Raw genomic sequence first — 144,179 nt, forward strand, 5'->3', positions numbered from 1 at the left:
GGGCAAATCACGTATGAGAAGGTAGTGATAGCCCCAATACATCCACATGATACCGTAGATAGTAGCCGCCCTCAGCGTCAGCATCTCACGTCATCACAACCGCCTCAGATACATAGCGGGTGGATAGAGCCCCGACGTGCGCTCCACAATGGAGCACATCCAAGATGGCGCCAGCGTCCCACGTCATCAAAACCGCCTCAGATACATAGCGGGTGGATAGAGCCCCGGCGTGCGCTCCACAATGGAGCGCATCCAAGATGGCGCCGGGACTTCCGGTTTGGGCGCATCCAAAATGGTGCCGGGACTTTCGGTTTCAGCAGACTTAGTTAGGCTCCAATACCAGCATTCATTTTGCCCTCAACCAAAGGGAGGAGCAAAGGGTATATGTATCAAATGGCGGGACACACCAAAAATGGCGTCGGGTCTTCCGGCCCCAGTCCCAATGATCCTGCCTCCATGGCTACCATGGGGAAATAAGACGCTGAACAGAGCAAATGGTACAAGATATTCAAAAGTATAAAGTTTATGATTATATCGCTCATTTATACTAGTATACCACCAGCTAACTATTATTAGGAAGACAATATTGGGGACAAAAGATTCTACATAAAGATGGAAATCAGAAACCAATTTAATAAATACATGCCGCTTTTCAATGCAGTGTATGCCTAAAAGGCATCCTCAGATATGCCCTTCAGATAAAAAACCCCCATTAATCCAGAACATATATATATATATATATATTAGGGAACAGTCGCCATATCAGGCATACTCTTATTCCATTATATGAAGCAGGTATATGACATGCACTCATTCATCCCGTCTGGGAAGAGGGACTGTAAGGCTTCTTTCACACATCAGGTTTTCGGCGTCAGGCGCGATCCGGCGTCGTGCCGGAATGCCGGATCCGGCAAATGTTTTGTAAAACCTGAAGTGCCGGATCCGGTTTTCTGCCGGATCCGTCTTGTTCTTGACAGACAAAACCGGATCCGTCTCATCCGGTTCATCCGTTTTTCTATCCGTTTTTCTATCCGTTTTTCGACGGATTACGCCGGATCCGGTTTTTAAAATTGACCCTTGTGGCCTTCCGAACGGGATTGGCTACTGGAAAACTAGATATAGCATGTTCCTACAGCCCTTCTTTGACAGGTTGTAGAGAAGAAAGTGCAGGTTGGAGAGAAGAGCAAGTTACTGGCGAAGATGGATGTTGTCATTGGAAATATTACCACTAGAAGTTCTGTGACGGTTTCAGGGACAATTTTCCACTATACTTTATGTCACCTCAAGGCAGAGTACACTGGGATGACAGAGTGTGAAAGATTTGTGCCCTAACCAAACTTGTGTACCTTCTGGACCAACAGTATATACCTTTGCCAACCAAAGTTGGCTATCTTGTCATGGTCTTACTATTTTTACCTTTAGGCCACAGGTGTGTACCTGGTTGTGTTTTATGCAAAGTATTTCACCTTTTAACAAAAGTTGTGTACATTGGTAGGAAATCACCAACAATAAACACAACTTTTTCGGTGAAATACTTTGCTTCAAACACAACCAGGAACACAACTGTGGCAAAAAGCTAAAATTTACCCACAGTTATACCTGGTTTTGAATACCTTTTTACCTTTGAAATACCCTGTATTTAACCTTTTTTTAAAACATAGTTCGCCGCAGAAAGAAATGACAGACAACCATTGTGAAACGATAATTTAACTTTTATTTAAATTTTTTTTTTTTTGTAAAATGTTTTTAAAGTGCAAAACACTTTTTTAATAAAGGTTTTAAACCCAATGGGCATTTTTATTACAAAAAACACACATTACAATTCTGTGTACTGTGGGGTGGAAATACTGCTGGAGGGGCTGCGGGACACTTCGACACTGGGTGTGTGGAGAGAGGACTGGGATCGTGGTGGGGAAGGAACAGTTAGAGGTGAAGGTGTGGAAAAAACTACAGAATGGGTGGACATGTGGGAAGCAGAAGAGGTGGTGGGTGGTGGAGTGGAGGGTTGGGCAGGGACTGTAGGAGCAGATGATGTTGATGGAAAGTTGTATGGGGAAGGAGTTTGGTACGGGGAAGGAGTTTGGTACGGGGAAGGAGTTTGGTACGGGGAAGGTTGCTGGAAGTGGGGAGATGACTGGTACTGGGGAGGTTGCTGGTACTGGGCAGGTTGCTGGTATGTAGTAGGAGGGGGAGGATGGAAAGTGGCTGGAGGGGGTGCAGATTTAATAGGAGGGGGAGGATGGAAAGTGGCTGGAGGGGGTGCAGGTGGAGGAACTACAGTGGTGGGAGGTGGAGGTTGGGAGGTAACCTGCTGTAGAGCACCGTGGCACGAATGCATTACATGCATCTGCTGGGTAGGAGATAGTGTTGCCATGCGCTCCACAACAGACCTGAAAAAGGTGTGGTTTGGCGAAGATCTTGCTTCTGAATGCATGGTTTGCAGAAGTGTCTTCACCTCCAGAATGCTGGAGTTGATCTGCTGAAAGCCTGCGGAGATTTGCTCTGACAAGACTTTGAGACAGTTCTGGAAAGATGCATTCAGATGCAATAACTCTTGCGCATAACTCTTTTCCTGACCCCTCTGCCGCTGCCACCCAGTACCCGCAGGTGTACTAGAGGCGGCAGGGGCAGAAGGGTGGGGTAAAGGGAAAGCGATCTCCTCACCAGCAGCTTCATGTAATGTAGGCGGCCACGATGCTCCTGTGCTGGTGGATGGGACAGATGGGTCGAATGTGTGGGAAGGCTGGGAAGGTGCAGATGTACCGGGGCGGTCGAAGTGTCCCTCGGTGCCGGTCTCCTCAGGGATCGCCTCAGAAGGGTCCAATCGTGCAGGCTCCCGAGTGCTGCTCACCGTGCTGTGGAATAAAGAGAAAAAAAAACAATTAAAATACTGACATGGTATGGCCCTGGCTGAAAAAAAAAAGTTACATCTAACATTTTTTTTCACATGTGGTGTGTAATATTTACCTTCTGGTGAGCATTGTTTCCCGGAGGAACGACAGGGCTTGTGCGTACTTGTACTTGCTCCTGCGTCCTCCAGATCCACTCGGGGCCCGCATCTCTTTATTGAACTCCTTCTTGAAACGATCCCTCACAGACCGCCACCGATTCACAATTCTGTTCCCTGAAACGAGAAAGGAGTGGTTAGTATACAACATCAGTGTTTCACAAACTCCAGTCCTCATGGTCCCCAGGGGTCATGTTTTCAGGATTTCCATAGTAAATAGAAATCCTGAACACATGATCCGTGGGGACCACGAGGACTGGAGTTCGGGAAACACTGGTTTACATCAAGCAACCGGTACTGTATATACTTACGCTCTTTAATCTGGGCCCGAGCTTCGAGGTCCTCCCAGCGGCCCACTAGGAGAGAACAGATTTCCTCCCAGAGTCGTCGGGTAATGATCAGGTCAGCGTGGCGGCGGTCAGCCATATTCCAGAGCGGCTCCCTTTCTCTGACGAGATCGATGAGGCGGTCCACATCAATCCCTCCATCCTCACCGTCAGAGTCGGGAGCACGCTGTGAAGGCTGTTAAAGAAAAAGACAAAAATAACATAATTAGCCTCCACAAAAGAAATGAAATAAAAAGTGCAAAAAAACAAAGCAAAAATATTTATACTTACACGCTGGTGACCGCCGCGTTGCTGTCGCCAACGACCCTGGGAGGCACTGCGAGGACCTCTTGGCCGAGCACCAGATTGGGAAGACTAGAGAAGAAAACAAAAAATGTTAGGTCTTTGGATGTAGGCATTTGTTTGCTGTGTGTGGTCTGCAGAACATTGTTTTCTATGTGTTGTGTGTAGTGTGATGTTGTGTTTCTGCGTTTGATGCAAAAAACTTACGAATTGTGAGCCCACTCCAGGTGTCTGTCCACTCCTTCCTTCTTCTTCTGGGAGCTCCTCTTCATCTTGTGATTCCTGTTTTGAAATAAAAGGCAATGAATAGACATATATTACAGAGATGATGGATTTTGGAAATAAAAACTTACCGTCAAACGCTGACGATGCGAGGGAGGGCTCCCAGAAGAAGATGTGCTGTCCTGTTGATGGCCAGACTCCATGGCTGTGGGTATTGCTGCTGCCAGTGATGCCATTTCTGCTGCTGCTGCTGCTGCTGCTGCATCTCTTTGGCGGCTGTTGAATAAAGAGAAACAAAGGGCCAATGAATATCTTGATATTCCATGGCCCTAGTTTGGAGGAATGGGGGATTTGATAATTACCGTCTCTCATCTGCTTCTGGACTCCCCTCCCGTTCAGCATGCTGCTCCATTTGGGGTGGTGCTGATGGTGCTGCTGCTGCAGATGTCTGCTGCCTTCTCCTGCTCCTGGTTCTTGGCTTGGGTGGCATGTTGGGTGTGGCTGAGGGTCCCATTGTCTTGCTTTTATATATCTCCTGTGGGCAGAGCTACTGAGCATGCTCAGACCAAAAAAACCGGATCCGGCCACCGGATCCGGCTTTCGCCGGATCCGGCGCATTGCGGCGCTCATAGGCTTTCATTGTGTGAAAAAGCCGGACGCGCCGGATCCGGCGGGTACGGCTTTTTCGCCGGAGACAAAAAACGTTACAGTAGACGTTTTTTCCAGACGCCGGATCGCGACACATTGCGACACATTGCCGGATCCGGCGAAAACCGGATGAAATGCATGGCCATCCGGCGCGATCCGGCGCAAATGTAAGTCAATGGGGGGGAAACCGGATCCGGCATTGCATTTCGCCGGATCCGGTTTCTGTCAAAAGCGCCGGATCGCGCCTGACGGCGAAAACCTGATGTGTGAAAGAGGCCTAACCTGAAAATCCACTCACATTCCCTTCTCAGGATTATGTTATCCAGGTTACCTCCCCTCACTTTCGGCTTTATTAGTTCAATCATAGTGAAGGAGATGTCGCTCGCACAGCCTTGGTGTACTGCATTCATGTGTCTTGCGACCGGGGTATCTCTCTTATTTTTGATATTCCCCAAATGCTCCCCCACCCTAACCCTGAGTTCCCTAGTGGTCTTACCCACATAGTCCTTGGGACACGTGCATGTGGCTTTATAAACCAGACCTGTACATCTACAATTACCAAAATCTCTAATGCAGAATGTTCTCCCATTATGTGAGCTCGTAAAGGTTTTACATTGCAACATATATTTACACCTGGAGCAATTACCGCATTTGAAAAAACCAAGGGGTCTCCTATCCAGCCATGTAACCGCCCCCCTTGGCCTTTGATAGAAACTATGGACAAGCCTATCTCCAACAGACCTCCCCTTCCTATATGTAACACTTGGTTTCTGTGTTACAAGACCTCTCAAATTGGGGTCAGCTAGCAAGATACCCCAGTGTTTTTTGAGGACATGATATACTTTATCCGCCTGAGCACCATAAGTTCCAATAAGCCTTACAATATTTTCATTTATATCATTCCTGGGTCATTTTTTCTGAAGCAAAGAATGTCTGTCACTTACTAACGTCTCACGTTGCGGTCTATCCAAAACCTGTGGGGGGTACCCTCTCATCTTAAACCTATTATATAGGTCCTTAGATTGTCTTCTATAAGAATTTAAATCAGAGCAGTTCCTTCGGATCCTCAGGAACTGCCCCTTAGGGATCCCCTTCTTCAATGGCTCAGGGTGATGGCTTGTCCATCTCAAAAGATTATTAGTGGCGGTTGGCTTCCTATATGTGCAAGTGCTGATACCTCCATCAGCCATTTTAGTAATCGTCAAGTCAAGGAAATTAATGCTGTGCATATGACATTCATATGTAAATTTAAGTCCCACTGAGTTAACGTTAATAAGCTCGATAAAGCGGTTAAATTCAGCCACTGGGCCAGACCAAAATATCAATATATCATCAATATATCTGGCCCAGAGGCTGAGGAATGGAACCCACCACTTATCCTCATCTCCAAATATGACAGTCTCCTCCCACCAGCCCAGGAAGATATTTGCATAACTGGGGGCACAGGGGCTCCCCATTGCAGTCCCCCTGAGCTGGTGGAAGTACCTGGAGTGAAAAAGAAAATAATTCATAGTAAGGACAAATTTCAGCAAATCCTTAACAAATAGGTTGTGTGCCCGACATCCTACTGCTCTGGTTCGCAGAAAATGAGTAACTGCTTCAAGTCCCCATCTATGTGGAATACAACTGTATAGTGCCTCCACATCAATGAATGCTAACATAATTTTTTCTTCAAGCGTAACCCCTTCAAGTAAATTTAGTAAGTGCGATGTGTCACGTACATATGAGGGAAGTGCTGCCACAAACGGCCTTAAAATCCTATCCAAATAGACACCACTGTTCTGGGTCAAAGAGTCTATGCCTGAGACAATAGGCCGACCCTTTAGTGGATCCAGCCCTTTGTGCACTTTTGGTAATGCATAAAACGTTGCAATCACAGGCGCCTTAGGTAACAAAAACTGAAACTCATTATCCGATATTAACTTATTAAGCCTTGCCTCATCTAAGATTATCAATAGTTCTTTCTTATATTTCTCAGTCGGGTCGCCATGCAACACCTCATATGTATCCTCATGATTTAACAAAAAGAAGTATTGATAATCTTAGATGAGGCAAGGCTTAATAAGTTAATATCGGATAATGAGTTTCAGTTTTTGTTACCTAAGGCGCCTCTGATTGCAACGTTTTATGCATTACCAAAAGTGCACAAAGGGCTGGATCCACTAAAGGGTCGGCCTATTGTCTCAGGCATAGACTCGTTGACCCAGAACAGTGGTGTCTATTTGGATAGGATTCTAAGGCCGTTTGTGGCAGCACTTCCCTCATATGTACGTGACACATCGCACTTACTAAATTTACTTGAAGGGGTTACGCTTGAAGAAAATATTATGTTAGCATCCATTGATGTGGAGGCACTATACAGTTGTATTACACATAGATGGGGACTTGAAGCAGTTACTCATTTTCTGCGAACCAGAGCAGTAGAATGTCGGGCACACAACCTATTTGTTAAGGATTTGCTGAAATTTTTCCTTACTAGGAATTATTTTCTTTTTGACTCCAGGTACTTCCACCAGCTCAGGGGGACTGCAATGGGGAGCCCCTGTGCCCCCAGTTATGCAAATATCTTCCTGGGCTGGTGGGAGGAGACTATCATATTTGGAGATGAGGATAAGTGGTGGATTCCATTCCTCAGCCTCTGGGACAGATATATTGATGATATATTGATATTTTGGTCTGGCCCAGAGGCTGAATTTAACCGCTTTATCGAGCTTATTAACGTTAACTCAGTGGGACTTAAATTTACATATGAATGTCATATGCACAGCATTAATTTCCTTGACTTGACGATTACTAAAATGGCTGATGGAGGTATCAGCACTTGCACATATAGGAAGCCAACCGCCACTAATAATCTTTTGAGATGGACAAGCCATCACCCTGAGCCATTGAAGAAGGGGATCCCTAAGGGGCAGTTCCTGAGGATCCGAAGGAACTGCTCTGATTTAAATTCTTATAGAAGACAATCTAAGGACCTATATAATAGGTTTAAGATGAGAGGGTACCCCCCACAGGTTTTGGATAGACCGCAACGTGAGACGTTAGTAAGTGACAGACATTCTTTGCTTCAGAAAAAATGACCCAGGAATGATATAAATGAAAATATTGTAAGGCTTATTGGAACTTATGATGCTCAGGCGGATAAAGTATATCATGTCCTCAAAAAACACTGGGGTATCTTGCTAGCTGACCCCAATTTGAGAGGTCTTGTAACACAGAAACCAAGTGTTACATATAGGAAGGGGAGGTCTGTTGGAGATAGGCTTGTCCATAGTTTCTATCAAAGGCCAAGGGGGGCGGTTACATGGCTGGATAGGAGACCCCTTGGTTTTTTCAAATGCGGTAATTGCTCCAGGTGTAAATATATGTTGCAGTGTAAAATCTTTACTAGCTCACATAATGGGAGAACTTTCTACATTAGAGATTTTGGTAATTGTAGATCTACAGGTCTGGTTTATAAAGCCACATGCACGTGTCCCAGGGACTATGTGGGTAAGACCACTAGGGAACTCAGGGTTAGGGTGGGGGAGCATTTGGGGGATATCAAAAATAAGAGAGATACCCCAGTCGCAAGACACATGAATGCAGTACACCAAGGCTGTGCGAGCGACATCTCCTTCACTATGATTGAACTAATAAAGCCGAAAGTGAGGGGAGGTAACCTGGATAACATAATCCTGAGAAGGGAATGTGAGTGGATTTTCAGGTTACAGTCCCTCTTCCCAGACAGGATGAATGAGTGCATGTCATATACCTGCTTCATATAATGGAATAAGAGTATGCCTGATATGGCGACTGTTCCCTAATATATATATATATATATATATATATATATATGTTCTGGATTAATGGGGGTTTTTTATCTGAAGGGCATATCTGAGGATGCCTTTTAGGCATACACTGCATTGAAAAGCGGCATGTATTTATTATATTGGTTTCTGATTTCCATCTTTATATAGAATCTTTTGTCCACAATATTGTCTTCCTAATAATAGTTAGCTGGTGGTATACCAGTATAAATGAGCGATATAATCATAAACTTTATACTTTTGAATATCTTGTACATTTGCTCTGTTCAGCGTCTTATTTCCCCATGGTAGCCATGGAGGCGGGATCATTGGGACTGGGGCCAGAAGGCCCGACGCCATTTTTGGTGTGTCCCGCCATTTGATACATATACCCTTTGCTCCTCCCTTTGGTTGAGGGCAAAATGAATGCTGGTATTGGAGCCTAACTAAGTCTGCTGAAACCGGAAGTCCCGGCGCCATTTTGGATGCGCCCAAACCGGAAGTCCCGGCGCTATCTTGGATGCGCTCCATTGTGGAGCGCACGCTGGGGCTCTATCCACCCGCTATGTATCTGAGGCGGTTTTGATGACGTGGGACGCTGGCGCCATCTTGGATGCGCTCCATTGTGGAGCGCACGTCGGGGCTCTATCCACCCGCTATGTATCTGAGGCGGTTGTGATGACGTGAGATGCTGACGCTGAGGGCAGCTACTATCTACGGTATCATGTGGATGAATTGGGGTTATCACTACCTTCTCATAGGTGATTTGCCCACCTGATAATGGGTGGGGCTGACTTGTGGCTTTGCATCATGGGGGTTATTTAAATCCACCCATTCCTGACCACCGGTGCCATCATGCATCATCTGGGTATCATACATGGATATGACGTTTATTGATTGATCCTCCTGTTGAACCGCTACAGGCGGGGAAATGCGTCGGGGTTGACCTGCACATGATAAGTGACTTTGTTTATTATACTATGATTCATAATATACCCTTGAGAGGGGTTAGTTTGTATTATCTGTCTGTCGGACATATTAGTCTGTCACATATGATCATGATGTGGAGGTATTAGATTTTTTTATCTTTAATAGTATCCTGGGGTCCTATTGTAGCCTAAGGCAACTTTAATGTTCATTGCTATGATATCAGAAGGGCATACCTACATATGACAAGCAATTTATTGATTAATATACCCCTGTGTGGAGGTTTTATCAGGACAACATCAATTGTTTGAGGTTTTGCTCGAGCTTAGGGCATTCTGAAGTTTCATTTCTGCACTATCGGATTATTGTTTTCCCTCCTGTCTGAATAGGGACTGGTGAGGGAGTGAGGGACAGTCCACGTTGAGTGGGGGCGCCAATTCTCGTTTTTAGGGTGCCAACCTCCACGGCTAGGAAGGTATCAGTGAGCCTTAAAGTAGGGCTATGTAGCATCCCAGTGTAGGTCTGGTTATTTTTGGCATTGGCCATTTTTCACTGGGATAGGTGTTTTTTTAATGTATAAAATAAATAATTTGTTTTAAGGGATTTATATGTTCGCACTCTGAATACCTCAGAATTCATTCGGCTGCTTCTGTCCTGTGTCACACCATCAGTAAACGCTAGTGACCCAGTGCCACTAGCAGCCATGCATGCCCAAGCCATCAAATGGCGTGGGGTCCCCCTATAATTTATAGCTAGCAATAGCTATGCAGACAGCTGAGAGCTGATATTTATAGCCTAGGAAGGGACCATGGATAGTGGCCCCCTGGCTACAAACACCAGTTCTCAGCCGCCCCAGAAAAGGCGCATCTGTAAGATGCGCCAATTCAGGCACATAGCCTTGCTCATCTCACTGCCCTGTAATGGTGGCACATGGGGTAATAGTTGGGGTGTCGATGTAACCTTTGTGACATCAAGCCCCGAGGTTAGTAATGAAGATGTGTCAATTAGACGCCCCATTACAAACCCCATATAGTCAAATATTAAAAAAAACACAGACACCCATTTAAAAATCCTTTATTTGAAATTAACACACTGACTCCTTTATTGTTCTTAATTAAACCATACTTACAACCTCTGCTAATTCCCCGAAGCCCTCGTTCTCCTGTAAAAAGCATAAAATAATAAACCAACAATATACCATACCTGTCTGTCGTTCTGTCCCACACCGTAATCCATATCTGAGGTTATACAGTTTGCAACCAGGACGGTGCTAAGATGCGGCCATCCTGGCTGCAAACTAGTGGTGAATGAATGAAATGCTGCCAGCGCAGACTCAGTGACTAGCGGTGACATCACTGAGTCTGTGCTCCCTCACTGGCTGAACTGAGATGAACTCTTGAGCGTGGGAAAATGCCAGTTGGGGTCAGGCTGTGAGGAAGCCAGCATCAGTGACGTCACCGCTATTCACTGAAGGTGTTCTTGCAGCCGGGCTGAACTGCTGTGACCTCAGGACCGTGGGAAAATGCTGGTCTTGGGGTCACAGCAGTTCAGGTAGCTAATTGGCGGCTTTTCAAAAGACACCAGTGCTTAAAAATTGGACGGCATTCGCATGGTGCGAGTGCTGTGCGATTTTTTTTTTCTTGCACCCATAGACTTTCATTGGCGAGTCTCGGCCGATATACGCAGCAAATTACAGCAAGCTGCGATTTCACTCGCACGTATCATACGGCCGAGAAAATAAACGGTGATGCAAGCTGCCCCACAGATTAACAGTGGTCGAGTGCTATGCGATTTTTTTCTCACATAGCACTCGTCCGTATTCCTCTCTAGTGTGACTCCAGCCTAAGAGAAATACAAGGAACCAAGAAATTGCACAAAAGTATCAGAAATAACAAGTGTAACACCTCAGTGTTACCAAACCTGAACATTTCTTGGATTTGCTGCTGTTGAGACACCATATTTTAGTTCTTGACATGAGCAATTCTGATAACTAAGGTTATGTTCCAACTGTGAGTATTTTCTGCATTTTTGATGTTGCAGATTCTCTGTAATATTTCTGCACTAATTAGCAAAATTAGGTTACTTACAATTTTTCATTGAGTTTTTGAGATCATTTTTTAATGTAAAACCTATTCAAGCTGCCTCCGTGGGCAGGGTGTTCAAAACTTCTTATCTCAGTTTGACCCTGTGCCTCCACCCGAATCATGCTGGGAACTCTGGAGGAGAGCAGGAGGGTCTTCATGTTTTCCCAGGGGTCGACTAAGAAAATGCTCTGTTCACACTCATAAGAAATTAGATTAAAACTTCCTAACAGGTTTCTTACAAATGGTGTAAAAGGCCAGGGCATAAAAAGTAACAAGAACAGATATGTGACAGGATGTGCTTTACAACAGGTCTGGATGCTGTGATAGCACATGACAATCTGTAGGGGTAAAGCAGTACAGCTATTACATCATATATTCCCCAATTCTGCATATGCTGCTGGCCCACAATTAAGGATGACACTTTTTCTTCAAGTGACAGAAAATACACTCCTAACTAATAACAAATGGCTGCATAAGTGCAAGTAATAGTATAATGTTGGGGTTCAGTTGCGCAAGTGTTGTCGTGCTTTCAGAAACCGTTGGTTCACTTAGTAACTCATTAAGAGCATGATGTCCATGGATAGTTCTCTAATAAACTCCTTGCTATTTGGAACCACAAATGCTAACAATACTTCCTTAGCAAGTAATTCTGCTATAAACTCCTCAACAGTGGAACCATACATCCCAGCAGTAGCTAATGACTTTTTGATGTAGAATTTCTGGAGGAAACACAGGGATTTAGCCTGGGGCTGCCGGGTTAGGCTACTTTCACACTTCAGGTTTTCGGCGTCAGGCGCGTTCCGGCGTCGTGCCGGAGCGCCGGATCCGGCAAATGTTTAGTAAAACCGGATGTGACGGATCCGGTTTTCTGCCGGATCCGTCTTCCGCTTGACAGCCAAAACCGGATCCGTCTCATCCGGTTCATCCGGTTTTCGATCCGTTTTTCGACGGATTACGCCGGATCCGGTTTTTAAAATCGCCCCTTGTGGCCTTCCGAAAGGGTTTGGCTACTGAAAAACTATATATAGCGTGTTCCTACAGCCCTTCTTTGACAGGTTGTAGAGGAGAAAGTGCAGGTTGGAAAGAAGAGCAAGTTACTGGCGAAGATGGATGTTGTGATTGGAAATATTTTGAAGAATTTGGCGGATTTTACAGCGGAGGCGAATCGTTTGAGTGTGATTGTTCTGGAGAAGGAGAGAGCGAGACAGCAGCGCATCAGGCATCGTAGACGACGTTTGTGGATCCACCCCATCACAGCCAAGAGAATGATGCGTGGGGTCTATTCTACACTCTGCATGGACCTTCGACGAAACCCGGATACATTTTTTGGATATGTTCGGATGAAAATGGAGAATTTTGATTACTTGGTGGAGCGCATTGCACACCTCATAAGAAAATCGGACACCTATTGCCGCTTCTCTGTTTCACCCGCAGAGCGTCTGATGGTGACTTTAAGGTAAGCCACATTTATAGAAATGGCCGGAGTGAGCCTCCCAACCCCCTAGAGGAGGCGTGGGCGGAGGCCAACATGACGGGGGGTTGGAAGATAATGAGGGAAGGGGAAGGGTTAAAGGGGAGGGGGAGCTAGGGGGTATTTAATGCAGGGTCTGGGGGTGCCCGCCCTCTGTTCCTGTTGTCCCAGCTCCTGAGCAGTCCCACAACACTTACCAGGATGTCGGGAGTGGACCAGGCCCTGGACAGTCTGCGGGCGGCAGCGGCAGGGCAGCCTCCTGGCTGGCTGGAGGCGCAGGTGGCCGGCCTGCTTCATCAGATGCCGGGGCAGGCCGCGGTGAGAGATTGCAGGCCCCGGCGGGCGCGGCCTCCAGAGCGGCTGTCCCCCGACACCGCTCCCCGGGCCTCGCGTCGCCGCCGGAGCCCCTCCCGGGACCCTCCGGGCTGCGCGACGCAGCCTTCCCCGTCCGGGGGTGCGCAGCCTGGGAGGAATCCTTCCGGGCGGCGAGGCCCTGCGGCAGCGTCCGGACCTTCGCCCCGCGGCCGGAAGGGGGCGGGGCAGGCGCGCGCCCGACTTCCGGTTGCTCCTGGATCTACGGGGGGCCGCGGCGGCGGTGCACGAGCCGTGCGGCCTGCCTTGGTGGGCGCTTCGGCCGCGGGAGGAGGAGCGGCCTGCCAGGAGGCAGGGCCGAGCCGCGTCGCGTCCCCCGGCCGTGGGGGGGAACAGTCTGGAACAGGGGGGCGCTGCTGCGGTGCCCCTGCAGCGGTGCTCACCGCGGACCCCCCGATATGGTGCCACAGCCCCATGGCTGCAGCAGGACCGGAGGGCAGCCCGGCGGAGTCTGTGCCAGCTGTCAGAAGACGGGAGCGGAAGACACTGTCGGGCTCCCAGTTGCCGTGGGGGGCCCTAAGCGACCGGGTGCCTCGCGACGGCGTGGCCGAAGTGACTCTCGGCGGGGGGAGGCAGGAGCCTTCCTTTTTGGGGGTGTCGCTGCCCAGTTCCGCCGGGGGGTTCAGGCCTCTCACCCCGGCTCAGTCTGCAGGGGTGGTCGGGCCACACCAACGAGGCGGTGAGTTAGCCGCCGGGAGGTGCGAAGTCCACGAGGCGTCATCATCTGGGGATCCAGGATTTCCGGCTGGAGGGCACACAGCCCCCTCGCAGCCCGGTGAGTATGCGTCTATGTCCCCTGTTTGTCACCCGCTTTTGTCTTCGTCTGTGGTGGTTGGGGGCCCCTTAGCTGAGTCCGGGGTTGGCAGGGTTGAGACTGGTTTTAGCAGTTCAGGGTCGGCTGGGGGAGTATGTGATGTGTTGGCGGATGTGCGTAGCTTGCTTTTGCGTTTGGAGCAGGGTTTTGTGGGGTCGTCGCCGGTTGCAGCGTGGGTTGGGCCACATGGTGGCGGGTTGGCGGGTCAGGGCGCGGGTGCAAAGTGTCGGTGCAAACCGAGAAGGAAAAGGAGTGTCGTGTGCATCTGGATGATCGGGCGGATGGCGAGGTGTATGTGTGTTTTGAGGGTTCGTTGGGGGCCCATTTGAAAAAGGAGGTGAAAGAGCGGATTTGGAAGGATGAATATGTTGAAATATTTTCGCTATTGCCTCTTGAGAAGTTTAATTTGGACAAAAGTAAGAAAGAGGATAGCAAAAAGGAAGAGGAGGAAAAGCGGAGGTGGCGCTTGATTCCTCAGACATTTGTAAATTGGCAGCAGGCGTTTGCTATTTTGGCGAGTGTTATCGGGGAACAGGCCCCTGATAATTGCTCCGCGTTATTTTGTTATTTGGATGCTGTTGGGGAGGCTTATAGAGTGTATGGCGGGCAGGCGTGGCTGCGGTATGACGAGCAGTTTCGTCAGAGGAAAGCTGTGAGTCCGGCTATCCGCTGGGACCAAAAAAGATATTGGCTTGTGGATGCGGGTGATAGCGCAAAATAAGTCTGGGAGTTCCTTTCTTGGGGGGGCTGGAAGCACCAGCCAGAATAGCGGCACTGCCGGCTCTGCGGATGGTGGGGGTCAAGGGCAGTCCGGAACGCACAAGGCGGGGGTGTGCTGGCAGTTTAATGACGGCCAGTGTAAGTTTGGGGCCAACTGTAAATTTAAACACCTGTGCTCAAACTGCAATGGTTCCTCACATGGGGCATCCAAGTGTTTTAAAAAAGGGAAGTCCAAATCCAGTGGGGGTAATTTGCAAGGGGGAGACTCCAGTGAATCTGGAAAGGATGGTCCCTTATCTAAATAGATACCCTGATAGGGTAGGAGCGGGGCTGTTGTATTCTGGTTTTGAGGAGGGTTTTCGGATTCCGGATCCTCCGTTTGAAATCCCGTTTGTTTTGAAAAATTTGCGCTCTGCTTTGGAGCATCCGTCAGTTGTTTCGGAGAAGATCCAAAAAGAAGTGTCATTGGGGCGCATGGCGGGCCCTTTCGTGTCTCCTCCTTTTTCGAATTTGGTTGTTTCCCCGTTGGGGGTGGTTCCGAAGAAGGAGCCCAATAAGTTTCGGCTTATTCAGCATTTGTCTCACCCGCGGGGGAGGTCGGTTAACGACGGTATCGATCCGGAGATTTGTTCAGTGGTATACTCTTCATTTGATGAAGCGCCAGGTTGGGTCCGGAAATGTGGTCGTGGGGCCCTTATGGCTAAGACCGATGTTGAGTCCGCTTTTCGTTTGCTTCCGGTTCACCCAGACAGCGTGAGGTTGTTGGGCTGTTTCTGGGAAGACAGGTTTTTTGTAGATAGGTGTTTACCTATGGGTTGTTCCTTGTCTTGTGCGTATTTTGAGGCTTTTAGCTCTTTTCTGGAATGGGTCGTGTGCGATGTCTCTGGTTGTGACTCGATAGTTCATTATTTGGACGATTTCCTGTGCATTGGCCCGGCTGACTCTTCGCGTTGTCTCAGGATTTTGAAGGCGATTGAGTGGGTGGCGGATCGGTTCGGGGTTCCGTTGGCACCCGGAAAAACTGAGGGTCCCGGTACGTGTTTGCGTTTTCTGGGGATAGTCATTGATACGGTCAAATGGGAATTCCGGTTGCCGGAAGACAAGCTTGATGATTTGAGGGCTGAGGTTGTTTGCGCACGTCGTTTGCGTAAAATATCGTTGAGGGACCTCCAGTCGCTGTTGGGTAAGCTTAACTTCGCCTGTCGGGTAATGCCGATGGGTCGAGTTTTTTCACGTAGGCTGGCTGGCGCTACTTCGGGGGTCCGGGCTCCCCATCATTTTGTGAGATTGTCGGCGGAGCTCAGGGCCGATTTGGAGGTTTGGGAGTCCTTTTTGGAGACGTACAACGGTCGTTCGTTAGTGATGGCTGATGTGGTCTGCAACGATGCTTTGGATTTGTTCACGGATGCGGCAGGCGGATTCGGTTTTGGTGCTTATTTTGGAGGGCAGTGGTGCGCCGCTCAGTGGCCCGTCGCTTGGGTTTCGGCTGGGTTGGTGCGCAATATCACGTTGTTGGAGATCTTTCCGATTCTGGTGGCAGTTCATTTGTGGGGTCAGGAGTTTCGGAATTGGCGCGTTCGTTTCAATTGTGACAACATGGGGGTGGTGAGCGCGATTAATGGTCTTACTGCATTGTCCCCTCCAGTGGTCAGGGTTTTGCAGAAGTTGGTGCTAGCATGTTTGTCTTTGAATGCGCACGTGACTGCGACACATGTGCCTGGAGTGAAGAATGAGATAGCTGATTCCCTCTCTCGCTTGCAGTGGGATCGTTTTCATTCCTTGGTTCCGGAGGCAGAGTTCGAGGGTCTGATTTGTCCGGAGGAATTGTGGAGGGTGGCTTACGAGCCGCGGAGTCACTGATCGCATCGTCTTTGGCACCAAAAACCTGGGAGGCCTAACGGAATGTGTGGTGTGCGTGGGAAGAGGTCATTACGGCTGGCTCCGCCAGTGGGGCCAGGCTTGAGCAAGAGGGTCTGTTGTTGTCGTGGTTGGGGCAGGGCGCAAACGAAGGTTGGTCTCGGGCGAAGGTGACACGTTTGTTGGCCGGATTGTCTTTCGGTTTTCGGTTGCGCGGGCACAGGGATTTGACAAAAACGTTTTTGGTTAGGCAGGAGGCGAAAGGTTTTGGCCGCTTTCGGGGGGGGGTGATTTGAGGCGGCCAGTGTCATTTAATATGCTGGAGCAATTGGGTTTGGTTCTGGGATCGGTATGCGCGGATGGTTATGAGGTTGCGCTGTTTCGGCTGGCTTTTTCCTTTGCATTCTTTGGGGCACTGCGGATCGGGGAACTTGTGTCTCACAATAAAGAGTCTGTGGGCGGGTTGTTAGCCAGGGATGTGACGTTGACCGCTCAGGGCGTCGAATTTTGGCTAAGGAGGTCGAAAACGGACCAGGCTGGGAAAGGCCGTCGAGTGGTGTTGGGGGTTGTCTCTGGTTCCGGAATGTGCCCGGCTCAGTGTTTACGTAGATTTTGGGATCTTCGTCCTAGTTTGGGCGGATCTTTGTTGTGTCACGCAGACGGGGGAAGTCTGTCTCGATATCAGTTTGGTGCGGTGTTTAAGAAGTCAATTCGATGTTTGGGTTTGGATGATTCTAGGTTTGCTTCGCATTCTTTTCGGATTGGTGCGGCGACCGAGGCAGCTGAGCGTGGTTTGGGTCCCTCTTGCATACAGCGTATAGGAGGGTGGAGGTCTAATCGGTATCAGAGTTATGTTCGGCCTTCCGGCGTGCAGGAGCTGTGTCCGGTTGGCGTGGTCCATGGGGTTGATTAAATATTGCAAGTATTGGTGCGTTTTCTTGCGATATGTTTCTGTGAGTGTCGTTTTGTGTTTCAGGTACTGAACCGCTGCTGGTTTGGATATTTGGTCACTCCTTTGTTTACTGGGGAGCGGTGAGAGCTGATGTCAGGACCGACGGCAGACAGTTGGGAATTTCCAGATCGGCGGCGGTGGTGCGGTGGATCGGTTTTCGGGGCCTGGTGTGGCGTCGGGTGTTGCCGGAAATTCATGAGTGTGTTCGTTTGGACCGGGCACCGGATGTTCTCGTTATTCATGCTGGGGGTAATGATCTGGCTGTTCGTCCCTTCCGGGAGTTGATTAAGGACATTAAGCAAGATTGCTTGCGGTTGTGGGTGACTTATCGGGAAGTCACGATTGTGTGGTCGGAGATCGTGCCACGCAGGCGTTGGCGGTCCATGAGATCGTTGGAGAAGGTCAATCGGGCCAGGATCAAGGTTAACAGAGCGGTGTCCGCTTTTATAGTTAAAAACGGGGGAGTTGCCGTGCGACATTTTGATTTGGAGAAGGGTGAGGGCGATTACTGGTTGGCGGACGGGATTCACTTGAATGCAGTGGGTTCCGATATTTGGGCCCTCGCCCTTCAGGAGGGTATAGAGAAGGCTGTCGCTTGGCGGGTTGTGGGGGTCTCGGGTCATTGAGGTGTTCAAAGGCCCCTCGTTGTGGCGGTTTTGGGGGAGGGGGAGTCCTTGAAGTCGGTGGAAATTGGTTTGGGAGACTCTCTGGGTAGGGTCTCCTTCGTTTAAAGGTATGCTGGTCGTGATCTGGTGAAAGGTGGATGGGGAGTTTTCCGTCGGAAGAGGGCGGATCCCCAAGGAGTTTGTGGACAACATCTATTGGTGTGCTGGTGCTCCCGAGCCTGTGGGGTAACGGCTGGGAGCAAATGGTCGGGGGTTGTCCACGATATTTGTACTATTTCACCACGATCTTGTGGCTTCAAGGACTTCTCCTTCCAGGGTTAAATTCATTGTATTGTTTATGATACAGTGTTTATTGTTTGTTTATTGTTATAATGAAAGGCTGCTGTGGCCATAAAATTCCAAAAGAAATACCGGTGTCTGTGTATTAGTTGGCGCCGAGTTGGGGTGGTCATTTTATGGTCACGGTGGGGGGGTTTTGGGGTAAGTGAAGATGCTTGATATCCCCTTACGAGGTAAATACTTGACAATACCAACGTCAAGAAATGGCCGCAGTGAGCCTCCCAACCCCCTAGAGGAGGCGTGGGCGGAGGCCAACATGACGGGGGGTTGGAAGATAATGAGGGAAGGGTTAAAGGGGAGGGGGAGCTAGGGGGTATTTAATGCAGGGTCTGGGGGCGCCCGCCCTCTGTTCCTGTTGTCCCAGCTCCTGAGCAGTCCCACCCTCCCTCCCTTTTTTCTCTTGGGTTGGTAGTTCGTGATTCTATTTTGGGTCATGGTGGTTTTGGGGGAGGGGGAGTCCTTGAAGTCGGTGGAAATTGGTTTGGGAGACTCTCTGGGTAGGGTCTCCTTCGTTTAAAGGTATGCTGGTCGTGATCTGGTGAAAGGTGGATGGGGAGTTTTCCGTCGGAAGAGGGCGGATCCCCAAGGAGTTTGTGGACAACATCTATTGGTGTGCTGGTGCTCCCGAGCCTGTGGGGTAACGACTGTGAGCAAATGGTCGGGGGTTGTCCACGATATTTGTACTATTTCACCACGATCTTGTGGCTTCAAGGACTTCTCCTTCCAGGGTTAAATTCATTGTATTGTTTATGATACAGTGTTTATTGTTTGTTTACTGTTATAATAAAAGGCTGCTGTGGCCATAAAATTCCAAAAGAAATACCGGTGTCTGTGTATTAGTTGGCGCCGAGTTGGGGGTGGTCATTTTATGGTCACGGTGGGGGGGTTTTGGGGTAAGTGAAGATGCTTGATATCCCCTGACGAGGTAAATACTTGACAATACCAACGTCATGGATATGCTCGCATCAGAGCACACTTTCACTGCAATCTTGTTGGTGGTAGTTTGCATCTCCAAGTGTTAGAGCTGACTTTTGGTATGTAATGCTGTGATTTTAAACTAATTGATTGTTTTTTAATTCCCCACAGATTTCTTGCAACTGGAGAATCCCTTTCGTCACTGCATTTCCAGTACAGACTAGGGATTTCCACCATATCTGGAATAGTGAAGTACACATGCCGTGCACTGTGGGACTCCTTAGCTGAAGAGTTTTTACCAGAGCCCACAACAGAGAGGTGGATTGAAATTTCAGAAAAGTTTCTACAGATATGTCAGTTTCCCAACTGCTTGGGCGCTGTGGACGGGAAACATATCTGCATTGTAAAGCCAGCCGGATCGGGATCGGAATATTTCAATTACAAGAAATATTTTTCAATTGTCCTCATGGCCATCGTTGATGCGGAATACAAATTTATTGCTGTTGATATTGGGGCCTATGGCCGCTCTAATGACTCTCAAGTTTTCAAACACCTTCCAGTTCCCACCCCCTAGACCGCTGCCGCAAACATCTGGCCCACCTATGCCAGTTGTCTGTGTAGGGGATGAAGCCTTCCAGCTGTCAGAACACCTTTTGAAACCGTACGGTAGCAGAGGATTGTCAAGAACAAAACGCATTTTTAATTACCGCCTCACAAGAGCAAAAAGAATGGTTGAATGTACCTTTGGTATTCTGACAGCCAAATGGCGGGTCCTATTGACTGCGATCAACCTCAAGACAGAAACTGTGGACGAGGTGATCAAAGCTTGTGTGGTACTCCACAATTTTGTTTTCTGCAAGGAACCCATTTCCATTGAGGACACCTCTGAAGAAACCACCTTGCAAGATTACCATGACATTACCACTAGAAGCTCTGTGACGGTTTCAGTAATGAGGGACAATTTTGCACTATACTTTATGTCACCTCAAGGCAGAGTACACTGGCAGGATGACAGAGTGTGAAAGATTTGTGCCCTTAACCAAACTTGTGTACCTTCTGTACCAACAGTATATACCTTTGCCAACCAAAGTTGGCTATCTTGTCATGGTCTTACTATTTTTACCTTTAGGCCACAGGTGTGTACCTGGTTGTGTTTTATGCAAAGTATTTCACCTTTTAACAATCCCTCACAGACCGCCACCGCTTCACAATTCTGTCCCCTGAAACGAGAAAGGACAAAGTGGTTAGTATACAACATCAGTGTTTCCCAAACTCCAGTCCTCATGGTCCCCAGGGGTTATGTTTTCAGGATTTCCATAGTAAATAGAAATCCTGAACACATGATCCGTGGGGACCACGAGAACTGGAGTTCGGGAAACACTGGTTTACATCAAGCAACCGGTACTGTATATACTTACGCTCTTTAATCTGGGCCCGAGCATCGAGGTCCTCCCAGCGGGCCACAAGGAGCGAACAGATTTCCTCCCAGAGTCGTCGGGTAACGATCAGGTCAGCATGGCCGTGGTCAGCCATATTCCATAGCGGCTCCCTTTCTCTGACGAGATCGATGAGGTGGTCCACATCTATTCCTCCATCCTCACCGTCTGAGTCGGGAGCACGCTGTGAAGGCTGTTAAAGTAAAAGAGAAAAATAGCAAAATTAGTCACCACACTTAAGACATGAAATAACAAGTGTACCAAAATTTCACTTAAATATTATACTTACACGCTGGTGACCGCCGCGTTGCTGTCGCCGACGACCCTGGGAGGCACTGCGAGGACCTCTTGGCCGAGCACCAGATTGGGAAGACTAGAGAAGAAAAGAAAAAATTTATGTGTTTGGATGTAGGCATTTGTTTGCTGTGTGTGGTCTGCAGAACATTGTTTTCTATGTGTTGTGTAGTGTGATGTTGTGTTTCTGCGTTTGATGCAAAAAACTTACCAATTGTGAGCCCACTACAGGTGTCTGTCCACCCCTTCCTTCTTCTTCTGGGAGCTCCTCTTCAGCTTGTGAATCCTGTTTTGAAATAAAAGGCAATGAATATACATATATTCCAGAGATGATGGATTTTGGAAATAAAAACTTACCGTCAAATGCTGACGATGCGAGGGAGGGCTCCCAGAAGAAGATGTGCTGTCCTCTTGCTGGCCAGACTCCATGGCTGTGGGTGGTGCTGTTGCTGCTGCCAGTGCTGCCAGTGCTGCCACTGCTGCTGCTGCTGAATCTCTTGGGCGGCTGTTGAATAAAGAGAAACAAAGGGCCAATGAATATCTTGATATTCCATGGCCCTAGTTTTGAGGATTTGATAATTACCTTCTCTCATCTGCTGCTGGGCTCCCCTCCCGTTGTTCAGCATGCTGCTCCATTTGGGGTGGTGGTGGTGGTGCTGATGGTGCTGCAGTGGTCTCCTGCCTTCTCCTGCGCCTGGTTGCTGTCTTCGGTGGCATGTTGGGTGTGGCTGAGGGTCCCACTGTCATGCTTTTATATATGTGGCTTGTGGGCAGAGCTACTGAGCATGCTCAGACCCAAAAAAACGGATCCGGCGCATTGCGGCGCTCATAGGCTTTCATTGTGTGAAAAAGCCGGATACGCCGGATCCGGCGTGTCCGGCTTTTTCGCCGGAGACAAAAAACGTTACAGTAGCCGTTTTTTCCAGACGCCGGATTTCGACACATTGCCGGATCCGGCGAAAACCGGATGAAACGCATGGCCATCTGGCCCGATCCGGCGCTAATGCAATTCAATGGGTGGGAAACCGGATCCGGCATTGCATTTTGCCGGATCCGGTTTTTGTCAAAAGTGCCGGATCGCGCCTGACGGCGAAAACCTGATGTGTGAAAGAGGCCTTAGGCTACTTTCACACATCCGTTTTTTTAAATCCGGCATGATGCGGCGAAATTTGTGAAAACCGGATCCGGAATTGGATCCGGTTTTTTCACATAGAATGTAATGATCGCCGCATCATGCCGGATGGACATGCGGCGCCTCCGGGTTTTGCCGGATACGGCAAACATGCGCCGTCCGGCATCTGCAAAAAACGTTGGCTGCAAAGTTTTTTTGCAGCGCCGGACCGGCTTTTTCAACTGCGCATGCCTGGGCACTATGAGTTTTAACCTCACAAGTGCCCAGCGCGCATCTCTCTCTCTCTCCCCCTCCCCTTCTCTCTCTCCCTCTCTCTCTCTCTCCATACGCTCCATACCTTTCTTTGGCTGGCTCTGTAGTCCCCCTCTGTCTCTCTGGCTGCTCTCTCGTCCCCCGCTGTCTCTCTGGCTGCTCTCTCGTCCCCCGCTCTCTCTTCGGCTGCTCCCTCGTCCCCCGCTGTCTCTCTGGCTGCTCTCTCGTCCCCCGCTGTCTCTCTGGCTGCTCTCTCGTCCCCCGCTGTCTCTTTGGCTGCTCTCTCGTCCCCCGCTGACTCTCTGGCTGTTCTCTCATCCCCCGCTGTCTCTCTGGCTGCTCTCTCATCCCCCGCTGTCTCTTTTGCTGCTCTCTCGTCCCCCGCTGTCTCTCTGGCTGCTCTCTCGCCTCCCGATCTCTCTCCGGCTGGCTCTCTAGACCCCCGGTGCTGCGGCTCCTTTATATGTCCTCCAAGCCTCTTCAGTGGCCGCATGTACATCAGGTGTCATCGCTGCAGGCCGGATCCGGCGGCCCGGCTATTCGCCGCAGGCCGCCAGACCCCTGACACCGGATGTGTGAAAGAGGCCTTAGGGTGCTTTGGACAGAGGGAATGGATGGCAGGATCTTCTCCTGAGGTAAAACAGGTAGCATTGGACAACTCTTGTTGATTTGGCTGGTCTGCAGGCACGATACAATTTAAGGGCTCACTATTCTCGTCTCAGATTGGGTTGCAGAGCTCCTTAGAAACCCAGTGTCACGTGCTCCATCCTGTGTGACATGGCCAGCGGGCCGGTAACATGCAACAGGACACGGCACGTGTAATTGTCCAGTGTGTCGCGGCCCGCAGGCTGGTAACTAATACAACAAGACACTGGGGATAGGGAAACATTTACAACGGTGGGCCCTGCGATATGGAACGGGGGACGTGGAGACCTCCTGCACTCCCCTGAGTCAGTGTCCCTAACGTTCCCTATGCCGGTTCCGCACCGGGCACCGATCACGAACCTGTCGCCCTAGCACACCCTACACCTATCCCTTACTAGGGAGCTGGGTGGTGCAGGCACTGGCCCCACCGCTGTACTAACACCAACATGAGGAAAAGTGACAAACAGGGAAACACTTAGCTTTGCTCTGATGCACTTGCTCCAGGCAACAGAGTCCAACACCTGAGTGCATCTTCCTCCCACCGTGTCCAACACATGGGTGCACTGCCAGGATCGGAGTCCAGCACCTGAGTGCAGCTGTCCAGCAACGGAGTCCAGCACCTGACTGCAGCTTCCAGCAAAAGAGTCCAGCAACTGAGTGCAGCTCTACACCAAAGCTGCCACTCCACCAAGCTTTGCAAGAATTCTTCACGGACCATTTCAGCCACTCCAGGACTCTGACTGAGCTGTCCTGGACTCTCCTCAGCTCCTTCCTTCACCCAGCATGGTTGGAAAAGACTAACAATATCACCAACGTGAGTCAGCACAAAGCTTAGAGAGAGAAAAAAAAAGGTTACCAGTGCTCTTATCTGACATGATCCAGCATGGATCATGAAAGTACCCTCCCCTTAATGAGGGGCCTCTGGACCCTCAAAACCGCTCCTCATCAGGAGCCACCCACAGAGGGGTCGCCTAGATCCAGAGTTCCCTCCAGCAACCACCTGCACTTCAGGTTTATGACAAACACACCGCTGGTATTGGCAATAAGTTCTGGAGGCACCACACATCTCCAAAGCGCCGCCCTGGGGAACGAGTTATATATGAGTATGTTTGATATGAGCTGGTAAGACTCCACAACACAGTCCCACTAGATGTTTTTTTGGTGGGACCCATACACACTCGTTCACACACAGGTCCGGACCTGAACGTTTATTGCCACACATTCGTTTGTCAATAATCGGGGAACTGTCTCTGGGATTGACAACAGAGGCGTCCCCCTGTGTCACCACACTCACACCCACGCACTCCACCAAGGGGTACACCACCCCCCAAACCCTTTCCACCACGAGGTCTGCGCCTCCAGGGTTGGCTAATGGCGAGGCTAGAGACTTGCCCCTACTCCCCTGCAGCACCCCTGCTTCTCACACCGGTGAGGGAGGGGCCTGGGATATGGAGGAAAAATACACTCCCTGGTCGCCTTCCTCCACACGACCAGCAGGGGGCGGCTTCTTCGGTGGTATGGAAGATTTGGCGTGAGCCCCACGAACTATAACACCAGTCTGCTCACTACCGGGATGTACCCCTTCATCTTGCAGAACCCCAGACAGCACCATGGGGACACCAACTCCACCCACCTGTCTGGGTGCGTCCACCTGTATGAGCAAGTCCCACTCCCCAGCAGCGACTCTAGGGGGCTTCATTGCCAGCCGCTATTTGATTTTCCGGTTGAGTGAGAGGGAAGGCCCTAGACCCTGATTACTGCTGCTGGAACTGCTTACACACCATGCAGCTCCTCACTCACCTCAGTGAGGCCCAGCAGCAAATGCTCATAGGTCTGAACATGGCCCGAGGCTCACCAGAAAAAAAAATGTATGGGTTGGTGATAATGTCACGTGCCCTGTCCTGTGTGACACGGCCAGCAGGCCAGTAACTAATACAACAGGACACGGCACGTGTAATTGTCCAGTGTGACGCGGCCCGCAGGCTGGTAACTAATACAACAAGACACAGGGGATAGGGAAACAATATCATCAATGTGAGTCAGAACAACTGACACACCTTTATTGAGTGAACACACCTGTTAGTGATTCCCGTGCAATTACACTAACCACCACCGGAGGGCAATACTATCTCTAAGCACAAAGCTTAGAGAGAGAAAAAAAAAGGTTACCAGCATGGATCATGACACCCAGCCTGTGAAACCCAAAGCTCATTAGCAACACTTCTGCAGTTATCCCTTCAAAGTGCAGTACAGTAGACTTGAACTTTGTCTCACTACAAACACATTTGCAGCTGCATCTCTGCTCCCCTGCCTTCAACTCTACTTTACTGCCCTTCCCCACACTGGCAGCCTCTGAGATGGAAGCTTATGCACTTTGAAAGGATAACTGCATATGCAAATGTGTTTGTAATGAGACAAAAAACAGTTCTGTTGCATGGTGTTATAACTGTCAGTCATTACATGTCACATACTGGTAACACCAACTTTCATTTAAAATAGCCTATGGTGGAAGATTGTTACAATTCTGCCACTCACTGTGTCGTAGGGATGCGGTGAATGACAGCTCAGCCACCATATGGATATCAGGGGCATGCTAGGCTGTCAGTTTTGTGAATGGGATTGCCAAGGGCTATGGTGTGCCAGGCTGTCCAGACCAAAATTAAGGAATGTCCAGCAGCCCAATCAATCTGGTCTGGTGAATTTCCTCCAAGTGTTTCTCTTTCTGAGTAATTACCTGGGTATTTATATTGCTGACAATGGTCAGACCATTGCCATTTGTAGCTTTGCTCGGTGGTGTGTGTTTTCCTAGTGCTCTGTGTTCTGCTGTTCTGATCTTTGTTGCCTCAGACTTTGCCTTTTGACTATTTGTTTGTCTGTGCCTTATGACTATTTTTTACATTGCACCTTTTCCACTGACGTACTGTGATCTTTGTTGCCTGACCTCGGACTTTGCCATTAGACTGTTCGTTTGTCTAGTCCCTTTGCCTTTGACATATTCTTCTGGTTTTTGGCCCAAGACGCCTTTACTCCCCTGTCTCACATCTTGTTCCTGAGAAGTGACTAGCCAGCATCACATTGATCTGTGTTCAGCCCATAGACCTAAAAAGCTCAATTAAATGTTAAGAAAAAAACATAGATTTCTCTAGAATAAGATATCAGATCGCAGATATTAAGGTATCATGTTCTTCGGCTTCCTGTGACCTGCTTTTCCATATAGACAGTTGATCTGACAGATTCCTTTTCATAAATTGACATCTGGATGTTGTCAATGTCTTTCCCTCTTCAGACACTAGCTAATCAGTGGTGACAGCACTAGACTTGGCAAATAGCAGTTGTAAATGTATACATTTACATTTATGTTTACATGGAGATCATATATCAACATTTGGATGGCTATAAAATTAATTTCAGTTCTATATACGTATTGCAAATTTAGGACCGTGACATCATTTCTTTTGCTCTAGTCTTTGCGTGGTGTCCTAAGTAAAATGACAATTTCAGTTCAACTCATCGCTGAATATAATCAATCATTTAATTGTGATTAATTGTCGAATTAACTCTTTCTTAAAATGATCACAAGGAAGATCCATAAAGCTTTGCCAGCAGTGACAGGACAATGATAACTGGTTTTGCTTGTTATATACAATAACTAAGCCAATGTTTTGCCCTGTGGAAAAAGATGTGGATTCACTTATCAAGGGGAAGTGACATTAATTAGGGAGACTATGATTAATTGGGTTGTCGCTTGTATTTGCAAAAGACTTTACTTCTAATTTACGTTAATGTTTTATTAGAGGCAGATAATGACTCATATGGAAGAGATGAACTTCAGCATAATTCACACACATCTGTGTAAAATTTACCATTTTCTTCTGTTTTGAAAAAAAATTAACTGAGAGAACTTTATTAGTCATTGATAGTGATGAGCGAACGTGTTCGCCACTACTCGGTACTCGCCCGAGTATCACTGTACTCGGTGTACTCTGCGAACACTGAGCATTTCCGGGATTACTCAGCTGGAACTTGGGTCTCCAACCAGCTTTTTTGGCAGGCTTTACAGAACCAATCACGATGCAGGGACTGTCTGCCAGGCAATGAAACGCTGCAGCCATCTTTGTTGTGGTCATTCAATGATTGGCTGGCCACACAGCATCATCAGGGTTATAAGAGACCGGACGCCACCCTGCTCACCACATTCAGCTCCGGATTGAGATAGTGTCGGGAGACCTGCTGCCGAGATGGGGTCAGAATTGGCGATTTATTAGAGAGTGTTGTGTCTACCATCCTAAGCAACTCAAATCCAGCTAAACCAACAGTCCTTCTAAGGACTAATTCCAGAGTATATAGGTTGCAGTGTTAGGTAGGCAGGGGAGTGTACATTGCTCTATACATATCAGTGCAAGGCCTGCAGGCACTGTATGTGTGTATATACATACCACTGCATATATTAAGAGGGTCCTGTGTTTTGGTGCTGCTGCTGCTACCTGTAGGATATATTGACCGTATATACCTAGCCCCAGGTGTAATTAGCTTTGAAATTTTTTTTGGCCAGTGCTAATAGAGCTTTTTTTATTGCAAAGCAATCTAGAGCCCTTTTTTTTTCCTCCATTTGCTTTTTGACAGTGCACAATACAACCAGATCCTTTTCGTAGCACAGCGTGAAAATCCAGGAATTTTAAAGGGGTCCCAAACATCCCTTTTGAGTGTGCAGAGAAATATTTCTTTTTTATGTGGTACAGTTGAGTAGTTTTTTTTTGAGTGTCTTACACAATTTCTTGACACTATTTTGCTGAACCCCCTAAAAAAATACAGACAGGCCATATATTTTACTGTGTGGTATATCTGTAACACGCCTCATCCATCCGTCTGCTTAAAATTTTGGTCTTTTTACCCCTAAATTCATTTTTTTTGCTGTATAGCACTGTACTTATGTACAGCACTATTTAGCCAAAAAATTAAAAAAAAAAAGCAAGCCACACATTTTTCAGTGTGGTATCTGCATGCCAGCTCATATCTGTGTATGCTGAAATTTTGGCCAGTTTAGGCCGGTTTTCTTTTTTGGCCCTTGGTGTCACTTGACTTATATACAGCATTATTTAGCAAACTATTAAAAAAAATACAGGCCACATATTTTTCGGTGTGTTATCTGCGTGTCAGCTCATATTTGTGTGTGCTAAAAGTTTGACCAGTTTACGGCTGTTTTCTTTTTTGTCCTGGGTGTCAGGGGACTTTTATACAGCATTATTTAGCAAAAAAAAGTTCATTAAAGAAAAAAAACATTTGTCATAGTGGTATCTCCGTGCCACCTCATATCCGTGTGTGCTCAAAGTCTGGCCAGTTTAGGTCGGTTTTCTTTTTTACTCCTGGGTGTCACTGTTGCTATATACAGCAGTATTTAGCACAAAAATAAAATAAAAAAAGGCCACACATTTTTTGATGTGGTATTTCCGTGTCAGCTCATATCTGTTTGTGCGCAAAGTTTGGCCAGTTTAGGCCGGTTTACTTTTTTGGTCCTGGGTGTCACTGGACTTATATACAGCATTATTTAGCAAATTAGTTTAAAAAATATAGGCCACTAATTTTTCATTGTGGTATCTGCACGCAGCTCATATCTGTGTGTGCTCAAAGTTTGGCCAGTTTACGTTTGTTTTCTTTTTCAGTCCTGGGTGTCACTGGACTTATATACAGCAGCATTTAGCACAAAAAAATTTATAAAAAATACAGACCAGAAATTTTTGGTTGTGGTATCTCCCTAACATGCCTCCTTTATCCTTGCCAAAAATGTGGCCATTTTAGGTCTACACATTGTATCACATACAAGTTGCCTCCCAAATCACCCTTTTGTAATGAACGTGTCTAATACTGTATTCTAGTCCATTTACAATGGGCAAGGCACGTGGCAAGGGATGGAGAAGTGGACATGATAGTGCAGGCCGAGGCCAAGGACGTGGGCAAGCTGAAATTGGGCCACCAAAAACACCCACATCTTCTCGCGGGACCTTAGTGTCCGAAGTCCTAGGGGACCGCGGCAAGACAGCACTATTGAAGCCCGAGCAGTGTGAAAAGGTTGTTAGTTCGATATCGGATAATACTTCCAGTTACTTATCCACCACCACCTATCTTCAACACAGTCAAGTCACAGTTGCCGTGAATCGGGACCGCATATTCCTTACCCTGATCCTCCTTCCTCCTGTGACACCCCAGAGTCCGGTTGTCACAGTGACATTGCCTCCCTCTAAGAGGTGAAGTCATGCTTGGAGGCAGAAAGGGACCCCCATGCCAGGTAACACAGATTAAATCACAATTCCTGCTGTAGGTCAGAAAAGGGAGCTGCCTTATAAATTCTGGCCAGCAGAGGGGGTTGGTGAGTCAGCTAGAAGTGAGCTGAGGGGGTTGTCATGGAAACAAAGGCAGCTGTGAGGAAAATGACAAACAGTTAAAGGTGAGGTAAAAAGATCTTTTTGGAAGATCCAGTCAGTTCAAGAGAGCGAAGCGCTAATAGAGAGAAAAAGGATGTCAGAGTCCTTGGTGGTCAGGAGCTGTATGTCCTGATCGCCGAATCTGAAAGTACAGGGGATTGTAAATTCCTGCGCGACATTGCACACCTGAGGGCACGGCAGCAGATAAGGAGCCCGGGGCTGACGGTGAAAAGGACGGTACCCGTGGAATAGGCTCATGCTGACAGCCGTACAAGTTAGTGAAATCATCACGCAATTGAGGGTCGCAGCTTACTTATAAACACTGGAGACCCACACACAAAGCGCAGAAAGGAAGGTCCTAAACCCCCACCTGGCAAGGTGGATCCCCTGAATGCCTCCAGGCGAGTTGGACTCATTCCATCACCTGTATGTGGTACTCCGGATTGCAACCAATTACCAGTAAAAGGTAAATAAACTGCACCTCTATGTGTCCTCCTCTCATTTCTCTGCACCCCAACGTTCACAGCCATCTTAATTATTAATCAAACATCTTTGCCCTAGGACTATTGCTCTAGCTGTGGAGAGCCATTTTCACCTCAGCTGTGCCACATCAAGAGTCTCAGGGGAACAACACCGCAGCGCTAGTCACCTCTGACCAGAATACCACAGGTGGCGTCACGTATTTAATCATCTACAAACTTTATCTTCATTTTTACCACATCTAACAACATCACAAACAACTTTTCCTCATCTCCTTTCATCATTTTATTTAATGGACGCCCCAGGGCCACGGACCAGGCCGCCGCCGCCGTGACACCGTCCCCCGTTAAAGTCGATGGGCCCGGTACCAAGTACCCCACGGCCCTGCGCACTGCGCGCGCGCTCTGACACACGCCACCGCATTCGCCCTGGTCGCTCCACTCCCACCATGCTGAGTGCCCAGAGAAAACTGATCCCACACTCGGACACTCCGAAGAACTGTTGAGTTTTCCATTTGGAGATTCGTGCCTCTCGCCTGGTCCACGTGAAGCGGGGCAAGATGATATTGCATGTAGCGATGCAAAAATCTTTGAGCAGCCATGATCACAAAAGGTGGACGATGATGAGACACAAATTTCCAGAAAGTCAGGAGGAGGCCCAGGGTAGGGAAGTGGAAGATGAAGTGGTGGATGATGTAGTAACAGACCCAACCTGGAAGGAGTACATGCACAGTGAGGACAGCAGCACACAATGGGAGGTAGGCGTCGCACCACTTCAGGCAGGAAGGAGCAGTGTGGTGGCTGCAGACAGAAGGCGTGCAACCGTTCCCCGTAACACCAACCTAATGGAAGTTGCCAGTCCAATTGTTAGGTCTTCCAGAGTTATTTTTTAAAGACTCTGCCGATAACCCCTAACAGGCCATTTGCAACACCTGTCATGCCAGCATCAGCAGCGGTAGCAAAACTACCAGCCTTACCACCACCAGCATGATCAGGCACAAGGCAGCAAAGCACCCGACTTTGTGGGCCCTACTCCAGGCTCCAGGAACAGTGTCTGCGGGTGACAACACTGCTTCTTCCACTATTGTGCGTACAAGACAATTCCTTGTCCACGGTGCATGCGAAGATGCCTCCTGCCCTGCACCTGCCATTGCCCACAGTCAAATAGCACCATCATCAAGCACGTCCACGTCCTTGTCCCAGCGCAGCCTTCAGTTGTCCATACCTCAGTCATTGGAATGTAAGTGTAAATACACAGCCAACGCCCCACAGGCCACAATACTCAATTCCCATATTTCTCGTCTGCGTGCGGTTGAAATGTTGCCTTTTAGACTGATGGCGGCGGCCGTCCCAAGGTACTCGGTCCCCAGCTGCCACTATTTTTCCCGGTGTGCCGTCCCGGCATTACACAAGCACGTGTCCCACAACATTACCCATGCCCTCAGCAATGCAGTTACTGTGAATTTTCACCTAACCACAGACACGTGGACAAGTTCTTGTGGCCAGGGATGTAACATCTCACTGACGGCTCACTGGGTTAACATAGTGGAAGCAGGGACCCAGTCAGACCTTGGGATGGAACATGTCCTCCTGACTCCAAGGATGGTGGGCCCTACATCAATCAGGGTTGCCCCCACTTTGTACAGCTTCTGCACCTCCTCCTCCTCTTCAGCCTCCATGTCCGAAATGAGCACATCAGTCACAAGCTGGAAGCACTGCAGCACTTCCAAAGCAAAGTGGCAACAGGCTGTGCTGAAGCTAATTTGCTTAGGTGACAAACCGCACAATGCTGAAGAGTTGTTGACAGCTCTGAAAGAGCAGGCAGATGTGTGGCTGACACTGCTGAATCTCCAGCCAGGCACGGTTGTGTGTGACAGTGGCAGGAACCTGGTGGCCGACGAAGCCATAGGCAAAACACGCGTCGAGGCTCCCGGTGTCCCACACGTGCCTGCTGCACCCACTCTCTGCTACATCATGACTGAAGGTATTTAATATATGAGTATACCTACTCATCCGCTCCTACCTATGCTATACTACTTATGACATAGCCATCACTTTATTTACCCATGGGTTTTTTACAATGGCTATGTCAGACATGTTAAAAGGGAGTACTTTACCCCATTGAGAGTGGCTTTAGTGATTATGCTAGGCAGTGTGAGACAGTTTCCCTTCCTTTTCCATATACCTTGCATAGGGAGACATATGTCCTTTTCACATGTTGCTGACTTCTATATGTACAATTAGCTACTTGAGCCTGTACTTTTCTGTGAACATTTTGTGCATTTATTTGCTGTGCGTCAGCACACGACTGTATATATAGGACATATATTTCCTTCTTGTCTTGGTTATTTATGATAACTCAATTCATATTTTCACTGTCCTGTGTCTTGTTTGCTTCCATGTTGTCACTATTTATGCATAATGTTTAAATAAAAATCAATTTTTTTATGCTAATTACTTATTGTGTATGGAGCCTCTATTGTATCAAGGAGTAATGTTATTATACATCTATACTTATGGTCATGAAATTGGTGAAGGATATTTATTTTTGAGATTTTATTGATAATTTCTGATAGACACGCATGTCCTTCTCCCTTATCATAATCACGTCCACCCTTGATTCTCTTTTTGACCTCTATGGTCTTCTTTTTTGGTCTTCATGTTTGTGGTCTAGAGGTTTCCTTCCACTTGACCATGTGGAATTTTGTTTTGGTTTTATGACACACGTACCATGCCTGGCCCATGTGCTGAACCTCGTTGTTTAACATTTTCTAAAAACCTATCCGGAGCTGCCGGATCTACTGGTTAAAGTACGCCGCCTGTGTGCACATATTAGAAAGTAAGCTACAGCTTCAGCCGCCCTTACCGTGCTTCAGCAGCGATTGCAGATTCCGGCTTACCGACTGGTGTGTGATGTCCCCAAGCATTGGAACTTTACACTCCATATGTTGGAAAGGATTTGTGAGCAGAAGCGGGCAGTTGTTGAATACCAGCATCATCAAGGCCGTCGTGTTTAAGGTTTGACACCACACATAAGACCTCAGGAGTGGACATGGATGTCAGAGATATGTAGCCCTGCTCCTACAAATTGGGCCTATTAGTGAATCAGGTCTTCATCCAAGTCTCATCATCCACCGCCACTAGATCAAAAGGGTTTACATTTTCCGTGCAGCTACAGCCAGTGTTGAATTTGTAACAAGGGTGGGTGGTTAGGCTGTGCGTCCAATACTTGTTCCACCAAAGGTTGAGTTTTACCCCACAGGGGAAATGTTTGCCAGCCCATACACTAAGTGAATGGGCATTCCAAATCTAGGAGACCATCTCCGAGAAATTGGGCCTATTAGTGAATCAGGCCTTCCTCCAAGTCTCATCATCCACCGCCACTAGATCAAAAAGGGTTGACATTTACCGTGCAGCTACAGCCCGTGTCAAATTTGTAACAAGGGTGAGTGGTTAGGCTGTGAGTCAAATACTTGTTCTGCCAAAGATTGAGGTGTACCCCAGAGGGGAAAATATTTGACAGCCAACACACTTAGTGTATGGGCATTCCCAGTCTAGGAGACCCACTCCTTTAAATTGGGTGCAGTTTTTAATCAAGCTTTCCTCCACATCTCATCATCCGCTGCCACTAGATCACCAGTGTTAACGTGTTCCGTGCTGCTACAGCCAGGGTCAACTTCAGAACAAGGGTGGATGTTTTTCCTGGACGCAAACTACTTGTTGTGAAAACGGTTGAGGTGTACCCCACAGGCGAAAGTGTTTGACAGCCGACACTCTTAGTGTATGGGCATTCCAAGTTTAAGGGACCAGCTCCTTTTTAAATGGGACATTTCTTGTTAAGAGGCCCTCCTACATGTTTCTTTCAAGGGGGTATTGGGGTTATTGGGGTGCATATGACTTGGTAGCAGGGCAGGCCTTGCAGTCTATGCATAAGAAAACAGAATGGGAGTACAAAATGAATAATGTGAAGTGGATTTTCCTGTGCCCATCCAGTATGTGGTTTCAAAGGCATATTGGGGTGCAGATAACTTGGCAGCAGGGCAGGCCTTGCAGACAAAACATAAGAAAATAGTTTTAGTTTGGGATTATGAAATGAATAATGTGAAATGAATATTCCGGTGGATATCCAGTACGTGGATTGAAAAGCTTATTGGGGTGCATGTAACTTTGGGGCAGGCCTGGCCTTGCATTCGGTGCACCATTTTTTCAGGAAGCAAAAAGGAGATGAATCCACGGCCGTGCGTTTTACAGCAGTAATTTTTCCCATCTCTGCCTATATTTATAATATGCTGCTATGGATAAATATTTTTAATCTACGTTTGAAATAAAGAAAAAGATTTTTTACGTATTTCAAACTTGGCTCGCTGGATTCATCTCCTTTTTGCATCTATTGTTGGCAAGAGCTCCTGTCTTTTATCCGCTGCTGAGAGCCTATATAGTATAGCAGCTTATGGTTTGAACCAACTGGGTAAGCTGGCATTTTTTCTTTTTTATTTTTTCAGGAAGCCCTCCTGTACCTCTCGTGAAAGGGGTACTGTGGTGCGTCATAATTCTTGGCAGCTCAACCTCTCACTGCATAGGCAATAACAGTTTAGGAGACCCTCTGATTAATAATGGCACTTTAAGAAGATTAATACCGCCTGCTGATGTCTCTGTAAAAGTAGGCTCTGTGACTTTAAGAGTCCCTTCTTCATAAATGAAACAAGATGTGTCTGCTTATGTGTCACAAACCACATGGCCAGCTGGGGTTGGTAAATGTTACAATGACATTTCCCAGTGAATGCATTTGTATTGGTTCGAAGCAATGTTGAAGTTGAAAAACGCTTCAAAAACGCTGCGTCTGAACATAGCCCAAGTGGGGGAGGAACATTTTGGTCTGGGGTTAATTATTTTGCCTTATATACAAGTCATTAACCTGGAGAGGATGTACCTTAACAAATTTCCCAGCAAAACCTGTTTTGGTTTCATTTTGGTATGTTTTTTGATGCACCTGTAAAAATGGCATGAAACTCTGAAAAAATTGTTTAAAGCTGTGAACTAGGAGTCAGGAATGCTTCCAGGGGTGATCCCCATGATGTCCCTGTGTCATTTGAGCAGTGTTTCCATCATTTTCATGCATTTTTAGACCTTTAAAGGACCCCCGGGGGGGAATGCGGTAAAAATGCTCGGGTTTCCCATAGACTTACATTGGGCTCATTGTTCGGTCCGAGTACCCGAGTATTCCAATTTGTTCGACCCGACCAACAAGCACCTGAGCATTTTAATGCTCGCCCATCACTAGTCATTGACACTTAACGGGAACCTGTCACGTGAAAAAACGCTATAAATCTGCAGATATGGGGTTAATCTGCAGGTTAACAGCATTTGCAGCCATCTGGTGCCAGTGCTTAAAGGGAATCTGTCACCCCATTTTAGCGCTATAAGTTGCGGACACCGCCATCATGGGTTTATCTACAGCATTCTGTAATGCTGTAGATAAGCCCCCAATGAAACCTGAAAGATAAGAAAAACACGTCAGATTAGACTCACCGGGGGGCGAGGGCGGGTGCGGTGGGTGTCGCGGTCTGGTCCGGCACCTCCCATCTTCATTCAATGATGTCCTCCTCTTTGCTTCTCCCTTGGCTCCTGCACAGACGTACTTCCTCTGCTCTATTGAGGGCAGAGTAAAGTACTGCAGTGCGCAGGCTTCGGGAAAGGTCAGAGAGGTCCGGCGCCTGCGCATTGCAGTACTCTGCTCTGCCTTCAACAGGGCAGATAACGTACACGTGTGCAGGAGCAGAGGGAGAAGTAAGGAGGAGGACATCACCGTATGAAGATGGGAGGCGCCGGACTGGATGGTGACACCCATTGGTCCGGACCGAATGCCGGGGTGAGTATAATCTAACTCTTTTTTCTTATCTTTCAGGTTACATCGGGGACTTATCTACAGCATTACAGAATGCCATAGATAAGCCCCTGATGGTGGTGCCTGCAGATGATAGGGCTAAAATGGGGTGACAGACTCCCTTTAAAGCCTTGCTGCTGGAAGAGAATGAACTTTATTCCTCCTGGCAGCATTCAGCGTTTACTCACGGGGGCTGCGCATAGAGAATGGTAACTGTAACTGCATCCCCAGCACTGACTGACAGCTCACTCAGCATTAAGACCAGCTGTCAATCAAGGCCAGGGAGGTTACAGACACAGTTTGAATTTTTGCACTAGTCAGATATCACTCATTTGTTGAGCACCAAAAATACTTTTTTTTGTGTTAAATATTAATATATCTCCCCAGGATAAATACAAATTGTGACTAATTTTAACTCCACATTTTATAATCTAAATCGTTTGTGCCAATATTGTGGTACAGGCAGGAGGACACATTTCTTAAATGAAATACAGGGTGGACCATTTATATGGATACACCTAAATAAAATGGGAATGGTTGGTGATATCAACTTCCTGTTTGTGGCACAGTAGTATATGGGAGGGGGAAACTTTTCAAGATGGGTGGTGACCATGGCGGCCATTTTGATGTTGGCCATTTTGGATCCAACTTTATTTTTTCCAATGGGAAGAAGGTCTTGTTGTTATGAAAATTTGGTTAGGATAAATCTATCCCTGTGTGTGCTGTGGCCTGTCCTAATTAAACTGAGTCTTTGAGCACTCAAGAAAGAAAGAAACTGTACACACGTAATAGAAGTCAATTCTCTCAAAATCTCTCTGAAGCTTTATTGTACATACATATATTTATAGATGCATATAGAAAGGGGTGGTTAGTCGGTTAACATAAGGCTGAACTTCTTATCTTATTGGCTGGTTTGAGTATATGAACATATATGGAAGTGTTTAACAAAAGGCTGATTTAGCAATACATAATTTACTGTAGCCATTTTCCTGACATTCAGCAAAAATTAGACATCGACTGGTACATCTGTTCCTACTTCCTCTTTTCTCATGTCTAGCAAATATATCACAAGACAATGCTGGCTCTCCTGCCTGGCTCACGGGGTCAGTAAGTTATTTTCAGCAATTGATTATAAAGTTCATGCTAGCTGTGATTATATATATCAGTATATAGGAATATGCATGCAAGTGAGATCTACATGGAATACATATGGAATACATATATATTTCCATCACAATCCCCCCTTAGATATCATTTGCCCTAATCCTGCTCCTGTCCTAAAGCTCTGCAACTCATTTATGCTGCCAGTGGGCTGACTCATGCCTAACGCATACACCCTCCTCTGTACAGAATTTTCGCAAATGGGCGATCAGGAGATCTGTCCCTAACGGGGGTTTGGTGCAATCATAGTCTCATATTCAACGGCATTCTCGGTCAGGGGTGTGTACTCTTCATGAGGCATTTCTGCGAGGTTGTCAGGCAGAGGAGGCAGGATGTCGATCCTGACTAGAGTTGAGCGACTTTTGGTTTTTTAGGGTCGAGTTTCGTTTCGTGAAACCCGACTTTTCCAAAAGTCGGGTCGAGCAAGATCGGCTGATTATAGGGAAAAGTCGGGGTCGTCCCGAAACACGAAACCCAATGTAAGTCAATGGGGAATAAAAGTCGGCAGTGAGAGGAGGACAGGAAACACACCTACAGTGCCCATTTGAATGCCAAAAGCATCAATTCTTCTTACTTAAGCTTGTCAACCTTAATTAACTTCATAATACAAGTTACGCACTGAAAAATGGGGGTTATGTGGCTAAAGTTGTGGGGGGGTAGGGCTGGCTCCAGGTTTTCATGTGCCCTGGGCGAAAGAGCGCCCCTTTAACACATACCACAACTCATCATGCTCCGATATGGCAGAGAAATAGCGGTATAGTACAATGAAAAATACCTCACTTTTTACATCTCATGACGAGGCCCATCTATTTCTCCATACAGAATCATTGGTCCCATATAATGTTTGAAACAGTATATGATGAGCTCCACATAATGCTACAGTATATGTTGGTCCCCATGGATGAAGCTCCACTGTCTTATGGGCCCAAATAATGCTCCAAACATAATGGGCCCCATTTCTAATGCTCTAGTGTATAATGGGCCCTGTAAATGCTGCTCCAGTGTCTGATGTCCACCTTTGGAATGTTCCAGTCTATATTGGGCCCCATCTATCATTCTCCAGAGTATAGTGCTCCCCAAAAATTGCTGTCCCAACATTGAAAACAATCAAATAAGTCTCCTCGCTAGGGAATCCCTGTACTAGTCTGGACTCCTCGTCGTCCCCATCTTCCATCTCACTGCACAGTATTTCAACCTTGCAAGTGCTGTGATGTGCTGAGCAAGCAGGGGGGGCCCACTCGTTGGCGACGGCACTGGCACAGGGCCCCTGATAGTACGGTGGTGTGTCTGATGGCGGGTGGGCCGAACCTGCACTTTCATCTGCAGCTTCCTCTTTGTCACCGTGTAAGATGGAACTGTATATGGGAAGGGTAACCTGAGTTTCATCAGGGTCAGATTCAGGCCGTGTAGCGTGCCAGGGGAATGTAGTGGTCTGGGTCAATGTACCAGCAGATTCATCGAGCAGTGGCTGGGCATCAGTGCACTTGTGTCGCCCCCAGGAGTACGGTCGCCACAGTGGCATTACCTTCCTCCTAGGGAGTGTGATGTCATGCTTGGGAGCAACGAAGGATCTCTCTAGCAGGTTAACTGATTGGGCGGCGTTATTCCCACGAGTCATGACCCTCCAAACAGCGTTCATGAAGGCAAAGTGTTTGTTTTACGTGGGCAGTATGGTTGCAAAGCTGAACCTTAAAGGAATGTCCAGAAGGGCACCAACAGGAGTGGAGCCTACGGATAATTCGACTCCACCTGGGAAACCTCAACCATGCCAGCTACAGAACAGATGCACACATTGCAAGCTTAATTCCGTTAAAGAACGAGACTCCGTCATGCCCCGCGGTCCGAGTCCGGCTTACTAGAGGGACACGTGAGGCTCTGGCACATGAGATTGGCCAATAACTGGTGTGTCATGCCCTTACATGTCCGTGGCTGCATGTGCGCTACACTGAAAAGGCCAGCGTTTGTCGCTTACAGGTGCAGATAACCCGCTGGACAACGTTAGTGATGGGGATCACTGATTACAATTATTACCCACGAACGATGATTTCCCAGTAAGTGCAGGTCAACCGCAGTTCCGGAATTAGGCCTAACCGTCATTCCTGAAAAATGAAAAACTTACGTGTGCAAACCACAGGTGCTGTAGCTTGCTTAACAGCTCGCCAGCCTTTCTCACGCCCAGTATGGATTACACGTGATTGCACAAAGGTGAGAAAGGGTACCGTATCCCCGGATAACATGTATGGATAGCGTACACATTCAAAATATATGTCTATACATCAGGAGGCAGGCTCAGACGTTGTTAGGCCCAGTATGGCTTGCATATGATTGCACAAAGGTGAGAAAGGGTACCGTATCCCCGAATAACATGTATGGATAGCGTACACATTCAAAATATATGTCTATACATCAGGAGGCAGGCTCAGACGGTGTTAGGCCCAGTATGGCTTGCACGTGATTGCACAAAGGTGAGAAAGGGTACCGTATCCCTGGATAACATGTATGGATAGCGTACACATTCAAAATATATGTCTATACATCAGGAGGCAGGCTCAGACGGTGTTAGGCCCAGTATGGCTTGCACGTGATTGCACAAAGGTGAGAAAGGGTACCGTATCCCCGGATAACATGTATGGATTGTCATGATCACGTGTGTCAGGACGCAGATGATGTCGCAAGGCGAACCCATGTGACACACGTGACCCTGGATACACCGCCTCCAGTGGGGTGAATTTAAATAATAAAACCGTGCAGGTGGATACGCCGCCTCCACCTGGCGAATTTGGGAATTACACGTTATACATAAAATATCTGGAAACACCGCCTCCAGTATGGCGAATTTAAATAATAAGGGGGACCTGGGAAACATTAACAATGGTGGGCCCTGCAATAGGGAAAAGGGAATTGGAGACCTCCTGAGCTCCCCTGAGCCAGTGTTCCTGCACTCCTAACGTTCCCTATGCCGGTTTCGCACCGGGCGCCGCACGCGTACCTCAACGCCCTTGCTCACCCTGAACCTAAACCCTCACTAGGGAATAGGTCGGTGCAGAAACTAATCCCACCACTGCACTAATAACACACATGAGGAAAGAGACAATACAGGGGAAACACCACTTAGCTTTGCTCTGTTGCGTGCGCTCCTAGCAACAGAGCCCACCACCTGCGTGCGTCTTCTCCTCCACCCGGATCCATCACCATAACAGGATCCTTCACCTTAGTGCAACCTTGGAGCAGAATCCAACACCAGTTGCAGCTGCTTAGAACCAGAGTCCCAAGGATGAGTTCAGCTGCTGACACGAAGTCGAGCATGCTTGAGTCCAGCTCAGCGGCCAAGTCCCACATGGTGAGTGCCACTCTCCATAGTCGCCACTCCACCAGCCCATGCAGACACTTCCCGCTGACACCATCACTGTGACTCCACCACGCCATGCCAGCCCTTCGTCCAGACACCATAGCTGAAACACATCCCCCCTGGCTAAGCTGCGCAGGACTCCTCACCAGCTCCATGCTTCATCCACGCTCTCCAAAAACAGAGTGAACACAAACTCACAATATCACAGGCAGTGAGTGAACCCCCTAAGCACACCTTTATAGGGAGTCACACCTGATCCCTAATTAAGTGAACATTAACCTAAACCTATGGTGCGATACCGCTAACCACCACCGGGGACAGTCAAAACACCTTTGAACTCAACCAAAGTAAAAAAAGTTCACTTTGTGCTTTTAATACCGCCAGATCCAACACTGGATCATGACATGGATAGCGTACACATTCAAAATATATTTCTATACATCAGGAGGCAGGCTCAGACGGTGTTAGGCCCAGTATGGATTGCACGTGATTGCACAAAGGTTAGAAAGGGTACCGTATCCCCGGATAACATGTATGGATAGCGTACACATTCAAAATATATGTCTATACATCAGGAGGCAGGCTCAGACGGTGTCAGGCACAGTACGGATTTGACGGCCCAGACTACACAGCGGAGCAGCAGGGAGAGGTAAAGATTGCAAATGCTGGGGCCCTGCCCAAGCAAGGGGGGCCCACTCGTGGGCGTCGGTACTGGCACTGGGCCCCTCATAGTACGGCGGTGTGTCTGACGGCGGGTGTGCACCACCACCGTCAGAGACACTTGATTGCACTATGAAGGACCCTGTGCCAGTGCCCGCGCCCAAGAGTCGGCCTACCCACCTGTCCAGGGCAACGGCACTCGCACGGTGTCGTGCGCTAGGTGGTGACCCCGGCCATGGGGGGGGAGGCAGCACAGTTAGGGAGTTTTAGAAAGTGGCATATGTTGATGTTGGACATTCAGCTGATCTAAAAGGTGAAATAGGTCAAGTCCCAGGAAGAGGTGGACCAAAGCAAGCCATTTTTCTGTCACCCTATGTGTCATCAGGGGAAGGTGGGACAAAATCCTTGGAAACCCATGCGTGGTTCATTTTAATGAAGGTTAGATCATCCACATTTTGGGTTGACAGACGGGTCCTTTTTTCTGTCAGGATTGATCCAGCTGCACTGAAGACTCTTTCTGATAGCACACTTGCAGCTGGGCAAGCGAGCTCCTGTAAGGCATATTGTGCCAATTCAGGCCAGGTGTCCAGTTTAGCGGCCCAATAGTCAAAGGGGAATGACCTGTGTGGGAGAACATCGATATGGGAGGAAAAGTAGTTTGTAACCATAGTTGACAACTGCTGTCTCCTGTCACTTTCCATCGATGCAGTATTACCAGTTGTGTGAGCGGTACTTGAAAAATCAGTCCACAACATTGTCATGAAACCCCTGTCTCCAACGCCACTTCTGCTGTGTGCACCACGAACACCTCTGCCAAGCTGCCCCCGGCCCGTACGGCTCGTGTGAGAACCATCACCGCTGCTGTGTGCTGGGAATGCCTCAAGCAACCGATTTACCAGAGTTGCTTGTTTATTAGCCAATATTAGGTCAAGGTTCTCCTGTGGCATGATGTTTTGTAATTTGCCTTTATAGCGTGGATCCAGGATGCTGGCCAACCAGTAGTCGTCATCGTTCATCATTTTGGCAATGCGGGGGTCCCTTTTTAGGATCTGCAAGGCATAATCTGACATGTGGGCCAATGTTCCCGGTGTCAATGATGCACTGCGAGTGCTAGTTGGAGGAGCACTTTCTGGCAAATCCACATCCCTCCAGTCACGCACAAACCCTGTACCAGACCATTCCACGCCAACATTTTCACTTGCCCCACGAGATGCATCCTCCTCCCCTAAGTAATCATCCCCATCATCCTCCTCCTCCTCCTCTTCTTCCTCCACCTCGTCCAGGAGAGGTCCCTGAGCAGACAATGGCTGAAAGACATCAAGGATTCCCTCCTCCTCTTCCTCCTCATCAACATTGGCTGCAGAAGCCTGCTCCTTAAGGTGCGTCAAAGTTTGCATGAGCAGACGCATAAGTGGGATGATCATGCTTAGGATGGCGTCATCTGCACTTACCAGCCGTGTGCATTCCTCAAAACACTGAAGGACTTTACAGAGGTCTTTCAGCTTCGACCACTGCACACCGGTCAACTCCATGTCTGCTCTCAAAGTGCCTGGCCGTGTATCCTCCCACAAATGCATTATGGCCTGCCTCTGCTCGCACAGCCGCTCCACCATGTGCAGGGTGGAGTTCCACCTTGTTGCAATGTCGATAATGAGGCGGTGGTTGGGAAGGTGGAGCAATCGCTGCAGCTTCTGCATACGAACGGAGTGTACAGGCGACCGGCGGATGTGCGCGCACAGTCTTCGCACCTTCTGGAGCAGGGCTGTTAACTCCGGATAATTTTTGAGGAAGCACTGCACCACCAGGTTCAAGGTGTGAGCCAAGCAAGGTATGTGGCTGAGTTTTGAAAGGGCTATGGCTGCCACAAAATTACGCCCGTTATCACTAACTACCTTGCCTGCCTCAAGATGTACACTGCCCAGCCATGACTCAGTTTGTCGCTGAAAGTACTCGGCCAGCACCTCGGCGGTGTGTCTGTCGCCCAAACACATCATCTGTAACACTGCCTGCTGACGCTTTCCACTAGCTGCTCGATAGGGGGACACCTCGTGTGCAACAGTGGCAGCTGCAGATGGAGTGCTCGTACGACTGCGCTCTGTGGACGAGCATTCGCTTCTGGAGGAGGAGGAGGGTCGTACGCCTACAGCCAACTGTTTCCTATACCGTGGGCTAGGCAGCACTGTCCAACCACCGCTGTCCCCTGTGGACCCTGCATCCAGCACATTAACCCAGTGCGCAGTGATGGACACGTAACGGCCCTGGCCATGCCGACTGGACCATGCATCAGTTGTGAGGTGCACCTTTCCGCTCACTGACTGCTTGAGTGCATGGACAATGCGGTCTTTTACATGATGGTGGAGGGCTGGGATGGCTTTGCAAGAGAAGAAGTGGCGACTGGGTAGGTCATAGCGTGGTACTGCATAGGCCATGAGTTCGCGGAAAGCTGCGCTTTCCACCAACCGAAAGGGCATCATCTCAAACGAGATTAGTTTGGCAATGTGGGCATTCAAACCCAGTGTACGCGGATGAGAGACTGAGTACTTTCTTGACCTACTCATAGTGTCTGGGAGGGTGAGCTGGACTTGAGAGCTGCATATGGTGGAAGTAGCGGTGGACAGGGCGGACTGAGAGAGGGTTGATGATGGTGATAGAGTTGGTGTTCTTTCTGATGGCCTAGAATCAATCTTTCGTTGATATAACAGTGGGATTCCCTGACTGCTGTGGCCTTGCAACGACACCTCAACATTTGCTGCTGTGCTAACCGGTGGGCTTACAGTGGGGGAAACAATGTAGCGTTGCTGACTACCTTCGTTGTGATCAGTTGCACATGTGGCACTTGAGGTTTGGTGTTGTGTCCACGCTTGCAAGTGCATGCTGGTTAAATGCCTAAGCATGCAACTGGTATTCAAATTTTTCAGATTTTTCCCTCGGCTAAAGGTCTTTGCGCACTTCTTACAGATAACCTTGGCCTGATCATGAGGATTTTGGTCAAAAAAGTGCCACACTGCACTCTTCCTACTTTGGCAGACATTTTGCGGCCTAGCACACTGTGATCTTTTGACCCTCTGCACAAGCTGTCCAGCAACTCTTTTGATGTTTGGAACCTGTCTTTGGAGTGCTCCGGGCCTGCCAGATAACAGCTGTTGCGATGTCGATGTCTGCTGTGGATGCTCCTCATCTGAGCTATTGGAAGCAGCACCCTCTTCCCCCAATGGATGCCAATCTGGGTCAAAAAATGGGTCATCCATCACCTCCTCTTCTATGTCATGTGCACCTTCCTCTGTGTCACCGTCTATGGTGGTATAGTGTGCGGGAAGGGGCACCTGAGTCTCATCAGGGTCAGAATCTGGCTCTGTACACTGCGAGGACAATGTAGTGCTCTGAGTGAATGTACCAGCAGAATCATCCATCAGCGGCTGTGCATCAGTGCACTCCATGTCAGATTCATCTTGGCCTGGGTAATTCACCATTTCACTTGATAATCCAGGCATGGTATGTGAAAACAGCTCCATGGAGTAATCAGTAGTATGGCCTGCGTCATCCTTCAATCTTGGTTGGGGTGAAGGACACAAGGAAAGGTGTGGTTCATGAACATGAGCCTCCAATGATGACTCAGTGCTTTTACTTTTTACAACTGAAGAAGAGGAGGCGATAGAGCTGGAGGCTGAGTCAGCAATGTAAGACAAAACTTTTTCCTGATGCTCTGGCTTTAAAAGCAGTTTGCCAACTCCTAGAAAACTAAGCGTTCAAGGCCTTATGTAGCCAGACGATGACGCAGGCTCAACACCTCCTGCATTCGGTCCTATTTTGCTCTTGCCACTACCATCAGATCCACCACCAACACCATCATTACCAGCTGCCAACCCCCGCCCAATTCCACGGCCTCTTCCACCAGCCTTCCTCATTTTTGGTAGAAATGTAGACAAAATCCAACAAACTATATAGTAATGTAAAACAAGGTACAAGGTGTCTATAGGACAGGGGAGATTTTGAATTTCTGCAGACACTTGTGGACACTGGACACTTTTGGATTGTGTGAGGCCCAATGAATATCTGAGCGCTATGTGACAGGCTCGATGGCACAGCTGTGACCAAAGTGACTAGAGGATAAGGGAGATTTTGAATTTCTGCAGACACTTGTGGACACTGGACACTTTTGGATTGTGTGAGGCCCAATGAATATCTGAGCACTATGTGACAGGCTCGATGGCACAGCTTTGACCAAAGTGACTAGAGGATAAGTGAGATTTTGAATTTCAGCAGACACTTGTGGACACTGGACACTTTTGGATTGTGTGAGGCCCAATGAATATCTGAGCGCTATGTGACAGGCTCGATGGCACAGCTGTGACCAAAGTGACTAGAGGATAAGGGAGATTTTGAATTTCTGCAGACACTTGTGGACACTGGACACTTTTGGATTGTGTGAGGCCCACTGATATCTGAGCGCTATGTGACAGGCTCGATGGCACAGCTGTGCCTGTGACCAAAGTGACTAGAGGATAAGTGAGATTTTGAATTTCAGCAGACACTTGTGGACACTGGACACTTTTGGATTGTGTGAGGCCCAATGAATATCTGAGCGCTATGTGACAGGCTCGATGGCACAGCTGTGACAAAAGTGACGAGAGGATAAGGGAGATTTTGAATTTCTGCAGACACTTGTGGACACTGGACACTTTTGGATTGTGTGAGGCCCAATGAATATCTGAGCGCTATGTGACAGGCTCGATGGCACAGCTGTGACCAAAGTGACTAGAGGATAAGGGAGATTTTGAATTACTGCACACACTTGTGGACACTGGACACTTTTGGATTGTGTGAGGCCCAATGAATATCTGAGCGCTATGTGACAGGCTCGATGGCACAGCTGTGACCAAAGTGACTAGAGGATAAGTGAGATTTTGAATTTCAGCAGACACTTGTGGACACTGGACACTTTTGGATTGTGTGAGGCCCAATGAATATCTGAGCGCTATGTGACAGGCTCGATGGCACAGCTGTGACCAAAGTGACTAGAGGATAAGGGAGATTTTGAATTACTGCACACACTTGTGGACACTGGACACTTTTGGATTGTGTGAGGCCCAATGAATATCTGAGCGCTATGTGACAGTCTCAATGGCACAGCTGTGACCAAAGTGACTAGAGGATAAGGGAGATTTTGAATTACTGCACACACTTGTGGACACTGGACACTTTTGGATTGTGTGAGGCCCAATGAATATCTGAGCGCTATGTGACAGGCTCGATGGCACAGCTGTGACCAAAGTGACTAGAGGATAAGTGAGATTTTGAATTTCAGCAGACACTTGTGGACACTGGACACTTTTGGATTGTGTGAGGCCCAATGAATATCTGAGCGCTATGTGACAGGCTCGATGGCACAGCTGTGACCAAATTGACTAGAGGATAAGGGAGATTTTGAATTTCTGCACACACTTGAGGACACTGGACACTTTTGGATTGTGTGAGGCCCAATGAATATCTGAGCGCTATGTGACAGGCTCGATGGCACAGCTGTGACCAAAGTGACTAGAGGATAAGGGAGATTTTGAATTTCTGCACACACTTGTGGACACTGGACACTTTTGGATTGTGTGAGGCCCAATGAATATATGAGCGCTATGTGACAGGCTTGATGGCACAGCTGTGCCTGTGACCAAAGTGACTAGAGGATAAGTGAGATTTTGAATTTCAGCAGACACTTGTGGACACTGGACACTTTTGGATTGTGTGAGGCCCAATGAATATCTGAGCGCTATGTGACAGGCTCGATGGCACAGCTGTGACAAAATTGACGAGAGGATAAGGGAGATTTTGAATTTCTGCAGACACTTGTGGACACTGGACACTTTTGGATTGTGTGAGGCCCACTGATATCTGAGCGCTATGTGACAGGCTCGATGGCACAGCTGTGACCAAAGTGACTAGAGGATAAGGGAGATTTTGAATTTCTGCACACACTTGTGGACACTGGACACTTATGGATTGTGTGAGGCCCACTGAATATCACAGCGCTATGTCACAGGCAGAAATTGGCTAGTGTATCACAAACTACAAGGTGTATGTAGAATTGGGCAGAATAGGAATCTCCCTAGAGTGCAGGTCTGTAAGAACGGAACATGTCCTCGTTTTATTCTCACAGAGTGACACACTGATAGCTTCACTGTGGCTGTGATAACAGCCGTTACACGGTACTGTGTGAGGATCGTACACCGCTGTATGGTGTGAAAAAATTCACGCTCAGTACCTCAGCAGGACAAAAAAAAAAAATTGGGATTGCTTTTAAAAAAGCAGTTTGCGGAGCAGTGGGTAAACAGCAATGCAGGAATGTCAGGAAGCCTTAGAAGGCAGCCCAACAACCAACACCACTGATACACCACTATATAGCCTCCCCTTGCACTGCACACACAGTGACTGGTGTGTTGTACAGGCAAAATCGCTAGCAGCAGAAGCAGTTTTTGGTGTCTTCTTCCCTGCCTAACGCTCTCCCTACAAAATCATCATCAGCAGCAGCTCTCCCTATTCTGAGATCAGCATGAGTAACATGGCGGTCGGCGTGCACGCCCTTTTATACCCCGTGTGACGCCCCCCAAAGCAAGCCAATTACTTGCATGCCCTTCTGAAAGATGGTGGTGACCCGTGCCTATGTCATCATGTTGCCCTCAGTTTCCGTGGATCCTGATTGGCTGAAAAAGAGCGCAAAACAAACTTTTGAAACGCGACTTTGGCGCGTAAGTCGCCGACCTCGTGGCCGACCTCATCCTAGGGACGGGTTTCGTTTCATGAAACCCGACTTTGCCAAAAGTCGGCGACTTTTGAAATTTTTCGACCCGTTTCGCTCAACTCTAGTTGTCATCGTTCATCATTTTGGCAATGCGGGGGTCCCTTTTTAGCATCTGCAAAGCATAATCTGACATATGGGCCAATGTTCCCGGTGTCAATGATGCACTGCGAGTGCTGGGTGGAGGAGCACTTTCTGGCAAATCCACATCCCTCCAGTCACGCACAAACCCTGTACCAGACCTTGCCACGCCAACATTTTCACTTGCCCCACGAGATGCATCCTCCTCCCCTAAGTAATCATCCCCATCATCATCCTCCTCCTCCTCTTCTTCCTCCACCTCGTCCAGGAGAGGTCCTTGAGCAGACAATGGCTGAATGTCATCAAGGATTCCCTCCTCCTCTTCCTCCTCATCAACATTGGCTGCAGACGCCTGCTCCTTAAGGTGCGTCAAAGTTTGCATGAGCAGACGCATAAGTGGGATGCTCATGCTTAGGATGGCGTCGTCTGCGCTTACCAGCCGTGTGCATTCCTCAAAACACTGAAGGACTTTACAGAGGTCTTTCAGCTTCGACCACTGCACACCTGTCAACTCCATGTCTGCTCTCAAAGTGCCTGGCCGTGTATCCTCCCACAAATGCATTATGGCCTGCCTCTACTCGCACAGCCGCTCCACCATGTGCAGGGTGGAGTTCCACCTTGTTGCAATGTCGATAATGAGGCGGTGGTTGGGAAGGTGGAGCAATCGCTGCAGCTTCTGCATACAAACGGAGTGTACAGGCGACCGGCGGATGTGCGCGCACAGTCTTCGCACCTTCTGGAGCAGGGCTGTTAAACCCGGATAATTTTTGAGGAAGCACTGCACCACCAGGTTCAAGGTGTGAGCCAAGCAAGGTATGTGGCTGAGTTTTGAAAGGGCTATGGCTGCCACAAAATTACGGCCGTTATCACTAACTACCTTGCCTGCCTCAAGATGTACACTGCCCAGCCATGACTCAGTTTGTCGCTTCAAGTACTCGGCCAGCACCTCGGCGGTGTGTCTGTCGCCCAAACACATCATCTGCAACACAGCCTGCTGACGCTTTCCACTAGCTGCTCGATAGGGGGACACCTCGTGTGCAACAGTGGCAGCTGCAGATGGAGTGATCGTACGACTGCGCTCTGTGGACGAGCTTTCGCTTCTGGAGGAGGAGGGTTGAACGCCTACAGCCAACTGTTTCCTATACCGTGGGCTAGGCAGCACTGTCCCACCACCGTTGTCCCCTGTGGACCCTGCATCCACCACATTAACCCAGTGCGCAGTGATGGACACGTAACGGCCCTGGCCATGCCGACTGGACCATGCATCAGTTGTGAGGTGCACCATTCCACTCACTGACTGCTTGAGTGCATGGACAATGCGGTCTTTTACATGATGGTGGAGGGCTGGGATGGCTTTGCGAGAGAAGAAGTGGCGACTGGGTAGGTCATAGCGTTGTACTGCATAGGCCATGAGTTCGCGGAAAGCTGCGCTTTCCACCAACCGATAGGGCATCATCTCAAACGAGATTAGTTTGGCAATGTGGGCGTTCAAACCCAGTGTACGCGGATGAGAGACTGAGTACTTTCTTGACCTACTCATAGTGTCTGGGAGGGTGAGCTGGACTTGAGAGCTGCATATGGTGGAAGTAACGGTGGACAGGGCGGACTGAGAGAGGGTTGATGATGGTGATGGAGTTGGTGTTCTTTCTGATGGCCTAGATTCAGTATTTCGTTGATATAACAGTGGGATTCCCTGACTGCTGTGGCCTTGCAACGACACCTCAACATTTGCTGCTGTGCTAACCGGTGGGCTTACAGTGGGGGAAACAATGTAGTGTTGTTGACTACCTTCTTTGTGATCAGTTGCACATGTGGCACTTGAGGTTTGGTGTTGTGTCCACGCTTGCAAGTGCATGCTGGTTAAATATCTAAGCATGCAACTGGTATTCAAATTTTTCAGATTTTTCCCTCGGCTAAAGGTCTTTGCGCACTTCTTACAGATAACCTTGGCCTGATCATGAGGATTTTGTTCAAAAAAGTGCCACACTGCACTCTTCCTACTTTGGCAGACATTTTGCGGCCTAGCACGCTGTGATCTTTTGACCGTCTGGACAAGCTGTCCAGCAACTCTTTTGATTTTTGGAACCTGTCTTTGGAGTGCTCCGGGCCTGCCAGATAACAGCTGTTGCGATGTCGATGTCTGCTGTGGATGGTCCTCATCTGAGCTATTGGAAGCAGCACCCTCTTCCCCCAATGGATGCCAATCTGGGTCAACAACTGGGTCATCCATCACCTCCTCTTCAATGTCATGTGCACCTTCCTCTGTGTCACCGTGTAGTGTGGTATAATGTGCGGGAAGGGGCACCTGAGTCTCATCAGGGTCAGAATCTGGCTCTGTACACTGCGAGGACAATGTAGTGCTCTGAGTGAATGTACCAGCAGAATCATCTATCAGCCGCTGTGCATCAGTGCACTCCATGTCAGATTCATCTTGGCCTGGGTAATTCACCATTTCACTTGATAATCCAGGCATGGTATGTGAAAACAGCTCCATGGAGTAATCAGTAGTATGGCCTGCGTCATCCTTCAATCTTGGTTGGGGTGAAGGACACAAGGAAAGGTGTGGTTCATGAACATGAGCCTCCAATGACGACTCAGTGCTTTTACTTTTTACAACTGAAGAAGAGGAGGCGATAGAGCTGGAGGCTGAGTCAGCAATGTAAGACAAAACTTTTTCCTGATGCTCTGGCTTTAAAAGCGGTTTGCCAACTCCTAGAAAACTAAGCCTTCGAAGCCTTATGGAGCCAGACGATGACGCAGGCTCAACACCTCCTGCATTCAGTCCTATTTTGCTCTTGCCACTACCATCAGATCCACCACCAACACCATCATTACCAGCTACCAACCCTCGCCCAATTCCACGGCCTCTTCCACCAGCCTTCCTCATTTTTTGTAGAAATGTAGACAAAATCCAACAAACTATATAGTAATGTAAAACAAGGTACAAGGTGTCTATAGGACAGGGGAGATTTTGAATTTCTGCACACACTTGTGGACACTGGACACTTTTGGATTGTGTGAGGCCCACTGAATATCAGAGCGCTATGTGACAGGCTCGATGGCACAGGTGTGAAAAAAGTGACTACAGGATAAGGGAGATTTTGAATTTCTGCAGACACTAGTGGACACTGGATACTTTTGGATTGTGTGAGGCCCACTGAATATCAGAGCGCTATGTCACAGGCTCCATGGCACAGGTGTGAAAAAAGTGACTACAGGATAAGGGAGATTTTGAATTTCTGCAGACACTAGTGGACACTGGACACTTTTGGATTGTGTGAGGCCCACTGAATATCAGAGCGCTATGTCACAGGCTCGATGGCACAGGTGTGAAAAAAGTGACTACAGGATAAGGGAGATTTTGAATTTCTGCAGACACTAGTGGACACTGGACACTTTTGGATTGTGTGAGGCCCACTGAATATCAGAGCGCTATGTCACAGGCTCGATGGCACAGGTGTGAAAAAAGTGACTACAGGATAAGGGAGATTTTGAATTTCTGCAGACACTAGTGGACACTGGACACTTTTGGATTTTGTGAGGCCCACTGACGCTGTATGGTGTGAAAAAATGCACGCTCAGTACCTCAGTAGGACAAAAAAAAAAATTGGGATTGCTTTTAAAAAAGCAGTTTGCAGAGCAGTGGGTAAACAGCAATGCAGCTGTCAGGAAGCCTTAGAAGGCAGCCTAACAACCAACACCGCTGATCCACCACAATATAGCCTCCCCTTGCACTGCACACACAGTGACTGGTGTGTTGTACAGGCAAAATCGCTAGCAGCAGAAGCAGTTTTTTTTCTTCTTCCCTGCCTAACGCTCTCCCTACAGAATCAGCAACCTCTCCCTATGCTAAGATCGGCAGAAGAAAGATGGCGGTCGGCGTGCACGCCCTTTTATAACCCCTGTGACACCCACCAAAGCAAGCCAATCACTTGCATGCCCTTCTGAAAGATGATGGTGACCCCTGTCTATGTCATCACGCTGCCCACAGTGTCCGTGGATCCTGATTGGCTGAAAAAGAGCGCAAAACAAACTTTTGAAACGCGACTTTGGCGCGTAAGTCGCCGACCTCGTGGCCGACCTCATCCTAGGGTCGGGTTTCGTTTCATGAAACCCGACTTTGCCAAAAGCCGGCGACTTTTGAAATTTTTCGACCCGTTTCGCTCAACTCTAATCCTGACAGGTGAAACATCCAATGCAGTGAGTGGCATCAGATTTTTTGTCTCATGAACAGTTTTTTCCATCATCCTGCAGATACAAGGGATAACAAAGCAGCCAGCAATTATCACAAAAATGAATACCACCAGTATGGCTGCCCTTCCCTGTGCTAGCAATCTCTGCTACCCACTCATCCACCCAAAGTATTGGTCCCAAGGATCAGTGACTTCTGAGTTTTGTTTCAATTCCTCAGATAACTCAATGAGTTTGTGTATGGCTACTGTGACTTTACCATTTGGACCAGTGTTGTCTGGAATGAAGGTGCAACATGTGTCTTTGATCATCTTACAAACACCTCCTTTCTTGGCTAAAATCATATCTAAGGCCATCCTATTCTGGAATGCCATGATGGAAGTGGGGCCTAGCTGGTCTGCTAGACCCTTCAAAGCATCTTGGGTGTAGTTAACAAAACTCTGCTGATTATAGTAGATGTAGTTTATCAAATCCACAATTTTGTATACAGTTATTATTGGCAGTAGTGACTCAAATCCTGCCTTATCCTGGTCTCTGGGCTTGTATTCATCAGGTACCCCCCTAGGCACACCTATGGTGTCTATGTATACATGTGGATAATACTGCCTTTTGGAGCATTTTCCCTTTTTGGTCTTTTTCCCCGGCACTGGGCGTAGACACATGAGTGTAAGGAAAAAGGTGAAAGGGCATCAGGATTTTTGCCAGAGCACATTGGCCTACCCAAACACCTTCTAGTCTACTATGTATTTTCATGTCACCACAGATCCAATATATGTCACCCAGGTTAACAGTAGTGGTACTAAATTCTGAGCAAAACCCCTCAGTAAAGTTCTTTACATTTCTGCCAATTCCTGTGTGTGTGTAACATTTGTAATTACGAGGGTAGATTGTTATCCCTATCCCAGGGGGTGTATCTTTAACCATAAGTGGGCACTTAGACTTGCAGTTTTGCAAGATGTGGAGTCAGAGGAGTTGGTGTATATACTGAGGAAACAGGCCTGTTGGGACTGGAATGTTAAGTGGCACTGTGCCTAGGTTGGGTCTGGCACCAGCACATGCAAAACAGCCTCTCCCATTGTGCTGTTGTGCCGTATATTTCACCCATTCTAGCCAGTAGTTGGTTTCAGCGAACCCTGTCTCCACTGCTAGAGTTTCCTCATAAGTTGGATCTATCAACACTCTCATGTTACTGGGGGTCTGTTGGGGTTCCTAGGGTTTGTCAGCTATGTTTGCTAGCTTGAATTTTCCTGAGTAATTTACGGAGGATGACGCCCATCTGTCAACCAGGTACTACTTAGTACATATCTGCATCATCTGGGGAGGGATTCTCAATGCTGAGCATGAGTTGGATTCATTCGCTGTTATGAATGGGTCACCGAGGAGGAAAAAATAAACAACAAGCTAAGCCTCTGAAAACCAGAGAAGTGGGTAACTATGCAGATTGCAGATCCCTGAACTTATCCGCACAAGTAGCAGCAGTCGTGGAGCGTTCCTACGATGGTCCTAGATGCCTCGTCACAACCGGAGAGCTATATAAGCCTAAAGCAGGAAAAGAGGAAAACTAACTGCCCCAGAGCAGAGCCCAAAGGAAAGACAGCCCCCCACATGTATTGAAGGTGAAACAAGATGAAATTACAAACAAAGGCAGGAAAATAGGCTAAGCAAACGATGGGGCCCAGCTAACTAAACAGGCCAGGAAAGGAAAGACACTGTCTGCAATCTGCCAAAAAAAAACTACAAAAATATTGTCCAACACTTCTGATAACAAAATTAACCCTGAAGTCACTAGACTTCAACACCTATATCAGCACTCTGAAATATTCTGAGACAGAGCAAAAAGAGGCCAATCCAATAAGGGACAAAAAGCAGCTTGGCAAATACTGATACATAGGAGTGGAAATTCAGCATAGCCCCAGCAGGGGCAGGCTGACCACACAAGAAACTGAACTGACAAACAAGCGCAAGTGTGAACAATAGCAAAAAACAAACTTAACTTGAGAAGACTGGAAGAGAGCTGAAGTTCAGGACCTGAGAAGCAGACTGAATCACCAGCACTAGGATAGGGTGTCGGCTGTCTTATATCCAGTCTGATACTCCAGAGATCCAATCGTTATCTTCCTCATCAGGTGGCAGATCACTACCACTTAATCCAACCTCACTATCTCCTGTCACCACCAGAGAGAGAACGGGAGGGGAACTCTCAACTGGTGGAGCCGATAATGAGTTCATAACAGTACCCCCCCTTCAGGAGGGGTCACCGAACCCTCATCCATGCCACCAGGCCGATCAGGATGGGCCCGGTGAAAAGCACGAACCAATTTATTGGCATGAATATCAGAGGCAGAGACGCAAGAATTATCCTCCTGGCCATAACCCTTCCAGTTCACCAAATACTGGAGTCTCCGTCTAACCAAACGAGAATCCAATAATTTCTCTACCTCATATTCCACATTGCCTTTAACCAATACAGGATCAGGAGGTGCCGCCACAGGAACTACTGGCTCAACAAACCTCTTCAACAGTGACTTGTGAAATACGTTATGGATTTTGAACGTAACTGGAAAAGCCAATCGAAAAGAAACAGGATTAAGAATCTCCAAAATCTTATAAGGTCCAATAAATCTTGGCTTAAATTTTGGAGATGCAACCTTCATAGGAATATACTTAGACGACAACCAAACCATATCACCCACTTTAAACCGAGGACCAATGGTCCTACGCCGGTTGGAAAAACGCTAGGCTTTTTCCTGAGAGAGTGACAACTTATCCACCACTTGGTCCCATATCTGCTGCATTCTCACAACCACAGTGTCCACACCTGTGCAGGACGAAGATTCCACTTGCCCTGAAGAGAATCGAGGATGAAACCCAAAATTACAGAAAAAGGGTGACATCAGAGTGGCAGAACTAGCTCTATTGTTCAGCGCAAATTCGGCCAAGGGCAAAAATGAGACCCAGTCATCTTGATCAGCAGATATAAAACATCTTAAATAAGACTCCAGGGTCTGGTTTGTTCTCTCAGTCTGCCCATTGGTCTGGGGATGAAACGCGGAGGAGAAGGATAACTGAATTCCCAGATTGGAACAAAAGGCTTTCCAGAATCTGGAAACAAACTGGACCTTTCTTTCGGACACAATGTTCTCAGGAATCCCGTGTAACCGAACCACCTGTTGTAAAAACAAGGACACCAACTCAGCGGAAGATGGCAACTTTGGGAGTGGTACAAGATGGACCATCTTCGAAAATCTATCACAAATCACCCAGATAACAGTCATTCTCTGAGAGACCGGAAGATCAGAAATAAAATCCATTGAGATATGGGTCTATGGCCTGTTGGGCACCGGCAGGGGCATCAGTAACCCACTAGAACGAGAACAGGGTTAAGACTGAGAACAAGTCCCACAGGACTGTACAAAATTCCTGACATCACGAGATAAGGCAGGCCACCAATAGGACCGACTCACCAAATCTCTGGTACCAAAAATACCCGGATGACCAGCCAATGCGGAGCAATGGACTTCAGACATCACTCTCTTTCTCCACTGGTCAGGAACATACAATCTTCCTATAGGGCAACACGCAGGTTTATCCTCCTGAAATTCCTCCAGGGCGCGTCTCAAATCGGGCGAAATGGCAGAAAGAACTACCCCCTCACCTAGGATAGTAGTAGGCTCAGTCACATTAAGAGAATCAGTAAAGAAACTCCTAGAAAGGGCGTCTGCCTTAACATTCTTAGTGCCCGGAAAAAAAGAGACCACAAAATTAAAACACGTGAAAAACAAGGCCCATCTAGCCTGTCTAGGATTCAAGCGTTTGGCCGACTCCAGATAAATCAGATTCTTGTGATCAGTGAGGACCACAAATTGATGTCTAGCTCCCTCCAACCAATGTCTCCACTCCTCAAATGCCCATTTCATGGCCAACAATTCCCGATTCCCCACGTCATAGTTGCGTTCAGATGGGGAAAACTTTCGAGAAAAGAAAGCACAGGGATTCATCTTAGAAGTCACAGGGTCTTTTTGGGACAAAACAGCTCCTGCACCAATCTCAGAAGCGTTCACCTCCACTTGAAATGGAAGTGAGACATCAGGTTGCCGTAAAACTGGAGCTGAAGTAAATCTCCGCTTAAGCTCCTGAAATGCTGAGACAGCCTCAGGAGACCAATTCAACACATCAGCTCCCTTCTTGGTCAGATCAGTCAGTGGTTTGACAATATCAGAAAAATTACCTATAAATTTACAATAGAAATTAGAAAAACCCCAAAACTTCTGGAGAGCCTTCAAAGAAGTAGGCTGAACCCAATCATAAATGGCCTGTACCTTGGCTGGGTCCTGTTATGAATGAGTCACCGTAGGAGGCAAAAACAGAAATACTAGCTAATTCCAGAAAACCAGAGAAGTTGGCAGCTATCGGATTGCAGACCCCTGAACCTAACAACAACAACTAGCAGTAGCCGTGGGGGGTTCCTACGGTGCCCTAGACCCCTCGATCACAGCCGGAGATGTTGTGAGTTCATTTTCCCCTTCAATACTGAGGCCCGAGGAACTCCCTCTTCTGGTAAAGAAAGGTAGTGAGCCTGATTATCAAACACCTGAGGCTGATGATGATGACTGGCTGAGTGGAGTTACTGACTGGATATAAGGCTGCCGACGCCCTTCTGCCCTGCGGGTGATTTCTCTGTGGGATCCTTGGAGACCAGTCTGAATTCCTGCTCCTCTAAAGCTAAGTTTGCTGCTCGGCTTTTTGCATTTGTGCTTTGACTTTGTTTTGCTTTGTTTTTCTGGATTTCTGCCATTCCCTGCTGGGGTGTGCTGAATTCCTTTAGCTCTGTCTTCTGAAAATACCTGAGTGCTGATTTAGTTTTTGAAGCCTAGCTGCTTCAGGGTCTTTTTCATATCAGCTTGTTGGCTTATGTCTTTGATAGGGTTTTTGCAGATTGCAGCCAGCAGCCTTCCTGTCCTTTCCTATCTAGGTAGTTTTGGGCCCCGGCTTTGCTCAGTCTATCTTTCTGTCTGTGTTAGTGTTTTCATCTTGCTTCACCGTCATTATATGTTGGGGGCTGCCTATTGCTTTGGGGTCTGCTTTGTGGCAGTTTAGATTTCCCCTTTCTTTCTTTAGGCCTATTTAATTCTCCGGCTGTGATCGAGGGGTCTAGGGCATCGTAGGAACCCCCCACGGCTACTGCTAGTTGTGTTGATAGGTTCAGGGGTCTGCAATCTGATAGTTGCCAACTTCTCTGGTTTTCTGGACTTAGCTTGTATTTCTGTTTTTGCCTCCTACGGTGACTCAATCATAACAGAATCACCCGCCATACCGCAGATCCTAGGGTACTCAATAGCAGGAAAGAATTGTAAAAAAAAAAAAAAAAAAAAAAGAAAAAAAAAAGTGTGTATATTTTTTCCTCTATATCTCTGAGGCCGTAGGGGGAATTTTTTTTTCTCTCAATGGAGATAAAGCAATTGTCTGATCGTGTGGAGCAGCTCGCTGCGGAGGTGCGGGGAATTTCCGCCTACCTTGCTCATTCACATGCTGCTGAACCAATGATTCCTACACCTGATGTATTTGTTGGGGATCGGTCTAAATTTTTGAATTTCAAAAATAATTGTAAATTATTTTTTGCCTTGAAGCCTAACTCGTCAGGGAGCTCCGCGCAGCAGGTTAAAATTGTCATCTCTTTGCTGCTGCCAGGATTGGGCGTTTTCTTTGAAACCAGATGATCCTATTCTGACTAATGTGAACGCATTTTTTCAGGCCTTGGGGTTGTTGTATGACGAACCTAATGCCATTGATCAGGCTGAAAAGACCCTGCTGGCATTGAACCAGGGTCGTGATTCTGCAGAATTGTACTGTCAAAAATTCCGAAAGTGGGCAGTACTTACTACCTGGAATGATAGTGCCTTGGCTGCTCTCTTTCGGAAGGGGTTGTCAGAAGCCGTAAAAGATACTATGGTGGGATTTCCTGTTCCCTCTGGTCTTGACGATTCTATGTTATTAGCCATTCAGGTTGATCGGCGTTTGCGCGAACGCAAAGCTGCACGAGAGGTGTTGCCACCTGTTGAACAAATGTCTGAATCTATGCAATGTGATAGAGTTTTTTCCAGAGAGCAGCGTCAGGAGTTCAGAAGGCGTAATAAGTTGTGTTTTTTCTGTGGAGATGCCTCTCATATTATTTCTGTCTGTCCTAAACGAGAGAAACGCTTTGCACACACGTTTTCTGTTGGGGGTGTTCAACCTAAGTTTCTTCTGGCTATTACTCTGATCTGCTCCCTGTCCACATTTTCCGCCAAGGGTTTTGTGGATTCGGGAGCAGCCCTAAACCTAATGGACTTGGATTTTGCTAAACGTTGTGGGTTTCCGATGACACCTCTGCAGACGCCTATCCCTTTGAGGGGGATTGATGCTACTCCTTTGGCTAAAAATAAACCTCAGTTTTGGACCCAGGTGGTAATGCCCCAGACCATCAAGAAAATTGCAGATTTTTGGTGTTGCATAATCTGCATGATACTATTGTTCTGGGGTTTCCCTGGTTGCAAATTCATAATCCAGTTTTGGATTGGAAATCTGTGTCTGTGGTGAGTTGGGGTTGTCGGTGTGCCTTTAGTGAGGCTCCGGTGTTTTCCACCTCTCCTCAGTCGCATGATGTTCCTGATTATTTGATGGACTTTTATGATGTATTTAGTGAGAATGAGTCTGCGTCTCTGCCTCCTCATAGGAGTTATGACTGTGCAATTGAACTGAGCCCGGGGTGTAAATTTCCCAAGGGTCGGCTCTTCAATTTATCTGTACCTGAGCACGAGGCTATGCGATCCTATTTTAAGGAGGCGTTGGAGAAGGGTCATATTAGACCATCCTCGTCACCCTTAGGTGCCGTTTTTTTTTTTGTAGCCAAAAAGGATGGATCATTAAGACCTTGTATTGATTATCGAGCCCTCAACAAAATTACTGTTAAATATCAGTATCCGTTACCCCTGATTTCTGATCTATTCTCCAGAGTTAAAGGTGCTTGCTGGTTTACCAAGCTTGACCTCAGGGGGCGTATAATCTTATTCGCATTAAGCATGGGGATGAATGGAAGACGGCGTTTAATACTCCGGAGGGTCATTTTGAGTACCTGGTGATGCCTTTTGGGCTCACTAATGCCCCTTCTGTCTTCCAGTGCTTCATGAACGATATTTTCTGAGATTTTGTCGATAAATTTTTGATTATCTAGCTGGATGATATTTTGATCTTCTCCAAGGATTGTGATTCTCATGTGGAACATATTGGGACTGTGTTCCGGATCTTGAGGGAGAATTCCCTGTATGTCAAAGGATCTAAATGCCTTTTTGGAGTACAGAGGATTTCTTTTTTGGGATTTATTTTGTCCCCGTCAACTATTGAAATGGACCCGGCCAAGGTACAGGCCATTTACGATTGGGTTCAGCCCACTTCTTTGAAGGCCCTCCAGAAGTTTTTGGGTTTTGCTAATTTTTATCGGAAATTTATAGCAAAATTTTCTAGTATTGCCAAGCCATTGACTGATTTGACTAAGAAGGGTGCTGATTAGAGTTGAGCGACTTTTGGTTTTTTAGGGTCGCGTTTCGTTTCGTGAAACCCGACTTTTCCAAAAGTCGGGTCGAGCAAGATCGTCCGATTATAGGGAAAAGTCGGGGTCGTCCCGAAACACGAAGCCCAATGTAAGTCAATGGGGAATAAAAGTCGCCAGTGAGAGGAGGACAGGAAACACACCTACAGTGCCCATTTGAATGCCAAAAGCATCAATTCTTCTTACTTAAGCTTGTCAACCTTAATTAACTTCATAATACAAGTTACGCACTGAAAAATGGGGGTTATTTGGCTAAAGTTGTGGGGGGGGGGGCTGGCTGCAGGTTTTCATGTGCCTTGGGTGAAAGAGCGCCCCTTTAACACATACCACAACTCATCATGCTCCGATACGGCAGAGAAATAGCGGTAAAGTACAATGAAAAATACCTCACTTTTTACATCTCATGACGAGGCCCATCTATTTCTCCATACAAAATCATTGGTCCCATATAATGTTTGAAACAGTATATGATGAGCTCCACATAATGCTACAGTATATGTTGGTCCCCATGGATGAAGCTCCACTGTCTTATGGGCCCAAATAATGCTCCAAATATAATGGGCCCCATTTCTAATGCTCTAGTGTATAATGGGCCCTGTAAATGCTGCTCCAGTGTCTGATGTCCACCTTTGGAATGTTCCAGTGTATGGTGGGCCCCATCTATCATTCTCCAGAGTATAGTGCTCCCCAAAAATTGCTGTCCCAACATTGAAAACAATCAAATAAGTCTCCTCGCTAGGGAATCCCTGTACTTGTCTGGACTCCTCGTCGTCCCCATCTTCCATCTCACTGCACAGTATTTCAACTTTGCAAGTGCTGTGATCCTGAGCAAGCAGGGGGGGCCCACTCGTTGGCGACGGCACTGGCACAGGGCCCCTGATAGTACAGTGGTGTGTCTGATGGCGGGTGGGCCGAACCTGCACTTTCATCTGCAGCTTCCTCTTTGTCACCGTGTAAGATGGAACTGTATATGGGAAGGGTAACCTGAGTTTCATCAGGGTCAGATTCAGGTCGTGTAGCGTGCGAGGGGAATGTAGTGGTCTGGGTCAATGTACCAGCAGATTCATCGAGCAGTGGCTGGGCATCAGTGCACTTGTGTCGCCCCCAGGAGTACGGTCGCCACAGTGGCATTACCTTCTTCCTAGGGAGTGTGATGTCATGCTTGGGAGCAACGAAGGATCTCTCTAGCAGGTTAACTGATTGGGCGGCGTTATTCCCACGAGTCATGACCCTCCAAACAGCGTACATGAAGGCAAAGTGTTTGTTTTACGTGGGCAGTATGGTTGCAAAGCTGAAACTTAAAGGAATGTCCAGAAGGGCACCACCAGGAGTGGAGCCTACGGTTAAATTCGACTCCACCTGGGAAACCTCAACCATGCCAGCTACAGAACAGATGCACACATTGCAAGCTTAATTCCGTTAACGAACGAGACTCCGTCATGCCCCGCGGTCCGAGTCCGGCTTACTAGAGGGACACGTGAGGCTCTGGCACATGAGATTGGCCAATAACTGGTGTGTCATGCCCTTACATGTCCGTGGCTGCATGTGCGCTACACTGAAAAGGCCAGCGTTTGTCGCTTACAGGTGCAGATGACCCGCTGAACAACGTTAGTGATGGGGATCACTGATTACAATTATTACCCGCGAACAATGATTTCCCAGTAAGTGCAGGTCAACCGCAGTTCCGGAATTAGGCCTAACCGTCATTCCTGAAAAAATGAAAAACTTACGTGTGCAAACCACAGGTGCTGTAGCTTGCTTAACAGCTCGCCAGCCGTTCTCACGCCCAGTATGGATTACACGTGATTGCACAAAGGTGAGAAAGGGTACCGGATCCCCAGATAACATGTATGGATAGCGTACACATTCAAAATATATGTCTATACATCAGGAGGCAGGCTCAGACGGTGTTAGGCCCAGTATGGATTGCACGTGATTGCACAAAGGTTAGAAAGGGTACCGTATCCCCGGATAACATGTATGGATAGCGTACACATTCAAAATATATGTCTAAACATCAGGAGGCAGGCTCAGACGGTGTAAGGCCCAGTATGGCTTGCAAGTGATTGCACAAAGATTAGAAAGGGTACCGTATCCCCAGATAACATGTATGGATAGCGTACACATTCAAAATATATGTCTATACATCAGGAGGCAGGCTCAGACGGTGTTAGGCCCAGTATGGATTGCACGTGATTGCACAAAGGTTAGAAAGGGTACAGTTTCCCCGGATAACATGTATGGATAGCGTACACATTCAAAATATATGTCTATACATCAGGAGGCAGGCTCAGACGGTGTTAGGCCCAGTATGGATTGCACGTGATTGCACAAAGGTTAGAAAGGGTACCGTATCCCCAGACAACATGTATGGATAGCGTACACATTCAAAATATATGTCTATACATCAGGAGGCAGGCTCAGACGGTGTCAGGCACAGTATGGATTTGACGGCCCCGACTACACAGCGGAGGAGCAGGGAGAGGTAAAGATTGCAAATGCTGGGGCCCTGCCCAAGCAAGGGGGGCCCACTCGTGGGCGTCGGTACTGGCACTGTGCCCCTCATAGTATGGCGGTGTGTCTGACGGCGGGTGTGCACCACCACCGTCAGAGACACTTGATTGCACTATGAAGGACCCTGTGCCAGTGCCCGTGCCCAAGAGTCGGCCTACCCACCTGTCCAGGGCAACGGCACTCGCACGGTGTCGTGCGCTAGGTGGTGACCCCGGCCATGGGGGGGGGAGGCAGCACAGTTAGGGAGTTTTAGAAAGTGGCATATGTTGATGTTCGACATTCAGCTGATGCAAAAGGTGAAATAGGTCAAGTCCCAGGAAGAGGTGGACCAAAGCAAGCCATTTTTCTGTCACCCTATGTGTCATCAGGGGAAGGTGGGACAAAAACCTTGGAAACCCATGAGTGGTTCATTTTAATGAAGGTTAGATCATCCACATTTTGGGTTGACAGACGGGTCCATTTTTCTGTCAGGATTGATCCAGCTGCACTGAAGACTCTTTCCGATAGCACACTTGCAGCTGGGCAAGCGAGCTCCTGTAAGGCATATTGTGCCAATTCAGGCCAGGTGTCCAGTTTAGCGGCCCAATAGTCAAAGGGTAATTACCTGTGTGGGAGAACATCGATATGGGAGGAAAAGTAGTTTGTAACCATAGTTGACAACTGCTGTCTCCTGTCACTTTCCATCGATGCAGTATTACCAGTTGTGTGAGCGGTACTTGAAAAATCAGTCCACAACATTGTCATGAAACCCCTGTCTCCAACGCCACTTCTGCTGTGTGCACCACGAACACCTCTGCCAAGCTGCCCCCGGCCCGTACGGCTCGTGTGAGAACCATCACCGCTGCTGTGTGCTGGGAATGCCTCAAGCAACCGATTTACCAGAGTTGCTTGTTTATTAGCCAATATTAGGTCAAGGTTCTCCTGTGGCATGATGTTTTGTAATTTGCCTTTATAGCGTGGATCCAGGATGCTGGCCAACCAGTAGTCGTCATCGTTCATCATTTTGGCAATGCGTGGGTCCCTTTTTAGGATCTGCAAGGCATAATCTGACATGTGGGCCAATGTTCCCGGTGTCAATGATGCACTGCGAATGCTGGTTGGAGGAGCACTTTCTGGCAAATCCACATCCCTCCAGTCACGCACAAACCCTGTACCAGACCTTGCCATGCCAACATTTTCACTTGCCCCACTAGATGCATCCTCCTCCCCTAAGTAATCATCCCCATCATCCTCCTCCTCCTCCTCTTCTTCCTCCACCTCGTCCAGGAGAGGTCCCTGAGCAGACAATGGCTGAATGTCATCAAGGATTCCCTCCTCCTCTTCCTCCTCATCAACATTGGCTGCAGATGCCTGCTCCTTAAGGTGCGTCAAAGTATGCATGAGCAGACGCATAAGTGGGATGCTCATGCTTAGGATGGCGTCGTCTGCGCTTACCAGCCGTGTGCATTCCTCAAAACACTGAAGGACTTTACAGAGGTCTTTCAGCTTCGACCACTGCACACCTGTCAACTCCATGTCTGCTCTCAAAGTGCTTGGCCGTGTATCCTCCCACAAATGCATTATGGCCTGCCTCTGCTCGCACAGCCGCTCCACCATGTGCAGGGTGGAGTTCCACCTTGTTGCAATGTCGATAATGAGGCAGTGGTTGGGAAGGTGGAGCAATCTCTGCAGCTTCTGCATACGAACGGAGTGTACAGGCGACCGGCGGATGTGCGCGCACAGTCTTCGCACCTTCTGGAGCAGGGCTGTTAACTCCGGATAATTTTTGAGGAAGCACTGCACCACCAGGTTCAAGGTGTGAGCCAAGCAAGGTATATGGCTGAGTTTTGAAAGGGCTATGGCTGCCACAAAATTACGGCCGTTATCACTAACTACCTTGCCTGCCTCAAGATGTACACTGCCCAGCCATGACTCAGTTTGTCGCTTCAAGTACTCGGCCAGCACCTCGGCGGTGTGTCTGTCGCCCAAACACATCATCTGCAACACAGCCTGCTGACGCTTTCCACTAGCTGCTCGATAGGGGGACACATCGTGTGCAACAGTGGCAGCTGCAGATGGAGTGCTCTTAAGACTGCGCTCTGTGGACGAGCTTTCGCTTCTGGAGGAGGAGGAGGAGGAGGGTCGAACGCCTACAGCCAACTGTTTCCTATACCGTGGGCTAGGCAGCACTGTCCCACCACCGTTGTCCCCTGTGGACCCTGCATCCACCACATTAACCCAGTGCGCAGTGATGGACACGTAACGGCCCTGGCCATGCCGACTGGACCATGCATCAGTTGTGAGGTGCACCTTTCCGCTCACTGACTGCTTGAGTGCATGGACAATGCGGTCTTTCACATGATGGTGGAGGGCTGGGATGGCTTTGCGAGAGAAGAAGTGGCGACTGGGTAGGTCATAGCGTGGTACTGCATAGGCCATGAGTTCGCGGAAAGCTGTGCTTTCCACCAACCGAAAGGGCATCATCTCAAACGAGATTAGTTTGGCAATGTGGGCGTTCAAACCCAGTGTACGCGGATGAGAGACTGAGTACTTTCTTGACCTACTCATAGTGTCTGGGAGTGTGAGCTGGACTTGAGAGCTGCATATGGTGGAAGTAGCGGTGGACAGGGCGGACTGAGAGAGGGTTGATGATGGTGATGGAGTTGGTGTTCTTTCTGATGGCCTAGAATCAGTCTTTCGTTGATATAACAGTGGGATTCCCTGACTGCTGTGGCCTTGCAACGACACCTCAACATTTGCTGCTGTGCTAACCAGTGGGCTTACAGTGGGGGAAACAATGTAGCGTTGCTGACTACCTTCGTTGTGATCAGTTGCACATGTGGCACTTGAGGTTTGGTGTTGTGTCCACACTTGCAAGTGCATGCTGGTTAAATGTCTAAGCATGCAACTGGTATTCAAATTTTTCAGATTTTTCCCTCGGCTAAAGGTCTTTGCGCACTTCTTACAGATAACCTTGGCCTGATCATGAGGATTTTGGTCAAAAAAGTGCCACACTGCACTCTTCCTACTTTGGCAGACATTTTGCGGCCTAGCACGCTGTGATCTTTTGACCCTCTGGACAAGCTGTCCAGCAACTCTTTTGATGTTTGGAACCTGTCTTTGGAGTGCTCCGGGCCTGCCAGATAACAGCTGTTGCGATGTCGATGTCTGCTGTGGATGCTCCTCATCTGAGCTATTGGAAGCAGCACCCTCTTCCCCCAATGGATGCCAATCTGGGTCAACAACTGGGTCATCCATCACCTCCTCTTCTATGTCATGTGCACCTTCCTCTGTGTCACCGTGTATGGTGGTATAGTGTGCGGCAAGGGGCACCTGAGTCTCATCAGGGTCAGAATCTGGCTCTGTACACTGCGAGGACAATGTAGTGCTCTGAGTGAATGTACCAGCAGAATCATCCATCAGCGGCTGTGCATCAGTGCACTCCATGTCAGATTCATCTTGGCCTGGGTAATTCACCATTTCACTTGATAATCCAGGCATGGTATGTGAAAACAGCTCCATGGAGTAATCAGTAGTATGGCCTGCGTCATCCTTCAATCTTGGTTGGGGTGAAGGACACAAGGAAAGGTGTGGCTCATGAACATGAGCCTCCAATGACGACTCAGTGCTTTTACTTTTTACAACTGAAGAAGAGGAGGCGATAGAGCTGGAGGCTGAGTCAGCAATGTAAGACAAAACTTTTTCCTGATGCTCTGGCTTTAAAAGCAGTTTGCCAACTCCTAGAAAACTAAGCGTTCGAGGCCTTATGTAGCCAGACGATGACGCAGGCTCAACACCTCCTGCATTCGGTCCTATTTTGCTCTTGCCACTACCATCAGATCCACCACCAACACCATCATTACCAGCTGCCAACCCCCGCCCAATTCCACGGCCTCTTCCACCAGCCTTCCTCATTTTTGGTAGAAATGTAGACAAAATCCAACAAACTATATAGTAATGTAAAACAAGGTACAAGGTGTCTATAGGACAGGGGAGATTTTGAATTTCTGCAGACACATGTGGACACTGGACACTTTTGGATTGTGTGAGGCCCACTGATAGCTGAGCGCTATGTCACAGGCTTGATGGCACAGCTGTGACAAAAGTGACGAGAGGATAAGGGAGATTTTGAATTTCTGCAGACACTTGTGGACACTGGATACTTTTGGATTGTGTGAGGGCCACTGATATCTGAGCGCTATGTCACAGGCTCGATGGCACAGCTGTGACAAAAGTGACGAGAGGATAAGGGAGATTTTGAATTTCTGCAGACACTTGTGGACACTGGACACTTTTGGATTGTGTGAGGCCCACTGATATCTGAGCGCTATGTGACAGGCTCGATGGCACAGCTGTGACAAAAGTGACGAGAGGATAAGGGAGATTTTGAATTTCTGCAGACACTTGTGGACACTGGACACTTTTGGATTGTGTGAGGGCCTCTGATATCTGAGCGCTATGTGACAGGCTCGATGGCACAGCTGTGACAAAAGTGACGAGAGGATAAGGGAGATTTTGAATTTCTGCACACACTTGTGGACACTGGACACTTTTGGATTGTGTGAGGCCCAATGAATATCTGAGCGCTATGTGACAGGCTCGATGGCACAGCTGTGACCAAAGTGACTAGAGGATAAGGGAGATTTTGAATTTCTGCACACACTTGTGGACACTGGACACTTTTGGATTGTGTGAGGCCCAATGAATATCTGAGCGCTATGTGACAGGCTCGATGGCACAGCTGTGACCAAAGTGACTAGAGGATAAGGGAGATTTTGAATTTCTGCAGACACTTGTGGACACTGGACACTTTTGGATTGTGTGAGGGCCACTGATATCTGAGCGCTATGTCACAGGCTCGATGGCACAGCTGTGACAAAAGTGACGAGAGGATAAGGGAGATTTTGAATTTCTGCAGACACTTGTGGACACTGGACACTTTTGGATTGTGTGAGGCCCACTGATATCTGAGCGCTATGTCACAGGCTCGATGGCACAGCTGTGACAAAAGTGACTAGAGGATAAGGGAGATTGGATTGCTTTTAAAAAAGCAGTTTGCAGAGCAGTGGGTAAACAGCAATGCCAGCCTGTCAGGAAGCCTTAAAAGGCAGCCCAACAACCAACACCACTGATACACCACAATATAGCCTCCCCTTGCACTGCACACACAGTGACTGGTGTGTTGTGCAGGCCAAATCGCTAGCAGCAGAAGCAGTTTTTTTTTCTTCTCAGCAAGACAAAAAAAAAAATTGGGATTGCTTTTAAAAAAGCAGTTTGCGGAGCAGTGGGTAAACAGCAATGCAGGAATGTCAGGAAGCCTTAGAAGGCAGCCCAACAACCAACACCACTGATACACCACTATATAGCCTCCCCTTGCACTGCACACACAGTGACTGGTGTGTTGTACAGGCCAAATCGCTAGCAGCAGAAGCAGTTTTTTTTTCTTCTCAGCAGGACAAAAAAAAAAAATTGGGATTGCTTTTAAAAAAGCAGTTTGCGGAGCAGTGGGTAAACAGCAATGCAGGAATGTCAGGAAGCCTTAGAAGGCAGCCCAACAACCAACACCACTGATACACCACTATATAGCCTCCCCTTGCACTGCACACACAGTGACTGGTGTGTTGTGCAGGCCAAATCGCTAGCAGCAGAAGCAGTTTTTTTGTCTTCTTCCCTGCCTAACTCTCTCCCTACAGAATCAGCAGCAACCTCTCCCTATACTGAGATCGGCAGAAGTATGATGGCGGTCGGCGTGCACGCCCTTTTATACCCCCTGTGACGCCCACCAAAGCAAGCCAATCACTTGCATGCCCTTCTGAAAGATGGTGGTGACCCCTGCCTATGTCATCACGTTGCCCACAGTGTCCATGGATCCTGATTGGCTGAAAAAGAGCGCAAAACAAACTTTTGAAACGCGACTTTGGCGCGTAAGTCGCCGACCTCGTGGCCGACCTCATCCTAGGGTCGGGTTTCGTTTCATGAAACCCGACTTTGCCAAAAGTCGGCGACTTTTTAAATTTTTCGACCCGTTTCGCTCAACTCTAGTGCTGAAGTGTTAAATTGGTCTCCGGAGGCTGTTTCTTCGTTTCAGGAGCTGAAGCGAAGATTCACCTCCGCCCCGGTTTTGCGGCAACCTGATGTCTCACTTCCATTCCAGGTAGAGGTGGATGCTTCTGAGATTGGTGCAGGAGCTGTTTTGTCCCAAAAGGATCCTGTAACATCTAAAATGAATCCCTGTGCTTTCTTTTCCCGAAAATTCTCTCCATCTGAACGTAACTATGATGTGGGGAATAGGGAACTGTTGGCCATGAAATGGGCATTTGAGGAGTGGAGACATTGGTTGGAGGGAGCCAAGCATCAAGTCGTGGTCCTCACTGACCACAAGAATTTGATTTACCTAGAGTCGGCTAAGCGCTTGAACCCTAGACAGGCTATGTGGGCCATGTTTTTTACACGTTTTGATTTTGTGGTTTCTTTTCTTCCTGGAACAAAGAATGTCAAGGCAGATGCCCTCTCTAGGAGCTTCTTTGCTGATTCTCCTGTGGTGACCAAGCTTGCTACCATCTTAGGTGAAGGGGTAGTTCTTTCTGCCATCTCGCCCGATTTGAGACGTGCTCTGGAAGAGTTCCAGGAGGACAAACCTGAGCGTTGTCCCAGTGGAAAGTTGTATGTTCCTGACCAGTGGAAGAAGAGAGTGATGTCTGAAGTTCATTGCTCTGCTTTGGCTGGTCATCCAGGTATTTTTGGTACTAGAGATCTGGTGAGTCGGTTTTTTTGGTGGCCCGCCTTGTCTCGTGATGTCAGGAATTTTGTGCAGTCCTGTGGGACGTGCTCCCGGTCTAAATCGTGTTCTCGCTCTAGTGGGTTGTTGATGCCTTTGCCTGTCCCCAAGAGGCCATGGACCCATATTTCAATGGAGTTCATCTCTGATATGCCTGTCTTTCAAAGGATGACTGTTATTTGGGTGATTTGTGATAGGTTCTCTAAGATGGTTCATCTTGTACCACTCCCTAAGTTGCCGTCTTCCTCTTAGTTGGTGCCCCTGTTTTTACAACAGGTGGTTCGTTTGCACGGGATTCCTGAGAACATTGTATCTGACAGAGGAGTCCAGTTTGTGTCTAGATTTTGGAGAACTTTCTGTTCCAGGCTGGGAATTCAGTTGTCCTTCTCCTCTTCTTTTCACCCTCAGACCAATGGACAGACAGAGAGAACAAACCAGACCTTGGAGTCATATTTGAGATGTTTTATTTCTGCTGATCAGGATGATTGGGTTTCATTTTTGCCCTTGGCCGAATTTGCTTTAAATAATAGAGCTAGATCTGCCACTTTGATGTCACCTTTTTTTGTAACTTTGGGTTTCATCCTCGATTTTCTTCAGGGCAGGTGGAGCCCTCTGCCTGCCCAGGTGTTGACACTGTGGTGGAGAGAATGCACCAGATCTGGGACCAAGTGGTGAATAAGTTATCTCTCTCCCAGGAAAAGGCCCAGCGGTTTTCCAACCGACATAGGACCATTGGTCCCCAGTTTAAGGTTGGTGATATGGTGTGGTTATCATCAAAAAATATTGCTATGAAGGTGGCTTCTCCTAAGTTTAATTATACCCATGATCCTAAATCAAAAAGGCAATAATCACTTCAATAAATATATTCCCAACAAAAATCATCACGTAAGGTACCGTGAGGATCAAAGAAGTGAAAAACAATGAGATTAATAAAATTATAAATGTTTATTAATTGCAAGTTAAAAATGACAGAAATTGTATTAAAAAGACAGGACTGAGGTCTCCAACATGGGGGGTAGGAAAAAACCAGCAAAAGATATATAGTCTCTCCAGAGGGTGCCAATTAGCTATTTAGAGTATATTCGAATTTCAAAATGAATCGGAAATAATCCCACCAAAATGTTAAAGGCCTGTGTTCCAACAGCAATTACAAAGAACTTGCAACAGTGGGTACTATGAGTACTACAAAAGGAAAAAATGGCCTAGTATGCCAATTGGCTGGGGAGGGAAATAATATACAGAGGTTATATCTAAAATAGGAAGGCACAGCAAGGAAATAACAAAAGTACGGTTAGGTTACTTTCACACATCAGGTTTTCGGCGTCAGGCGCGATCCGGCGTCGTGCCGGAATGCCGGATCCGGCAAATGTTTTGTAAAACCTGATGTGCCGGATCCGGTTTTCTGCCGGATCCGTCTTGTTCTTGACAGACAAAACCGGATCCGTCTCATCCGGTTCATCCGTTTTTCTATCCGTTTTTTCGACGGATTACGCCGGATCCGGTTTTTAAAATTGACCCTTGTGGCCCCTCAAGGCAGAGTACACTGGCAGGATGACAGAGTGTGAAAGATTTGTGCCCTAACCAAACTTGTGTACCTTCTGGACCAACAGTATATACCTTTGCCAACCAAAGTTGGCTATCTTGTCATGGTCTTACTATTTTTAGCTTTAGGCCACAGGTGTGTACCTGGTTGTGTTTTATGCAAAGTATTTCACCTTTTAACAAAAGTTGTGTACATTGTTAGGAAATCACCAACAATAAACACAACTTTTTAGGTGAAATACTTTGCTTCAAACACAACCAGGAACACAACTGTGGCAAAAAGCTAAAATTTACCCACAGTTATATACCTGGTTTTGAATACCTTTTTACCTTTGAAATACCCTGTATTTAACCTTTTTTTTAAACATAGTTCGCCGCAGAAAGAAAAGACAGACAACCATTGTGAAACGATAATTTAACTTTTATTTAAAATTTTTTTTTTTTTTTTTAAATTTTTTAAAGTGCAAAAAACTTTTTTAATAAAGGTTTTAAACCCAATGGGCATTTTTATTAAAAAACACACATTACAATTCTGTGTATTGTGGGGTGGAAATACTGCTGGAGGGGCTGCGGGACACTTCGACACTGGGTGTGTGGAGAGAGGACTGGGATCGTGGTGGGGAAGGAACAGTTAGAGGTGAAGGTGTGGAAAAAACTACAGAATGGGTGGACATGTGGGAAGCAGAAGAGGTGGTGGGTGGTGGAGTGGAGGGTTGGGCAGGGACTGTAGGAGCAGATGATGTTGATGGAAAGTTGTATGGGGAAGGAGTTTGGTACGGGGAAGGAGTTTGGTACGGGGAAGGAGTTTGGTACGGGGCAGGTTGCTGGAAGTGGGGAGATGACTGGTACTGGGGAGGTTGCTGGTACTGGTGAGGTTGCTGGTACTGGGCAGGTTGCTGGTATGTAGTAGGAGGGGGAGGATGAAAAGTGGCTGGAGGGGGTGCAGATGTAATAGGAGGGGGAGGATGGAAAGTGGCTGGAGGGGGTGCAGGTGGAGGAACTACAGTGGTGGGAGGTGGAGGTTGGGAAGTAACCTGCTGTAGAGCACCGTGGCACGAATGCATTACATGCATCTGCTGGGCAGGAGAGAGCGTTTCCATGCGCTCCACAACAGACCTGAAAAAGGTGTGGTTTGGCGAAGATCTTGCTTCTGAATGCATGGTTTGCAGAAGTGTCTTCACCTCCAGAATGCTGGAGTTGATCTGCTGAAAGCCTGCGGAGATTTGCTCTGACAAGACTTTGAGACAGTTCTGGAAAGATGCATTCAGATGCAATAACTCTTGCGCATAACTCTTTTCCTGACCCCTCTGCCGCTGCCGCCCAGTACCCGCAGGTGTACTAGAGGCGGCAGGGGCAGAAGGGTGGGGTAAAGGGAAAGCGATCTCCTCACCAGCAGCTTCATGTAATGTAGGCGGCCACGATGCTCCTGTGCTGGTGGATGGGACAGATGGGTCGAATGTGTGGGAAGGCAGGGAAGGTGCAGATGTACCGGGGCGGTCAAAGTGTCCCTCGGTGCCGGTCTCCTCAGGGATCGCCTCAGAAGGGTCCAATCATGCAGGCTCCCGAGTGCTGCTCACCGTGCTGTGGAATAAAGAGAAAAAAAAACAATTAAAATACTGACATGGTATGGCCCTGGCTGGAAAAAAAAAGTTACATCTTTTTCACATGTGGTGTGTAATATTTACCTTCTGGTGAGCATTGTTTCCCGGAGGAACGACAGGGCTTGTGCGTACTTGTACTTGCTCCTGCGTCCTCCAGATCCACTCGGGGCCCGCATCTCTTTATTGAACTCCTTCTTGAAACGATCCCTCACAGACCGCCACCGATTCACAATTCTGTTCCCTGAAACGAGAAAGGAGTGGTTAGTATACAACATCAGTGTTTCACAAACTCCAGTCCTCATGGTCCCCAGGGGTCATGTTTTCAGGATTTCAATAGTAAATAGAAATCCTGAACACATGATCCGTGGGGACCACGAGGACTGGAGTTCGGGAAACACTGGTTTACATCAAGCAACCGTTACTGTATATACTTACGCTCTTTAATCTGGTCCCGAGCTTCGAGGTCCTCCCAGCGGCCCACAAGGAGAGAACAGATTTCCTCCCAGAGTCGTCGGGTAATGATCAGGTCAGCGTGGCGGCGGTCAGCCATATTCCAGAGCGGCTCCCTTTCTCTGACGAGATCGATGAGGCGGTCCACATCAATCCCTCCATCCTCACCGTCAGAGTCGGGAGCACGCTGTGAAGGCTGTGAAAGAAAAAGACAAAAATAACATAATTAGCCTCCACAAAAGAAATGAAATAAAAAGTGCAAAAAAACAAAGCAAAAATATTTATACTTACACGCTGGTGACCGCCGCGTTGCTGTCGCCGACGACCCTGGGAGGCACTGCGAGGACCTCTTGGCCGAGCACCAGATTGGGAAGACTAGAGAAGAAAACAAAAAATGTTATGAGTTTGGATGTAGGCATTTGTTTGCTGTGTGTGGTCTGCAGAACATTGTTTTCTATGTGTTGTGTGTAGTGTGATGTTGTGTTTCTGCGTTTGATGCAAAAAACTTACGAATTGTGAGCCCACTCCAAGCGTCTGTCCACCCCTTCCTTCTTCTTCTGGGAGCTCCTCTTCATCTTGTGATTCCTGTTTTGAAATAAAAGGCAATGAATAGACATATATTACAGAGATGATGGATTTTGGAAATAAAAACTTACCGTCAAACGCTGACGATGCGAGGGAGGGCTCCCAGAAGAAGATGTGCTGTCCTGTTGATGGCCAGACTCCATGGCTGTGGGTATTGCTGCTGCCAGTGATGCCATTTCTTCTGCTGCTGCTGCTGCTGCATCTCTTTGGCGGCTGTTGAATAAAGAGAAACAAAGGGCCAATGAATATCTTGATATTCCATGGCCCTAGTTTGGAGGAATGGGGGATTTGATAATTACCGTCTCTCATCTGCTTCTGGACTCCCCTCCCGTTCAGCATGCTGCTCCATTTAGGGTGGTGCTGATGGTGCTGCTGCTGCATCTCTTTGGCGGCTGTTGAATAAAGAGAAACAAAGGGCCAATGAATATCTTGATATTCCATGGCCCTAGTTTGGAGGAATGGGGGATTTGATAATTACCGTCTCTCATCTGCTTCTGGACTCCCCTCCCGTTCAGCATGCTGCTCCATTTGGGGTGTTGCTGATGGTGCTGCTGCTGCAGATGTCTGCTGCCTTCTCCTGCGCCTGGTTGCTGTCTTGGGTGGCATGTTGGGTGTGGCTGAGGGTCCCATTGTCTTCCTTTTATATATCTCCTGTGGGCAGAGCTACTGAGCATGCTCAGACCAAAAAAAACGGATCCGGCCACCGGATCCGGCTTTCGCCGGATCCGGCGCATTGCGGCGCTCATAGGCTTTCATTGTGTGAAAAAGCCGGACGCGCTGGATCCGGCGTGTCCGGCTTTTTCGCCGGAGACAAAAAACGTTACAGTAGACGTTTTTTCCAGACACCGTATCGCGACACATTGCGACACATTGCCGGATCCGGCGAAAACCGGATGAAACGCATGGCCATCCGGCGCGATCCGGCGCAAATGCAAGTCAATGGGAGGGAAACCGGATCCGGCATTGCATTTCGCCGGATCCGGTTTCTGTCAAAAGCGACGGATCGCGCCTGACGGCGAAAACCTGATGTGTGAAAGAGGCCTTAGTGCAATGTAAGGGGTAAGATGTTACCTGTCACTGACCGATGTGAAATGAAGCCAATGGAAAGGCTGTATGCTGGTGAACCTAGTTCCCCCACCGCCGCCCTACAGCACTGTTTCGCATAAGTTGCTTCTTCCCGGGGCGTTCTGACAGGTAAGGGTGTTCCTGCAATTTTTATAGCTACCGTGGATCCGTATAACCGGTCACGTGACCGGAGTTGTGTGCACAGGACCTGCCATTAGGTATTTTGATTCCGGTAAGATACCGGAAATGGAATAGGACCTGTGGATAGCGCGCGCGACCAGTTCCGCCCTCTTAAGTAAAAGGGACTTTCCAGGACCGCGCTCTGTGCTCCACAGTGGAATACACTGCGGTCACGTGTATGAGCGCTCCCGAAAGTCGGGGAAGGCCGTCAAACCGGGCGCGTGCGCATAGGTCACCAAGGAATACATGTGGGGCCAGTGTGGCAGTATTTACGTGTATAAAGATCATGACATGGAAAAGGAAAGGGGGCAGAAAAGGAAGAGGAAGAGGAACCAGGAAAAAAGGAAGGAGTGAAAACAGTGTCTCAATGAAATGATGTATGAAAATAGGAGGATCGTGTAGTCAATAAAACATTATCCAGTTTAAGCAATATGCAGAAAAAATGAATGATAATAAAGTGAATGTGTGAAAAATTGTGAATTGTGTATGTGAGGGAAATGTGGGGAGGGGGAAAAAAGAGTCTGATGATATGTGAAGGGGGGCGGAAAGGTAATTGTGGTGATGGTAGACAAAGTCTCAGTCAAACCAAGCAAGAAAATGTGTGAGGAAGAGGGAGGAGGACGGGCCTAAAAATAAACATGATTGATCCTGGAAGGGAAGAAGGGGAGGGAAGGGGGGAGAAGGGGGGGGGAGGAGTGGAGGATAACTTGAATGAAATGGAATATTAACCAAAGGAGACCCAAGGAACAAGGGTCATATAATAAAGGAATATTAATGTGAATATAAATATTCAAAAAGTCCCAGCCAGGTGAATGGAGAAAATTCCTGATCCTCTTCATCCTCTCCACATATTCTGTCAGACCGAGGGAAATAATCAGGCCGTCATGTGATCAAATAATACGAATTTTCCATGTACTGCTTGTGAACCACGGATAAAATCAGGTAGCGTTGAATTTATCTAAAAATAAGAATATTGATTTAAGAAAAGGGAAATTTGGAGCCTGAATATAAAAAACTAAGAATAAAAGACATTAAAAAAGACAATTATAATACAACAAACACCTAAAACAACCTGACTCAGGATATGCAGTTAAAGGAAGGAGTTGAAACCAAAATTTTCATTGAGACCGTAAGGGGTAATGGTCCCTAAACGGTAAATCCATTTACTTTCGAGTTGTGCTAGGATTTTACTCAAATCTCCTCCACGTATGCCTAATTCAGTTTGATCAATGGCTTTGAATAGGAGACCCTTGGAATTACAATTGTGATGAAATTTAAAATGGCGTGGAAGCGTTTTTAAAAGGGAAATATCCTCAATGGTTTGGGCTTTTTGAATGTCCCGGATATGTTCCCGTATACGGATTTTAAATTCCCGGGTTGTTAGCCCTATATAGACAAGGTTGCAGGGACAAGTTGCATGATATATGATGCCCTGAGAGGAACAGGTTAAATGTTTGCGAATTTCAAAGGTCCAAGATCCATCATGGTTAGTAAATAGATGTGCTTTTTTTGTATTGATGCATGCTTTGCAAAGGCCACAGGGGAAAAAGCCAGATTTTAAAGGATTGCATCCAGGTTTAGTAGTAGAATCATAGTGGCTGTGGACCAATAGATCCTTCAGATTACGACTCCTCCTAGCCACTAAGGATGGAGTAGAGGGAAGAATTTTTTGTAAAATGGGATCTGTTTTTAAGATATGCCAATGTTTCTTAAAAAGAAATTTCAGATCTTCCCATTGGTTATTAAATGTTGAAATAAATCTGATTTGATCAGGCATTTCATGCCGTTTTTTAGGAGCCGAGTACAATAATTTTTCTCTGGATGTGTTTTTAGCCCTCCTATAACCATTTTTTATGCTCCGTTTACTGTAACCTCGATTTAAAAACCTTTTAGTCAAATCCGCCGCTTGCCACTCAAAGTCAGCATCATTAGAGCAAATGCGTCTCGCCCTCAGAAATTGACCGGTAGGTATCCCCTTGATGGTTGCAGAAGGGTGGGATGATGTGGCATGTAATAGAGAATTCGTTGCCGTAGATTTTCTGTATAAATTGGTGCTGATAATTCCCTCTATGGATGCTGAAATTTTAAGATCTAAGAATTCCAATTCTCTTCCAAATTGGTATGTTAATTTAATGTTAACCTCATTTTCATTTAATTTAGCCATTAGGTTATGTAGATCAGCCACTGAACCTTCCCAAATAAACCATACATCATCGATGTATCTCATCCAACCCTGAACAAGGTTGATACCCGCCATGGTATCCCCCAGGAATATTTCCCTTTCCCATGCCCCCCAAAAAAGATTAGCATAGGATGGGGCACAGGAGGCCCCCATAGCGGTGCCTTGGGTTTGTAGATATGTATTATTATTGAAGGTGAAGATGTTATGTGTTAGTAAAAATTCCAAAAGGGTGAGTATCAAACCAGACAAAGCTGGATCCAAATTACTAGTCTGAAGATACCAGGCAGTAGCTCTAAGTCCATCCTCATGTCTTATCGAGGTGTAAAGGGATTCAATATCCGCAGTTACCATTATCATGTGTTCATCCAAATAAAGATTATTTAATTTTTGGAGAGCTGCCGTGGTATCCTGGATGTAAGAAGGTAAGGTAAGCACTAAAGGTTTTAAGAAAAAGTCAACAAAATTTGAAATAACTTCACATAGGCCTCCATTGCTTGAGATGATGGGTCTGCCTGGAGGATCACTGGGGTCCTTGTGTAATTTGGGAATTAGATACAGAGTAGATAATTTGGGATGATGCTTACGAATTGTTTCCACCATATTTTTAGGGACTATTCCTTGTTCAAAGGCTTGTTCAATTATTTGGAGCAATTCTGCTTGGAATTTTGATAATGGATTAAATGGTAATTTTCGATAACAAAGAGGGGTATTAAGCAACTTATATGCTTGTTGTTCATACAGCTTTTTTGGCCAGATTACCAAGTTTCCCCCTTTGTCAGCAGGTTTGAATACTACATCTTTGAGCGACTGTAGATGGATTAAAGCTTCTTTTTCTTCCCTACTTAAATTGGAAAGCCAAGGAGGTTTTGTTGGTAATGCCTCTATTTCCGCCGTGAGCACTTGTGTAAAAATCTCCACAGCGGGGCAGAGACTGATGGATGGAAATTTCCGGGACTTATTAAATAAATTATGTGGAAAATTGCTTACCTGAGGACTGTTGTTTTCCTGTAGAAGTTCCTCTAAATTTCTTAACGCCTCCCTCTCTTCCACTGTGGAGAAGTTATTATTGAGACCGTCTTTGTGATGAAATCTCTTTAAAATGAGTTTCCTGGAGAAGAGGTGTAAATCCCTCACCACACTAAAAGTGTCCAAAGGACATGTGGGCGAGAAGGTTAGGCCTCGCTCCAGGAGTCTTACCTCCACGGAGGACAGAAAGCTGTATGAACAACAAGCATATAAGTTGCTTAATACCCCTCTTTGTTATCGAAAATTACCATTTAATCCATTATCAAAATTCCAAGCAGAATTGCTCCAAATAATTGAACAAGCCTTTGAACAAGGAATAGTCCCTAAAAATATGGTGGAAACAATTCGTAAGCATCATCCCAAATTATCTACTCTGTATCTAATTCCCAAATTACACAAGGACCCCAGTGATCCTTCAGGCAGACCCATCATCTCAAGCAATGGAGGCCTATGTGAAGTTATTTCAAATTTTGTTGACTTTTTCTTAAAACCTTTAGTGCTTACCTTGCCTTCTTACATCCAGGATACCACGGCAGCACTCCAAAAATTAAATAATCTTTATTTGGATGAACACATGATAATGGTAACTGCGGATATTGAATCCCTTTACACCTTGATAAGACATGAGGATGGACTTAGAGCTACTGCCTGGTATCTTCAGACTAGTAATTTGGATCCAGCTTTGTCTGGTTTGATACTCACCCTTTTGGAATTTTTACTAACACATAACATCTTCACCTTCAATAATAATACATATCTACAAACCCAAGGCACCGCTATGGGGGCCTCCTGTGCCCCATCCTATGCTAATCTTTTTTGGGGGGCATGGGAAAGGGAAATATTCCTGGGGGATACCATGGCGGGTATCAACCTTGTTCAGGGTTGGATGAGATACATCGATGATGTATGGTTTATTTGGGAAGGTTCAGTGGCTGATCTACATAACCTAATTGCTAAATTAAATGAAAATGAGGTTAACATTAAATTAACATACCAATTTGGAAGAGAATTGGAATTCTTAGATCTTAAAATTTCAGCATCCATAGAGGGAATTATCAGCACCAATTTATACAGAAAATCTACGGCAACGAATTCTCTATTACATGCCACATCATCCCACCCTTCTGCAACCATCAAGGGGATACCTACCGGTCAATTTCTGAGGGCGAGACGCATTTACTCTAATGATGCTGACTTTGAGTGGCAAGCGGCGGATTTGACTAAAAGGTTTTTAAATCGAGGTTACAGTAAACGGAGCATAAAAAATGGTTATAGGAGGGCTAAAAACACATCCAGAGAAAAATTATTGTACTCGGCTCCTAAAAAACGACATGAAATGCCTGATCAAATCAGATTTATTTCAACATTTAATAACCAATGGGAAGATCTGAAATTTCTTTTTAAGAAACATTGGCATATCTTAAAAACAGATCCCATTTTACAAAAAATTCTTCCCTCTACTCCATCCTTAGTGGCTAGGAGGAGTCGTAATCTGAAGGATCTATTGGTCCACAGCCACTATGATTCTACTAGTAAACCTGGATGCAATCCTTTAAAATCTGGCTTTTTCCCCTGTGGCCTTTGCAAAGCATGCATCAATACAAAAAAAGCACACCTATTTACTAACCATGATGGATCTCGGACCTTTGAAATTCGCAAACATTTAACCTGTTCCTCTCAGGGCATCATATATCTTGCAACTTGTCCCTGCAACCTTGTCTATATAGGGCTAACAACCCGGGAATTTAAAATCCGTATACGGGAACATATCCGGGACATTCAAAAAGCCCTAACCATTGAGGATATTTCCCTTTTAAAAACGCTTCCACGCCATTTTAAATTTCATCACAATTGTAATTCCAAGGGTCTCCTATTCAAAGCCATTGATCAAATTGAATTAGGCATACGTGGAGGAGATTTGAGTAAAATCCTAGCACAACTCGAAAGTAAATGGATTTACCGTTTAGGGACCATTACCCCTTACGGTCTCAATGAAAATTTTGGTTTCAACTCCTTCCTTTAACTGCATATCCTGAGTCAGGTTGTTTTAGGTGTTCGTTGTATTATAATTGTCTTTTTTAATGTCTTTTATTCTTAGTTTTTTATATTCAGGCTCCAAATTTCCCTTTTCTTAAATCAATATTCTTATTTTTAGATAAATTCAACGCTACCTGATGTTATCCGTGGTTCACAAGCAGTACATGGAAAATTCGTATTATTTGATCACATGACGGCCTGATTATTTCCCTCAGTCTGACAGAATATGTGGAGAGGATGAAGAGGATCAGGAATTTTCTCCATTCACCTGGCTGGGACTTTTTGAATATTTATATTCACATTAATATTCCTTTATTATATGACCCTTGTTCCATGGGTCCCCTTTGGTTAATATTCCATTTCACTCAAGTTATCCTCCACTCCTTCCCCCCCCCCTTCTCCCCCCTTCCCTCCCCTTCTTCCCTTCCAGGATCAATCATGTTTATTTTTAGGCCCGTCCTCCTCCCTCTTCCTCACACATTTTCTTGCTTGGTTTGACTGAGACTTTGTCTACCATCACCACAATTACCTTTCCGCCCCCCTTCACATATCATCAGACTCTTTTTTCCCCCTCCCCACATTTCCCTCACATACACAATTCACAATTTTTCACACATTCACTTTAATATCATTCATTTTTTCTGCATATTGCTTAAACTGGATAATGTTTTATTGACTACACGATCCTCCTATTTTCATACATCATTTCATTGAGACACTGTTTTCACTCCTTCCTTTTTTCCTGGTTCCTCTTCCTCTTCCTTTTCTGCCCCCTTTCCTTTTCCATGTCATGATCTTTATACACGTAAATACTGCCACACTGGCCCCACATGTATTCCTTGGTGACCTATGCGCACGCGCCCGGTTTGACGGCCTTCCCCGACTTTCGGGAGCGCTCATACACGTGACCGCAGTGTATTCCACTGTGGAGCACAGAGCGCGGTCCTGGAAAGTCCCTTTTACTTAAGAGGGCGGAACTGGTCGCGCGCGCTATCCACAGGTCCTATTCCATTTCCGGTATCTTACCGGAATCAAAATACCTAATGGCAGGTCCTGTGCACACAACTCCGGTCACGTGACCGGTTATACGGATCCACGGTAGCTATAAAAATTGCAGGAACACCCTTACCTGTCAGAACACCCCGGGAAGAAGCAACTTATGCGAAACAGTGCTGTCGGGCGGCGGTGGGGGAACTAGGTTCACCAGCATACAGCCTTTCCATTGGCTTCATTTCACATCGGTCAGTGACAGGTAACATCTTACCCCTTACATTGCACTAACCGTATTTTTGTTATTTCCTTGCTGTGCCTTCCTATTTTAGATATAACCTCTGTATATTATTTCCCTCCCCAGCCAATTGGCATACTAGGCCATTTTTTCCTTTTGTAGTACTCATAGTACCCACTGTTGCAAGTTCTTTGTAATTGCTGTTGGAACACAGGCCTTTAACATTTTGGTGGGATTATTTCCGATTCATTTTGAAATTCGAATATACTCTAAATAGCTAATTGGCACCCTCTGGAGAGACTATATATCTTTTGCTGGTTTTTTCCTACCCCCCATGTTGGAGACCTCAGTCCTGTCTTTTTAATACAATTTATGTCATTTTTAACTTGCAATTAATAAACATTTATAATTTTATTAATCTCATTGTTTTTCACTTCTTTGATCCTCACGGTACCTTACGTGATGATTTTTGTTGGGAATATATTTATTGAAGTGATTATTGCCTTTTTGATTTAGGATCATGGGTATAACTACTTTTTCTGTGTTTCACAGACAGATCATTCATTTCTTTCTTAGGATGGACTTTAAAGCCAGGGAAAAGTCCTGGCAGGCTAAGGCATCTGATCTATTTAGACAGGGGTCCTCCAACATCACTCAGGATACAGTTCATGCCAACCAAGATTTGATTAAACAATATAGGAATGCTCTATATAAAAAAACACGAATATGGTGGAATAGATCGGCCTTGGAGAATTATATGGACAAACAAATAATTCCTAGGGGTCTCAGGGTACAGCTGTACCCCTCATTTGATCTTGATGATGACATCTTATTAAAAAGATGGATCTCAGCTGCAACATCCTGCTCCTTGGAGTTTATACAGATCATTATTGACAAAAACACCATGTCATTAAAAGTTATTGATTCTGATATTGAAGAACTGGAGAAGTTACTCCTGAAGGATGTACCAGTGGAAAATTTTGATAAGATTTTGACGGATATCAACAAAGATGTGGACAAATGGGAGAGTGAGGTATGTCAGAATAAGATAAAAAAATTTCAAAGGGATCTAAATGACTATGACACAAACAAAATATATCGGTGGCAAATCAAGAAATCAAGCCCTAAAAATAAAAATAAAGCAACTAACAAAAGATCATCAAAACCTTCCCAACACAGAACTTCATCTGAAAGCTCTGTACCGTCCACATCTGACATTAACACCTCCATGAGTGATGGGGAAAATCCTAATGGAGAAACCATGAACAGTGGAATGACCCTCAGAGCCGGCACCAGAGTACCAGATATCTTCACGAGATCCAGGAATCTACGGGTCCAGGGTGACCAGCTGAAGGTAATCAACTTATCCACCCATCAATTGTCCTCTGTGGAGGTAAGACTCCTGGAGCGAGGCCTAACCTTCTCGCCCACATGTCCTTTGGACACTTTTAGTGTGGTGAGGGATTTACACCTCTTCTCCAGGAAACTCATTTTAAAGAGATTTCATCACAAAGACGGTCTCAATAATAACTTCTCCACAGTGGAAGAGAGGGAGGCGTTAAGAAATTTAGAGGAACTTCTACAGGAAAACAACAGTCCTCAGGTAAGCAATTTTCCACATAATTTATTTAATAAGTCCCGGAAATTTCCATCCATCAGTCTCTGCCCCGCTGTGGAGATTTTTACACAAGTGCTCACGGCGGAAATAGAGGCATTACCAACAAAACCTCCTTGGCTTTCCAATTTAAGTAGGGAAGAAAAAGAAGCTTTAATCCATCTACAGTCGCTCAAAGATGTAGTATTCAAACCTGCTGACAAAGGGGGAAACTTGGTAATCTGGCCAAAAAAAGCTGTATGAACAACAAGCATATAAGTTGCTTAATACCCCTCTTTGTTATCGAAAATTACCATTTAATCCATTATCAAAATTCCAAGCAGAATTGCTCCAAATAATTGAACAAGCCTTTGAACAAGGAATAGTCCCTAAAAATATGGTGGAAACAATTCGTAAGCATCATCCCAAATTATCTACTCTGTATCTAATTCCCAAATTACACAAGGACCCCAGTGATCCTCCAGGCAGACCCATCATCTCAAGCAATGGAGGCCTATGTGAAGTTATTTCAAATTTTGTTGACTTTTTCTTAAAACCTTTAGTGCTTACCTTACCTTCTTACATCCAGGATACCACGGCAGCTCTCCAAAAATTAAATAATCTTTATTTGGATGAACACATGATAATGGTAACTGCGGATATTGAATCCCTTTACACCTCGATAAGACATGAGGATGGACTTAGAGCTACTGCCTGGTATCTTCAGACTAGTAATTTGGATCCAGCTTTGTCTGGTTTGATACTCACCCTTTTGGAATTTCTACTAACACATAACATCTTCGCCTTCAATAATAATACATATCTACAAACCCAAGGCACCGCTATGGGGGCCTCCTGTGCCCCATCCTATGCTAATCTTTTTTGGGGGGCATGGGAAAGGGAAATATTCCTGGGGGATACCATGGCGGGTATCAACTTTGTTCAGGGTTGGATGAGATACATCGATGATGTATGGTTTATTTGGGAAGGTTCAGTGGCTGATCTACATAACCTAATGGCTAAATTAAATGAAAATGAGGTTAACATTAAATTAACATACCAATTTGGAAGAGAATTGGAATTCTTAGATCTTAAAATTTCAGCATCCATAGAGGGAATTATCAGCACCAATTTATACAGAAAATCTACGGCAACGAATTCTCTATTACATGCCACATCATCCCACCCTTCTGCAACCATCAAGGGGATACCTACTGGTCAATTTCTGAGGGCGAGACGCATTTGCTCTAATGATGCTGACTTTGAGTGGCAAGCGGCGGATTTGACTAAAAGGTTTTTAAATCGAGGTTACAGTAAACGGAGCATAAAAAATGGTTATAGAAGGGCTAAAAACACATCCAGAGAAAAATTATTGTACTCGGCTCCTAAAAAACGGCATGAAATGCCTGATCAAATCAGATTTATTTCAACATTTAATAACCAATGGGAAGATCTGAAATTTCTTTTTAAGAAACATTGGCATATCTTAAAAACAGATCCCATTTTACAAAAAATTCTTCCCTCTACTTCATCCTTAGTGGCTAGGAGGAGTCGTAATCTGAAGGATCTATTGGTCCACAACCACTATGATTCTACTACTAAACCTGGATGCAATCCTTTAAAATCTGGCTTTTTCCCCTGTGGCCTTTGCAAAGCATGCATCAATACAAAAAAAGCACATCTATTTACTAACCATGATGGATCTCGGACCTTTGAAATTCGCAAACATTTAACCTGTTCCTCTCAGGGCATCATATATCATGCAACTTGTCCCTGCAACCTTGTCTATATAGGGCTAACAACCCGGGAATTTAAAATCCGTATACGGGAACATATCCGGGACATTCAAAAAGCCCAAACCATTGAGGATATTTCCCTTTTAAAAACGCTTCCACGCCATTTTAAATTTCATCACAATTGTAATTCCAAGGGTCTCCTATTCAAAGCCATTGATCAAATTGAATTAGGCATACGTGGAGGAGATTTGAGTAAAATCCTAGCACAACTCGAAAGTAAATGGATTTACCGTTTAGTGACCATTACCCCTTACGGTCTCAATGAAAATTTTGGTTTCAACTCCTTCCTTTAACTGCATATCCTGAGTCAGCTTGTTTTAGGTGTTTGTTGTATTATAATTGTCTTTTTTAATGTCTTTTATTCTTAGTTTTTTATATTCAGGCTCCAAATTTCCCTTTTCTTAAATCAATATTCTTATTTTTAGATAAATTCAACGCTACCTGATGTTATCCGTGGTTCACAAGCAGTACATGGAAAATTCGTATTATTTGATCACATGACGGCCTGATTATTTCCCTCGGTCTGACAGAATATGTGGAGAGGATGAAGAGGATCAGGAATTTTCTCCATTCACCTGGCTGGGACTTTTTGAATATTTATATTCACATTAATATTCCTTTATTATATGACCCTTGTTCCATGGGTCCCCTTTGGTTAATATTCCATTTCACTCAAGTTATCCTCCACTCCTCCCTCCCCCCTTCTCCCCCCTTCCCTCCCCTTCTTCCCTTCCAGGATCAATCATGTTTATTTTTAGGCCCGTCCTCCTCCCTCTTCCTCACACATTTTCTTGCTTGGTTTGACTGAGACTTTGTCTACCATCACCACAATTACCTTTCCGCCCCCCTTCACATATCATCAGACTCTTTTTTCCCCCTCCCCACATTTCCCTCACATACACAATTCACAATTTTTCACACATTCACTTTATTATCATTCATTTTTTCTGCATATTGCTTAAACTGGATAATGTTTTATTGACTACACGATCCTCCTATTTTCATACATCATTTCATTGAGACACTGTTTTCACTCCTTCCTTTTTTCCTGGTTCCTCTTCCTCTTCCTTTTCTGCCCCCTTTCCTTTTCCATGTCATGATCTTTATACACGTAAATACTGCCACACTGGCCCCACATGTATTCCTTGGTGACCTATGCGCACGCGCCCGGTTTGACGGCCTTCCCCGACTTTCGGGAGGGCTCATACACGTGACCGCAGTGTATTCCACTGTGGAGCACAGAGCGCGGTCCTGGAAAGTCCCTTTTACTTAAGAGGGCGGAACTGGTCGCGCGCGCTATCCACAGGTCCTATTCCATTTCCGGTATCTTACCGGAATCAAAATACCTAATGGCAGGTCCTGTGCACACAACTCCGGTCACGTGACCGGTTATACGGATCCACGGTAGCTATAAAAATTGCAGGAACACCCTTACCTGTCAGAACGCCCCGGGAAGAAGCAACTTATGCGAAACAGGGCTTTCAGGCGGCGGTGGGGGAACTAGGTTCACCAGCATACAGCCTTTCCATTGGCTTCATTTCACATCGGTCAGTGACAGGTAACATCTTACCCCTTACATTGCACCAACCGTATTTTTGTTATTTCCTTGCTGTGCCTTCCTATTTTAGATATAACCTCTGTATATTATTTCCCTCCCCAGCCAATTGGCATACTAGGCCATTTTTTCCTTTTGTAGTACTCATAGTACCCACTGTTGCAAGTTCTTTGTAATTGCTGTTGGAACACAGGCCTTTAACATTTTGGTGGGATTATTTCCGATTCATTTTGAAATTCGAATATACTCTAAATAGCTAATTGGCACCCTCTGGAGAGACTATATATCTTTTGCTGGTTTTTTCCTACCCCCCATGTTGGAGACCTCAGTCCTGTCTTTTTAATACAATTTATGTCATTTTTAACTTGCAATTAATAAACATTTATAATTTTATTAATCTCATTGTTTTTCACTTCTTTGATCCTCATGGTACCTTACGTGATGATTTTTGTTGGGAATATTCTCCTAAGTTTAAGCCTAGATTTATTGGACCTTACAAGATTTTGGAGATTATTAATCCGGTCTCTTTTCGTTTGGCTCTTCCTGTCACATTTAAAATCCATAATGTGTTCCATAAATCTTTGTTGAAGAGGTTTGTTGAACCTGTTGTTCCGGGGGTGGCACCTCCAGACCCTGTATTGGTTGAAGGTAACATGGAATATGAGGTAGAGAAAGTACTGGATTCCCGTCTGGCTAGACGGAGACTCCAGTATTTGGTTAAGTGGAAGGGTTATGGTCAGGAGGATAATTCCTGGGTCTCTGCCTCTGATATTCATGCCAAAAGATTGGTGCGTGCCTTTCATCGGGCTCACCCTGATCGCCCTGGTGGCGTGGTTGAGGGTTCAGTGACCCCTCCTCAAGGGGGAGGTACTGTTGTGAGTTCATTTTCCCCTTCAATACTGAGGCCCGAGGAACTCCCTCTTCTGGTAAGGTTAGTGAGCCTGATTATCAAACACCTGAGGCTGATGATGATGACTGGCTGAGTGGAGTTACTGACTGGATATAAGGCCGCCGACGCCCTTCTGCCCTGCGGGTGATTTCTCTGTGGGATCCGTGGAGACCACTCTGAATTCCTGCTCCTCTAAAGCTAAGTTTGCTGCTCGGCTTTTTGCATTTGTGCTTTGACTTTGTTTTGCTTTGTTTTTATGGATTTCTGCCATTCCCTGCTGGGGTGTGCGGAATTCCTTTAGCTCTGTCTTCTGAAAATACCTGATTGCTGAATTAGTTTTTGAAGCCTAGCTGCTTCAGGGTCTTTTTCATATCAGCTTGTTGGCTTATGTCTTTGATAGGGTTTTTGCAGATTGAAGCCAGCAGCCTTCCTGTCCTTTCCTATCTAGGTAGTTTTGGGCCCCCGCTTTGCTCAGTCTATCTTTCTGTCTGTGTCAGTGTTTTCATCTTGCTTCACCGTCATTATATGTTGGGGGCTGCCTATTGCTTTGGGGTCTGCTCTGGGGCAGTTTAGATTTCCCCTTTCTTTCTTTAGGCCTATTTAATTCTCCGGCTGTGATCGAGGGGTCTAGGGCATCGTAGGAACCCCCCATGGCTACTGCTAGTTGTGTTGATAGGTTCAGGGGTCTGCAATCTGATAGTTGCCAACTTCTCTGGTTTTCTGGACTTAGCTTGTATTTCTGTTTTTGCCTCCTACGGTGACTCAATCATAACACAGAGAACTACATAGCCTAAAGACAGAAAGGGAAATCTAAACTGCCCCAGAGCAGACCCCAAAGCAATAGGCAGCCCCCAACATATAATGACGGTGAAGCAAGATGAAAAAACACTCACACAGATAGAAAGATAGACTGAGCAAATGATGGGGCCCAAGCTAACTAAATAGGACAGAATAGAAAATCTGCTGTTTGCAATCCGCCAAAACCCTCTCAAAAACAAGAGCCAACAGACTGATAGGGAAAAAAAGCCCTGAAGATGCTAGGCTTCAAAAAAGACTATATCAGTACTCAGGTATTATCTGAAGACAGAGCAAAAAGGAATTCAGCTCACCCAGTAGGGAAAGGCAGAAATCCAGAAAAACAAGGCAAAACAAAACCAAAACACAAATGCAAAAAGTAGAGCAGAAAACTTAGCTTTTGAGGAGCAGGAATCAGACTGGTCTCCAAGAATCCCTCAGAGAAATCACCTGCAAGGCAGAAGGGCGTCGGCTACCTTATATCCAGTCAGCAATCCCAGTCACCCAGTCATCATCATTCTGCTCAGGTGCTTTGTATTCAGCCTCACTACCTTCCTTCACCAGAAGAGGGAGTTCATCAGACCTCAATGGTGAAGGGGAAAATGAACTCACAACAGGGTCCATTTCAATAGTCGATGGAGACAAGATAAATCACAAAAATGAAATCCTCTGTACACCAAAGAGGCACTTCGATCCCTTAACATACAGGGAATTCTCTCTCATAATCCGGAACACAGTCCGGACATGTCCCACATGGGAATCCCAATCACTAGAAAAGACCAAAATATCATCCAGATAGATGATCAAAAACTTATCCACAAAGTCTCAGAAAATATCATTCATAAAGGACTGGAAGACAGAAGGGGCATTAGAGAGCCCAAAAGGCATCACCAGGAAGTCAAAATGTCCCTCCGGAGTATTAAACGCCGTCTTCCATTAATCCCCGTGCTTGATGCGAATAAGATTATACGACCCCCTGAGGTCAAGCTTAGTAAACCAGCAGGCACTCTTAACTCTGGAGAATAAATCAGACATCAGAGGTAACGGGTACTGATATTTAACCGACATCTTGTTAAGGGAACGATAATCAATACACAATCTCAATGAACCGTCTTTCTTGGCCACAAAAAAAACAGCGCCTAAAGGTGACGAGGATGGTCTAATATGACCCTTCTCCACCGACTCCTTAATATAGGATGGCATAGCATCTTGATTTGGTACAGATAAGTTGAAAAGCCGACCCTTGGGAAATTTACACCCAGGCATCACCTCAATTGCACAGTCATAACTTCTATAAGGAGGCAAAAATGCAGACTTACTCTCACTAAAAACATCAGAGAAATCAGCCAGATAATCAGGAATATCATGAGACTGAGGAGAGGTGGAGAAAACAGGAGCGTCCCTAAGAACACACTGACAACCCCAATTCACCACAGACACAGATTTCCAATCCAAAACTGGGCTATGAGTTTGCAACCAGGGGAACCCCAGAACAATAGTATCATGCAAATTATGCAGCACCAAAAATTTACACTTTTCTTGGTGGTCTGGGGCAACTCGCATTATCACCTGGGTCCAAAACTGTGGTTTATTCTCCGCCAAAGGAGTGGCATCAATACCCCTCAAAGGAATAGGCGGCTGCAGAGGTGTCATGGAAAAACCACAACGTTTAGCAAAGTCCAAATCCATCAGATTCAGAGCTGCTCCTGAATCCACAAAAGCCTTAGTGGAAAATGTGGACAAGGAGCAGATCAGAGTAATTGCCAAAAGGAACTTAGGTTGTACACTGCCCACAGCAGATGTGTGTGCAAAACGTTTCTCTCGTTTAGGGCAGACAGAAGTAGTATGAAAGGCGTCTCCACAGAAAAAACACAGCTTATTACGCCTTCTAAACTCCCGACGTTGCGCCCTAGACAAAACCCCATCACATTGCATAGTGTCACGGAGCTGGATACGAGGGCAAGATTAGACCTACTGGACCATGATGCCGAACTCTCCCTGGGCGAGCGCACCAGGTGGAACGACCCCTATACAGGGACCGTTTGGGAGCAGGCTCAGGAAGCTCAAACGTCACGGTGGCCAGGACCAGGGGTCGGCTCAAGAGGGTGAGCAGCGGAGAGGAGGATGAGAGATCCGGGGTAACCAGGGTCCAGGGAATGGAGGTTGTTGCGGATTGGTGTAGGAGAGCAGCGGGAACCAGACGGAAACAGGGCAAAGGGAGATGTAAAAGGAAGACACAGGAGAGTTAGCAGGGAGACATGGGCTGAAGCAGCTACGGGAGCCGGGAGAGCGAGCGAGAGCTGGGGACCAGCAAGAGCAAGCAGGGTCTGAGCGCAGCGAGGAGAACTTGATAGTCAGGCGCCTCCCCTAAGGGAGGGCGGCCTGAAATACCTGATGGTATCCCCCGATTGGCCAGTCGGAGGGTCTGGATCAGGTCAGGCAGCGGGCGTCCATACGGCAGGGACGCGCGGTCAGGCCCCCTGGCGCGTGCGCAGAGGCACAGTGTGCGCGGCCGAGGGCAGAGGGGGAGCGCGCCGGGAGACCGCCCGCCGGAACGGAGGACAACTGGAGGTGCGCGCAGGGAGCGAGAGGCAGGAGGAACCCGGACCGGAGGCCGAAGCAGCGGCGGTGAGTATGGGGACGGCAGGGACAGCGGGACCCGTTGTGGCGGTGCTAACAGTACCTCCTCCCTTACACCCCCCTCTACTGTGTCTGGAAAGGAACCTCTTAAGAATACGTGGAGCATTGATGTTCTCGAATGGTTCCCAAGACCTCTCCTCGGGACCGAAACCCTCCCAGTCGATGAGAAAAAATGTTTTACCTCTTACCCTTCTCGAGGCCAAAATATCTCTCACCTCAAAAACATCATCAGAGCTGACTGGTGGAGGAGAAGAGTTTGGAGCTGGATGGAAACGATTCAAGACAACTGGCTTAAGGAGAGAGACGTGGAAGGTGTTGGGAACTCGGAGCGAGGCGGGCAACTCCAGCCGGTAGGACACGTTGTTGATGCGTCTGAGAATCTTGAAAGGCCCAATGTAGCGGGGTCCAAGCTTGTAAGACGGGAGCTTTAGCCTAATATACTTGGCCGACAGCCAAACTTGTTGTCCCGGGAGGTAAGTCGGGGAGTCCAAGCGCCTCTTGTCAGCATGTCTCTTCATGCGCTCCCCGGACTTCTTGAGAGCTTCTTTAGTCTCGGACCAGACCTTGGAGAATTCAATGGCCAGGGAATCCGCTGCAGGCACACCGGAAGCAGTGGATATCGGCAGTGGAATACCGGGATGCATCCCAAACACTACAAAAAATGGAGACTTAGCTGAGGACTCACTGGAATGATTATTGTAGGAGAATTCTGCCCAGGGGAGGAGATGGACCCAGTTATCCAGGTGCGCATTCGAGAACAGGCGTAAATATGAGGCTAGCACCTGATTGACACGTTCCACTTGCCTGTTGGACTGATGGTGGTAGGTGGAAGAAAAGTCCAATCTGACCTCCAGAATCTTGCATAAGGCTCGCCAAAATCGAGAAGTGAATTGTACACCACGATCCAAGACAATATGCTGCGGGAAGCCGTGAAGGCGGAAGATATGCTGGATAAAAATCTTTGCCAACTCTGGAGCAGAGTGCAGCGCTGGAAGAGGGACAAAATGGGCCATCTTAGAGAAGCGATTGACTGCCACCAGGATATTCGTACATCCGGAAGAGTTAGGCAAATCGGTGACGAAATCCAATGCTATATGTTGCCACGGAACCGAGGGGATCGGCAAAGGAAGCAGAAGACCAGAGGGTGGCCATCTAGGAACTTTGACCTTGGCACACGAGGAACAAGACGCCGTGAAGTCAATTACATCCTGACGAAGTGAAGGCCACCAATAAAAACGAGCAATGAAGTCCAGTGTCTTCTTGACTCCGACATGCCCGGAAAGTTTAGAGGAATGTCCCCAATGCAGCACCTCTCTTCTTTCCGCCTCAGAAACGTAGGTCTTGCCTGGAGGGGGAGTGATTAGACTCACAGGAGCCACCGTGATGATCTTAGCCGGATCGATGATGTGAGTCGGTTCCTCTACCAAATCAGGAGACTGCAGAGAATGGGACAATGCATCAGCCTTGACGTTTTTAGGTCCGGGACGAAAACGCAGCTCAAAATCGAACTGGCCAAAAAAGAGAGACCATCGGGCTTGTCTGGGATTCAGTCTGTGGGCTGACTGGAGGTATGCCAAATTCTTGTGATCGGTAAAGATGGTAAACGGGTGGACCGCTCCCTCAAGAAGATAGCGCCACTCCTCCATGGCCAATTTTATGGCTAACAACTTGCGGTCCCCGATGGAGTAATTACACTCGGCAGGGGAGAAGGCCTTCGAGAAAAACCCACAGGAAACCAGTCGTCCGGAGGAAGATCGCTGAGAGAGAACTGCACCCGCTCCTGTGGATGAGGCATCGACCTCCAAAACGAATGGCTTGTTGGCCTCGGGTCGGTGGAGCACAGGGGCTGTTGCGAAGGCTTGTTTTAACCTGGAAAAGGCCTGTTCAGCCTCGGAAGGCCAGGACGAGGAGTTGGTGCCCTTGCGAGTAAGACTGGAAATGGGTTTGATGAGAGAGGAAAACTGTGGCACAAACTGACGATAATAATTGGCGAAGCCGAGAAACCGTTGAATCGCCTTGACCCCTACCGGACGAGGCCATTGAAGAATTGCCGACAATTTCTCAGGATCCATCTCCAGCCCAGAATCCGAAACAATGTAGCCTAAGAAGGGCAACGATGACTGCTCAAAGAGGCACTTCTCAAGCTTCGCGTAGAGGTGATTCACCTGCAGGCGCTGCAGTACCAGACGAACACTCCTCCTGTGGGATGCCAGATCCGGGGAAAAAATAAGGATGTCATCTAGGTACACGACCACGCAGGAATACAGCAGATCTTGGAAGATGTCATTAACGAAATCCTGAAACACCGCGGGAGCATTGCAGAGACCAAAGGGCATAACAAGATATTCATAATGCCCGTCCCGGGTGTTAAAGGCCGTTTTCCATTCGTCGCCGGAGCGGATGCGGACGAAGTTGTAGGTTCCGCGTAGATCCAACTTCGAGAAGATGCGGGCTCCACGTAAGCGGTCAAAGAGTTCCGGAATGAGAGGCAAGGGGTATTTATTCTTTATCGTGATATCGTTTAATCCTCGGAAATCGATGCACGGGCGGAGCGAACCGTCCTTCTTTTTCACAAAGAAGAACCCAGCACCGGCAGGAGAAGAAGACTTCCGTATGAACCCTCTGGCAAAGTTATCATGAATGTACTCGGACATGGCAGTAGTCTCAGCTGGAGAGAGAGGATAAATTCGACCCCTGGGCAGAGTAGTCCCGGGCCGTAGATCAATAGGACAATCATACGGGCGATGCGGGGGAAGTGTCTCTGCCTCTTTTTTATCGAAGACGTCCGAAAACGACCAGTATGCGGCAGGCAAACCTGCAGGACCCGAGGAAACTGGATGAGGAGTGACAGGAAGAACGGAAGCTAGGCACCTCTCTTGGCAAGGGTGCCCCCAGCGGAGAACTTCACTGGAACGACAATCCAATACGGGTTCATGTGTCCTAAGCCAGGGGAGGCCAAGTAGCAGAGCGTGGGACAGGTTGGGTAGGACAAAGAACGAGATCAGCTCCTGGTGCAATGCCCCGATGTGCAGACGCACCTCTACCGTAACCAGAGACACTGACACTTGTAAAGGTCTCCCATCAACCAAAGCGATAACCCGTGGAGTCCTCAGAGTAATAATGGGAATCTGGTACTTCTTCACCTCCTTCAACCGGATGAAGTTCCCCGCCGCGCCCGAGTCCACATAGGCCACCTCCGAACCACGTCTCTGACCAAAAACCAGCTGCACAGAAAGAGTAAGAGGATGAGAGGAGTGAGACAAACCTAGGACGGCCTCTCTTACCTGGCCTAGGTGGAGGAGTTTCCCGGCCTCTCAGGACAAGAACGCAGGAAGTGAGACGCGCTGCCGCAATACAAACATAAGCCATTCGTCAATCTCTCCCTCCGGCGCTGTTCCGCTAACTTGACCCGATCTACTTGCATCGGCTCTGGCGCCGGACTGGAGGACGACCCAAGGGAACGTGGACTGGATGGCCTGTGGAGACAAGCAGAAGGTCTAAGCGGTCTCCTCTCCCTAGCGGCCTCGCGGGCGCGTTCCTGAAACCGGAGGTCAATCCGTGTAGCCAAGGAAATGAGAATCTCTAAGGTAGCTGGGGTATCTCATCCTGCCAGTTCGTCCTTAATCTTGCCCGCGAGACCACGCCAGAAGGCCCTGACCAAAGCCTCATTATTCCACCCCAACTCAGAGGCCAAGGTGCGGAACCGGATGGCGTATTGTCCGACCGTAAGAGAACCCTGAGTGAGGCAGAAAAGGGACTCTGTAGCGGAAGCCAACCGACCGGGCTCATCAAAAACTTTACGAAAAGTGTCCGTGAAGGTCTGGAGACTAGAGACTATGGGGTCGTCCCGCTCCCACAGGGGATTCACCCAGGAGATGGCCTCTCCCTCCAAATGGGACACAATGAAGGCCACCTTAGCCCGGTCAGTGGGATACTGCTGAGGCAGGAGTTCAAAATGCAACCTGCACTGATTCAAAAAACCCCAGGGTCGCCGCCATACCGCGGCAGTTTTCCAAGCCTAGGGGACTGGACAGGATCTGAGCTGCGAGACGGCTCTCGTGCGGCTGCAGACTGAAGGGAGAGCAGCCGATCGTCGACCGAAGCTATATAGGACAGAATATGGGCCTGGGTATCTCGCTGTTGACCCAGCTCCTGCTGGAGACTGGCCAATTGGGAAGCGTTGCTGGGGTCTGCGGCCTGCAAGGCCGAGAGGCGGGAGTCCATGGTCTTCATAAAAGACATTATACGGGTCTGGTTCTCCCGAAGGAACACTAGCTCTTTTTGGGCGGCGGCCCCGGCGGGGTCCATGGTATGACTATTCTGTCATGGAGCTGGATACGAGGGCAAGAGTGGACCCATTGGACCGTGACGCCGAACTCTCCCTGGGCGAGCGCACCAGGTGGACCGACCCCCTATACAGGGACCGTTTGGGAGCAGGCTCAGGAAGCTCAAACGTCATGGCAGCCAGGACCAGGGGTCGGCTCAAGAGGGTGAGCAGCGGAGAGGAGGATGAGAGATCCGGGGTAACCAGGGTCCAGGGTTGTTGCGGAAGGGTGAAGGAGAGCAGCGGGAACCAGACGGAAGCAGGGCACAGGGAGATGTAAAAGGAAGACACAGGAGAGTTAGCAGGGAGACATGGGCTGAAGCAGCTACGGGAGCCGGGAGAGCGAGCGAGAGCTGGGGACCAGCAAGAGCAAGCAGGGCCTGAGCGCAGTGAGGAGAACTCGATAGTCAGGCGCCTCCCCTAAGGGAGGGCGGCCTGAAATACCTGATGGTATCCCCCGATTGGCCAGGCGGAGGGTCTGGATCAGGTCAGGCAGCGGGCATCCATACGGCAGGGACGCGCGGTCAGGCCCCCCGGCGCATGCGCAGAGGCACAGTGCGCGCGGCCGAGGGCAGAGGGGGAGCGCGCCGGGAGACCACCCGCCGGAACGGAGGACGACTGGAGGTGCGCACAGGGAGCGAGAGGCAGGAGGAACCCGGACCGGAGGCCGAAGCAGCGGCGGTGAGTATTGGGACGGCAGGGATAGCGGGACCTGTTGTGGCGGTGCTAACACATAGGTTCAGACATTTGTTCAAAAGGTTGCAGCGCCTCCCGTGTAGTTTTACGTTCACGTAAACGCCAATCAACTTGAATGGCTAATGACATAGAGCTATCCAGACCAGAGGGAACAGGAAATCCCACCATCATATCTTTTACGGTCTCTGACAAACCTTTCCGAAAGAGAGCTGCCAATGCACTATCATTCCATGTAGTAAGGACAGCCCACTTTTGGAATTTTTGACAGTAGAACTCTGCAGGATCCTGACCCTGGTTTAATGCCAACAGGGTTCTCTCAGCTTGATCAACGGCATTAGGTTCATCATACAACAACCCCAAGGCCTGAAAAAATGCATCCACATTAGTCAGAATAGGATTTTCAGGTGTCAGAGAAAAAGCCCAATTTTGGGGATCGCCGTGCAGCAAGGAGATGACAATTTTAACATGCTGCACAGAGCTCCCCGATGAGTTAGGCTTCAAAGCAAGAAATAATTTACAATTATTCTTAAAATTCAGAAATTTAGACCGATCCCCAGAAAACACATCAGGAGTAGGAATCTTGGGTTCAGCAGCACGTGACTGAATAAGGTAGGTGGAAATTCCCTGTACTTCAGCAGCAAGCTGCTCCACACGATCAGACAGTTGCTTAATCTCCATGAGGAAAAAAAAATCCTCCTACGGCCCCAGAGAAAAAAGAGGAAAAAATACATAAAAAAAAAAAAATTCTTTTTTTTTTCTTTTTTCTTTAACAATTCCTTCCTGCTTTTGAGTACTCTAGAATCTGCAGTATGACTGGTGATTCTGTTATGAATGGGTCACCGAGGAGGAAAAAATAAACAACAAGCTAAGTCTCAGAAAACCAGAGAAGTTGGTAACTATGCAGATTGCAGATCCCTGAGCTTAACCGCACAACTAGCAGCAGTCGTGGAGCGTTCCTACGATGGTCCTAGATGCCTCATCACAACCGGAGAGCTACATAAGCCTAAAGCAGGAAAAGAGGAAAACTAACTGCCCCAAAGGAAAGACAGCCCCCCACATGTATTGACGGTGAAACAAGATGAAATTACAAACAAAGGCAGGAAAATAGGCTGAGCAAACGATGGGGCCCGGCTAACTAAACAGGCCAGGAAAGGAAAGACACTGTCTGCAATCTGCCAAAAAAAGCCTACAAAATATTGTCCAACACTTCTGATAACAAAATTAACCCTGAAGTCACTAGACTTCTACACCTATATCAGCACTCTGAAATATTCTGAGACAGAGCAAAAAGAGGCCAATCCAATAAGGGACAAAAAGCAGCTTGACAAATACTGATACATAGGAGTGGAAATTCAGCATAGCCCCAGCAGGGGCAGGCTGACCACACAAGAAACTGAACTGATAAACAAGCGCAAGTGTGAACAATAGCAAAAAACAAACTTAACTTGAGAAGACTGGAAGAGAGCTGAAGTCCAGGACCTGAGAAGCAGACTGAATCACCAGCACTAGGATAGGCCGTCGGCTGTCTTATATCCAGTCTGATACTCCAGAGATCCAGTCGTTATCTTCCTCATCAGGTGGCAGATCACTACCACTTAAACCAACCTCACTACCTCCTGTCACCACCAGAGGGAGAACGGGAGGGGAACTCTCAACTGGTGGAGCTGAAAATGAGTTCATAACAATTCACCCTTTGTGTTGCACCCTCTCACAAAAGGTTACATAGTAAGGCGCATGCGGTCAATTAGTGATTTACCATTTTTATCTTTCCTGTCCAGGGCTGACTGAGGTTTGTATCCCCAATTCTCTCTAGTACTCCATGCGGCAGCTCCCAAGTACTTACAGTTGTCTCTCCAATGGTCATCTTGGTCGCTGTTATGAATGGGTCACCGAGGAGGAAAAAACCTAAACATGCTAAGCCCAGAAAAAACAGAGAGGTTGGTAACTATGCAGATTGCAGATCCCTGATCCTACCACACAACTAGCAGCAGCCGTGGAGCATGCCTACGATGAACCTAGACGCCTCGTCACGGCCGGAGGACTAAATAAGCCTAAAGCAAGAAAAGGGAAAACTAACTGCCCCAGAGCAGACCCCAAAGGAATAGACAGCCCCCACACATATATGGATGGTGAAACAAGATGAAAACACAAACACAGGTAAGAAAATAGGCTGAGCAAACGATGGGGCCCAGACTAACTAAAAAGGAGAGGAAAGGAAAGACACTGTCTGCAATCTGCCCAAAACCCTACAAAATAACTTCTGATTACAAAATTAACCCTGAAGTCACTAGACTTCTCCCACTATATCAGCACTCTGAAATATTCTGAGACAGAGCAAAAAGAGGCCAATCTAATAAGGGACCAAAAGCAAATTGGCAAATACAGATAAATAAGAGTGGAAATTCAGCACAGCCCAAGCGGGGCTGGCAAACCACACAAAAAACTGAATAGAACAACAAAATCAAGTGTGAACATTAGCAAAAAACTTAGCTTGAGCTGACAACCAAGACCTGACAAGCAGAAGGAATCACCAGCACCATTGTAGGGCGTCGGCTGTCTTAAATCCAATCTGAGATTCCTGAGGTCCAATCGTCATCCTCATTATCAGGTGGCAGATCTCTACTGATTAAATCAGCCTCACTACCTCCTGTTACCACCAGAGGGAGCCTGACTGGTAGACCAGAAAATGAACTCACAACAGGTCACCCTCCCAGGGCCGTGGGGCACTCTGTACCGGGCCGGCATCAGTGGGATGCATCACAGCAGCGGTGACCCGGACCGTGTCCCTGGGCGCCCAAGTAATAGGAAGATGAGAATGATGAAATGTAGTTAATGGAATAGTTTGTGACGCCACCTGTGGTGTTCGGCAAGAGAGGTGTTAAGCCGACGCTGCAGACAGATCCTCCGGGACAGATGGTGTGGTGCAGCAATGATGTTATAGCCCTCCACAGGCAGGGCTGTTGTCCCAGGGCAGGATAGGTGAAGAGACACTTAGATGGTGTAGTGTTTGGCGCGGGGCTGTAGCAGTGCCAGGTGGATGGACGCAGGAAGGAATGGAGGACACCAGGGCATGTAGTTCCAAAGCTTTATTCACAGTCTGTAGTGCCCGCTTCTGTGCCATGTCCTCCAGGTCAGGGACTCAGTCAACCTCCAGGCAAGATGGAATGCTCCCTTCCACACTCCGCCAACTTATGTGCCTTTTCTGAATGTCTCCTCTATAGCGCCTTTAAGTGTGAAGATCTCCTAGTACTGAGTTACACTGGAGTTCCTGACAGATGTTTCCAAGAACTCTACTTGTACAGCAGACAGCTGTAGCCTGCTTCGGGGACTCTCTACTCCTGAGTCCCGGCTCTCTATCCGTGTTGCTGTTGTGCCCTCAAGTCTTAGATGGGAGTAGTGCATTTACAGTCCACTACTCCATTGGTGTCTGTTGCAGAAACATTAGTGTCCATACAACCTCGGGGACCGGGCCCTGGCCTTGCGCTTAGAACTTCTAGGCAGGGTTCTTCCTCTAACCCACGTCCTCTGTGTTCCCTTTCACTCCTACATTCCGTACTTGTCTTTCTCTCCTATGGAAGCTCAGGCTTCAGTTCACTGTCTTTCTCCTTCTTTCCTTTACCGTGCCAGCTGGCTCAGATGACTGAGACAGCTGCAGCACTCCTTCCTCCATCCCTCTTCCAGGGATCTCCTTTCCTCACTCCTCTCTGAGTGACTTCCTCCCTCAGACTGACCTGTAATCCTAAACCATCCCGCTCATTTATGTATTCTAAACTCCACCCACCTCCCAGCACGTTTAGTGTTCCAAGCAGGGAACCACCAAAGGTGCTCTGCCTCTCTCTAAGCAAGGAGCCGCAATGTGATTTTGCTGAACTACTCTGTTGTGTGAGGTGCGAGTGTTGGAGCATGGTCAGGAGCCTCCAACTTACCTGGATGGTGGGGCACCACACCTTAGGAGAAGGTGCAGTACCTCTGTGGCGACTGAGCCTCAGGGGCGCCACACATCCACAACAGAAATATACTGGGTCCCACCTCCCAACCTCTCCAGCAATGTGGGTGAGCAGTGCACTATATCACAGTAATCAAATAGGTATGTGATTATGTGTGCTGATGTGTCAAACCAGAAAACCGTATGTCCCATCTTTGGTGATGTCTCCGGTATAAGGTGCTCCCACCCCCAGAACTTGTATCACACAGAGAATAAACAAAATCATTCTGGCTTAGGGGTGTCTTCTGGTACAGGAGCCTTCTTGCAGTGCTATATCCAACTATCCAAGTGAGTCTTCCCTCTAGTTTCACAGAGGCTGGTGTCGTCAGCAGCACTTGGACGGGACCATCAAATCTGGGATCGAGTGTTCGCCTCACAAACTTCTTCACCAACACCCAGTCGCTTGGCTTCAGGGAGTGTGTGCCGGTTACCAATCCTGGATCTAGCAGGGAAGAGAAAACTCGAGAATTGACATCAGCAAGCTTTTTTGTCAATTCGATTACATAAGCAGACAAGGTATCATATTGCATAGTCAACTGCTGGGGGAAGAATACCCCTAACCTAGGGCTAGACCCAAACAGAATCTCAAATGGTGACAGTTTCTTTGGGCCTCTGGGAGTGTGCCTCACACTAAAGAGTGCAATTGGGAGTGTCTCATGCCATGGTTTGTTTGTCTCTTGGGCAACTTTCAACATCCTGTTCTTAAGTGTCCCTTTCAGTCTTTCTACCTTTCCACTGCTCTGGGGGTAGTAGGGAGTGTGTAGGCATAAGTCTGACCCTACTGCTGACCAGATCTCTTGTGTCAGGTTTGCTGTGAATGCGGGTCCCTGATCACTCTCTATCACTTCTGGAACCTCGTATCTGCACACTATTTCTAAGAGCAGCTTCTTGGCAGTAGTCTTTGCTGACTGGTTTCTCACTGGGAAAGCTTCGGGCCATCCTGAGAACACGTCCACGACCACTAGGGCATATTCAAATCCTCCACTTGGCGGCATCTGGATGTGGTCGATCTGGATCCTCTGGAAGGGATATAGTGGCCTGACCAGGTGATGTGGGGGAGCCTTCTCCATTCGTCCAGGGTTGCATTTGCCACAGGTCAAACAGCTGCTGGTAAACTTGGCTGTTAGGGTGGAGATCCCTGGAGCGAACCAGTAAGCACCAATCAGATCATTCATCTGTGTCTTCGATCTGTGTTTGGGCTCATGCTCCCACTGGACCACCATTAGGTACATGCTTCGACTTAGACAGGGCTTGCAGTCCATTGTGTATACCCTTCCTTCTTGGTGTGTTGCCCCCTTCCACATCCAGCTCTCCTTCTCTTCCTTTCGGGCCTGGTCTTGCAGCTTCTTGAACAGATCCCAGGACGTCATCTTGTTAGGTTTTCTGTCTTCAGATTTCTTGTCTTCAGTCGTCACCTAGTAACCGTCCGGCTCTATGACCTCTCCTACTTCTCTATATTTTCTTCCTCTGGCTGCTTCTTTGGCTGCCATGTCTGCCATATTGTTGCCTCGTGCCTCTACTGTGTTCAGTTTTCCATGTGCCTTGACTTTTAACACTGCCACCACTTTCGGAAGTTGGAGTGCATCTAGCAGGTCCCTGATGGCTCCATGATGCTTCACAGTTGTCCCGCTTGCTGTGATGAAATCCCTTGCAGCCCAGATGGGTCCAAAGTCGTGTGCTATGCCATGCGAGTACCTGGAATCGGTATAGATGTTTGCAGTTTTGTCCTTCGCAATGTGGCCGGCCTTCGTCAGAGCTATCAGTTCCGCTTCTTGGGCTGACAAACTAGGCGACAGACTTCTGGACCATAGGATTTCTTGATTGCTGGTCACTGCGCATCCCATGTGGAATTTTCCTTCATCATCTGCAAATCTGGAGCCATCTACGTAGAGAATCAACTCTGGGTTGGTCAGTGGCTCTTCCACAACCTTGGGTAGTCCTGCTGTTTCCTGTTGCATGATGCTGACACAATCATGGTCATCAGTGTGGAGCAAATCCAGATCCTTGTGAAAGGTATCCTGCAGATTTTGCTCTGAGGAGTCCATATCCGTATCCCCCCTTGGGAGTGGGAGTAGAGTGGCTGGATTGAGGACGGTGCATCTGGAGATGGTGACATTGTCAGGCAACAGCAGAGAGCACTGGAGGCGTAGATGTCTGGCGGTGGAGAGATGTTTTGGCTGGGTCTGATTGAGAATTGCTTAGATGTCATGCGGAGTCAGGATCTCCAGAAGGTGTCCAAGGATGATGTCAGCAGTCTTGTCCAGGAAGGCGTGTGCAGCAAATACTGCCATCATGCAGGAGGGGGCCCCGTTGCCTCTGTATTCCTCCGCGGATCTGTGTCAGGACGCCAGTGGCATGACCTTCTTTTTCCATTAGGTAAAGACGGAATGGTTTCTCGTAGTCAAGGACGCCTAGTGCTGGCGCGGAGGCTATGGAGTCTTTCAATTTCCTGAACGAGATAAAGGTTGCATCCGTTAGGAGGAATGGGGTTGCATTGATGCAATCGTACAGAGGCTGCATTAAGACTGAAGCATCAGGGATCCAAGTTCTGCAATACGAAACTAGACCAAGGAAGGCCTGCAGCATCTTTGGAGTTGTTGGGGGAGTCATTTGCTCCACAGTGGTCTTCAGTCAGGTGTTTTGTTTGGTGAGCAATACAGTGTCCCAGGAACGTAACACCACTGGACTTTGTCCTTCGAGACCTTGCATTGCTGCTCCGCCAGGTAGAGTAGGAGAGACAAGGAATGGGCTGCGCAGGTGTAGACGTCAGCTGCACACAGGAGCAAGTCGTCCACGTACTGTAGAAGAACGACTTCTGCATGGTCTGTGATCCAGTTAGCGAGGATGGAGGACTTTGCCTTGGTAAACTGTGAAGGGCTATTTTGAGCCCCCTGGGGCATCACTGTCCATGTGTATTGCACACCTTGGTGTATGAAGCCAAACAGGAACTGGTCGTCCAGGTAAAGAGGATCACTGAAGAAAGCGTTGGCCAGGTCTATCACTGTGAACACTCTTGCTGTGGCTGGCACATTGGAGAGCAGAGTGTGTGGATTTGGCACAATTGGGGTTTCAAAGACGGTGGCTTCGTTCACAGCCCTCAGGTCATGCACCATTCTGAACTTGGCGGGTTCTCCTTTCACAGTCTTCTTCCTGACAGGAAAAAGCGGGGTATTGCAGGGCGACGTGCAGGGAAGGATGACTTCTACTGCCAGGAAGACTTTCAGTTGGTCAGAGATGGCTTGACTCTGGGCGATGGGCAGTGGATACTGGGCCTTGCGTGGGTACGGGGTACCTGGCTTGAGTGTCACCCGCACCGGGGCCACTTGAAGTTTCCCCACATCCTGGGGTCCCTTGGACCATAGAACTTCTGGTACTACGTCCAGCACCTCCTGGGGTAGGCCTGCATCAGTTGTTTGAGGCTCCTGCAGGGCTGCCAGCATGATTGAATCCTCGGTTCAGAGGTGAGGAGAGCGTCACGGTCCCATCTTCCTGGAGCACTATGGTCGCTTTCAGCTTCTGCATTAGGTCTGCTCCCAGCAAGTTGACTGGGCAGGTTTTTGACACCACAAACTGGGACAGGATGGAGTGCACTGGCTGTGTCCCCACCTTCAGGGACTTTGTAAGATAGGAATGTCTGACTTGACCATCAATCCCCATGCAGGACACAGAGGATTCTGACAGGCAGGTGGGGTCGGGGAGTTCCACATGTCTCATCACACTTCTGGCTGCACCAGTGTCCACAAGAAAACATCTGACAACGTCATCCACTTTCAGGGTAATGTGGGGTACTGGTCCTACCGGGGGTGTCTTACATGGTAGGAGCGTGGTGTCTTGCGGACCTGGCTTCCCACTGCACTGCATACTGTGTCTGGAGGCACATCCTGCCCCATCTACTGGCTGACACAAGGCTGTGGGACGGATCTCCCCAGTAAACAGCATATGTGCATATGTTGCCTCATCTACTGGCCTCTATAAGCATACTACAACAGGCAGTGGGACGGATCACCCCAATTAAGAGCACATGAATCTTCACAATAGGTTTAATACATATTACCATGCATTTGGTACAGTACGTAACTGAAGAAGGTCAAAATTTGACCGAAACGTTTTTTTACGTACTACAATAAATATTCTTCTGAATATCCTAAAGTTGAGTGCTAGATTTATAAGTTATAACTACTGTGAGCAGGGTGTCCATTGCTATCGACCTGTATTCTGGTCTGGCCACTATTAGCGGTTTCCTGATTGGTTCTTTCAGTCCATGCACAAAGGCCTGTGCCAGCATTTGTCTGTGTATCTGGTCATGTATGGTGAAGCCCAGGTCTAGGAAGACTTGCATTGCTCTGTCCTGACACTTCTCCACAGACTCTGTCTTGTCTTGGCTCATGTCCTGTAAGCTGAGGTCTTGTTTGCCTTTGGCCCACTCTCTGAGCTGTTCAATTAGCTTCGGCCCTGACTCCCAAGCATGTACATTTAGTCCTGCAGGAAGTTTGAAGTGTTCCTTCATGATTGGCCAGAATGCGTCACCTGCTTTTATTTCCATCATGGCCCAGAGATCAATGCAGGTTGCTGCGTATGTACGCTGGTTCTGCTGCATTCTTCAGTAAAATGGCATAGGATGCATCTCTGGGTCTGGTAGATTTTTCAGGATACTAGTCACCTGACTTGGGGTGAAGTGCACATAGTGTAAGGGCGGTGCCTCTATCTTCCCCTGTCTACGTGGTGCCGGTGGGTTTCTTTTCCTAGTACTGGGCAGCATGTATGATGTACCCACCTCATATTCATCAGAGGAAGGGTTGTGATACTGTGTGTTGGGGTTAAGCACATGCTGGTTCATGGTTTTAGAAGTTGCCTTTTTATGTGAGGATGTCTTGGATGTCTCCCCTTGCTGCAGTTGCAGTGGAATATAATTGCATGTGGGCGTAAATGTTGGCAGCTCTGTCTAGTATGGCTGTCCCTCATCTGCCTCTGCAGCAGCTTGCCCCCCCCGCAAGCTGAGCTAAGCTGTCGCTTCCTGCTGGGTTTGGGGTTTGTCTGCAGCATTGTGGGCTGGGGGATTGTCACTGTCAACCCCTGATACCATGAGTGACACTGGTTGTACCGTGTGTGGTGTAATGGTTACGAGTGACTGGACACACCGCCTCCAGCAGGCCAAATTTATATGACACACGCGACCCTGGATACACCGCCTCCAGTAAGGCGAATTTAAATAATAAGACGTGCAGCCGGATACACCGCCTCCAGCAGGTGAATTTCAGAAATACATGTAAAACCGGATACACCGCCTCCAGCAGGGCGAATTTAAATAATAAGGTGAAACACCAGGGAAACAATTACAATGGTGGGCCCTGCGATAGGGAATGGGGATGTGGAGACCTACTGCACTCCCCTGAGTCAGTGTCACTACACTCCTACCGATCCCTAGGCCGGTTCCGCACCGGGCGCCGCTCAGGATACCTTTAAACCCTAGCTCACCCTGCACCTACCCCTTTCTAGTGAAATGGCCAGTGCAGAGACTAATCCCACCACTGCACTGAAACACACATAAAGGAAAGGCACAAGCAGGGAAACACCACTTAGCTTTACTCTGTTGCACTTGCTCCTGGCAACAGAGTCCACCACCAGAATGCAGCTCTCCTCCTGAAACGCTGCCACCAAGCTCTGTCAGGGCTGCAAGGAAATCCCCTGTGACTTCTTCCACACCAGGGCTAAGACAGTGCTGCAAGGAGCTCTCTCCAGCTCCTTCCTCCACCAGGGATGGTTGGAAATGTATACTATCACCAACGCTGATTGCAACACCTGTGACTCTTTTATAGCAGAGCCAGCAATCACACCTGCATTAATCATGTGCACTAAACTAAAGAAACAGAGTGCAATGACGCTCACCACCATCGGGGGCAAACTTAGAACAAAGGACACCACAGTGCAATAATCCTAATGGCCACCGGGGGCAAAAACCACCCTTAAGCACACAGCTTCAAGAAAAAAAAGGTTACAGCAGGCGAATTTCAGAAATACACGTAAAACTGGTTTGGGGTTTGTCTGCAGCATTGTGGGCTGTGGGATTGTCACTGTCATCCCCTGATACCATGAGTGACACTGGTTGTACCGTGTGTGGTGTAATGGTTACGAGTGACTGGACACACCTCCTCCAGCAGGCCAAATTTATATGACACACGCAACCCTGGATACACCGCCTCCAGTAAGGCGAATTTAAATAATAAGACGTGCAGCCGGATACACCGCCTCCAGCAGGTGAATTTCAGAAATACACGTAAAACTGGATACACCGCCTCCAGCAGGACGAATTTAAATAATAAGGGGAAACACAAGGGAAACAATTACAATGGTGGGCCCTGCGATAGGAAACGGGGATGTGGAGACCTCCTGCACTCCCCTGAGTCAGTGTCACTACACTCCTACCGATCCCTAGGCCGGTTCCGCACCGGGCGCCGCTCAGGATACTTTTAAACCCTAGCTCGACTAAATACCCTGTATTTATTGCCATCTTTTTACCAGCACTTGCTGATTACTGTCATATTTGTTACTGCAGGGTATTTCTGCACATTTGTCATTCTGTGTTTTCTTTTTGTGGTTCAGTCAGTGGGTGGTGTGAACACTGTCCGACCGACTTGTTCACATTTGTGCATGTCACATGTGTTTTTAAAATCCAGCTGCTGCAGCATGTCAACGATGATTTCAGAATGGGCAAAACAAAAATTGGAACAGGACCTTTAGTTTACACAGAACATTATGTTCAGTGATGAGGCAAACTTTTTTTTGGGTGGGCCATTTATATGGATACACCTAAATAAAATGGGAATAGGGACAGTTTTCAGGTGTAGGGTGTATTGCATTGAAATCTGCTGCAATGACCTGGGTGCTGCGTTCAACAGACATCAACACAATTTCTATCTGCTCTTCATGTGTTAACCTCTGCAACATGTCAATGGCTGTAAACAAAGAAAAACTTGTAAATAACTCATGAAAGAATAAAGTTACGTTAAAACCAAGCACACCATTGTTTTTTTGTGAAATTCTCAATAAGTTTGATGTGTCACATGACCCTCTTCCCATTGTAAAAAATAAAGTTAGATCAAAAATGGCTGACTTCAAAATGGCCACCATGGTCACCACTCAACTTGAAAAGTTTCCCCATCCCATATACTAATGTGCCACAAACAGGAAGTTGATATCACTAACCTTCCCATTTTATTTAGGTGTATCCATATAAATGGCCCACCCTGTAGATTGGGCTAATATTGTGATGCAGGCAGGAGGTCACATTTCCTAGTCTAAATTGTTTGTGCTAATACCATGGTGCATCAGGTGGTCACATTTCAGGATCTAAATCTTTTCTGCTAATAGTGTGGTCCAGACACACTTTTTCAGCAAATAATTGTTAATTTAGTGACAGGTGACTGACAGGTCTGGGCCTAGGTTTGTGAAACAGCAGGTTAAAAGAGGGGAAAAGGATAGCCAAGCCTCTCCTCCTCTTCCTCCACTCTAACATCACACACAGTACAATCCTCATAGATGGCACCCCAATTACCCCTGTTTCCCCCCCTGTCACAACTCTCCAACCACCAACTGACTATGGGGAACCACAGATGGGCCATTCTGCAGAGCTGTTCACACATTCTATTTCATGGGCATGAGAGGTCTGCTTCACTGATTCACAGAATCGAGAGGAGGATAGCATCTGCACCGATGCCCACATTTTTTTCCTGTTGGATCCAGGGCCAGACGAAGTAGGGTCAGAGCAGAATCTAGACCCTCATTACCAGACATTAACTCCCGGAGATGATCCTGATGAGACTCAGATACCTGAGGCACACCAGTAGAATGGATCAGTAGAAGCGCAGCAACAGCGTGAACGGCCATTGTCCATCAGGCTTGTTCACCTGCTCACTCCCCTGTCTCCTGCACACTGCATCATGCACTTTATTGAGACTTGTTGAGATGTTGATATCATCTAATATAGATTAAAGGAATTCAATAAGAAAGACCTGGTGTTAAGCTTCGAGTTTCCCCCACTGTACAGGGGGAATCTCAAGCCATATTCTCTGTGGTCTCCCATTCCTCTGCTGCTGCAAAGATTCCTGCTCAGCAGAGATTCCTGCTCAGCAGAGACATCGCTCCAGGCGTTTTGCCCAGGCTGATGCTAGGCGCCTGGTTGCTCCTTCTGGCTCTGCTATAACTCCATGCTTGAGTCAGCAGCAAGTAGACGCTTCTGGGACTAAGTCCTATCTTTTGGGTACTGATGCTTGTTACCGCAAATGACTCATTATGAAACCCCTACCCTTGGTTGTGTATGTTGTTAGGGTCTAGTGGTTAGAGTCAGCGCCTGTCAGTGGCTAGGATATACAGTTAGGTCCATATATATTTGGACAGAGACAACATTTTTCTAATTTTGGTTCTAGACATTACCACAATGAATTTTAAACAAAACAATTCAGATGCAGTAGAAGTTCAGACTTTCAGCTTTCATTTGAGAGTATCCACATTAAAATTGGATGAAGGGTTTAGGAGTTTTAGCTCCTTAACATGTGCCACCCTGTTTTTAAAGGGACCAAAAGTAATTGGACAATTGACTCCAAGGCTATTTCATGGACAGGTGTGGGCAATCCCTTTGATATGTCATTCTCAATTAAGCAGATAAAAGGCCTGGAGTTGATTTGACGTGTGGTGCTTGCATTTGGAAGGTTTTGCTGCAAAGGAAACACGCGGTCAAAGGAGCTCTCCATGCAGGTGAAACAAGCCATCCTTAAGCTGCAAAAACAGAAAAAACCCATCCGAGAAATTGCTACAACATTAGGAGTGGCAAAATCTACAGTTTGGTACATCCTGAGAAAGAAAGAAAGAAAGCACTGGTGAATTCATCAATGCAAAAAGACCTGGGCGCCCACGGAAGACAACAGTGGTGGATGATTGCAGAATTATCTCCATGGTGAAGAGAAACCCCTTCACAACAGCCAACCAAGTGAACAACACTCTCCAGGAGGTAGGTGTAGCAATATCCAAATCTACCATAAAGAGAAGACTGCATGAAAGAAAATACAGAGGGTTCACTGCACGGTGCAAGCCTCTCATAAGCATCAAGAATAAAAAGGCTAGACTGGACTTTGCTAAAAAACATCTAAAAAAGTCAGCACAGTTCCGGAAGAACATTCTTTGGACAGATGAAACCAAGATCAACCTCTACCAGAATGATGGAAAGAAAAAAGTATGGCGAAGGCGTGGTACAGCTCATGATCCAAAGCATACCACATCATCTGTAAAACACGGCGGAGGCAGTGTGATGGTTTGGGCATGCATGGCTGCCAGTGGCACTGGCTCACTAGTGTTTATTGATGATGTGACACAGGACAGAAGCAGCCGAATGAATTCTGAGGTATTCAGAGCCATACTGTGTGCTCAGATCCAGCCAAATGCAGCCAAACTTATTGGTCGTCATTTCATACTACAGAAGGACAATGACCCAAAACATTAAGCCAAAGCAGGAGTTTAATAAAGCAAAGAAGTGGAATATTCTTGAATGGCCAAGTCAGTCACCTGATCTCAACCCAATTGAGCATGCATTTCACTTGTTAAAGACTAAACTTCAGACAGAAAGGACCACAAACAAGCAGCAACTGAAAACCACCGCAGTGAAGGCCTGGCAGAGCATCAAAAAGGAGGAAACACAGCGTCTGGTGATGTCCATGAGTTCAAGACTTCAGGCAGTCATTGCCAACAAAGGGTTTTCAACCAAGTACTAGAAATGAACATTTTATTTACAATTATTTAATCTGTCCAATTACTTTTGGTCCCTTTAAAAACAGGGTGGCACATGTAAAGGAGGTGAAACTCCTAAACCCTTCATTCAATTTTAATGTGTACACCCTCAAATGAAATATGAAAGTCTGAACTTAAACTGCATCTGAATTGTTTTGTTTAAAATTCATTGTGGTAATGTCTAGAACCAAAATTAGAAAAATGTTGTCTCTGTCCAAATATATATGGACTTAACTGTATTCCACAGTGCATCTCAGTCCTCTGCACTTGCTAGCGTCTGACTGTGCCTCCCTGCTCAGGGCACTGTCGTACCGTGCCAGGTAGCAGTAGCCACCAGTGCGGCGCTGTGCGCAATTCTAGCGCTTTTCTCCCCACTCTGGGTGGTTAATGGCGTCCGCCAGAGCGGTGCAGTGCACACTGGTGCATTATCTCTCTTTTGGTCTCTTGCTGGCTCCACTGCAGTGGCGCCGAGCGCTAGTGAGCTAGAGGGACTCTAACCCCCTGTCCTTGGGGCTGAGTCCTGTGTCTGTATACTAGCGCTCATCTGGCCGAGCTCTGTGAATTTAACAGGCTTCGGCATTTACATTGTGGGGCTCCGCGGTTCTGTGAATCAACAGAGCTCGCTCCCGCACACACCTCGTGACGCTAACCTGCGTGTGTTTCTTTATTATTTGCCGTATACTCACCGCCATTACTAAGCAGCAGGTTTCCATTTCTGCACAGTGAACCCCGGGCTCCGAACGCACCTCATACCTTCTTCATTATTTGGTGCATTCCGCCAGCCCTTAACACCAGGTGAGTGTTTAAGTAGGTTACGGGATGCAGTAACGCAGAGAAGGCAGAATAAGAGTTAACAGTAAAACAGTGTAATTTTAACAATAAGGGAACTCCTCGCAGAGAGACAACAGATAAATCAACAGCAGACATTGTAAAGTAACAACAGTCCGGTGGTTAAACTTATCGTGTCTTTTGGTTCCTCAGCCGCAGGCAGTTCGCCGGAGGTAGTAGTGTAAGGGGTTGTAAAGTCTCGTTAACCCCTTACGTTCTGTATGTATAAAGGTTATATATTTGTGCTATATATATGTATAGGGTTAGTATAGTACCCAAATTTAGCTACAAGATGGGGTACATTTTAGTGGTAGGAACAGCAGTATAAATAGTTAATTTAGGAGGGGCATGGTGGTTAAGGTAGCAAGGACTTCCTTATAGAAGTCAGTTGTGCCCAGGGTGCCACTGCAGCTCACTTGGGCTAACTAGCCCCAGGCCGCACTGTGTCACATAACGTTAACAAAAATTAGAGCCCAGCCATATAGTGTTCATAGCCAGGATTTCACCAGAAGGAGCAACAGCAACAGTGCTAGTGGTGCAGTATGAGTGGGACAGCAATTGCCGTCAAAGACTAAGCAGTACAGGCAGGTCTCTCATGATGTGGCAGCTTATTGCATGGGCTGATGCCCTCAGAACCAGGGCAAAATAGCTGAGGGAGTCCCCTAATGAAGTGAGGCTGAACAGAGAGGACCCTGAGGGATCGAAAGGTACAGTCCATCCCGGTAGCGAGCTTAGTGACAGTGAGAGGAGGACAAGGACAGAGGAGAAGTTGCACATTGTGAACCCTGATGTTGATGCTGGAAAGAATATGAATATGCTGTGTACCAGAGTCAGTAAAGTTACATGTTTGAAAGTTGAATTACATTGTAGCTCTTTTTGTGCTAAACTAGACCGAGGAAACCTCCAGGAATGGAAAGAGGACGCTGATGGTGCCGATGAAGAGGCCACAGGTATGCAGAGTTATGGACAGTGTGTGTATGTGATGGGAGGACAGGGCGCACTAACGCAAATGATGACCACTACGACTAACGCCCTGTATCTCCCCAACCAGCAACGGCCAGTATGAAGTCTTCAGATGGATCCCAACAAATCACGGTCCGGCTTCTGGCGGCAATGATCAGTCACCGGATTTGCCCACAGAGCCCCTAGTCTATAAATCTGTGCAGCCGAAGTGGGGATCGCTGCAGTAGTCTATGTCCAACATGGGTGCTGCTGCGCATCTTTCAAAAAGGGGAACGCACCTCCGGGCCCTGAAACTGAGCTTCGCTCCTGTGCGCGAGCATTGCACTCTGTCTAGCTGGGCGCATGGCGTTCTGCACAGACACAGTCTCACCAGAGCATTCGCACAGGTTCTGCTAGAGCACGGCTCCACGCTGCCTCTCATGTTGCGGAGCACACCGCACTCCTGCCTCCGCTCTCACTGCTGGCGGAAACTGAGAACTCTTTTCTGCGCTTCCTGCTCACTGCCCGGCTTAGCCATGCCCCCTCTCCCTGTGTCATGGGACCTGTCCGGTTCCCTATTCTTTTTCCCTGGCAACACTGGACGCAGCCTCAACTGTTCCGGACCCGGCATTGTGCATGTACCCGCAGCCTGGTCTTTCTCCTTACACTCCCGCCCTCCTTTATCTCGCCATTCCACGGGTGCCATTCTTTTATCAGATGTTCACATTTTTCTACTCCTTGAATGATTCATTGCCAGATAAATTGGTCTTGTCCATAACGAGCAGGAGGTACTCCTGCTGTTGCCCGTCCTGACTGATGTAATTCAGTTTGACTGATTGGAGGCGAAGGAACATTTTGGTCCGATGAACTTACTGGCTCTGTAGCTTCAGTACCGGGCACTTTGATGCTCACTTCCCTGAGGCCAAGGCTCCTACCACACTATCTGAGCAACATTACTGGGAAAAAGCGAGGCCATGGTGTCACGTGCCCCGTCCTGTGTGACATGGCCAGCAGGCCGGTAACTGAAACAACAGGACGCGGCACGAGTAATTGTCCAGTGTGATGCGGCCCGCAGACTGGTAACTAATACAAGCAGACAAAGGGGATAGGGAAACATTTACAATAGTGGGCCCTGCGATAGGGAACGGGGACGTGGAGACCTGCTGCACACCCCTGAGTCAGTGTCCCTAACACTCCTAACGTTCCCTATGCCGGTTCCGCATCGGGCACCGCTCAGGAACCTGTAGCCTTGGCACACCCTACACTTATCCCTTGCTAGGGAGTTAGGTGGCGCAGGCACTGGCCCTACCGCTGCACTAACACCAACATGAGGAAAAGTGACAAACAGGGAAACACTTAGCTTTGCTCTGATGCACTTGCTCCTGGCAACAGAGACCAACACCTGAGTGCATCTTCCTCCACTGTGTCCAACACCTGGGTGCAGCTTTACAGCAACAGTGTCCAGCACTGAGTGCAACCTTGGAGCAACAGAGCCCAGCACCTGAGTGCAGCTCTCCAGCAACCGAGTCCAGTAAACTGAGTGCAGCTCTCAGTAACAGAGTCCAGCAAACTGAGTGCAGCTCTACATCATAGCTGCCACTCCACATAGCTTTGCAGGAATTCTTCACTGACACCATAGCTGCCACTCCACCATGCTTTACATGAACTCCTCGCTGACACCATAGCTGCCACTCCAGGACTCTGAATGAGCCGCCTTGGACTCTCCTCCAGCTCCCCATGCAGCTCCTTCCTTCACCCAGGCTCATTGGAAAAGCCCAACAAATAATAATATCACCAACATGAGTGAGCACTACTGACACACCTTTATAGAGCAAACACACCTGTTAGTGATTCCTGTGCAATTACTCTAACCACCACCGGGGGAAAACTATTTCTAAAAACACCAGTGCAATGATCATACTGGCCACTGGGGCAAAAGTATCTCTGAACACAAGTGCAATGACCATACTGGCCACCGGGGGCAAAACCAACCCTGAGCAAAACAGCTCACAGGAAAAAAAAGGTTACTTGTGCATTTAATCTGTAAGATCCACCCTGGATCATGACATTACTGTCCCCTTAATGAGGGGCCTCTGGACCCTCAAAACCGCTCCTCATCAGGAACTACCTACAGAGGGGACACCCAGATCCAGAGTTCACCCCAGCAACCACCTGCACTTCAGGTTTACGACAAACACACCGCTGGTATTGGCAATATAAGTTCTGGAGGCACCACACATCTCCAAAGCACCGTCCTGGGGAACGAGTTATATATGTGTATGCTTGATATGAGCTGGTAAGACTCCACAACACACTTTCACTAGATGTTTTTTGGTGGGACCCATACACTCGTTCACACACAGGTCCGGACCTGAACGCTTACTGCCACACATTCGTTTGTCAACATTTGGTGAACTCTCTCTGGGATTGACAACAGAGGCATCCCCCTGTGTCACCACACTCACACCCCCGCACTCCACCAAGGGGTACACCACCGCCCAACCCTTTCCACCACGAGAACTGTGCCTCCAGGGTTGGCTAATGGCGAGGGTAGAGACTTGCCCCTTCTCCCCTGCAGCACACCTGCTGCTCACACCGGAGAGGGAGGGGCCTGGGATATGGGGGAAAAATACACTCCCTGGTCGCCTTCCTCCACACGACCAGGAGGGGACGGCTTTTTCGGTGGTATGGAAGATTTGGCGTGAGCCCCACGGACTATAACACCAGTCTGCTCATTACTGGGACATACCCCTTCACCTCGGGGAACCCCAGGCAGCACCATGTGGACACCAACTCCACCCACTTGTCTGGGTGCGTCCGCCTGTATGAGCAAGTCCCGCTCCCCAGCAGCGACTCTAGGGGGCTTTATTGCCAGCCGCGATTTGATTTTCCGGTTAAGTCAGATGGAAGGCCCCAGACCCTGATTACTGCTGCTGGAACTGCTTACACACCATGCAGCTCCTCAATCACCTCATTGAGGCCCAGCAGCAAATGCTCACAGGTCTGAACATGGCCCCAGGCTCACCAGAGAAAATGTAGGGTTGGTGATAATGTCACGTGCCCCGTCCTGTGTGACACGGCCAGCAGACTGGTAACTGAAACAACAGGACGCGGTACGTGTAATTGTCCAGTGTGATGCGGCCCGCAGGCCGGTAACTAATACCACCAGACAAAGGGGATAGGGAAACATTTACAATGGTGGGCCCTGCGATAGGGAACGAGGACATGGAGACCTCCTGCACTCCCCTGAGTCAGTGTCCCTAACACTCCTAACGTTCCCTATGCCGGTTCCGCACCAGGCGCCGCTCAGGAACATGTAGCCCTGGCACACTCTACACCTATCCCTTGCTAGGGAGCTGGGTGGCGAAGGCACTGGCCCCACCGCTGCACTAACACCAACATGAGGAAAAGTGACAAACAGGGAAACACTTAGCTTTGCTCTGATGCACTTGCTCCTGGCAACAGAGACCAACACCTGAGTGCATCTTCCTCCACCGTGTCCAACACCTGGGTGCAGCTTTACAGCAACCGAATCCAGCAAACTGAGTGTAGCTCTCAGTAACAGAGTCCAGCAAACTGAATGCAGCTCTACACCATAGCTGCCACTCCACATAGCTTTGCAGGAATTCTTCATTGACACCATAGCTGCCACTCCACCATGCTTTACACAAACTCCTCGCTGACACCATAGCTGCCACTCCAGGACTCTGAATGAGCCGCCTTGGACTCTCCTCCAGCTCCCCATCCAGCTCCTTCCTTCACCCAGGCCCATTGGAAAAGCCCAACAATAATAATGTCACCCACGTGAGCTAGCACTACTGACACACCTTTATAGAGCAAACACACCTGTTCGTTATTCCCGTGCAATTACTCTAACCACCACCGGGGGCAAACTATCTCTAAAAACACCAGTGCAATGACCATACTGGCCACCGGGGCGAAACTATATCTAAGCACAAGTGTAATGACCATACTGGCCACCGGGGGCAAAACCAACCCTGAGCAAAACAGCTCACAGGAAAAAAAAGGTTACTTGTGCATTTAATTTGTCAGATCCACCCTGGATCATGACACAAGGTGGAAGGGGAGTTAGGCTTGGTGTTCAAGGTATATGTGGGGTTGGTGGTAATGTCTGAGAAAGCACTAGCGAAGCAACATCAAGTCCTATGCAAAGACAACTGACAACCTATGTTACTGGACAGGCTACACCACTACCTTTCTTTGGCAGATGCACAACAGTACACCTTGTCAATGATGCCCAGAAAGAGCATGTACTTGAGTGGATGGCAAGCACAGCTTCAAGTGGCCTCTCCTCCTCTTCCTCCACCTCAACATCACACCCAGTACAGTCCACCAAGGTGGCGCCCAAATTCCCTTTGCTTCCCCCCACGTCCCAACTATCCAACCGTTTAACTGACTGTTCGGAACCACAGATGGATGAGTCTGAAGAGCTGCTCACACATTCCATGCCATGTTCATCAGAAGTGTACTCAAAAGCTTCGCAGAGTCAAGAGGAGGAAATCTGCATCAATCCCCAAAATTTATTTAGCTTGAATCTGGGTCAAGACGAAGTATGGTCCAAACAGCATCCTGACCCTCATCTTCAGATGTTAACCCCTGGGGGTGGAGATGATCCTGATGAGACTCAGATATCTGAGGCTCACGCAGACCGTACTGTTCTGTCAGGGCAAGAAGAGGAGGAGGGTGACTCTAAGGGTGAGGAATGTGGTAACATAGAAGACAATGATGATGTGGCATATCCCAGTTGGCATGAACATAGAGGCACACAGCTGAATAGGTCATCTGAGGAGGAAGATGAGAAGGTTATGTTGCACTGTACGTCACAGACACGTAGTGATGCAGCCACAACAAGAAATGCATCCTCAGCCACAATTGTGCCTGTGACCAGCAGCGTCCGTGGGTCTGCAGCTCGCAGGGGTGGCAAGGGTTGCCTGGCCTGGGCCTTTTTTGACACTGCAAAGGATAAGCCAACTCACGTAATCTGCAAACTTTGCAAAAAAACCTGGGCCGAGGTAAAAAGTGCAATAATTTGACTACTAAATGTATGAACCTTCACATGATCAATCAATAAACTTTACTGTTGTAATCCCACTCCTCAAAAATGTGGACCAGCAGACCTCAACCACTGTAAGCCACCTCATCAATCGCATCTGCTGCTTCTTCCTTCTCCTCTATTACCGTGTCAACTATTGAGACACAGGTCTTCGACCACAGATCCTCGGGTTCTTTAACGGCTCCAGTCACACTGACTGAGAGCCCGCCTTCAGCTGTAACGGAAGCAGACATGCTTGCTGTTTTTGACTGATCTCAGAGAATGAGCACACCACAAGTTTCTCGATCCACCATAACATTTCCAACTGCACCTCTCACACGGTCCAGCAGCTTATCCAGTTCACCGTATTTCACCCTCACTCAGCACTGCCGCCAGCCCACGGTTCCACAGTTGTGGTCACGTAAAAGATTGTTTCCTCCTGTGCATGACAAAGCTAAGAGGATAAACTCCACCATTTCCAATCTGTTGGCCACGGAAATGCTGCCTTTCCACCTGGTAGATACAGACGGTTTCCAAAAGCTGATGGGCATTTCAGTCCCTCAGTACAAATTTCCCTGGCAGTTACCATTACTTTTCTAAGAAAGCTGTGCCTGCACTACACCATCATGTCGCAGATATCATTACTCGTTCCTTGACAAAATCTCTGACTACCAGGGTGCATTTCACCACAGCCACTTGAGTGAGTAAGCATGGCCATGGGCATTACATCTTCATATCACTATGTGAGTACTGGGTGACTCTGGTGGCTGTGGGGACAGGCGCTGCTCCACAAGTCTGGGAATCCCCAAGGCTTGCAGGACAAACCTTTACATTTAACACTTTCTCCACTGCTTCTGCCCCCTCTTTCTCCTCTAGGGCCTCCTCCTGGACCCTCAAGCTCTGCCTTAACAAGACATGCATTCCAACAGTGCAGAGCGAATCCCCACCACCTCCGTACTGTGCAGCCAGGGCTCACTGCAATCAGGTAGTATTAAAATTGATATGCTTTGGAGTCATACAGCTGAAGAGTTGTGGACACCTCTCCAAGCTGACTTTGATTAATGACTGTCTCTATTCAACCTGCATCCAGGAAAAACTGTGCCCAATGATGGTGCAAAACTGCTGGAGGCCCTACGGTGAGGCAAGCTCATGCATGTGCCTTGCATGGTTCACATCCTCAACCTGGTGATACAGCGTTTTCTACGCCACTATCCTAGCCTGGGTGAGCTGCTCCAAAAAGCACGTAAGTTGTGTGTTCATTTCCACCGTTCGCACCCCTCTGGTCATTGACTTGCATCGATGCAGAGGTCTTTTTCCATACCAGTTAACAGGTTGATATGCGATGTGCCAACGCGGTGCAATTCCACTCTGCACATGTTGCAGCAACTGTGGCAACAGTAACGAGCCCTGACGCAGTATGTCATAGAGCCTGGGTCAACACAGTATGACGTAGCGCATATCACGTCTACAGAGTGGGCACAGATTAAGGATCTCTGCACCCTTCTGCACAGCTTCGAAATGGCTACTAAGATGGTTAGCGCTGACGGCGCCATCATCAGCATCACTATTCCAGTCATTTATATGCTGGAGCAGACTTTGAATAGCCTGCTGGAGGAGATGGTGGTCCCAGAAGAAGAGGAGGAAGCAGAGGAGGATGCAGGAGAGATAACATTGTCTCTAAGTTCAAGACTGTCGCCACACAGGCGGGTGCCAAGGGAGGGTGGATTACTGCGATCAAGGCGGGTTGGTGATAACAGACAAACTGTTATCGAAGGTGCAAGATCCGAGGAACATAAATGAAGGAGGAAGAGGTGATGGGTGAGCAGCTGTCAGATGAAGAGGATAATCCTCCCCTAACTGTTGTTGGTGGGAGGGGACAGTGGAAGCGAGCCTCATTGTTTCCCAGACACCAACACCGCATGGGTTTGGACCTCATGGTAGAGCCCTACATATGAATGCCTTCTTGCTGCACTATCTGCAACATGATCCCCGTATAGTTATGATTAGGAATAATGCTGACTACTGCGTTGACACTCTGTTAGACCCACCTTATAAAACCAAATTTTGCCAGATGATTCCCACCCTAGAAAGGGACTCACGAATGCTGAAGTATCAAAACATGAATTTATAAAACCTTAAGAGAGCTTTTCCCCAAGACATCAGTGAAGCACTCAGTTCGCATCACAGCTCTACACTTCCAACCTCCGGCACATCATTGAATAGTTATAATGGAGGACTCAGGAGTCTTTTTGCATGGAGCAAGACACTACAGAACACAGTTTGTAGGTGAAAAAGTCTATATTGTAAACACACGGTGCTTCAAACAAGTGCAGAGAAAACTCAAGTGAAATAACACTTACAGCAACTACTGAATAAAACTTAACAAGTCTGTTGGAAAACTCAGAAGAAATGCAATCAGCGGAACAGTGTGTGACATGCAGTTTACACTTGAGGATGCTGGAAACACGTAAGTCCATGTCTAGTCCATACATGGATAAGCAAGTCCAAACGATATTAAAATATCCAGGAAGGCCTGGGTAGGAAATCTCAGATAAAGCAGAGCAGTCCTGAGCTTTGCAGCTAATTTTGAAGACAAAGCCAGAGCAGCAAATAGCTTATGTGTTTAGCAAATGCAGGTGAAGGTCAGAGGCACTGAGGAAGCAGCATGAGCAGTCAGGAGCAGAAGGAACACTGGCACAGATGAATACAGCAGGATCTCAAAGAGTGAGGAGTAGGATATTCTCACAGGTTTGCAGGAGCAGCTAGAAGGCCAGAAAACCACCAGGAACAGGACACAGGCAGAATACTCTAGCACAGATTAGAGTATGGGGTGGTGTTATAAGGCAGGAAGACAAGGGGAAAATGAAACAACAGACACCATCTTGAAAAAAGGCAGAAATGCCTAAAGGGTAATCAAAAATATTCAGATTCCTGACACATCAATTTGTCAATGCCAAAACATTAGCATCATCAGCAGCAGTGGTGGTAATGGAAGAAGCAACTTCTGTGAGTCCTTTGATATTTTTTTTTAGACCAACTCATGCACCAGCACAAAAGAGTCCAAGTCTTACACGTGGTGAACGAATGGAGAGGATGCTGCAGGAGTATCTAGAACTGAATATAAATACCATCAGGGAGGGTTTGGACCCATTCACGGTTTGGTCTTCCAAAATAAATGAGTAGCCTGAGCTCGCCTCATACATCTTGGAGGTTTTATCGTGCCTGGCAGCCAGCGTTCTCTCAGAACGTACCTTCAGCACTGCTGGTGGTGTCCTGACAGATAAGTGCAGCTGGTTGTCACCTGAAAGTGTAGACCGCCTAACTTTCATCAAGATGAATAAGTCATGGATCTCCAAGGACTTTTGCACCTCAATTGCAGACTGTACAGACTAGGTGATATTGCATTTTTTACTGTGATGCATTAATGTCACATAACTACACTCTGATATCTTTAGTGTGGCTTCTGTGCCTGCTGTGGCTGGGCTGCTGCTGATGTTAACACAAATTTGTGGAAATGTGAACAGTGATGGTTGGTCTCGTGACAGTTATTCCACTTTGGTGGTGTCAGGCCCATTTTTTAAAATGTGAGCACTCCTGGTTGGGTGTCAATCTGCTGGATTGTGTGTAGTGGAAGACCTATTGGTCTCTATTATACTGTTTCTACTGTAGTGAAATTAATGTCACTTCTGTGGTGTAAGGCTCTCATTTGTTTAAATGTGAACACTCCTAGTTGGGTGGCCATCTGCTGTATTGGGTGTAGTGGAAGACCTGTTGGTCCCTATCATACTATCTGTCCTGTGGTGAAATTGATGCCACTTTTGTGGTGTCTGGCAGTAATTTTTGGAAATGTGAACACTAGAGTTGAGCGAAACGGGTCGAAAAATTTCAAAAGTCGCCGACTTTTGGCAAAGTCGGGTTTCATGAAACGAAACCCGACCCTAGGATGAGGTCGGCCACGAGGTCGGCGACTTACGCGCCAAAGTCGCGTTTCAAAAGTTTGTTTTGCGCGCTTTTTCAGCCAAGCAGGATCCACGGACACTGTGGGCAACGTGATGACATAGGCAGGGGTCACCACCATCTTTCAGAACGGCATGCAAGTGATTGGCTTGCTTTGGTGGGCGTCACAGGGGGTATAAAAGGGCGTGCACGCCGACCGCCATCTTACTTCTGCCGATCTCAGTATAGGGAGAGGTTGCTGCTGATTCTGTAGGGAGAGCGTTAGGCAGGGAAGAAGACAAAAAAACTGCTTCTGCTGCTAGCGATTTGGCCTGCACAACACACCAGTCACTGTGTGTGCAGTGCAAGGGGAGGCTATATAGTGGTGTATCAGTGGTGTTGGTTGTTGGGCTGCCTTCTAAGGCTTCCTGACATTCCTGCATTGCTGTTTACCCACTGCTCCGCAAACTGCTTTTTTAAAAGCAATCCCAATTTTTTTTTTTGTACTGAGAAGAAAAAAAAACTGCTTCTGCTGCTAGCAATTTGGCCTGCACAACACACCAGTCACTGTGTGTGCAGTGCAAGGGGAGGCTATATTGTGGTGTATCAGTGGTGTTGGTTGTTGGGCTGCCTTTTAAGGCTTCCTGACAGGCTGGCATTGCTGTTTACCCACTGCTCTGCAAACTGCTTTTTTAAAAGCAATCCAATCTCCCTTATCCTCTAGTCCCTTTTGTCACAGCTGTGCCATCGAGCCTGTGACATAGCGCTCAGATATCAGTGGGCCTCACACAATCCAAAAGTGTCCAGTGTCCAAAAGTGTGTGCAGAGATTCAAAATCTCCCTTATCCTCTAGTCACTTTGGTCACAGCTGTGCCATCGAGTCTATCACATAGCGCTCAGATATTCATTGGGCCTCACACAATCCAAAAGTGTCCAGTGTCCAAAAGTGTGTGCAGAGATTCAAAATCTCCCTTATCCTCTAGTCACTTTGGTCACAGCTGTGCCATCGAGCCTGTCACACAGCGCTCAGATATCAGTGGGCCTCACACAATCCAAAAGTGTCCAGTGTCCAAAAGTGTGTGCAGAGATTCAAAATCTCCCTTATCCTCTAGTCACTTTAGTCACAGCTGTGCCATCGAGCCTGTCACATAGCGCTCAGATATCAGTGGGCCTCACACAATCCAAAAGTGTCCAGTGTCCAAAAGTGTGTGCAGAGATTCAAAATCTCCCTTATCCTCTAGTCACTTTGGTCACAGCTGTGCCATCGAGCCTGTCACATAGCGCTCAGATATTCATTGGGCCTCACACAATCCAAAAGTGTCCAGTGTCCAAAAGTGTGTGCAGAGATTCAAAATCTCCCTTATCCTCTAGTCACTTTGGTCACAGCTGTGCCATCGAGCCTGTCACATAGCGCTCAGATATCAGTGGGCCTCACACAATCCAAAAGTGTCCAGTGTCCAAAAGTGTGTGCAGAGATTCAAAATCTCCCTTATCCTCTAGTCACTTTGGTCACAGCTGTGCCATCGAGCCTGTCACATAGCGCTCAGATATCAGTGGGCCTCACACAATCCAAAAGTGTCCAGTGTCCACAAGTGTCTGCAGAAATTCAAAATCTCCCCTGTCCTATAGACACCTTGTACATTGTTTTACATTACTATATAGTTTGTTGGATTTTGTCTACATTTCTACCAAAAATGAGGAAGGCTGGTGGAAGAGGCCGTGGAATTGGGCGGGGGTTGGCAGCTGGTAATGATGGTGTTGGTGGTGGATCTGATGGTAGTGGCAAGAGCAAAATAGGACCGAATGCAGGAGGTGCTGACCCTGCGTCATCGTCTGGCTACATAAGGCCTCGAATGCTTAGTTTTCTAGGAGTTGGCAAACCGCTTTTAAAGCCAGAGCATCAGGAAAAAGTTTTGTCTTACATTGCTGACTCAGCCTCCAGCTCTATCGCCTCCTCTTCTTCAGTTGTAAAAAGTAAAAGCACTGAGTCGTCATTGGAGGCTCATGTTCATGAACCACACCTTTCCTTGTGTCCTTCACCCCAACCAAGATTGAAGGATGATGCAGGCCATACTACTGATTACTCCATGGAGCTGTTTTCACATACCATGCCTGGATTATCAAGTGAAATGGTGAATTACCCAGGCCAAGATGAATCTGACATGGAGTGCACTGATGCACAGCTGCTGATGGATGATTCTGCTGGTACATTCACTCAGAGCACTACATTGTCCTCGCAGTGTACAGAGCCAGATTCTGACCCTGATGAGACTCAGGTGCCCCTTCCCGCACACTATACCACCATACACGGTGACACAGAGGAAGGTGCACATGACATAGAAGAGGAGGTGATGGATGACCCAGTTGTTGACCCAGATTGGCATCCATTGGGGGAAGAGGGTGCTGCTTCCAATAGCTCAGATGAGGAGCATCCACAGCAGACATCGACATCGCAACAGCTGTTATCTGGCAGGCCCGGAGCACTCCAAAGACAGGTTCCAAACATCAAAAGAGTTGCTGGACAGCTTGTCCAGAGGGTCAAAAGATCACAGCGTGCTAGGCCGCAAAATGTCTGCCAAAGTAGGAAGAGTGCAGTGTGGCACTTTTTTGAACAAAATCCTCATGATCAGGCCAAGGTTATCTGTAAGAAGTGCACAAAGACCTTTAGCCGAGGGAAAAATCTGAAAAATTTGAATACCAGTTGCATGCTTAGACATTTAACCAGCATGCAATTGCAAGCGTGGACACAACACCAAACCTCAAGTGCCACATGTGCAACTGATCACAACGAAGGTAGTCAGCAACGCTACATTGTTTCCCCCACTGTAAGCCCACCGGTTAGCACAGCAGCAAATGTTGAGGTGTCGTTGCAAGGCCACAGCAGTCAGGGAATCCCACTGTTATATCAACGAAAGACTGATTCTAGGCCATCAGAAAGAACACCAACTCCATCACCATCATCAACCCTCTCTCAGTCCGCCCTGTCCACCGCTACTTCCACCATATGCAGCTCTCAAGTCCAGCTCACCCTCCCAGACACTATGAGTAGGTCAAGAAAGTACTCAGTCTCTCATCCGCGTACACTGGGTTTGAACGCCCACATTGCCAAACTAATCTCGTTTGAGATGATGCCCTTTCGGTTGGTGGAAAGCACAGCTTTCCGCGAACTCATGGCCTATGCAGTACCACGCTATGACCTACCCAGTCGCCACTTCTTCTCTCGCAAAGCCATCCCAGCCCTCCACCATCATGTGAAAGACCGCATTGTCCATGCACTCAAGCAGTCAGTGAGCGGAAAGTTGCACCTCACAACTGATGCATGGTCCAGTCGGCATGGCCAGGGCCGTTACGTGTCCATCACTGCGCACTGGGTTAATGTGGTGGATGCAGGGTCCACAGGGGACAGCGGTGGTGGGACAGTGCTGCCTAGCCCACGGTATAGGAAACAGTTGGCTGTAGGCGTTCGACCCTCCTCCTCCTCCTCCTCCTCCAGAAGCGAAAGCTCGTCCACAGAGCGCAGTCGTACGAGCACTCCATCTGCAGCTGCCACTGTTGCACATGATGTGTCCCCCTATCGAGCAGCTAGTGGAAAGCGTCAGCAGGCTGTGTTGCAGATGATGTGTTTGGGCGACAGACACACCGCCGAGGTGCTGGCCGAGTACTTGAAGCGACAAACTGAGTCATGGCTGGGCAGTGTACATCTTGAGGCAGGCAAGGTAGTTAGTGATAACGGCCGTAATTTTGTGGCAGCCAAAGCCCTTTCAAAACTCAGCCACATACCTTGCTTGGCTCACACCTTGAACCTGGTGGTGCAGTGCTTCCTCAAAAATTATCCGGAGTTAACAGCCCTGCTCCAGAAGGTGCGAAGACTGTGCGCGCACATCCGCCAGTCGCCTGTACACTCCGTTCGTATGCAGAAGCTGCAGCAATTGCTCCACCTTCCCAACCACCGCCTCATTATCGACATTGCAACAAGGTGGAACTCCACCCTGCACATGGTGGACCGGCTGTGCGATCAGAGGCAGGCCATAATGCATTTGTGGGAGGATACACGGCCAGGCACTTTGAGAGCAGACATGGAGTTGACAGGTGTGCAGTGGTCAAAGCTGAAAGACCTCTGTATAGTCCTTCAGTGTTTTGAGGAATGCACACGGCTGGTAAGCGCAGACGACGCCATCCTAAGCATGAGCATCCCACTTATGCGTCTGCTCATGCAAACTTTGACGCACCTTAAGGAGCAGGCGTCTGCAGCCAATGTTGATGAGGAGGAAGAGGAGGAGGGAATCCTTGATGACATTCAGCCATTGTCTGCTCAGGGACCTCTCCTGGACGAGGTGGAGGAAGAAGAGGAGGAGGAGGATGATGATGGGGATGATTACTTAGGGGAGGAGGATACATCTCGTGGGGCAAGTGAAAATGTTGGCGTGGCAAGGTCTGGTACAGGGTTTGTGCGTGACTGGATGGATGTGGATTTGCCAGAAAGTGCTCCTCCACCCAGCACTCGCAGTGCATCATTGACACCGGGAACATTGGCCCACATGTCAGATTATGCCTTGCGGATCCTAAAAAGGGACCCCCGCATTGCCAAAATGATGAACGATGACGACTACTGGTTGGCCAGCATCCTGGATCCACGCTATAAAGGCAAATTACAAAACATCATGCCACAGGAGAACCTTGACCTAATATTGGCTAATAAACAAGCAACTCTGGTAAATCGGTTGCTTGAGGCATTCCCAGCACACAGCAGCGGTGATGGTTCTCACACGAGCCGTACGGGCCGGGGGCAGATTGGCAGAGGTGTTCGTGGTGCACACAGCAGAAGTGGCGTTGGAGACAGGGGTTTCATGACAATGTTGTGGACTGATTTTTCAAATACCGCTCACACAACTGGTAATACTGCATTGATGGAAAGTGACAGGAGACAGCAGTTGTCAACTATGGTTGCAAACTACTTTTCCTCCCATATCGATGTTCGCCCACACAGGTCATTCCCCTTTGACTATTGGGCCGCTAAACTGGACACCTGGCCTGAATTGGCACAATATGCCTTACAGGAGCTCGCTTGCCCAGCTGCAAGTGTGCTATCGGAAAGAGTCTTCAGTGCAGCTGGATCAATCCTGACAGAAAAAAGGACCCGTCTGTCAACCCAAAATGTGGATGATCTAACCTTCATTAAAATGAACCACGCATGGGTTTCCAAGGATTTTGTCCCACCTTCCCCTGATGACACATAGGGTGACAGAAAAATGGCTTGCTTTGGTCCACCTCTTCCTGGGACTTCACCTATTTCGCCTTTTGCATCAGCTGAATGTCCAACATCAACATATGCCACTTTCTAAAACTCCCTAACTGTGCTGCCTCCCCCCCCATGGCCGGGGTCACCACCTAGCGCACGACACCGTGTGAGTGCCGTTGCCCTGGACAGGTGGGTAGGCCGACTCTTGGGCGCGGGCACTGGCACAGGGTCCCTCATAGTGCAATCAAGTGTCTCTGACGGTGGTGGTGCACACCCGCCGTCAGACACACCGCTGTACTATGAGGGGCCCAGTGCCAGTACCGACGCTCACGAGTGGGCCCCCCTTGCTTGGGCAGGGCCCCAGCATTTGCAATCTTTACCTCTCCCTGCTCCTCCGCTGTGTAATCTGGGCCCTCAAATCCATACTGTGCCTGACACCGTCTGAGCCTGCCTCCTGATGTATAGACATATATTTTGAATGTGTACGCTATCCATACATGTTATCTTGGGATACGGTACCCTTTCTAACCTTTGTGCAATCACGTGCAATCCATACTGGGCCTAACACCGTCTGAGCCTGCCTCCTGAGACATATATTTTGAATGTGTACGCTATCCATACATGTTATCTGGGGAAACGGTACCCTTTCTAACCTTTGTGCAATCACGTGCAATCCATACTGGGCCTGACACCGTCTGAGCCTGCCTCCTGAGACATATATTTTGAATGTGTACGCTATCCATACATGTTATCTGGGGATACGGTACCCTTTCTAACCTTTGTGCAATCACGTGCAATCCATACTGGGCCTAACACCGTCTGAGCCTGCCTCCTGAGACATATATTTTGAATGTGTACGCTATCCATACATGTTATCTGGGGATACGGTACCCTTTCTAACCTTTGTGCAATCACGTGCAATCCATACTGGGCCTAACACCGTCTGAGCCTGCCTCCTGAGACATATATTTTGAATGTGTATGCTATCCATACATGTTATCTGGGGATACGGTACCCTTTCTCACCTTTGTGCAATCACGTGTAATCCATACTGGGCGTGAGAACGGCTGGCGAGCTGTTAAGCAAGCTACAGCACCTGTGGTTTGCACACGTAAGTTTTTCATTTTTTCAGGAATGACGGTTAGGCCTAATTCCGGAACTGCGGTTGACCTGCACTTACTGGGAAATCATTGTTCGCGGGTAATAATTGTAATCAGTGATCCCCATCACTAACGTTGTTCAGCGGGTTATCTGCACCTGTAAGCGACAAACGCTGGCCTTTTCAGTGTAGCGCACATGCAGCCACGGACATGTAAGGGCATGACACACCAGTTATTGGCCAATCTCATGTGCCAGAGCCTCACGTGTCCCTCTAGTAAGCCGGACTCGGACCTCGGGGCATGACGGAGTCTCGTTCGTTAACGGAATTAAGCTTGCAATGTGTGCATCTGTTCTGTAGCTGGCATGGTTGAGGTTTCCCAGGTGGAGTCGAATTTAACCGTAGGCTCCACTCCTGGTGGTGCCCTTCTGGACATTCCTTTAAGGTTCAGCTTTGCAACCATACTGCCCACGTAAAACAAACACTTTGCCTTCATGAACGCTGTTTGGAGGGTCATGACTCGTGGGAATAACGCCGCCCAATCAGTTAACCTGCTAGAGAGATCCTTCGTTGCTCCCAAGCATGACATCACACTCCCTAGGAAGAAGGTAATGCCACTGTGGCGACCGTACTCCTGGGGGCGACACAAGTGCACTGATGCCCAGCCACTGCTCGATGAATCTGCTGGTACATTGACCCAGACCACTACATTCCCCTCGCACACTACACGACCTGAATCTGACCCTGATGAAACTCAGGTTACCCTTCCCATATACAGTTCCATCTTACACGGTGACAAAGAGGAAGCTGCAGATGAAAGTGCAGGTTCGGCCCACCCGCCATCAGACACACCACCGTACTATCAGGGGCCCTGTGCCAGTGCCATCGCCAACGAGTGGGCCCCCCCTGCTTGCTCAGGATCACAGCACTTGCAAAGTTGAAATACTGTGCAGTGAGATGGAAGATGGGGACGACAAGGAGTCCAGACAAGTACAGGGATTCCCTAGCGAGGAGACTTATTTGATTGTTTTCAATGTTGGGACAGCAATTTTTGGGGAGCACTATACTCTGGAGAATGATAGATGGGGCCCACCATACACTGGAACATTCCAAAGGTGGACATCAGACACTGGAGCAGCATTTACAGGGCCCATTATACACTAGAGCATTAGAAATGGGGCCCATTATGTTTGGAGCATTATTTGGGCCCATTAAACAGTGGAGCTTCATCCATGGGGACCAACATATACTGTAGCATTATGTGGAGCTCATCATATACTGTTTCAAACATTATATGGGACCAATGATTCTGTATGGAGAAATAGATGGGCCTCTTCATGAGATGTAAAAAGTGAGGTATTTTTCATTGTACTATACCGCTATTTCTCTGCCGTTTCGGAGCATGATGAGTTGTGGTATGTGTTAAAGGGGCGCTCTTTCGCCCAGTGCACATGAAAACCTGCAGCCAGCCCTCCCCCCCCACAACTTTAGCCAAATAACCCCCATTTTTCAGTGCGTAACTTGTATTATGAAGTTAATTAAGGTTGACAAGCTTAAGTAAGAAGAATTGATGCTTTTGGCATTCAAATGGGCACTGTAGGTGTGTTTCCTGTCCTCCTCTCACTGCCGACTTTTATTCCCCATTGACTTACATTGGGTTTCGTGTTTCGGGACGACCCCGACTTTTCCCTATAATCGGACGATCTTGCTCGACCCGACTTTTGGAAAAGTCGGGTTTCACGAAACGAAACGCGACCCTAAAAAAACAAAAGTCGCTCAACTCTAGTGAACACTCCTGGTTGGGTGACCATATGCTGAATTGGGTTTAGTGGAAGAAATATTGGTACCTATTATACTGATTCTAATCTCGTGAAACTGATGCCACTTTGGTGATGTCAGGCCCATTTTTTAAAATGTGAGCATTCTTGGTTGGGTGTCAATCTGCTGGATTGGGTGTAGGGGAAGCCCTATTGGTCCCTATTATACTGTTTCTACTCTAGTGAAATTAATGCCACGTCTGTGGTGTAAGGCCCTCATTTGTTTAAATGTGAACAATCCTAGTTGGGTGTCGATCTGTTGGATTGGGTGTAACGCAAGACCTGTTGGGCCTTATAATACTATTTCTGCTGTGGTGAAATTGATGCCACTTTGGTGTTGTCTGCCAATAATTTTTGGAAATGTGAATACTCCTGGTTGGTTCTCCTTAATGCGTGTTACCTGTAGCAGTAGGCCTCTGACACCGTCAGGCCTCCACTTCCTTTGACTCAACTACCGTGTTACTATCCTTAAATTTTTCTGACAGTGGTAGTCTGCAGAACTGATATTTGTGCCACCTGAGTGTGGCTGAGCATGAAAGCAGGTAGAGGTGTTGCATGTGGTATCAGGGCTCTCAGCAAAGGGGATCTATACCGATACCTCACCCACCTCGTCTTACTGTGATGTTCAATTGAAAGCTGTAAATGCTGTCCCAAACACCGATACCTCATGCCTTGCTGATTGCTGCTGTTCCATGCTAAAATTTGAACTGTGGGTGAATTGAGGCCACTTTCCCGGTGTCTGTCCCTCATTTGATGTGCTTTGGCAGCATTTGGGGCCGTTATAAGGTGTTGTGCATGCGTTTGGTTTTTCCCTCCCATTGAGATGAATGGCGTTTGGTTATGTTTGGCGAATATTCGACGAATTAATAGCCGAATATTGCAATTTAGCGATCGTAATCCTAACAGAAGATTGAAACATTCGCTCATCTCTAGTGAGGATATGCCTCTAAAGTCGTTTGCGCTAGTATTTTTATTCTTATTTTTTACTATTACAGCATAAAATGATATGTTTTATATAGAAAAATCAGTGTATGTTCTGGCACTAGCATTTTTCTGACTAATCTTAACCCTCTTGCCCATAGGGTGTAATAGGAAAAGAAGAGTTACCCGCCCGTGAGCGGGGACGTCATCTGCATAGGTCTAGGGTGCCAACCTCCTCTGTAAGGTAGGAGCAAGTGCGAGAGATGAAGTATGGATAAACTGTCCCCCTAGGCTTTTCATTGTATTTGTTGTTAGTCTTTTGTGCGTGTTTTATACTATTAAATTAAAATTTATATTTTAATTATTTGCTTATGTACCACAAATTTGCGGTGATTTTTTTTTTTCAAGAAGGTGGGTACTCTAATTCCACAATAAACTGTGAGTTTATTACCTGTCTAATGGACAACTCCATGAAGCCTTAAGAAAATACTATCTAAAAGACTTCCTATTGACAAATCTGAAGAATCGGTAACTACTTTCCCATTTATTGCATGATACTATACGCCCCCGATCCCTCCCCAATAAAATAACAGATGAAACATTTTTAATAAACAGTACACCCTGCAACCTTATAATTGACATACTCCTTATTTTTATTTTAATAAGACATTTCACACATGACCCCGTTGTTAAAGAACAATCAGCCACTTACCTGAATATTCTGTACTATGTGACATTTTGTTAATCTGCTTTATTTTTAAAGGAGATTCACCAAATGTGATCAGGAATGGATGTGAACACAACTAGTGCATGACCAGCATTTATTCTTTGAAAATGTGACAAAGAGGTTGGTTTCACTCTCACCTCCGAAGAAGGAAGAGAAAAATCCTTCTTGAGCTGAGGTTTTCTTCTGTGTATCCTGCTGCGCTCTGCATTCTCCATCTCCGCTAAGGAGAAATTTAAAAGACATTGCTCAGTCTCCCATAGGAGATCAGATCTGCTGGGCTGCAGGAGAAAGGCTGTGATACTAACGAGTTGCCTAATTAGCGGTGAGATGAAGAGAGCGGGATTTCAGGCCTTGCTGGAGTTTTGTATCCAATTATTCTGTAGCCCGAAGAATTGCAAATAGAATGTTATTATTAGACTTATTATGAGGCGCAGAGGTTGACTCGAGGGCGCTGTATGACTGCGAGAAGAAGCTCTGCGTGTACATAAACTGTCATTCTGCAAGAATGCAAATAAAAAGTGTTAGCACTGCGAAAGCGTAAATATAAAATAGATTTATGGATGTGTAAAATGCAATTCACTTAATGCTGTAATTGATAGATTGTTTTATTTAGACATTTCGGTTCTCTAAACAATAAGAAGAAAAAATATCAATCTTAGGGATTATAAACCGCTAGGGTGTAGTTCACACAGAAGGATGCTAGCACAATGATCATTGTGGACATGAAGAAGGATGGAAGATCAATTAGGTAAATATTTGAGCTTATGGAAAACATTGAGCAGGTTTTTCTTTCTTGTGCCAAGATTCAATGTCATCACCCATTTTATTGAGCCATGTGCCTAATGGAAAAATGGGAATGTTGGGTCAATATATAAAGTTCCACCGACAGTATATGGACTTCTGGGTACCGGGTTCAGAGAGCATTGTAAATAATTACATTTAAAACAAGTATAGTATATTGATGGCCCCATACATGACATACATTGTGAGGAAGAGTAAACAAGAAGCTCACACGAGTGTATGTGAAGCGATGGCTGGGGAACCACCATGGTGCAGGGAGACTACGGTACACAAGATGAGGTGCAAACAACAAAGGGCAAATTTATTGGAAGGCAAGGAATGAAGTAGATAAGGAAGGTGCAAACAGGGGTATGCGCAGTGGTAAAAGAGTTTACAAGAGTTTGTATTCTTTAGCTGGGCAGTCAAATAGCACAGTGCTCCAACTATTACAGGATCAATATATATAATACAGGCAAAACCAAACAATAAACAAAGAATGAGGCTGCTCTATGTACAGTGGGGAAAAAAAGTATTTAGTCAGTCAGCAATAGTGCAAGTTCCACCACTTAAAAAGATGAGAGGCGTCTGTAATTTACATCATAGGTAGACCTCAACTATGGGAGACAAACTGAGAAAAAAAAATCCAGAAAATCACATTGTCTGTTTTTTTTTTCATTTTATTTGCATATTATGGTGGAAAATAAGTATTTGGTCAGAAACAAAATTTCATCTCAATACTTTGTGATATATCCTTTGTTGGCAATGACAGAGGTCAAACGTTTTCTGTAAGTCTTCACAAGGTTGCCACACACTGTTGTTGGTATGTTGTCCCATTCCTCCATGCAGATCTCCTCTAGAGCAGTGATGTTTTTGGCTTTTCGCTTGGCAACACGGACTTTCAACTCCCTCCAAAGGTTTTCTATAGGGTTGAGATCTGGAGACTGGCTAGGCCACTCCAGGACCTTGAAATGCTTCTTACAAAGCCACTCCTTCATTGCCCTGGCGGTGTGCTTTGGATCATTGTCATGTTGAAAGACCCAGCCACGTTTCATCTTCAATGCCCTTGCTGATGGAAGGAGGTTTGCACTCAAAATCTCACGATACATGGCCCCATTCATTCTTTCATGTACCCGGATCAGTCGTCCTGGCCCCTTTGCAGAGAAACAGCCCCAAAGCATGATGTTTCCACCACCATGCTTTACAGTAGGTATGGTGTTTGATGGATGCAACTCAGTATTCTTTTTCCTCCAAACACGACAAGTTGTGTTTCTACCAAACAGTTCCAGTTTGGTTTCATCAGACCATAGGACATTCTCCCAAAACTCCTCTGGATCATCCAAATGCTCTCTAGCAAACTTCAGACGGGCCCGGATATGTACAGGCTTAAGCAGTGGGACACATCTGGCACTGCAGGATCTGAGTCCATGGTGGCGTAGTGTGTTACTTATGGTAGGCCTTGTTACATTGGTCCCAGCTCTCTGCAGTTCATTCACTAGGTCCCCCCGCATGGTTCTGGGATTTTTGCTCACCGTTCTTGTGATCATTCTGACCCCACGGGGTGGGATTTTGCGTGGAGCACCAGATCGAGGGAGATTATCAGTGGTCTTGTATGTCTTCCATTTTCTAATTATTGCTCCCACAGTTGATTTCTTCACTCCAAGCTGGTTGGCTATTGCAGATTCAGTCTTCCCAGCCTGGTGCAGGGCTACAATTTTGTTTCTGGTGTCCTTTGACAGCTCTTTGGTCTTCACCATAGTGGAGTTTGGAGTCAGACTGTTTGAGGGTGTGCACAGGTGTCTTTTTATACTGATAACAAGTTTAAACAGGTGCCATTACTACAGGTAATGAGTGGAGGAAAGAGGAGACTCTTAAAGAAGAAGTTACAGGTCTGTGAGAGCCAGAATTCTTGTTTGCTTGTTTCTGACCAAATACTTATTTTCCACCATAATATGCAAATAAAATGAAAAAAAAACAGACAATGTGATTTTCTGGATTTTTTTTTCTCAGTTTGTCTCCCATAGTTGAGGTCTACCTATGATGTAAATTACAGACGCCTCTCATCTTTTTAAGTGGTGGAACTTGCACTATTGTTGACTGACTAAATACTTTTTTTCCCCACTGTATAACCTCCCTGGCCTCTACTAAACAGGCCACAAGGCTGCCGTGTTCTGTCTCTTGAAGCCTACACTATGCCCTGACATTTGAACAAACAGGAACAAACTCACGGTGATGTTAGGGACTCAGGTCCAGTTCCAGGGCCCCAAACAGTCTTGAATGGTGGTGCGCACGTCTGTCTGGCAGATCCGTGAAAAGTGGTCTTCTCCTTGCTTCAGTGTCCTGGAGGTGCTCCTGGAAACTGTAAATCCCTTTCTCAATCTCTTCATGGCATCTCAAAATAGCACAGGACAGCCACCTTTGCTACATCCAAAGAGTCTGGTCAATCTCACGAATCCCCTAAGTCTCAGGCTGTGTGACCTTTTTACACCACTCCATGCACAGCAGCTCTCAGCAGCAGCTTCCAGCTCACACGCTCTCACAGGCTCAACTCCTCCCCTCCTCAGCCTCGGGCAGTTCATTAACACAGTCCTTTACAGAGGGAGCAGATCATTCCATCACACCAGACAAGGGGGTCCTGTCTCTTAACCCCTTCATGACCTAGCCTATTTTGACCTTAATGACCTGGCCATTTTTTGCAATTCTGATCAGTGTGCCTTTATGAGGTAATAACTCAGGAATGCTTCAACGGATCCTAGCGATTCTGAGATCGTTTTTTCGTGACATATTGGGCTTCATGTTAGTGGTAAATTTAGGTCAATAATTTTTGCGTTTATTTGTGAAAAAATTGGAAATTTGGCGAAAAGTTAGAAAATTTTGCAATTTTCAAATTTTGAATTTTAATTCTGTTAAATCAGAGAGTTACAGTGGGGCAAAAAAGTATTTAGTCAGTCAGCAATAGTGCAAGTTCCACCACTTAAAAAGATGAGAGGCGTCTGTAATTTACATCATAGGTAGACCTCAACTATGGGAGACAAACTGAGAAAAAAAAATCCAGAAAATCACATTGTCTGTTTTTTTTTCATTTTATTTGCATATTATGGTGGAAAATAAGTATTTGGTCAGAAATAAAATTTCATCTCAATACTTTGTGATATATCCTTTGTTGGCAATGACAGAGGTCAAACGTTTTCTGTAAGTCTTCACAAGGTTGCCACACACTGTTGTTGGTATGTTGTCCCATTCCTCCATGCAGATCTCCTCTAGAGCAGTGATGTTTTTGGCTTTTCGCTTGGCAACACGGACTTTCAACTCCCTCCAAAGGTTTTCTATAGGGTTGAGATCTGGAGACTGGCTAGGCCACTCCAGGACCTTGAAATGCTTCTTACGAAGCCACTCCTTCGTTGCCCTGGCGGTGTGCTTTGGATCATTGTCATGTTGAAAGACCCAGCCACGTTTCATATTCAATGCCCTTGCTGATGGAAGGAGGTTTGCACTCAAAATCTCACGATACATGGCCCCATTCATTCTTTCATGTACCCGGATCAGTCGTCCTGGCCCCTTTGCAGAGAAACAGCCCCAAAGCATGATGTTTCCACCACCATGCTTTACAGTAGGTATGGTGTTTGATGGATGCAACTCAGTATTCTTTTTCCTCCAAACACGACAAGTTGTGTTTCTACCAAACAGTTCCAGTTTGGTTTCATCAGACCATAGGACATTCTCCCAAAACTCCTCTGGATCATCCAAATGCTCTCTAGCAAACTTCAGACGGGCCTGGACATGTACAGGCTTAAGCAGTGGGACACGTCTGGCACTGCAGGATCTGAGTCAATGGTGGCGTAGTGTGTTACTTATGGTAGGCCTTGTTACATTGGTCCCAGCTCTCTGCAGTTCATTCACTAGGTCCCCCGCGTGGTTCTGGGATTTTTGCTCACCGTTCTTGTGATCATTCTGACCCCACGGGGTGGGTTTTTGTGTGCAGCACCAGATCGAGGGAGATTATCAGTGGTCTTGTATGTCTTCCATTTTCTAATTATTGCTCCCACAGTTGATTTCTTCACTCCAAGCTGGTTGGCTATTGCAGATTCAGTCTTCCCAGCCTGGTGCAGGGCTACAATTTTGTTTCTGGTGTCCTTTGACAGCTCTTTGGTCTTCACCATAGTGGAGTTTGGAGTCAGACTGTTTGAGGGTGTGCACAGGTGTCTTTTTATACTGATAACAAGTTTAAACAGGTGCCATTACTACAGGTAATGAGTGGAGGAAAGAAGAGACTCTTAAAGAAGAAGTTACAGGTCTGTGAGAGCCAGAAATCTTGATTGCTTGTTTCTGACCAAATACTTATTTTCCACCATAATATGCAAATAAAATGAAAAAAAAACAGACAATGTGATTTTCTGGATTTTTTTTTCTCAGTTTGTCTCCCATAGTTGAGGTCTACCTATGATGTAAATTACAGACGCCTCTCATCTTTTTAAGTGGTGGAACTTGCACTATTGCTGACTGACTAAATACTTTTTTGCCCCACTGTATGTGACACAAAATAGTTAATAAATAACATTTTCCACATGTCTATTTTACATGAACACAATTTTTGAAACAAATTTTTTTTGTTAGGAAGTTATAAGGGTTAAAAGTTGACCAGCAAGTTCTCATTTTTACAGCAAAATTTACAAAACCATTTTTTTTAAGGGTCCACCTCACATTTGAAGTCAGTTTGAGGGGTCTATATGGCTGAAAATACCAAAAAGTGTCACCATTCTAAAAACTGCACTCCTCAAGCTGGTCAAAACCACATTCAAGAAGTTTATTAACCCTTAAGGTGTTTCACAGCAGCAGAAGCAACATGGAAGGAAAAAATGAACATTTAACTTTTTAGTCACAAAAACGATCTTTTAGCAACATTTTTTTTTTATTTTTCCAAGGGTAAAAGGAGAAAGTGGACACCAAAAGTTGTTTTCCAATTTGTCCTGAGTACGTGAAAACTACATATGTGGGGGGGAGCCACTGTTTGGGCGCATGGCAGGACTCGGAATGGAAGGAGCCCATTTGACTTTTTGAATGGAAAATTAGCTCCAATTGTTAGCGGACACCATGTCATGTTTGGAGAGCCCCTGTGTGCCTAAACTTTGGAACTCCCCCACAACTGACCCCATTGTGGAAACTAGACCCCCTAATGAACATATCTAGATGCATAGTGAGCACTTTAAACCCTCAGGTGCTTCACAAATTGATCTGTAAACATGAAAAAGTACTATTTTTTCACAAAAATTTTCTTTTAGCCTCAATTTTTTCATTTTCACATAGGCAACAGGATAAAATGGATCCTAAAATTTGTTGGGAAATTTCTCCTGAGTACACGAATACCTCATATGTAGTCATGAACCACTGTTTTGGCGCACGGCAGGGCTCTGAAGGGAAGGAGCGCCATTTGACTTTTTGAATTGAAAATTAGCTCCAATCGTTAGCGGACACCATGTTGCGTATGTGTGGAGCTCCCCCACAAGTGACCCCATTTTGGAAAATAGACGCCAAAAGGAACTTATCTAGATGTGTGGTGAGCACTCTGAACCCTCAATTGCTTCACAGAAGTTCATAAAGCAGAGCCGTGAAAATAAAAAATCTTTTTTTTTCCTCAAAAAATGATTTTTTTTAGCCCGCAATTTTTCTTTTTCACAAGGTTAACAGGAGAAATTAGACCCCAAAAGCTGTTGTTCAGTTGTCCTGAGTACGCTGGTACCCTATATGTGGGGGGAACAACTGTTTGGGCACAAGTCAGGGCTCAGAAGGGAAGTGGTGACGTTTTGAAATGTCAACTTGATGGAATGGTCTGCGAGAGTCATGTTACATTTGGAGACAGCCTGATGTGCCTAAACAGTGGAAACCTCTCAATTCTAACTCAACCTTAACCCAAACACACCCCTAACCCTAACCACAACTTTAACAGCAACACTAACCCCAACACACCCCTAACCCTAATCCCAGCCCTAACCCTAGCCACAAGCCTAACCATAATCCCAACCCCAGCACAACCCTAACCGTAATCTTAACCATAATTCCAAACCTAACCCTAATTTCAACCCTAACCCTAATTCCAACCCCAACCCTAATCCCAACCCTAATTCCAACCCTAACCCTAATTCCAACCCTAACCCTATTTTTAACCTTAACCCTAATTCCAACCCTAACCCTAATTCTAACCCTAACTCTAACCCTAATGGAAAATTTTTTTTTATTTTATTATTTGTCCCTACCTATGGGGGTGATAAACGGGGGGTGTATTTATTTTTATTTTGATCACTGTGATAGGGTCTATCACAGTGATCAAAATGTACCTGAATGAATGAATCTGCCAGCCAGCTGGAAGATGGAAGATGGCGTCATCCATGCAGGATTCAGGAGGTACACAGGGAGGGACTCCGGGACTCAGGCGGGGGGAGTGGAGGGAAGGGGAGGGGGAGCAGATTCTGATGGCGGTGGCAGATCGGTGGGGGGGTCAGATCTCAGTCTCCAGCCATGGCCGATGCTGCCATGAAATATTACAATTGCTCTAATTGGCTGTTTCACTTTTAACAGCCAATCAGATCGATCGTAGCCATGGGGGCTAAGCCACCCCCCGAGGTGAAGCAAAAGCCTCCTGTACCTGCGGGTCGGGTGACCTTTCAGTGATCCCGGTCACCCGACCTGCAGGAATGCAATCCCCCCATGACACAGCATATGCGTCACAGGACAGATTGGCACAGACTTTCATGACGCATATGCTATGTCACAGGTCAGGAAGGGGTTAAAGTTGCAGCGCACTTCTTACTGTCCATAAAAGCATCACCCCCTTACATATGCATAGGCCAAGTCCTATATGATGGTTTATTGGACCAATGTTATGCTGTGGGGCAGTGCAGATTGGTGTTTTTGTTTCTCATGCCAATTCGGTAAAGGTCAATCTGAATGGGGGAGGAGACAAGCTGTGATATCACCTACTATGAATACTGCATTATTTACTGTAGAATTTGTCATTTTCCTGCCTATAATAATAACTGCTGAAAAGTGATTTCTACAGGCAATATCGTCTAGCATCAGGCTTAGATTTCTGTTTATTTCTTTTTAATTTACAGGTTAAAAGTTTAAACACATCTGTTCATGCTATGGTGCTTCTTGTTCCCATTGGACTGTGCCAGAGTTGTGAAAGCATTTCAAAACTGAAATTTACCAATTTCTCCAAATTTTCCTTAAAAAAATAGATTTTTGTTAAATATATTCACCACGAATCATATTGCTAAAAGCCTTAAAATATATTTTTACTACACACAAACTGTCTGAAGTAGACAGCTTATTGCATTATGGAGATTATTCCTAGCTGCAAAGCTTTTAGTTTGTTCCCTGACTTTCACAAGTGTGTGAAATGGCGCCGAGCATTTGGCACTGATTGTTCAAATTCACTGAGACCTACAAATTTCTGAAAATTTGATTTCTAGTCGAATCACTGCAGATCGATTTATTCATTTCTAGAATGTGCACATTGTTGATTCAGACTAAAAGCAACTAAAAAGCCAATGGAAAACATATGGAAACAAAGAATAAAGATACACATGTGAAACAAACTACAATATGTGTTAAAACTTTAATTCCTCAAAATAACCCCATTTTTCAACTGTTGACAGCTCTACAATCCCTCAACATTCTCTGAAGCATCTTAATCAGGTAGTCACGTGTTATGACTGATAATCATCAGTGCTGAGTCATTTTTCTCAACTGTTCTAAGTCAGAATATGGCAAGAACTACTCTAATAAAGAGAACTGAGAATCCCTCATTACTTTAAGACAAGAAGTATAATCTAGAAAATTGCTAGAACCTTGAATGTATCATCAAGTTCAATAATGTTAACTATCCATCTTTCTGATAACACTCTCATGAGGAGCACCCCAAGAAAAGAAGCCCAAGAATTCCTTTTGCCAAAGATTATAATTTCATCAGATTTGCCAGCCTGAAAACTGCAAATTAGCATGGTTTTAGATAACATTTGTCATAATTAAAGCACAGGCAATAAGTATAAGGACACAAGTTAATATAAACTGTCCACAGGAGTCTGTGAGAAGCAGGCCTTTAAGGTCAAATTGATACAAAGAAGCCACTACTGAGTGTTAGGGCTGGCGGAATGCACCAAATAATATAAAGGGAGATATGTGGTGCATTCGCAGCCCAGGGTCCACCGTGCAGAAATGGAACCTGCTGCTGAGTAATGACGGACAGTATATGGCGGAAAAGCATAAATACACATGGGTTAACCTCACCCGGTATGTATGAGGCGAACCCTGTTAGGTCACAGGATCGCAGTACCACAGAGAAAACGCTAGAGTTCTGGTCACAAGACCCTGCCCCAAGGACAAGGGGTTAGAGTCTCTCTAGACCCACTAGTGTCGTTGCCGCCACTGTGGTGCCAGGGAACACAAACTAAGGATTTCCGCACTATGTGCGTACAGCGCCGCTCTGGCAGACATCGCTAACCGCCCTAAACTCGGGCCAGGAAAGCACACTATTTGTGCACGGCACCACTATGACGGACGCTGCTGTAGACACAGTACTATCGTGCCTAGTGCTGGATGGCACAGTCTGGCGCTAGTTAACTCTGTCACCCAACACATGCAACAATGCTAGGGAGGGGATCTTAATGAGTCATTCACCAGATATCAGACACACATTCACACATACACGAATATCATCTTAAACTAGCGCATGGCCAGAAGGCCATGCGGACCTTTTATAGCTGCAGCCTTTCGGGACCTTCCCAGTGGTCCAAACAGAGAGCAACAGGACCTGAGCATGTGATCTCCGGCCTCCAATGAGAGGACGTCCCTCGGGCATGCTCAGTAGGCCGAAAGAAGGACTTAGTCCCAAGAGCTGCTCACTGCTGGCTAGTGCAGGTTACTATAGCTGAACCAGGGGTGGCAGCAGAAACCAAACTGACAGCTCTAGCCTGAGCAAGACGTCGGGATCGATGTCTCTGTTGAGCAGCCTCCTCTGCAGTCAGGACTGAATGGGAGACCGCAGAAGGCAAGGCTCGGGATTCCTCCTGTGCAGAGGAAGAAACCCGACGTCTGACACTGAGGGCTGTAAGCAGGAAAGGGAGAATAGTTTGAAACAGGCAACAAGTATTGGACATCCAAACAAAAATCATCATGAGATATGTCATGAAGATTGAAGAAGTGAAAACAGTGGTAAATTATTAAAAAAGTTCAAATTTTATTGATAAACAATTTAAAAATGGTAAGAAATTACATTAGAAAGACATGAAGTGGGTCTCCAACAAAAGGGGATAGGATAACCAGCAAAAAAGAAAATTGAATTCTCCATATGGTGCAAAGTACGTTAGCAGTTTGAAAATATTGTTGTGCATCTATAGTCCATAGTACCCATAAACTCCCATCAAAAATAAATATCTTATGGCCTAAAAATCCACCAGCAATTGCAATATATTGCTAAAATTTGCTAAGCAACGTACAGCAGCACTAAAAGGATGTATGGCCTATTTTCCAAGATGGGGGAAAGAGGGAGCTACAGAAAGAAGGCCACACCAAGGGAATTACTGTTAAGTCAATATACAAAGCCTCTGTCCCATGTTTGTTTATTTAATTTTATCATTCCTTTCCAGGAAATTAATATGAGTTTTGTGGCACAGCAAAAGAGAAATTTCATTAAAAGAAGTAAAGTTCAGGTTTTTACCTATTGCTGGTCACTAGGATACAGGGCATGTATAAGGAGCTGGATGCTGGTAGGCTTATCCCCGCCGCCTGACAGCGCCGTTTCGCAATCTTTGCTGCCTCCATGGGTGTTTGGTTTGCTCCGACGTCATCGCGAATGACCGCGAGATGTCGCGATCCCGCGAGAACGGACACCATCGCGGTCATTCTCGCAAAGGATTACTGGGACCGGGAGCGTGAAGAACGGCGGGAAGGCTGCGCTGGACGCCGGAAGGTAAGAATAACAATATTTTTTTATTTTAAATTCTATTTTTTACAGGGATATGGTGCCCAGAGCCCGGAGGACAGTCTCCTCTCCTCTGGACCATGGGTACCATCCGCAAATGTTCTTCTTACTTTTCACATGGTGTGCACAGCCACATGCGGAAAGTAAGCAGAACAATGCATTCCTATGGGTGCGGGATCGCCGCGATTCCGCTAAACTAATGAGCATGCTGCATTTTTTACCGCGAAGCGATTCCGCAGCGGAAAAAACTGCAGCATTAGCACAGCATTGCGGAATCCCATAGGAATGCATGGGATGCTTGTTTTTCACGTTTTCGTGGCAAAATCGCACGTTTAAAACTGCCACGGAAACGCAAAAAAAAACACAGCGTGTGAACTAAGCCTAAAACTGTTGTAAATCCATTGCAAGTGATAATTAAAGTGAACCTGCCAGCAGGATTTTTCTAAGTAAACTACAGGCATTGTCAGGTTAGTGGTGTTAAACTGATTAAAATGATACCTAAGGTGATGAAATCCGTCTTGTGGTTCTTGTGTAATCAGTGTTAAAAGTTTTCGGTTAATGAGATGCCCATGCTTCGGGGCAAGACTGTAGGCAAAGTCATATATAGCCAGAGAAACCAAGGAAAGACCAAAGAAGCCTTTCCGTGTGAATCCATCTGTGAATCCATCTTCCTCAGGATCAACAATGCAGAACAGCTGCACTAAAAATAGGCTGAACTAGATGGACATAAGGTCTTCCTTCAGCCTTCAAAACTATGTTACTATGTTACTATGTTAGCCTGGGAATCTCGAGATGGATATCGGGGCCCTTAGGAGCACTAAGTTTGCGGAGCTGCAAGCAGGGCCGGTTTTAGGCAAAGTGGGGCCCTAGGCAAAAGTTTAAAATGGGGCCCCAAATGCTAACATATTACACATCACACAGAAGCATTTCTGTTGTATTTACATGCGCTGAGTTCAGGCCGCTAAACTAGTGTGATCGACAATATTGAAGTCGTTCGACGCTCGTTTCCCTGCCTCTTTCCACTGGCTGAGGAATGATGATGGGGATAGAACAATTACTAATAGATCACTAATAGATCCCCATACAGTATCATGTTATCAGCAGCATATCTACAGTTTACACCGGAAATGTGCTGCTGAGAACATTGATTTTTGATCCAGCATAAACAATCCAATCACTCGATGAATAGGCAACATTTTGCTTGTTTAGTATAATACACACCATAGTCCACCATATATTATAATGGCCACTACAGTCCTCCATATTGTAAAATGCGCACCCTATATTCCTCCATATAATATAATGTACCCCATAGTCCTCCATATAGTATAATACACTACTCATAGTCCTCCATATAGTATAATACACTCCATATGTTCCTCCATATAGTATAATACACTCCCCTCAGTCCTCCATAACTTAAAATACACTCTTCAGTCCTCCATAGTATAATACACTCATCATAGTCCTCCATATAGTATAATACACTAATCAGTCCTCCATATAATATAATACACTCCTCATAGTCCTCCATATATTAAAATACACTGCTCAGTTCTCCATATAGTATAATACACTCCTCATAGTGCTTCATACAGTATAAAGCACTGCCATAGTCATCCATGTAGAACAATTCACTTTCCATAGTATAATGTACCCCATAGTTCTTCATATAGTATAATGTATTCCCCATAGTCCTCGATACAGTATAATGCAGCCCACTTATAGTACAATGCAGCCACCCCACAGAGTATAATGCAGCCACTTCACAGAATATAATGTAGCCCCCCCAGAGTATAATGCAGCCCCGCCATAAAATATAATGTAACCTCCCATAGAATATAATGCAGCCCCATCATACAGTATAATGCAGCCCCTCCATAGAATATATGGTAGCCCCCTCATAGAATATAATGCAGCTCCTCCATAGAATATAATACAGCCCCATTATATACTATAATGCAGCCCCTCCATAGAATACAATGTAGCCCTCCTCATATAGTATTATGCAGCCCACCATAGAATATAATGTAGCCCCCTCATAGAATATAATAAAGCCCCCATATAATATAATTTAGCCCCCCATAGAATATAATGCAGGCCCCATAGAATACAATGTAGCCCTCTCATATAGTATAATGTAGCCCCTCTCATAGAGTATGATGCAATCACCCCTCATAGAATATAATAAATATAGTACAGCCCCCATAGAATATAATGCAGTACCCCATAGAATATAATATAGCCCACCTCCACTTAGAATATAATGTAGCCCCATCAAAGAGTATGATGCAATCCTCCTTCATGGGATATAATGTAGCCCCCCCTCCGAGAATGTCCCCACAGTCCAGTACTCGCAGACTGATATAATTAAAAGAAAACACATAATCCTCACTTCTCCTCAAGCCCCGCGCTGCTTCCGGCTTGGCTTCAGTCTCAGTGGCTGCACTTCCCAGCACACAGTGGGTGCGTGATATGAAGTGACATCATCTCACACCCACACTGTCAGTGGCAGAGATGGGAATGATGGGAGATGGAGTATCATCTGAAGCTCTCATCTCCATCATTGCTTTGAACTGTACCAGCGTCTATGATACCGGTATAATTGAATGCAGCGCGGGGGGAGTCAGCACTGGCGGCAGGCAGGCTCCATAGCGGCTGCGTGATGTGCCACTATTAACGAAATGTCACTGGCTGGGGGCCCCTGGGGGAGCAGGGGCCCTAAGCAGCTGCCTGATCTACCTACCGTTAACGCCGACCCTGGCTGCAAGTGAAGATAGACTAGATTTTTCTGAGATGGAAGGTGATGAAGTCCGGGTAAACTGCTTGTATTGGGAAGAATTTCTAGCGCTAGAGATGTTAGCAGAAGGGATGCTCTACCCATAGAGACAACTAGAGCTGAAGTTTTGTCCACTACCTGTGAGAAAGACTGTAACCTATCCTATATACCTCACTATAATGACCGTATGCTACCATGTAAAAGTTTGACTGTTTCAACAAGTTCAGTGTTCCCTGGATTGTTCACTGCCATGGTTCTGGAAGATGAAACTCAATCTAGATACCTTTAATCCCCAAATTATCCCTCCACTGAATGCAGGTAACAGTGTTTTTACTACAGAAAGAAAAATATTTATCCCTGACAAGGACTGTAGAGTTAATGGTGGTACTGCAGTACTAATATTAAACCTTACCTAAATGCCTCTAATCCTAAATGTTCCCTCCATTGAATGATGGTAACAGACGTTTTACAACAGAAAGGAAAATATTTAACTGCAAAGAGAAAAATGAGAAGTGATGGAGGGATGGAAGTTGTGCCCCTGAAGTTCAATAAGGAAGATGTGATGGTTACGTGTGACTGGACACGCTGCCTCCAGCAGGGCGAATTTAAATAATATAACATGCAGCCGGATACACCGCCTCCAGCAGGCGAATTTCAGAATTACACGTGTATCTGGATACACCGCCTCCAGCAGGGCGAATTTAAATAATAAAGGGAAACACCAGGGAAACCGATACAATGGAGGGCCCTGCGATAGGGAACGGGGACGTGGAGACCTCCTGCACTCCCCTGAGTCAGTGTCTCTACACTCCTGACAGTCCCTATGCAGGTTCCGCACCTGACGACGAGCAGGATACCTAAAAACCCTAGCTCGCCCTGCACCTAACCTTTTCTAGGGAAATGGACGGTGCAGAAACTAATCCCACCACTGCACTGAAACACACAAAAGGAAAGGTACAAACAGGGATAACACCGCTTAGCTTTGCTCTGTCGCTCTTGCTCCCAGCAAGAGTCCAGCACCAGAATGCAGCTTTCCTCCTGAATAGCTGCTGCTTCACCAAGCTTTGTCAGAGTTGCAAGGATCTTCTCTCTGAGGCTCCTTCCAAACCAGGACTCTGACTGAGCTGCAAGGAACTCT

Source organism: Dendrobates tinctorius, unplaced genomic scaffold (assembly GCF_039654945.1).
Source record: "Dendrobates tinctorius isolate UK_male_01 unplaced genomic scaffold, ASM3965494v1 ptg000034l, whole genome shotgun sequence".
Classification (NCBI taxonomy): domain Eukaryota; kingdom Metazoa; phylum Chordata; class Amphibia; order Anura; family Dendrobatidae; genus Dendrobates; species Dendrobates tinctorius.